Genomic DNA, 144,179 nt, shown 5'->3' with positions numbered 1-144,179 from the left:
TATGGTGATGCATGTGATATGAAAAAAAGTAATTATAATGTGTTTTATCTTGCTAAATTTTAACTTTTATACCTTTTAATTGTCATAAATGATCATGTACGAGGTGGTAAAAAGAAAAAAAAAGGGGAAAAAAATCATCTTGTTCACCCCAGGACTGGAACCTGCGCCCCCGAGGACGCTAGTCAAGTGCGTTATCCATTGAGCCACGATATTCCCCATAAGAATTATACGTTCCCATAGAGATTACACGTAAGCAAATTTGAGAATTACAAATCCAATTTTGCAAGCAAAAAACGGGGATGATCCCGGCATCTGATCGAAAAATGAAGGCAGCATTTCCGAAAGCTTAGAATCTCTGCTACAACATACTAGAAGCTCAGGAATAACTGACAAGAACAAATGGAGATATAGCTCACGAAATAGAGGAATGTAGAATCTAGTTTTGAGAAAAAGTCATGTCCCATAGAGATTACACGCAAAATGAGGAAAAATGACATGCCTCTTTTCATCGCTGTTTTACGCCATGATGCGTTTCTCAAAATGAAAATTTAGGTTAATTTAGGAGAAAGAATACATTCTAAACTACAACATATCGAAATCTGGGCGAAAAATGATCAATATTTACGGAGTTATAATCAAATTTGCATAAATTTGATGACGTCATTTTTGAAAAAATGAAATTTTCAGTTTAGGCGCAATTTTGATGACGTCATGATCAAATTGAGGGACAATGGTGACATGAAATCAAATTTACAACTCATATTCTATCGATATATGAAAAAAAATTGGGGGTCAACGGACTATTTAAAGAGCTACAGTGAATTTTCAATAGGCATGTTTTTGCCCATATAGAGCCTATGGAAAGAGCTCGCGCACGCGTGCTGCAAACTTTAACAGGTGTTAATTTCGTTATTAATGGTCGTAGAAGGTTGATCAAGGTATCAAATTGCTCAAAATTATATTATCAATGCAATGAGATAAAGAAAAATGGTGTTTCTGCATTGCGTCAAGGCGTTACGCACGGAAACGCGCGCGCACACGTATGACCTGAAACGTGCTCTCATTTGATCATTGGGTGATTTTGAGCATTTTAAAATTTTAACGCACGCGTACGCGTGCGCATTGACCTCTGGATGACCTTTGATGACATAACCAGTTGACCCCTGGCCTGAAGTTATTGTGACGTAAATATTGTTAATTTTTGATAATTGATAATGGAGATATGATTGATAATGTGATTTTACAAAATGGCGTCTAGATGACGTCATCATGACCCGATGACCTTGAAAAGCTTATTTTGGCGTTTCCATGACAGATCCCATAGATGACATAAAATTCAATGAATTTGACATTGTCACATTTGAGATATCTTGGCGACAAATATGTAGCCATTAAAAATAAATAATAAAGAAAATTCTGACGAAATTAAGTTCAAGTTCAAGTTCAATTTATTCAAAAACCAGACATATTATGAGTACAAATCAATGATCAGATGGTACAAAAGAATACATGATGCAATATGAACGGTTTTCTAGGACCCCGAAGAAGCACAGCTTGTGAGTGGGGCCCTATACCTCTAAATAAGATGTAGATCTAAATGTATAAAATGACAAAGGAGAATACATAATAAACAGATATATCGACTACAAATATGTACAAAATGTACATTAAACAAGTGTCAGCATAAACACAAACACACTCACACACACACACACGCAAACACACATGACTAGGGTGGCCAACTACGAGATACATGTAAAACATGATAGACTCTGCGGAAGAAAAAAACTTTCTAATTTAACTAAGATAATAGATTGTCAAAGAGGTATTTTTTACATTGCACTTTAAACCGATAAAGAGTTGTACAGTTCCTAATATCAGAAGGTAACCTGTTCCACTCCTTGATACAGGTTGTTATGAAAGAATTTAAGGATACATTAGTTCTTACATAAGGTCGGTGGATAAAGTTATGTTGACGTGTATTGTAATTGTGTATCTGAGAGTTAAGGGGAAATAAGTCTTTTAGTAGGCAAATTTGGGGGCAAAAATGAAGATTAAACATGAAAATCAGACAATTAAATGCAACTAACTCGTCAAAAGGGAGCAATTTTAGCTGAAGGAATAAAGGTTTACTAGGGTGTCTGAAAGTCGAATTGGTGATGAGCCTTATGATTTTCTTTTGTAAAACTTTTAGTTTGTCAATGTAAGTCTTAAAAGTATTACCCCATGCAACATTGCAGTAAGTCAGATAGGGAAGCACAATGCTGGTGTATAAGATTCTTAGAATAGACCCAGGTAAAACACACCTTAACCTACATATAACACCTACACCTCGAGAAACCTTTGTACACACTGATTCTAAATGGGGTTTCCAAGTCAAATGCTCATCAATAATTACTCCTAGAAATTGAATATATATTAAGAGGTGATCTGTCACAGACAGACCACCTAAAAAAGAAACAAACGAATTGGAAAAAAAAATCAACACCTCCAGAGATAATTTCAAAACAAGAGCTACAAAATCATTTATTTGAATGGCATTTTCATGAAAAAAAATGCAATTTTGCATGTAAAATAACAAACATAACACTGAAAGTTTCATCAAAATCAGATGTAAAATCAAAAAGTAATTTTTTAGGTTTCGCTTTATTTCACAAAACAGTCATATGCACGTAATGGTCGATATGCAATGAGGAGACTGATGACGTCACTCACTATTTCTTTTGTATAAATGAAATATTAAATATCTTAATTTTCTCCTCATTGATTGTCCTGTGAAACAAAGTTTTATTCCTCCCTTGTGGAATTACCATTATCTTAATATTTTATGGTTCGGTCAAGTTGGTCCTTATTTCATCAAATCTGTAAAAATTGAAATATTGCATAGGTCTAATTCAAACAATAAACATGATAAAAAAATAGTGAGGAACATCTACTTATTTGCATGTTACTGAATTTTTCACTGCATTGGCATAACACAAAGCTAAGAAGTAGAATACATTTTCTTTTTCATTCTGAAAACCAATGTCAATGTAGAACTACCGCCCCCCCCCAAAAAAAAAAAAATAAATAAATAAATAAAAAAATCCAGCCAGGCACAATGACAAATTTACCCCAACCAATGGCCATACGCTTGTGCAGAGCAGCGTTGTAAACTGTCTGTACTGTAGTGTAGGCCTACACTCTACAGTTAATATCTACATGTAATTAACTTAAGCAAATACTGACCTGGTTACCAGTGCTGATTTCTGTGGCAAGTTTGACTTTGCCATAGGTCCCCTTACCCAGGGTCTTTTCGAACCGGTATCTATGTTTCAATTTGTGTCGATGGCGATGATGCTTCACCCCAGTGGCGCCGGCGACTGGGGTAGCATCAGCTGAGGTCCCAGGTCCAGTCGGAAGAGTCACGTTAGGGGAGTTGGACAGGCTGTTTCCATTCGACTCCTCCTCGACTGCAGTTTTTACAGGGCAATCTCCCGTCATGTTTGAATCAGGCTTATGATGGCCAAAATTAATCTTGGTTAGATTTTTATTCTTCACGCAGCAAACGTTTCCAGTTTCAAGAAGGATTCTTTGCAGACTTTGGATTGGACTAACGTTAGTATACATAAAAACTACATGTTTCCAAACACAAGTCAAGAAAACGAGTGACACCTGCACCGCAGATTTCTCAGATCAAAAGCGCCAGTCCGGCCAGTCCAGCCTGTCTGGATCTAGAGAAACTTATCAACTCGCAAAAACAGTGTTGATCAACTACGGAACATTCATAAATAAAGTGTTTTATCATTTCAAAAATTCAAAGTAACGTAGAGCCTAGAAGACTGTCTACAGCAGGGGTCACCAGAAGCAACGCTGGTGATGTCTCCATAGTAAATGACACGCTAAGAAGGCGCATAGCTTACGACAAAGAAATCGTACGGACGACGCGTGCATTCAACCGCTTGCCAGCTGTGTATAGAACGGTACCTTTTTTTTTTTAAAACTTGCAGTCAGCGTGCATGTTGTATTTACACAAAACCTTGATTTCATTTTTGTATTTGGCAGGTCTGATAAAAGAAAGGGGAATTCCCCTGCCGCGCTTTCCTCTGGGAGCTAACAGGCCGGGCGGCCGACATGTATCTCTATGTTCATACCTGTCCTTCCGTCCGTGATCGGCCGTTCGCCAACCGTAATGTTATTTTTAAGGAGTAAAAAGACAGACGACTAATTAATGCATGTAGGACCTGGATCAAACCAAAATTAGGTAGCTCAAACCCTAAACAAATAGTAACTCATACTCATGCCTATCATAATTCAGAACACTAAATTCCCAGCAATGGCGTAGGCTGTGGCGTATCGTGGGTCACGGCATGGGGGGGGGCACCAGAATTTTTTTTAGTCACTTAGTGAGCGCGCGAAGCGCGCTCAGTTGCCAGATAAACTGACCTAATATAGACATTTTAAGGACAGTGCCATTAAACGGATATGTATTTCACTGACCGCATAATGCGAGTGCGAGCTGAATTTGTTTTTATATTCAGACCTAAAAAGGGACATTATAAGCAAATTTTTGTAATCATAATATCTATCTCACTAAACAAACAATGCGAGCGCGAAGCGCGAGCTGAAATTTTTGTATACATTGACCCCAAACAGGGACATTTTGAGGACTACATTTCAGGAATCCATTAAGAGCATACATATCTCACCATAGTCATCTAATGCGAGTGCCAAGCGCTTGCTGATTTTGTTACAATTATATATATCTAAACAGATGAAACACTTTTAGTCATTGTAATCATGATTATCACACGCATCACACTAATAAAATATAGGAAATTCAGATCTGAAGTGGACATTTTAAGGCTTGTTTGTAGGAATTCACAAAGACCATGCGTATTTTATTAACCAAATGGTGCGAGCGCGAAGCGCGAGCTGAAATTCTTGTATATATTGACCACAAACAGGAATATTTTAAGGACTCTTTTTAAAGGAATCCATTAAGAGTACACAAATCTCACCATAGTCATCTAATGCGAGTGCCAAGCGCATACTGATTTTTTTAGAATTACATCTAAATGGCACATGAAGCACTTTTTGCAGTCATTGTAATCATAATTATCATACGCATTTTACTAATCAATTAATGCGAGCGCAAAGCGCGAGCTGAAAATTATAGGAAATTCAGACCTGAAGAGGACATTTTAAGGCTTGTTTGTAGGAATTAATGAAGACCATGTGTATTTCACTAACCAAATGATGCAAGTGCGAAGCGCAAGCTGAAAATTTTTGATATTCAGATCAGAAAAGGGGACATTTTAAGGACTGATTTTAGGAATTCATGAAGAGCACACATATCTCACCAATCCACTAATGCGAACATAAGCACGGGCAGGAAATGTTTTATATTAAGACCTCAATATGGGGCAATCACTTTAAGTAGTCATGAAAAAGAAGCATAATATGCCATATGACATATTATGTCACTACATAAAACAATAATTCGAAGTGCGAGGAAATCTATTTGGTGTGTATTGACTTGAAAACGGGAGGTTTTAGTACAATAGGATTATATATCTCGTTAAACAGACAATGCGAGCACCAGGAACAATGAAGACATAAGCCCTGAGCAAATTGTGTTTCATAAAGTTATGAAATTTTTGAAATGTAATATAACATAACATAATTATTATATAACATTATAATGAACAATAATTTTTTTCTTTCCTTCTTCGTTTCTCTCCCTTTCTCTCTCCTCTTCTCCTTTTCCCCTGTTTTTTTTTTTTTTTTTTTTTTGCCAGCCGATTGGGGGGGGGGCACGTGCCCCCCCATGCCCCCCCCCCGTAGTTACGCCACTGGGCGTAGGGGAAGGGTAAGTTGTGACACTTTTTGCTTTTTACATGTTAGAATTGATATGATTAATAATCTTGTAGAAATAAGTACCTTGCATTTAAATTTAATTCTTCTGAAATAATTTTCACCTATGTGTAACTTCCTACCCCACACTGAAAGTCATTGTCACCTTTGAACAAAGAGATGTCAAATGGCTTAACTTGCCCCATCTGCGGGGTAAGTTGAGCCACAAAAACTATCTACAAAATGTAGGGGAAGACGGGGTAAGTTGAGCATAGGGGCAAGTTGAGCCACCGCCCCCAGGCCAATAATGAATTAGTTAGACATTATGGTGGTGTCATGTATTGATGACCCATTACATAACCCTTAACCCCACCACATTGTTTTCAACTTTGAAACAAAAAGTACTTTTTTAGAGGGAAAAATACAAATTTCAGCCAAAAAAGTAAAAAAGGGTGTGAAATAGATAAGTATTTTTTACACACACACTTCTTTACATATAATAAAGCATATGAACAACATTGTCAGTCCAGGTATGGATCTTCATTCTTGTCACAGTTTTTTACATGATGGATACATAAGAAATGTGTGGATGCGAAATTATCGCATTAAGTTCGGACTGGGGTAAGTTGAGCCAGCAAACATGGGGCAAGTTGAGCCATGGTAATTCTTATGGTAATGTAAATGAAAACACAATCAAACCTTAAAAAGCCATCGATATGCAGGCAAAAAAGAGCAAATTCACATGACAGTTCTTTTACTTTTAGAGAATGTTAGTATTTTTAGAGAATTAGCAAGTGAAAAGACTTTAAATAAAAAATTGACATGCTGGTTCTTCCCGCATACATTTTGTACATAGTTTTTGTGGCTCAACTTACCCTCGAAGGTGGCACAACTTACCCCACAGATGGGGCAAGTTGTGCCACTTGACATCGTTTTTTTCAAAGGTCACAACGACTTTCAGTGTGGGGGTAGAAAGTTGAATATAGGTGAAAAAGATTTCCCAATAATCATATTTAAAGGCAAGGTACTTATTTCTACAATATTATTAGTCATATCAATTCTATCATGCAAAATGCAAAAAGTGTCACAACTTACCCCGCCAGGCCCGCCTTCCCCTATAGGGGAAGAACCAGTATGTCAATTTTTTTATTTAAAGTCTTTTACTTGCTAATTCTCTATAAATACTAACATCCTCTAAAAGGAAAAGAACAGTCAAGTAACTTTGCACCTTTCTGCCTGCATATCAATGTCTTTTTTAAGGTTGTTTTTTGTTTGTTTACATACATTACCATAAGAATTACCATGGCTCAACTTGCCCCATGTTGGCTGGCTCAACTTACCCCAGTCCAAACTTAATGCGATAATTTCGCATCCACACATTTCTTATATAGATCCATCATGTAAATGACTCTGACAAGAATGAAGATCCATACCTGGACGTATGTGGGTAAAAAGCACTTATCTATTTCACACCCTTTTTTACTTTGTTGGCTGAAATTTGTATTTTTCCCTCTAATAAAATACCTTTTGTTTCAAAGTTGAAAACAATGTGGTGGGGTTAGGGGTAATGCAATGGGTAATCAATACATGACATCCCCACAATGTCTGACTCATTCATTATTGGCCTGGGGCTGGTGGCTCAACTTGCCCCTATGCTCAACTTACCCCGCCTTCCCCTATATAGTTAGGGACATGGGTGCACTCCCCCCCCCCCCCAAAAAAAAAAAGTTCCACAACCAAGAAAAATGAGGAAAGGAAGAAGAGGGAAAATGATGAAATGTGATATTGTTCCTGAATATTTTAACAAAATCTATTACAAAAACTAGATTTTCATTTTAATTTGGTTAAAACATGGAAGTGCTTTGGGTTGTTGTCATTTGGGGTTCGGGGTGACCCCACACCCAAATAATAATAACACGTTAGGACCATTCCCTATATGATGACTACCCTGTGAGACGATTACTCCCCCCCCCCCCCCCCCACTCAAACACACAAAGCCCGCCCCTACCGCAACCACATTCTAGGATATATCTCTGGACGAGTATTATGATTATCCTAATGATGATTGAAATAAGCATAAATCATGGCAGAATGATAATATAGACCTAATAGTGATTAAATAATGATGACGTGAATGTCAATGACGATACAGCATGGGCGACAGACTGTAGGGGATCAGGGAAGTCCCCCTAAAAGTAAGGGTGGGACACAATAGGTCATACGTCCAAATTATTATTATTAAGTCTTGTATTTCGATAGGTTTATTTACTGACAAAAGTATCTAATTCTGCCAAGTTATTTTTTTAGATGTCTATCAATGTTTAAAACATTAAAACAAGAGTGTGTAAATTGCCCAGTTCTTACATATTTTATATCAAAAAATAAAATAAAATCAGCTTGCGCTTTGCGCTCGTATAATTCATACGTATGCCCTCTTAATGATTTTCAAACAAGTCTAAGATGATCTTGTTAATAATAACAAAAAGTGCTTACAAATCCCGGTTATTAGGTTGTCTCGATATAATAAAAAAAATCAGCAAGCGTTTTATTTTGAGAGGTGGTTGAGAAATGTATCATCTGCATGGGTCACGGCAAAAAGTCCTTACAGGTCCCTTTACAGGTTAGTATATTAAGAAATTCAGCTTCGCTTCGCGCGGGCATTTATTGTTCACATGTAGTTATTAGGTATCTTGTTTATCATTGTTTATGATAACAAAAACTGCTCAGAATGTTCGATTTTCAGGTAAAAAATTATTGAATACAAAAAAGAAAATGAGCTCGCGCTTCACGCTCGCATTACTACATTATTTTGTTTGTATAGAGCTAAGATTCTGTCTTTATTTAGAGTAACCCCCTCAAATTCCAACAAAAATAAGCTTTTAGCAGCCGATCAGAGAAAGTTTGGATGAAAAATCTACCCCCCCCCCTCCCATTAAGCTGATTCGCCCCTGATAGTATTAAATTAGGTAAAATATTAAAGTGCATGCAGCTGCAAACAGATTCAAGGTTTTGTGGCTTCCCGCCAATCTAATACAGGGAACGCGGAACAATTTTGAAAAAGAGTGGTGCATGGGAGCTGAGACGAAAGATGAGGTTAAGAAGAAAAGCAACAGTGAGGTTGTAATTTTTACGGTTTTACTTTTGTACACATTGATTGGAAAAGGTAGCAGCCCGGGGGGGGGGGGGGGGCACTCAGTATATAATGCATAGTGGGTATGTGCCGCGGAGGGGACCCCCATTTTTACACTCAAATTTCCGTTCCGAGGCATAGCATTTGTGTCTTATTGAGAAAAAGAACAAAGAAAGCCGCTCCAAAGCATAGCATTTTCTTCTTCACGAGAAAAAAAGAAGAAAAAAATCCGCTCCAGGGCTTCGCATATTTTCCGTTACGCCGTTCCGGTTGCAATTTTGCGGCCGCAGCTCGCTGTCTGACCATCGCCTCTGCGCTAGCGCGCCCGGCAGTAGTGCCGAAGCCCAGCTGCATGCACGTTCCATAGGGATGCATACGCACTCGCACGCAGGCGACCCGTTCCAAGGACCCCCGTTTTCACAAACATTTGTAGTTCCGAAGCCCGTTCCGAGGACCCTCCTTTTTACAATAAGCCCGCTCCAAGGCCCCCGTTTTTTGTCTCGCCCGCGGCACACCCCCACCACTTTTTTGGTCGAGTGCCACCCCCGGGGGTAGCAGGTAGCGGTAGGACCAGCCCTGGAGGGTGGCACACTTTAATTCACTTCTCTTTTTTTTGTCGACTTCATCAAATAAAAAAAAACACTGAACATAAATGTATAGCTTTCAGATAATTTCCCTTTATTCATTGTATGATAACAAATAAAACAAAACAAAAAAAAGTGCTTATAGACAACGGGAAGACCTTGCTTGCTAAGTTGCGCTTGAAAACTGGCTTGAGAACAAGTAGATTATTTCCCTCTACGTTGACTGTTTGCACAGTTTCGGGGACATTGTAGTCACTGATCCAGACCGGTAAATTGCCGATTCGTCTACTGCCATTCTGTCCACTCACCAGATGGTCTACCTTCATTTTGTCTAATGCCATTTCGTCCATCAACATTTCGTCCACCACCAATTTCGTCCAGTCACCATTTCGTCCAATAGCCATTTCGTCTAATCATCAGTTCGTCTATACCATTTCGTCTACAACCATTTTTTTTTTAAAGCTTTTTTTATTTCCCTCCGATAGGGCATATATTTGCATAAACATTTTAACAATGATATAAATGACATAACATATTATACACACATAGCATAATATTGTACAAAGTATAGGCCTACAGGGCGTTTCAAGCAAAAGTCAACCGATACTAGAGTGGCCATGTCCTACACCCATCCGTTCCGCCGCTAGTCTGCTATGCAGACTCTGAATGGCTCGTGAAGTGGGATCGCAGCTGGTTTGCGAAGCCTGAAAGGGCGAGCGAAGCGAGCCATTTCACATCTGCAGCCTCAGTAGACCTAGTCTGCTATGCAGACTCGTTGAATCAGCTGTGATACACACACTGCAGATGTGGGTCTACAGTTGTAGACTATTCCGCCGCCGACACTTGCAGCAGCAAAGAACCAATGAGCTTGTGTTGGAAGCTCCTTGAAAGAACAAATGAGCACCGAACAAGGCCACTCCAACAATAATTGATCACCTCTCACCCGAAAAACACTGCACATTCATCATGAAAATATGTTTACATTAAACAGAAATACATATAAAGGTCCGGAAATCTTATTACAAAATGACAAGAATTCTTTCGAAATTTACAAATTTTTATCAAATTTATGTGTTTTGTTTTCCATAATACTGATTTGCCTCTCATTTTTGTAACATTTTCTTATATATTGTTTAATTTTCTCAAAATTAGGTATGGTCTTTTCCACACGAGCAGAGTATACTTGTTGTTTCGTCCAAATTATTAAACAATTTAAAGCATCGTTTCTTTTTTCTGTGAAACCAAACCAAACATGTACAGCAGAAAGATTTATTCTAAATCTTGTTAAACTGTATAACCAGTCTGTAAATCGTACCCAGATAAGATTACCACATGACATTGATAAAAAAATGTATAGCGTTTTCTTCTTCCCTTCCACAAAAAGAGCATTTTGCATCTGCAGTTATTTTCATCTTTACAAGATCCTTATTCAAATATAATATCTTATTTAGCAGTCGGTACTGAAAGTACCTCATTGTAGTATAAGTTGTACATCGAAACATCGTTTTAAAATATTTTTTCATATCTCTGGTGTCCATCGAAATGCCATTGACAAACAGTCTATTACACAATTTAGTCAAGTTATCATCATTTTCTTTTAACATGATATAATATACATGTCTACATCCTTTTTTGTCCTTCAGTAAATGAGAGATATAAGCAGGGCATAATGGTTCACTAGATTTCATATTACACGTATTCAACTGAGCTTTATACTTACATTTAACAATCTGACATAAGACATAATAATGAAGAAACTGAATTTTGATTGAAAATCTTTTTTCACACTCTTCTCTTTCCAGAAGTTTTCCATTTTCATCTAATAAATCGTTAATAAATATAATGCCTTTGTCCCACCATTCCTTTAAGAATATACCTTTTCCACCAATTTTTACATCAGAATTGTATAGGAATAGCCGGCCAAAAAAGAGATGTACACTGAACATTTCGAATAAAGGAGGAAACTATAATAAAAATTTCCTTCCAAAAACTGTTTCGGACCATGAGTGATAGTTTGGTGAAATATATATCCCCTTTACCCCATTCTAATGTTACTAACGGTTTCAAAAATGCATACATTAAATGAGAAACTTCTTCACATGAATTTGACAGTATTCTTCTTATCCAAGACAGCTTCAAAGCTCTAGAAAAGTGTCCAACATCGATCATTTTAAGTCCACCATTTTCATAGTTACAAACAATCTGTTTCCTGCTTATTTTGTCGGGTTTCCCCTTCCAAATTTTTTAAAAAGACACATTTACTGATTTCAAAAGATGTTCAGACGGATTTGGAATAGACATGAATAAATGATTGAATTGTGAAACAAGCAATGATTTGACAAGGATTACACGACCAAATACAGAAATATTACGCTTTGACCATGATATCATTTGTCTTTTTAGTTGATCAAATACTCTATTATAATTGAAATCAGGGAGAATTTTCAGATCAATACAGAAATCGATTCCTAAATATCTAACGAATTTCATGTTAATCAACGTTATATCAGTCCCAGGCAAATCAATCTGAACAGTTTTTTTCAGAGACCCAATACACAATATTTGCGTTTTAGTCATGTTAACCTTTAAACCAGAATATTTCGAGAACATGTCTAGAAGGTCTAGTGCATTTTGCAAACTTTCCTTACTATCGAGAAACAAAACGGTGTCATCTGTATATTGCAATAGTTTGTATTCTTTTTTATCAATAACTATGCCTTTAATCCGTTGAGATTTTCTTACTAACATTCCTAAGATCTCTGCGCACAGTATAAACAAATAGGGAGAGAGGGGGTCCCCTTGGCGACATCCTCTTTTAATGTTGAAACGTGAGGTTAAACAGCCATTAACCAAAACACTAGAAGTAGATTTAGCATACATAACTTTAATCCATTTTATAATATTATCACCATAATTGAAAAAGTGCAGTACATTCCATAAAAAATCATGCGAAACACAATCGAATGCCTTTTCAAAATCGATAAAAAGAATTATACCAGGTATGTCATTATTTTCTGTGTAGGAAATTATATCATAAATAATTCTAATATTTTCACCTATATATCTACCAGCGAGAAAACCTTTTTGATCGTTGTGTATATTTTCTTCTAACAACGGTTTTATTCTATTCGAAATACAATGGGAAAGAATCTTATATTGGACATTAAGTAAAGAAATTGGTCGCCAATTTCTGAGCAAGTTTCTCGGCTTATTCCCCTTCGGTAACAAACTTATTATTCCTAAATTTTGATAATGTGATAAGTTTCCACAAGCAAATGCTGAGTTCAAACTTCTTGATAAGTAAATTTCAATATCTTGCATGAAAAACTTATAAAATTCTGCAGTAAACCCATCTTGCTTTACGAATTTCTTCGAAAGAGATCTCTCCTTCTATCATTTTTGCGTTTTCGTCTGAAACTGGATTATGTTCGATTTCTTTTAGTTCTTGCAAAATATCACGAAAATCTGACACCTGTTGAAAACCGTAAAGTTCTTCATAAAACATGAGAACTTCTCGTTTTATTTCCTCATCCGTATATAACACATCATTATTTTTATCAAGCAGTTGAATAATTTGTTTTTCTGTCCTACGTTTTTTCATAAGGTTAAAAAAATATTTGGAGGGTTTTTCCCCATATTTCAATTCTCGTAATATAACTCTTTCCTCTTTTCTTTTAAGTTTTTCTCTTCTTATAGATTCCAAATCTTCTTTTAACGAGACTATCTGATCTAATTTGTTATCCTTATTACCAACCAAATTTAAGTTAATTTCCAATTGTTTTATATTATTTTTAAGTCCATTTCTGTTTTATTTATCACCTTTTTCTTGTGTGTTTCATATTTAATCGTACATCCTCGTAGTTCCATTAACACGATTTCAAAAAATACCTGGTCGCTTACAATAAATTTGCAAGATTTCTTATTGATATCCTCAAACTTAGCCTCATTGTGTTCATTCTTGTCAATATAATTCGTTGTTATTTCTTTTATTTTATCTCTTATAATTTTTACATATTCCTCATCATTTAGAAGTAAACTGCTGAATTTCCAAAATCTGTTACGACATCGACCATTATCTAATTTGAGTTCTAAACTAATCACTGAATGATCAGATCTATAGCTATTATGGATCTGACAACTTGAAACCAAAGAAAGTAATTGATTAGATATCAAGAAAAAATCCAAACGACCTTGTTTTAAAGGACTAGGTTGTCTCCAAGTATACCGTTTTAAATCTGGATTAATAGATCGCCATGGATCAATTAAGTTAAAATCATTTTTCATTTCTGTAACTTTGTGATGTGAGTTTTTATTATTTAATCTAACGTAATTATATGAATCCAAATCAAGATCCTGGAGTAAATTCCAGTCTCCGCACATAATTACAATAGGATCGTTTAGGTGTAATATAATATTCTCTAATTCTTCAAAAAAACTGGGACAATCCTCGTTTGGGGCATAAAGTGAAATCAAAGAAAATTATAATTGTCCAATACAAAGACTTAAAGCAGCATAATTACCATTTTTGTCATATAATACCTGTTTCACTTCGCACTGATTTTTGTTATCAAATAATATCGCGACACCCCTAGCATTATAGAGGATTTGTTTGCAAAAAAAACATGAACCGCCCCAATCAAGTTCAACAATAGCCTCTATCTCAGGCACGAAATGCGTATCTAATAAACAACAAATATCAGCATTTTTACTTTTAAGATAATTCAATACATCTTTTCTTTTCTGCAAGTTTCCCAGACCCCTGCAATTTACGGAGATAATTTTCAACTTACTATTCATAGATCGAAACATAGCATAACCCATATAAAAGCCATCGGAGGGATTTTTTTTAAAAACATAGTTACAAGACAAAACAAGACATATAACATAAAAGACGACACCAAAACAACACCTGAACAAGACAAGAGACTCACATTACGTTTCCCTACATAAATACCACACATAAAAAAGGAGAGTAGGACTTTCCCATGGGGTCTCCTACGAAATCCATTTCTTACATAAGAACGTAAGATCTGTAAAGAGCTTGAACCTTGCCCTTATTTTATGAAAGAGCATTCTTTCCCGTCAGTCGTTCCTAAAAAAAATATCTAGTGTGTGACCGGGAATTTACAACCGTTTAACATAACAAGGGTAAATGCAATGTAGGAATAAATTAAGATGAACACAGATCATTGAAATGAGAATAGGCGAACAGCGATTCCGGTGCTGTAGAATGTGTTTATAAATATCCAAATGAAAAGGGTAAAAGTCGAAGCTTCAAAACCCTAAAATATTTTTTTTTAAAGTAGATGCAATTGTAAATAATGAAAAAAAAGTAAGGGAAATGATAGTAATATATATTTATTTGCTATTTACAGCACCTTTGGCCTAATGAGTTCTCAACTTTTATGTCTGTGCTCAACCAAATTACCTAGAATGACTTAAACATAAATCGAAGTTTCTTCAATTTACTTCCTGATCATTCTTCCATCAGCTTTTAAACATTTCCGAGAAAATCAGGCTGAAGAAAATTGCTAATAGTGATGTTACTTTCATCGATTGAGTTACAGATCTCCTCGTATTAGTTTTTCAAAGAAACATAACCAAGGTCAAAATACATCTTAAAAATATTTAATGTAAATTGCATGATAAACATGCCTATTTCTTATGTTCTCGCTTAATACACACAATAATATTGATCTCTTCTCATTTGACAGTCATATGAATGCTCTTTTCATATTAATATTCCGGAAAATGTTTACAGTGTTTATCAAGTAAATATACAAGGAAAAAAAATCTTCCTTTTGAAAAATACAAAATATCTTGACTCTCTGTAAAAACATAATTGATCCACTCAATTGCTCGTCCAATTGTGATTATGCGGACATACTAGCTCACAGCTCAAGCACTTTAAACTATGCTTAATGACTGCAATAATTGTACAAAGTGAATGAATGGAATCATGTATTTTATTTCCATTTCGTTCTTAATATATAACTCAAAAAATACTCTACGTTTAACTAGGACATTTTTAATGTCACAACTTGTATTTTTTTCTCTCGTATCAATATAATTATATCATCATTCTATTTCAAAATTGTCAAACTTGAAAATGACTACTCTCTCTATACAAGCTATGAAGTCATTATTTACTCCACTTTTTCTAGTTTTACAAGCCTATGTCTACTTCACTATCTACATATTGGATGTTTTTAATCTTTGAGTATTATTCATTGTACAATCTTTCAATTAAAGTTTCATGTCTTAAGAATTGTATCACCACATGCCATGCGTATATATGTGGCAAGTAATCTGTGGTCTGTGCTGTTTGAGTGAATGATACAATAAATACATCAATGTACTGAAATAAAAGTCACCTTTCTTTTTACATGAGATTGTATGCATACATAGATGAAAACTGGTTGTTCCACATTTCAACTTAAAGTATTTATATAAAAAATCAGAGCATATAACCAATATACATTTATAGCAAATACTATTCATCTTAGTCAATACCTTCTTTTGGCATTTTGTTATTTTGTGAATCTATATATCTGCTATTTCAAACATAAAGTGGAAACTTATTTATCATTGATGTTTCCCATCTGTGATAGCAATTTTTTACTTAATTGTTTAATTTATTTTTCTTTACTTTATACTGTTTTGAATTAATTCTGTATTTTCTTTTAGAAACTATCCTGGATTCGGACAATCATAGTATTGTTATTCCATATATTCAATATTTTCTGAATATCAGAACAATCCGATGGAATTTTTAGCCATACTCACTGTGAAAAAAAAATCTTTTACAGTGAAATTACATATTCATGATACAATATTTTCTTTCAAGGTGCTCACATTTTTACAATATTTTGTTGTGTGTTTTACATTGAATCAATGAACATGATAAATATGTGGTTGTACAGACCAACTTCTTTTCAAGCGTTTACAAGTGTTGTCCAAGGTGATGTTGATCCCTTTACTCGACACTCTAGGGTTAGCTTGATTCCATTTAGACGGATCCTTGTTGATTTATTTTCATTTTTCATCAATTGATAGGCGTGATTTTCCAACTCAAACCGTCGCTTTTTCAATTGTAATGGAAGATCTGTGACAAACCGAAGCCGTGGACTATCAGAATTTGGTTGAGCATGGTGATTTTTCTTAAGCTGACTTTGCTGATATTTTTTCAATACTGCATCGCGATCGAACATACTTATAAATCGAACGATGATTGGATCCGGACCTCTGCGTTGCTCCCCTGAATCTGGCGTCTTGGAAGCCTATGGGCGTTTACGAACTTCATTTTACTCGTTTCCTCCTGGGTAAAGCCTAATTTCTGTATGCTGCTTCTTACTTTCCTTTCAATATTTTCATCTTTCTCCTTTTCTATTCCGTACAGCAGAAGGTTGAGTTTGCGATCGTGTAGCTCCAGAGCAAGGATTGAATCCTTAATTTGTGCTTCCATAGCATTTTTCTCCTTTCTTAGCTTCGGAATTTCCTGATTTTCAATTGCGCTTATTCTTGAAGCCGAATCTGCTGCTGCAACTTGTAGATCAGCGAGTGTTGTATGCATTCCTGAAATATCCTTCTTGATAGCAGTCATCTGAGAGCCCAATGTATCCAAACGTTGTAGAATCTGGTTAGACAGTTTTTGAAAATCTGCACGTGTTACCATGTCTGATGTCTTCCCAGCTTCTAATGCATGGTCCTCTTCCGTGGTGACTTGATTATTAGACATGTTCAAATCTCTCGTAAGCTTGTTAGGTCGTAACAAATATGGCCCTCTTTTGTTCTTTTCCTTGTTTCCACTCATTTCATGTTAAAATCAGTTATTATTTGCAGTTCATTCCGTGGATTTCGTAGGATTTTAACGCAACCGCGTAGCCAGGATTTCATTTTGGAGGGGGCGGTAAATGCACGCGAAGCGTGCCAACACTTACAGAGCGCGCGAAGCGCGCTCCCTAGGGGGTGGGTCCTGACATCTGGGCACAGACTGGAACCTAAAAAAACCGAAAAGTTATCTCCTTCTACCCAGTCTCGATCGGCCATTTTGTTACGATTTTTAACAAAAATGGTCGATCGAGACGGGGGTAGAAGGAGAGAACTTCTCGTTTTTTTTTAGGTTCCAGTCTGTGCCCAGATGTCAGGAAACTGCCACTCGTTAGACCTTCATCCATATAATCGTGGTAATTGTATACTTTCTGTTTTCACAATTTATTTGGAGAGATATTTAGACCATAAATCACCCTAGTCCAGTGACTATGGTCAAATACACGGTAAGCCCCTGGGCTCCCTGGGTTATCTAATTCCATGCCCTAATGTAACACATATAGCTGAGGTGGAAAAACAGGGTTAGAGAAAGGGTGAGGGGATACAAAGGAGAACTGCAATATTGTCATTTAACCGCGCACAGTGCGGAAGAAAAATTCATATAAATTTAGAGCAAGAGTGAATAGTTTCTCTTTTGAGAAAAAATAAAAAGAAAACCCACAAAACTACCTTTCTTCCCTTTCCTCCCTTCGCTTTTCCTTTTCTCCTCTCCTTTTCCCTCCTTTTTTTTCTTTTTGGGGACGTTTTTTTTGGGGGGCGGGCGACCGCCCCCACCGCCCCCCTGGCTACGCGCCTGTTTTAACGAATTATTCAGCACTTCCAAATTGCGTGATGTCGTCGTTCCTCATGGCGCCCTCTCCTCCTCAACCATTTTGTAATAATAATAGCAGGGCCCGCTGGTAGAACAGTTTTCGAAACTGAAGTGGCTACCCTGGGTAAATATACCTATATTATTATTATTATTATTATTATTTGTCTACCGCCCATAATTTAGTCTAATTCCATTTAAATTAGGCTAATGCCAACTCGTCCATTAATCAGTTCGTCCAATGTTCATTTAGTCCAATAGCTATTTCGGCTAATATCAGTTGGTCCAATATCCAAAATCGTCTACTTATCAACTCGTTCAATTGCCATTTCGTCTAATTATCATTTCGTCCAACACCCATTAGGTCCAATAATTCAGTTCGTCTAACAACCAAATCGTCTAATAAACATTTTCGTCCCATTCCCAAATCGTCCAATATTCATGAAGTCTTATAGCCAATTCGTCCAATAGCCATTTTGTCAAAACACAAATACGTTGCGTTATCAGTTATCCGAGCGGGGGCGGCGAAATGGCCTTGAAATTATTGAAGATAAAATAAATGATTAAAAAATCATGATGATAACTAGGCCTACTATCAGGAATGGATTGATGTAGTTCATCGATACAGATCTCCCCCCACTCTCTCTCTCTCTCTCTATCACATCACGCACACAAGGGGGGGTGGAGTGGTTAAAAATAATAAAATTGAAATAGGTTCTTTGATTTGGAATTTACCCTCCTTTCTTTTTTTATTTTAACAAGTTCAAACCTAAAATTGATAATCATCATTCATCATCATCATCATATAATAGTAATAGATAATGATAAATTTATCAATAATAACAATAACAGCTATTGGCGGCACAGAAAATATTTTTAAAAAAGAGGAGAGAAAAGTGGGAAAGGAGGAGGAGAAAAGAGAATAGGTAGAATAAGAGGAGGAATACAAGTGAATAAAACGTGAGGGGAAGATCTGGAAAATATAAATTCTTCCATATAAATTTTTCGCTAGATCGTGCTTCGCGCTGGCATTGCCTGTTCGATAACATACATTATCTTGCATAAGAGCATTATTATAATGGAGCTTAAAATAGTGTACAATTATAATATAAAAGATCTACCAAACAACAGGTATAAATTAATCACAAATCACAATAGCAACAGGAGTCGAGTCAGCAATACACAGTCACCGAACACGTAGGGCTGCTAGTAGTAGACTATTTATGATTGTAGACGAAATTATGTTTGGCCCAGATGGCAATTGGACCTATTGGTGATTAGACCAAATGGCAATTAGACCAAATGATTGTTAAACGAAATGGGTTTAGACTAAGTGACAGTGGACCAACTGCAGTTAGACCAAATGGAACATAGACGAAACGAAAGTAGACTAAGTGGACATTAGACCAATTGCCTTTAGACCAGTTGGCTATTGATTAAATGGTAATAGACAAAATGAAAATGGACAAAGTGGCTATTGGACCAATTGGCAAAAAAATGCAATTAGACCAAATGGTTATTAGACAAAATGATTATAGACGAAATTGGTATTAGACCAACTGGCTATTGGACAAAATGGTAATGGGACGAAATGGTAATTTGGCGATGTGGATAGTAGACCAACTGATGGTAGACGAAATGACATCAGACCATGTGGCGAGTGGACAAAATGACAATAAACCTACAGGTTAGGGGCGATCGCGACAGCGTATGATTATGCCTATCAGTGGCGTACCGTGGGTCACGGCATTGGGGGGGGGGGGGGGCACCAGCAACATTTTTGAGTCACTTATAAAATTATAGTGATCGCGCGAAGCGCGCTAAGTTGTCAGGTATACTGACCTAATATAGAGACATTTTAAGGAAGCACTTGTATATAGTCATTGTAATCATGAATAACATACGCATATCAGCAATCAAATAATGCGAGCGCGAAGCGCGAGCTGAAAATTTTTGATATTCAGACCTAAAAAAGGACTTTATAATCGAGTTTTTGTAATCATGATACGTACCTGTCTTGCTAAACAATGCGAGCGCAAAGCGCGAGCCGAAATTTTTGTATATATTGATCCCAAACAGGGAGATCTTAAGGACTATATTTTAGGAATCTCTTAATAGTATACATATCTCACCATAGTCATGTAATGCGAGTGCCAAGCGCTTACTGATTTTGTTAGAATTACATCTGAACACATGAAGCACTTTTTGTAGTCAATGTTATCATGATTATCATACGCATCTCACTAATCAAATATTGCGAGCGCGAAGCGCGAGCTGAAAATTTAGATAATTCAGACCTGAAGCAGGGCAGTCTAAGGCTTGTTTGTAGGAATTCACTAAGACCATACACATTTCACTAACCAAAGGGGACATTTCAAGGACTGATTTTAGGAATTCATGGAGAGCAGACATATCTCACCAACCCACTGAAGCGATCGTAATCACGGACAGGAAATGTTTTATATTAAGACCTTAACATGGGGCAATCACTTTAGGTAGTCATGAAAAAGAAGCATATGTCACTACATAAAACAATAATATATTTGGTGTATATATATTGACTTGAAAACGGGAGGTTTTCGAACAACAGGTTTATATCTCTTTAAACAGACAATGCGAGCACCAGGAACAATGAAGACATGGACCCTGAGCAAATTATGTTTCATAAAGTTATGATAAAAATGTTTCCTATGTAATATAACATAACATGATTTTAATACAATATACAATTATAATGAATAATAATTTCTTCTTCGCCACTACGTTCCTCTTCCTTTCTCCCTCTTTTTCTCCTTTCCCCCCTTTTTTTTTTGGTCAGCCGATTGGGGGGCACGTGCCCCCATTGCCCCCCGTAGTTACGCCACTGATGCCTATACTGTAGAAACTGATTCGGAAGTTCGAGGGAAGACCCAGGTTGCGGATAGCATTTATAAGGCACCGATTATCTAGTACCCTATTCAATGGCGCTCTTACCCCGGCTTTAGCTCCAGCGGCTATTAGGCGCTTAGTGCATTCTCCCGCCGGGTACCCATTTTCCTCACTCGGGGTTAAGTGCAGCTCAATGTGGATAAATTTCTTGCTGAAGGAAAAGACGCCAAGGAAGGAAGGAAGGAAGGAAAGAAAGAAAGAAAGAAAGAAAGAAACAAAAAAGAAAAATCATAATGGACTACATACCTTATACAAAGCAAAGTTGAGACTGAATATTAGATAATTTCTCAGTGAGTCATGGTCTTGACAACTTTCTCCTATCCAGTATTATTTGTAAAAACTGAAATATTGTCGGGTTTTTTTTGCAGGGCTCTGGGAACGATTTTTTTTTTACTGGGGGTGCTGATGTAAGTTTGAAAAGTAAAAAAAAAATCGCTACAATATTAAGGTCATTTACATTTTTCAATTTTTACAAATCTTCCAGAATACCTGGGGGTGCTGCCTATGGAGAATAATATAGCCGCAGCACCCCAAGGTTTTTTTTTTGGTGCACCCCGCTTCCCAGGGCCATATTTTTGGGCACATCACTGAGTTGTACGTTTTGTAAAAAAAATATAAGCGAAATCCAAATGTCATAACTTTCTTATTGTACATCTAACTTTGATGAAATTTTCAGCGTTATACTTGCTTGATTTTTCTTCATTCAAATCAACATTATTTGTGGTGGACTTTACCTTCAATTACCATCGTCGATTTAGCTAAAATTTGTTTTGGATTTCGTCATGGGAAATCCTAGCCTCTTGTCGAGGCCCTGGCGGCTGCTTCCCGAGCGAAGCGAGGGCTTTCCTAATTCGCGAAGCGAATTAGGCCTGGCGCGTCTCGCGGCGCTCTAGCTGCTTCGCTCTCTCCCGTGCTTTGCCATGTTCGCTCGGAAAGCAGCTGACAGGGCCTCGACAAGAGGCTAGGGAAATCTCCGCTTTGTCGCCGACATTCTAGTCTTTTTTCAATCTGGCAGCTTTGCAAAGCCAGTAATTGGTTCAAATAGATTGATTAAAAAATAAGTATTTGCTGGCAACTATTCTTTCATTTTTCATAATTTTCAATGATATGATCCTAAATCAATCATTTTTATTACAATCAACAACAGCAACAACAACTTACAAAAGAAGAACATCATGGTGTAAACAAAAACAAATCCTGGGATAAAGACTATTTTGTAACCCCGCGCGATTTTGGTTTTTCTTTACTTGCCGTGTGCAAATGTATGTGCAGGGTCCTGGGTAATGGCGGTGACTCAGCTCTGCATCTGTACCCTGACCCTGTCTCTCGTAAATTTACGTAACGGTAATCGTTAATTTTGATGTTGAGTGTGTTTGTTATAGTCATTGTAGAATAGTTAGTTAGTTTGAAACGATAGGATGTAAACTGAAACTAACAACGATATTCATATTTCATCAGCAACTGGCGCCGATCCAACTGGAGTCTGGACGACACGGGGCCGGGGCCGACACGGGTGCCGGACTCTGACTGTTGCCTTGTTGGCTTGGCTTGGGCTGCAATATATGTAATTCAGATCTAGAACTAGTAGGCCTACATGTACTACTCTAGTACTCAGTACTGGTTAGCTTCAGAAAGCTCAGTGGACGCGAAAGTTAGCTGGAGTGGACCATAGACTTTTAAATGTTATCCACCTCTATCAATGGAGTGGACTGGACATGTTGTTTGACTGCTACTACTAGTATGGCAGTGAGTCCAAACTTCGCGCGTGTCCATACTTCGCGGACGGTCATTATCTAAAAAACTAGCCAATATCCTTAAAATCTGATATCACCAACGTGAAAAGCGACCTAAAATTACCCTTTGGTGTAAGTTTCTTTAGGATGAGTTCAGTATTCATGAAAATATTGGCAAAAGATCGGCAAATTTGTTGCCGTTAGCGCCCGTTTTGAAGAAATCTGATATTCTCAACAAGCATCACGATATCACCATTTTGCAAGCATAAATCATCAAAAATGTGAGTTAAATATGGTACTAACCGATTCTATAGCATTTTGCCATCAATCTCATATAAATTTTTCACTTTTTCAGCTTGAGTTTCTGTTTAAATCTCCACAAAAACTTTGGTCCGCGAAGTTAGGTCACACTTTTCTAAACGGTTTTCCAGCACAGCGCGCATTCCCCGATCGGAATAGAATTTTGAGATCGCGATACCGGCGAAAGCCCTTGACCTACTTCACATTTTCGTCCATGATTTTATACTTTACGATCTTGCCGTCAATGTGGTAACTATTTCTTGAATTCTTTTTGTATGAATTATGAATATTTTGTGAAAAAAAATCAGCCTGATGAATATTTTTGAAAAGTGCGCGAAGTTTGGACACCCCATCATACTAGTGTTGCCCCGGGAACCTCGACACGACGTCTTTAGACAGTGTCGAGTGCTACTATTATATTAAGTACTGACTACGGTAGTGAGTTAAACTAAGTAAGTGGAGCATTTAGAGTAGGTCCAGTGTCAGGCCCAGCTGGATGATGGTTGATACCGCAGCCTAGGCTGTCAGTTTTATTTCTTCTAGAATCTACAAGACTACATTTGCCTGCCTAAAATGTTTTCTTCAGAGAGCGATCCTCATATGAGTTTTGATATTTCTTCGCAAGGGTAGGTCTTCATGGTCTTCACCCGGGGGGGCCACTTACATTGACGAGTGGATACCATGCGCGACCAAAAAAACACGTAAAAAGGATGTCTTTTTCAAGATAGGGCACGTTACGTACGTAACGTGATAAGGGTGTCAAAAACACAAAAATATTGAAAAAAGGGTATCTATTTCGCTCGGAAAAATATACGTGTTTAGGGTAAAACTATATGCGGGGATGATCAAACAAAAACAAAATGTTTTATAAAGGATGTCCTTTTTGCCCCAACACTACGTGTTTAGAGTCCGATTTGCACGAGGTGTGGAAGGTGGGGCCGTACTAAACCAAAATACTGGTGTCTAAAGGTAAAACCGACGACCGACGGACGGGTGACATAACAGTTCTTTTCTGGGAATACCTGCCAATAGTATTTGTTTCCAATACTTGTTAAGGGTAAGGTTTCACACGCCAATACTTGTTAAGGGGTGCATTTTCAGAATATGGAAAATACGTGTTTAGGGTGCTTTTCAAGACCCCGTGGTCGCGCATGGTATCCACTCGTCAATGGAAGTGGCCCCCCCGGGGGTCTTCATTGAAGTCATTCATTACAAAATACAATTTTTCTCTTGCTTAGCTGAAATAAAGAGATCTGCCTCCCTGGGGCCTGTATATACTGCAAGACAATTTCATAGTAATTTTTTTTTTGCTCGATTGGAATGCAACTTCCTTCACAGTTTCATATAGTATTCCTTGTGAACTACATTGTATACCTTTTAAAAGTCAATAGCAAGCCCCTGCCTTCAGGGGCCCGTTTCTCAACACATGGACAAGTTAGGCCTAGTCATATCTTTATCCACCAACCACAGAGTTAGTTCCAATCTTACTCAACCTTTTTCTTGAAAGGCTTCCTAACTAGAATACCTTGATATCGATACTATCGGTAAAAATGTGTGTGTGTGTGTGTATTTGAGTTTTGTCAGACGTGTATCAATCAGATATGATTATTTACGTCTGGGACCGACCTTTAACGTCACCATCCGAAAGAGGTGACCAGGGCTCGAACCTCTGCATCAATTTGTAACTTCCCCGCATAGCTTGGATTACAGGCGCACGCAGACGAGACGTAGCCTTAGTCACAAAATAGCATAATTTTCAAAAAGAAAAATTATGACAAAATTGCAAATATTATGATGAATTGGGAAATAAATCTTTTCAAAATAATACTATAGCACAGGTGAATTATGCATCGTACATACTTAGACCATGAAGACTGGAGCATTCAATTGCAAAGAAAATTGAATTATGAATAATTCATTTCATGACTAAAAAATCACTTGTGGACGTTGAGATGGGTACCCCCGGGATACCCAATTTTAATAGTTTACAAAAGTATCAAAGTAAACCATAACGGTTTTCTTTGTAAAATGATGATAATTATACGGACTTTTACGATTCCAAACGTCATCAAAATATAGTTTAACGAAACGTTTTTAATCATTGATAATACCGAAAGATACAATATTGGACAAATTATATGCATAAATTAGAGATAGACTTCATCCAACTGGAACTGTTAATAGGGGTCTGAAAACAACAAATACGAGTTCAGTTATGGATGGCCTGACGTGGTAGAAGCTTTATCGATTTAATCATTTTAATTTTGCAAAATGAATGGTTTTGTGGCGTTTACCAACAGTTTTTATAGTTTCTTTGTATTACAATTATCATTGAATGCATTAACCCACTTGTTTTGTGGTGTAATTTCAACCTCTATGATTGATTACATAAGATTATAATTTAAAAATTTCTAGGCACTTTCGCATGTCATAGTCTACCCACGTGATGCCACTACGTCATTAAGAAAGAAGTTATGACAGGTTCGGAGGTGTCATAAATATTTAGTGAGGTTGTTGTACCAGATCTTGGTAAAGAGGGCTTCGTGAAACGGTTAGCGGACAAGTAGCTTACTATCTCCGATTTATTCAAGAAGTTAGACTTATGACGGTGTTGAGAAAAGGGCCCCTGGTGTGATTTAACTAAGTGAAAGACTTCAATAACAAGTATACAATATTTCTTCACCGTAAAATTGACCACATTTGCATTTCACTATTGGTAACCAACGTTTTACATGTATCATGGTTACTGACATTACATCTTGGTCACTGACATTACATTTTCCACTTGGTAACTGACGTTACACATATTAAATGGTACCCCATGACTTGATTGTAACTTGATTATCTTTAATTTTGGTGTAGAAGGGAGGGGTGTTACCTAAGGAGGAAATCTATTAGGTTTCATAAAATATAACCTCTTTTCTGGGAAATGAGAAAAAAGTGATGTGTTTTATGTTACGTACCATATCATATACTTCATCAATACTTTTTTATCAGGTTAATGAATTACTGGTGTTTCTTTCTATGGGACTTATAAAGTGTAATAGCAAGCTAAATCACAGGGAAAACATGTTCAAACCTGTTCTTTAAAAATCTGTCAAATCAAAATATGTGTTAATATTGACTCAATATACTGTTTTCAGCACTAATTTGTATCCATACTTTGGCGGCCATTTTGAAATTTGAAATGGCAGCCAGAGTCGGAGAAAACAATTGTCCCAGAAACTTCAGGTCTTGTTTTATTAAAAAGCATAAAGCATTTGACATGAATATCAGTTTGATTTTTTTTTGCCTCATTGTCCATCTTTGGTGAAAATGCCCATTTTTAACCTAGTAATGAAGGTAAATTTACATATTCAACTTATCAGGCCTACTCTATCTACTCGGGGACATGAGATATTTCAATATTACAGAACACCCTAAAATTGCATGTCCTTTTTGTGTAACGTCGGTTACCGACACATTTTTGCTTGCTGATGCGTAACAAATGTGGTTGCATTGAAAAACTTAGTATCAGAGTATAAAGCAATCAAAAGCAAACTCCCATCATTTGTTGTTTTAGAGATACACACAATGAAAGGTGCATAAAGTTGTGTTGTGTCTTTTAGTTAGTTACCGTGAAAATGCCCAAATACAGTTAATCCAGTTTCAGAATGGACATGTTTCTTTTGTTCCTGGACATGATCAGAGTCAACAGAAGCGAACAGGGAGAAGGATACATTGTAAGTAAAAACAATCTCACTTCTGTATCATTCAGTCAACAAAATATCAGGATTGGCACATCGCGCTAACAATCTTAATCTTGAATTGTGATGTAATTACAGGTTACCTGGACTTAGTGGTGGAGAGGACAAGGAAAAAGGAGAATCATCAGGTGGTCCATTTCAAGGATCTAGGTTCTCGATGGAGGAGCTAAAAAGAATGCAGGAGGTTTACATGACTGAAGCAAAGAGATTACAAGAAGAGGTCAATGACCTAGAAGATGACCTAGAAAGGGAAAACATGGCTGCTCTGACTATACCAAGTTCAACTTTAGATTTAGTTGGGTAAGAAATTTTATGAGATTAAAAAATAATGTTAAAAAGGTGTTGATGTAGGAAGGTTTAGACATAAAACATGAAAAGTAATGAATGGAATCCTAGAAACAAGACCATATGATAAAAGTGGAGGTATAATTATATAATATTGACTGGCCTTGAGGGGAACATCAATTATATTGCAAGCAAAAGAATCATGGTTCTTTTAAGGGCAATATATTTGATGTTCCCTGAATCAGTCAATCCATTATCATCCAAATCAGATTTCTACATGTAGAGCAAAAATCAAGAAAATTTAGATATTTCTTTTAAGAATAGATTTCTTTTGTGACATGTTTATAATAGGGTCTATGATCTGCACTTTACCATTATGGCATACTTGTAAGCGCCCGGATCCATTGTTGTCTTTATTATGACGTATATTGTTGATGCGCGGATCATTATGAAGGGTATCTCTTAACGCGCATCCTCCAATGCCCGGATATGAGACCAGGGAAAATACAAAGGTATATTTTGCGCCATCTCTGCATGCAAAGTCAATACAGGCAAAGAGACCAAGCAAAATACAAACAATATACCCATCTCTTCATGATATTCAGAAAATTTAGGGCAGTACAGTTTTGTAAATGACCAGTTCAGATGTCTGATATGAGTGATAATACATTATAATACATGTATTTTTAAAGAATATTTTGTGTTTCTATATTAATTCATAATTTTCTTGTGCATAGAAAGGAATAAATCATTTCTTATTTTATTTAAAATATTTGAAGCCACTCATTTTGTAAATGAAAACATTTGTTTAGAGATACACATGTGGAGCTCAATATATTCTCCATCTGTTCTATTTTCCAACTTATCCACTACATGAAAGTCTTTATATTCAATATATGTACAAGTTGATAACCTTGTATCAATCTGTATTTGGATAGAGAACTCCTTCTGACATTCAATACTGTATTTTTACTCTTCAGGGATATACTGAAAATGAAAAATGAAGGACAAGATATGCTTGGTATGGTAAGTGAGCTTTATTTGAGTCACATCTGTTACCCCCACTGACTTCTAAATGATCTTATTCATGTAAGCCTACAAAAACCTAGACCATTATCATATTATGAAGCTCTTCCCCAAAGAATAATATCAGAATCGGACAGTTTTACCTTTTTTGTTAGGGAGTTTATCAACAAACTTGTTTGATGAGGTATTGGTCTACTAAGAAAAATGAATTCAACCCAGAGCCATTTTTTTATTGCTCGTGTACTTTAGCTTCAGAGATCCTTTCATGATAGTACAGAACATAGTAATCTGATGGTTGTAAAGGGTCAATTATATTTTGTATAACTTTTAGTCTAATTCTCAAGTATGATTTCCAAGGTATTAAGGATACATGGACTGAAACAATATGAGATTTAGTCTTTGTTGTACAGTTTTCCAAACAACAAGTTACTATAGTTTTTCATGCTGTTTCAAAGCCAGTGACAATGTCTAGAGTTCAATCATTCAGAGGTCTTTGACTCTTATATTCTTGTGTCCTCTCATCTCTATATCCAGCATGATATGCAGTCTAGTGTTAGTGGTGTCCAACTGACTGATGCTACTACGCATGTAACAAGTAACAATCCACAGCGTATCATCAGGTCACAAAGACTAGAAGGAAACTGCTCTGGTCTTAAGTTTGTTGCAACTTTTCAAGTAGAGGAAACTGTGGTAAGTCAAGTGGCAGAAATAATTTTCTCTTCAAATAACCAAGTCTACCCCAGCAAACAGCTTTTAAGGGTCAAGTCCACCCCAGAAAAATGTTGATTTGAGTAAATAGAGAAAAATCAAATTAGCATAACACTGAAAATTTCATCAAAATCGCACATAAAATAGGAAAGTTATGCATTTAAAAGTTTTGCTTATTTTTCACAAAACAGTGATATGCACAACTCAGTGACATGCAAATGAGACAGTCGATGATGTCCCTCACTCACTATTTCTTTTGTTTTTCATTGTTTAAATTATACAATATTTCATATTTTACAGATTTGACAATAATGAGACCAACTTGTTTGAACCACAAAATGGAAAAATGGAAAATCATAAAATGACATAATCTATGGGGTTTCAATATGTTTCATTTGAATCAATTATGCCTTTTTTTAGTTAAATCTACAAATATAGCCCTTGAACTGCTTATTTTTTTATTAAAGAATTTTGATCAAAAACAAAATCAGTATAAAATGTTTTTTAATAAATTTTTCTATTTCTTATGTCTTATGAACAGTTTTTTGTCTCACCTGCGAAGCAGAGTGAGACTATAGGCGCCGCTTTTCCGACGGCGGCGGTGGCGGCATCAACACCAAATCTTAAACGAAGAATAAGTTTTTGAAATGACAGCATAACTTAGAAAGTATATGGACCTAGTTCATGAAACTTGGCCATAAGGTTAATTAAGTATTACTGCACATCCTGCCCGAGTTTTGAGTCACAAGGTCAAAGGTCATTTAGGGTCAATGAACTTTTGCCAAATTGGGGGTATTTGTTGAATTACCATCATAACTTAAAGAGATTATGGACCTGATTCATGAAAATAGACATAAGAGTAATCAAGTATCACTACACATCCTTTGTGAGTTTCAGGTCACATGATCAAGGTCAAAGGTCATTTAAGGTCAGTGAACTTTGGCCAAGTTGGGGGTATTTGTTAAATTACCATCATAACTTTGAAGTTTATTGGTATAGTTCAAACAACTTGGACATAAGAGTAATCAAGTATCATTGAACATCCTGTGCAAATTTCAGGTCACACGACCAAGGTCAAAGGTCAATGAACTTTGGCCATGTTGGGGGTATCTTTTGAATTACCATCATAACTTTGAAAGTTTATGGATCTGATTCATGAAACTTGGACATAAGAGTAATAAGCAGGGAAAAATAATTTTTTTTTCGGGGGCTCCATTTCTACCTTTCGGGGGCTACTTTTTGCATTTCGGGGGCTCTCTTCAAATGCTACTTTTTTGTATTTTGAGGAATACCTGTTCACTTATTAATGAATTATTACTTATTGTTTAATATTGTATGATTTTTTTTTAAACTATTTTTTTCATGCTTAGAATCTTTGATGTGGGTGTGTGTGTGTTTGTGTGAGTTGAACTTGGATATAATTGAATTTATTATCTAATTCCTACTCGGTATATTGATCCAGTACAATAACCTCTACTCGGCCATGGAATAAAGGCCCACATACCCTAACTTTTCCTGAAGTTCTTTGAAAACGCAGATCTCTACGAAAATTGCATTTCTCTATGGGGGAGTCTAAATTTGGTGAGAATGTATTCATTAATAACTTAAATATACATGACCATGAAGAAATCATCAAACTTCATTGGCAGTTTTGAATGATATACCCGAAATTTAAACTCCGTCTGAAACAGAAAATCACCATCTTTGAGGCCTTTACTGAGCGAATTGTCCCCCAGAACTCTGGCAGAGAGACAGAGCCTCCCGCTGGCCTTGTAAAATAGATGGAGCTTTGTTTTATGATTTATTGTCTGATATTTACCCCATCCCCTAGAAAAATAAAACAAATGATTTTTAAGTTATAATTAACAAATAAGGTAAATTATTTTGGATGTTAATAGGCCGTTTTGAAAAGCAAAGCCGAATGACAACTTACCAATGCGAGGTTACTACTAGACTGGGATTTATTTCCTGTGTAATTCGAATTATTTTATCACAGAATTGTGATATCTGTAGGGGAAAATGTGCATCAGAAATTGCACATGGTGGTAGTCATAATGGACCCCTATTATCATGCAATTGTTTCCCGACCGTTTTTTTTTTTCATACCATGTTTATGGGAAAACGTGGTACAGAAAAAAAGACGCAACTTCGGAATTTGAAACTGTGCTCCACGCTATTTTCAAGGCTTGTTCGTGATTTGGAGTGCGGATTTTGGATGATTTTTAAATGGCAAGCGGAGCTCGAGTATATGGCGCTTGTGGGCCGCTGAGTTGTTATCGCTCGGCAATAATTTCGGGGGCGACATTAAGATTTTATGTCGCCCCCGAAAGCATGATTTTAGGTGATTTCGAGGGCGACTTTGGGCATTTCCAGGGCAATTCGCCCGCCGCCCCCGTGTATTTTTTTCGCTGGTAATAAGTATCATTGAACATCCTGTGCAAGTTTCAGGTCACATGACCAAGGTCAAAGGTCATTTAAGGTCAATGAACTTTGGTCATGTTGGGGGTATTTGTTGAATTACCATCATAACTCTGTAAGTGTATTGGTCTAGTTCATAAAACTTGGACATAAGAGTAATCAAATATCACTGAACATCCTGTGAGAGTTTCAGGTCACATGACTAAGGTCAAAGGTCAATGGACTTTGGCCATGTTGGGGGTATTTGTTGAATAACCATCATAACTCTGAAAGTGTATGGATCTAGTTCATAAAACTTGGACATAGAATAATCAAGTATCATTGAATATCTCACGTGAGTTTTAGGTCACATGACCAAAGTCAAAGGTCATTTAAGGTCATTGAAATTTTGCCATTTTGGAGGTAATTATTAGATTGCTGTCATAACTTTCAAAGTTTATAGATATAGTGTATAAAATGTGGATATAGGGGTAATCAAGTATCACTGACAAGTCTTAGGTTGCATGATCAAGGTCAAATGTCATTTATTGTCAACGAACGTAGTATTGTATCATTATATGAATGAATGGGGTTTTTTGTGAATAATTATTTTATAGTAGTTTTAGCACTGCTGCTATATTGAATCACGTGATGCAGGTGAGACTGCCAGAGGCGCTCCACTTGTTTTTTAATTGTTCATTTTAATGAAAATTATTGGCAATAATTTTCTAGTCAAGCTGACTATGGTATGAAAGTTGATTTTAATATAGTAAATCACTCAAGGTCATATCCTACCTCGATCAAATATGTTGTGTATTGCACATTTATAACTGTATATGATTGTGTAATGACAGGTAAAACAAACTGCTGTAGAGCAAGCAATAGCAGCAGAGGAGGAGACAAGTTCTGAGATGAAGAAGGCTGTCATTCAAAAGCTTGACCTGGAAGTAGATCCTTGTTGCTTGGGTGAAATGATGACCTTTCTATCAGAAGCTGAGAAAGAGTGTGACCTTCAGCCATTCCTAAGGGGGTATGCAGAATATTCTAGATGGTACCAACATAGGGTTAAGATCTTCTCACATTTCAAGGTAACTCATTTGAAAAAAACATTTATTTAAAATACATTTTTGTTCAAATGGATTGTTTCAATGTTGTGTACAGTGTAGTCTATACAGATATTCCACTTCTGGTGTTTGTAAACCACTAATAAAATCTGCTGGATCTTTCCATTGTGTTTGCATTAGTCAGATTGTAATGTCATCAATGTTAGTCACCTGTTGCAATTGTAGTACCTTACACTACCTACATGTGTTTGTATCCATATTGATTAATTTAACTTACTGGTAGATGTAATTGATTTTATAAAATCTCTGTTTAGTCTTGTTATTATAATACCCCTATAATGAACAAGCAGATTCTTTTATGTATTCAAAATCAGCAATAAACACAATATAAGCTGATGTTTGTCACATGCTCTGCACATGTCTTTATCTTTTTTTTTTTTTTTTTTTAAAGAAAAAAATTGAAAAGTCATGATTTATTATTCCAAAAATGCAATTCCTTTCTATTGATAATGAAATAATCAACTCTTTCTCCAAATTTGTTCAGATCTTTACTACATTCAACTGTGCACTGAAATTGTAACTTTGTAATAATTTCATTGGCTCACAACGTTTTATGTGGCTAGGCGGGTGTCACAGCCCTGTTAAGAACCGGTAATTATTAAGAGAAGGAGATCCTCTAGGACACGAGACTAAAATCAACAGACTTTTCAAACTGAATTTAATTCAAGTACAATTTAATTAGAGTAAACTTTAACTGTTGATCATAATTTCCAAAGCTTGTGAAATTCCGTTATAACAGAATTTAATACATAAACCATTTAATTTGTTTGAGCATAACCCGCCGGCTGCCTGTAATTAAATTTGAATGAGTAAATCACAAACACACTCATACAAAGAAAGGGCAAAACCTGAAAAAGTCCACTGATGGGGCCCCGTGTAATTCTTAAACGTGAAAGAGTCCTTTCAATACTTGTTGTGTCAATGTCGACATCATCATGTCCGCAGGCGATGAACATCTGATGCCGACCCGTTGACGGCCTCCAGAACTTCTGGACCTTTACGTGCATCGGAATCTGACGGCCAAAGAATCCAAACTTTCTTCTAGAAAATTATTGCCGAACCCTTTCAGAACCCACACATCCGCAATCATACGCATATACACCATATTCTATTCCGGATTGAAAGATTACATTTGAAAATAATCACAACTCTTCTGACTGTCATAATTAATACATTATCATAACAAAAATAACTTGCCTAAATAAATGGTTAAATGTTTAACGTTACATTCTATCATATTATTTATCCCAAAATTTAGTAACACGTAACGATTTGAATCAAATTCATAAGTCTACATTCGTCAACTAATCAATAATAAGAATATTCAAATTATGCTTACCACCGCATGTGAGTTTTCTACAATTATGACAAATCAATAATAAAGTCAACGTATGCCATGTTCGACTTCTGAAGATTAGCAAACAGGCTAAAAAGAAATAACACAGCTTCCATTGCTGGTGGAAATAAAATTAGCAGAACATATTTTGATCAAATCAGAAAACGTAATGACTGATTCTCTACACCTGAATACACATAGCCTTGCCCGACCTTCGGGCGTGGTTCATGACCTTTACCCCTAACTTCCCTTTTAAATCTGTAAATATTAAAAGTACTTCGTTTAACATGAAATCATTACAGATCGTATAACATCAGGATTCAAAAGCTCGAACATGTTCAAATCAAACTCATTTGCATACGTTGCCACGGTTAGGTAGTTTCGAAAAATTACGGACAGAGAGTGCGTTTACTATGGTATTTACTGTACCTATTAGACATGTAATCCACCTGGTTTAAATATCCAGTATCGCTATTTTTAGACCATTGGGTAAATGAGTAAAAAAAATTTTTTACCATGATTAAAACTCCCATAACTAACTTGGGAAAATAAATGTACAGTTAATTTTGAATATCTACAGTATTTTGGGGTTTTCGTTTGCTGCCATATATTTATTGGCCTGTCTGTTGAAAAGGTTAAGGAGGTGTGCTTCATATCTGAAAAGTTTTAAACTGGCAGACCAAATTATCAGTTTGAATTCTAAATTATTTTCAGAAAGAATATCCTGAGGTAGTTAGCCTACCTGATGGTCCGGGTGGAACAGCTCTTCAGATCATGTGTCCTCAGCAGAGAGGGTAAGTTTATCCACTTCCACAGAGCTCTTACAGAGTTTGAGAAGCCCGGTCAGAGTAACAATTTACAACACAGGATTTTTGTTGCAATAAGCACAGAACTAAAGAATACATGTACTTGCCATGCTGTGACCAACTTTCAACCAGCTAGTCAAACTTTGTAACGAAAGAATATTACATATAACTGCACTGTTTAAACAAACATAGATCACTCTAGAGAAATGTTTCTCATCAAAGTATGTTGTCGCGCCTTCATAGCATGGACAAGACATAATCACTGCTTTTCCGATGCTGAAAGCAGCATCATCCCCAATATAAAGGAAGGTCTTATTCATGAAACCAATCACAAAGTATCATCATTTGGTATGAACTTAAAGCTACAAAATCAAAGTCTGAAGTCATTTCAGATCAACAAATTGAGAATGGTGTGGTATCATCACAAGGAGAATGAAACCTTTGGAACAAGATAGCTTGTGTGAAAACAGAAAAATCAAAGAAACAGACCAACTAAAGTTTGAGAAAAATTTGACAAATAATGAAAAAGTTATGAGCATTTGAATATTGCAATCACTAATGTTATGGAGATCCTTCACATTGGCAATGCAACAAAGATGTGTGATGTCACTTGTGAACAACTCTCCTCATTACTTTCGTATATATTTCACTTAAACTGCCTCTTTTATCACATCTATCAGTAGATCATTTGTTATTTCTATAGGAGGGCATGTAATACAGATTTTTAAAGAATACATCATGGATAAAGAGTTTGTATCACCATAAGAAAGAGCAAAAAGAAACCATAAGAAAGAGCAAAAAGAAACATTTTGGGGGTATTTTATAGTCCATCAAAGGGAAAGTTGTTCACATGTGACATCACACATCCTTGTCGCATTGCCAATAAAAGGATCTCAATAGCATTAGTGATTGCAATATTCAAATGCTCATAACTTTCTCATTATTTGTCCGATTTTTCTCAAAATTTCTTTGTTCTTATTTTTTGATTTTTCTGTTTCGACACAATAATAATAATAATAATATGCAACATTTATATAGCGCTTAATACAAATGTTTCTAAGCGCTGCATACTATTACCCCGGCTTTAGCACGGCTACCCTGATCGGGCGCATCGAGCATTCAAGGAATTCCTTCCTACCGGGTACCCATTTACTACACCTGGGTCGAGAGTGGCAAATGTAGATAAACGCCTTGCCAACGGACGCTAGTGCTGCGGTGGGATTTGAACCCCGGACCTTGGGGTTCAAAGTCCGAAGACTTATCCACTGAGCCACAACTCCTCTACGACACAAGCCTAATTGTTCCAAAGGTTTCATTCCCCTAATAAGAGTTTGCAATTATATTGAAAATGGAAAATACTTTGAAACTTTAACAATGTAGTTTAGTTCTTGTCTTATCTGATGTTGGTGATAATGATTCTGACTCACAATATTGCTATAGTACCACATCTGAAAATTTTCAAAGACAGATTATTTTAGAATGAAATATTTGGGGCTTTAACCCTAAAAGAGCCAGGTTATTTGGACCTCTCTCACAGCCGGGGGAGGGAGGGATCTTGGCCTTCGATCGCGCGAGCGCCGCAAAAATTTGCACAGTGGTAGTGTGTGATAAAATCTACAAGGCTGTATGGTTATTTTTTTTTAATAATGATATTTTTCATTTCATGAATTGATTATGCTAATTTATGCATGAAATAAAACATTTGCCCTAATCGACTCATACGGCCCCAAAACTGCTAATTTTTATTCACAGACTCTTTGTAGGATCCCAATTAAATGTACTTCAAAAAAATTTGATATCACAATTTTTTTCTTATGTATTTTATTGTTTTTTTTTATTTCTTATGTATTTCTTTTTTTTTCGACTTTTTGTTTCTTATTGTTTTTACAAGGGAAATTGTTGCAGATTTAATTCTGATCATAAACAAAATAAAATAAAAGTTCAATCAGTAAAAGTAGAAATAATGATACATTTATGAATTTTAGCTAAATACACAATTTGCATTGGATTTGTACATGAATTCATGTTTTGGGTCTCACTGTTTGACATGCACTTACACAATGTTGCGTAATTTCGTGACCATATCATCACACATTTGGTCTCAAAAGTTGTGCGAGATTTAAAAGTAAAAAGTCCGCGAGCGGCGCGGTTGAAAAATTTCATGCGGCAGATTTATCGTGAAAAATGTAGTGGGGGCGGAATCCGCCCCCCCCCCCGGCCTTTTAGGGTTAAGATATGTATACGATCATTTCAAGTACTAATATTAAAGTAATTTAATGTTTTTGTCTGTATTTATAATTTTTTACTCTGTCCATCCACATAAATACACAACTAGATATTATGGAAAAAAGGAACAAATGTTACACAAAACATATACAGGCCCAGGATATTCATCTAAATTATAAACTAGGTACAGGACAAAATGAACATAGAATGTTGCAAATAATCAACTAAACAAACAAGAAGTACTTGCATGTACAAGTCTTTAAATCTAAAGCATAGTCAATACTTTTCAAGCATATTGCTTTGCTTTGGTCTTTATATGAATGAATTATCAATATTAGGCATATAAATTCATTTTGCGTTTATGAATGTTTGTCGTTATTGTGTCTTTAATAGCAGTTATTTGAATTCATTCCCTTTTAGAATCATCTACAATATAACATGGAATATAAGTGTAGAAAGGATGGGTAAATGTACTCCTGAGATCAGCTTATCAATCAGCTCAGTCAAAGAAGGTTAGTCATTGCTAGTCATAGTCATTTTTGTCTCACTTGCAAAGCAGAAATGAGTCATGGTCGTTGCATTTCTGTGGCGACTGAATGAAAAATTGCATTTGTTTTTGCTGTCTTTAATTCACATATGACCAGTCTTAGTGCTTCAGACCTTTGCATATTTTATTAACAAGAACATTTGAAATATGATTTTTTTTTTTTTATATTTCATTATATGTGATTTCCATTATGCTGATATTTGAAAAGTGAATAAATCTTTTTTTTTTTCTTTTCTTTTTTCAGTCTCCAAGTTGGACACCAAGAAGACACTGAACAGAGCTCCGGAAGAATTTAAGAAGATGGTGGATATGCTTGGAGTAGAGAAAGCATTGGATAGTTTCTTGAAAGCTGTTGATCTGAAGTGAAGTCATTACAGTTTAATGAATGCAGTTGGAATGATGCCCAGACATTGTTAATACTTAACTGAAAGAAAGGACTTTCAAAGTTTGATGGACATACTTTTGATTGGCAAAGCAGATATATTTTCATCAAATCCAGCTTGAACTTACGAAATGCGTGGTATTATTCAAGGTAAAGTGCAACTTTGTCAGCATTTCATTTGGTCTCATCTACATGCTGCTATGACACTTAGGGACAGTGATTTTCCGCGATCGCGGAAAATGGACGGAAGTCACAGAATTGGCACTTTGAAACGGAAAGTGGCTTTTCAAGTGGAAATATATTTTTTCTCAACATGCACGGAATAGCAACAGAAATTACTCCTGAATCCTCAACGAAATGCAAATATCAACTGGAAAAAACATGATCTCACTTCCCTACAACATTCATGACAATCCACACATCGTAACTGCATTCAAGCCCCTCCATCGCTCGATCGTATCGAAATTAGTTTACACTTACATCCGCATAAAGGCAGAAACACGGCCGTGTGTTGCTGCCCTCTGTGTACTGTCATAAGCATGATCGTGGTATATTCAACAAACCCAAAATGGCGGATAGGCAAAAGTCGACTGCTCAAAACGATGTCCAAAAATTCCCCAAATCAGCGATAAAATCTCATTTAACCATAAAATAATGCTAATAATATGAAAGGTGAGGATGTATTCATGTTGACTAGGTTTCTTTAAATAGTTTTTGTACTTCTTAATCTCTTCGATTAAAATCAATTTTAAAGCGTTGTTAGTACAGTGGCAGATACAAATTTTTAGCAACTTGAGCATTTTGACATCGCTACTCATTGCGTATTGATTTTCCATGTAAACGGAATTGTCACTTTTTCATGTACAGAAAGTCTATGGGGAAACAGAATTTAAGATTTTCTGAAAGGAAAAGGCGACTTTTAGAAACGGAAAATTACTGTCCCTTGACACTTGCACAATTTTGGTTGCAGCATTTGCATGAATTGATTGATGATACGGGGCATTAAGTGAGTCAGTGGTTTGTATCCTGACTAGTTTAACCCTAAAAAGACTGGGGGGGGGGGGGGGGCTGATTCAGCCCCCCCCCCTCGACATTTTTCGCGATAAATCCGCCACGCGAAATTTTTTGACCGCGTCGCTCGCTGACTTTTTACCTTCAAGTCTCTCGCAACTTTTGAGACCAAAATTGTGACCCCCGGGTACGCGGTTCCGAAATCACGCAACATTTCGTAAGTGCATGCAGACCCAAAATTACTCAAAAACGTGAATTTGTGTACAAATCCAATGCAAATAGTGTTTTTAACCAAAATTCATAAATGTATCATTATTTTTCCTTTTACTGCTTAAAATCAATTAATTTTATCTATTTTATGGTCGAAATAAAGTCCCCGACAATTTCCATTGAAAAAACAATAAAAAAAAAAAAGTCGAAAAACACAGAAATACATAAGAAATTTAGAAAACAATAGAATACATAAGAAAATAAATGTGATGTTGAAATTTTTTAAAAATAAATTTGATCAGATGCCTATCTAGAGTATGTGAAACAAAAATTAGCATTTCAGGGGCATTATTTTATTAATTAGAGCAAACTTATGATTTTACGCATAAATTAGCATAATTAATGAGACATGAGATTTTTTGCAGAATTTGATGGTATAGTTTTGTAGATAATGCCATGGGTAACACGTGTGCCAATTTTCGTCGCGATCGCGCGATCGACGGCCGAGATCATAGGGGGGGGGCTGAATCAGCCCCCCCCCCGTCTTCTTAGGCATCGAAATAGCCCAGTCTATTTAGGGTTAACCCTAATTCTCCCGGGGGGGGGGGGCCATAATGGCCCCCCCCTCGACAATTTTCGCGATATATCCGCTGCGCAAATTTTTTTGACCTCGCCGCTCACTGACTTTTTACTTTCAAGTCTCGCGCAAATTTTGAGACCAAATTTTTGACGACCGGATACGCGGTTACGACATTACGCAACATTATGTAAGTGCATGTCAGACCCAAAATTGCTCACAAACGTGATTTCATGTACAAATCCAATGCAAATTGTGTATTTAGCCAAAATTCATAAATGTATCATTATTTCTACTTTTACTGATTGAATTTAATTAATTTTGCCTTGCTTATGATCAGAATTAAGTCTGGAACGATTTCCATTGAAAAAACAATAAAAAAACAAAAAGTAAAAAAAACAAGGAAATACATAAGAAATTCATAAAACAATAAAATACATAAGAAATTGATTTCCAAACTGAAGTTTTTTTTAATTGCGATTGTTAAGAATGCTACAAAGAATATTTTAACAAAAAATTAGCATTCTAGGAGCTTTATTTAGTGAATTAGAGCAAAAAGTATGATTTATGCATAAATTAGCATAATTAATTCATATAAAATAAAATCTCATTATTTTGGAAAATTTTACCATACAGCCTTGTAGATTACATCGCACACAACCAGCGTGCAAATTTTTGCGTCGCTCGAGCGATCAGCGGCCGAGATCTTAAGGGGGGGCCATAATGGCCCCCCCCCCCCGGGAATGACAAGAATCAAAATACCCCGGGAGATTGAGGGTTAAGTCGCAACAGGTTTATGCATAGGCATGACATGTTTATGAAGTATTAATGAATAGTTCACTCATTGTCTCATCATTTATCACTCTATGATGATTTGTGAATTGCCAAGCTGCACATGAGTATGCCTTTTAGCTGAAATATTCTGAGACGTTTGGGGATTATGTGTAACCTGTTTGTGAGCTATTTGCAAACAAGTTTTGAATAGAACATTCTGAACTTGTCTTGAACTAGTTGTGAATCAGTAGTCAACTAGCCCAACAAAGTTGTGCACAATTTACGGATAGTTCATAGCAATTGTCCCTGAAATGTCATGTCAAACTTTTACAAAATTGAAAATTGAAGCACGACACTTCAAGCTTCGCTCTGCACTTGACTGCATACTTCACAACATGGAATGACGTGGCACAAACTAGTTGTAAACTAATCAGTGTGTAGTGTCATAGGATTTCCCTATTTCATCTACAACTTGTTTGTCTACTAACTTTTTAATCTATTTAACATATATCCCATTTACCATTTTGTCTAATTGTCCAATTGGGCTGTTCTGATTGACCCCATATTCTGGTTTAACTTATACCATGGTCTAACTCTATGTTCAAATTTTGAGAGGCCTAAAATTACAAAATTGCATTTACATTGCATATTTCCTATCTTGGCTAGTTCCTTGTATTTTAATGATTATTCCCAGTCCGTTATGAATGATTTGAGTGTCAAATGAGCTGACTACTTGTACTATTAGAGATACCTGTCACAATTGGATTTCTATAGACAACCTTAGACCAGAGTTTGAATTAAACTACATGTAGAGTTCAGAATAAAGGGCATTTTGTGTAATATCCAACACCACTAATTAGATGAACTAATAATGAACCAATTTTCATTTGACAAAGTGAAAATTAATAAGTAGACAAAGTAGAAATTAGACCATCTGGACGTGACTAAATGATTGACAGTTGGACCAAGTGAGTAAAAGACACCGTTCTCACTACCGTCCTAAAACTAGTTTACTGGAAACTAGTTTAACGTGTAATGCGAACGGTCGAAGCGGTCTTGGAAGCGATCTTCCAAATTGGTTCAGAAAACCACCTTGTGATGTAGTTATGAAGATTGCTTTGCCCCGTTAAACTGGTTTTAGCGTGAGGACACAACCATTCTTCGGGAAGTGATCTTCGCACAAATTTCGAGCACGCTACTCCACACACTGTACACTGTGTGTAGAATGCCTATGCTGCGGTTTCAAATTTCGCACGAAACATGTCACCACACTGAGAGTGTTCCCATAGCTTTGCGTGAAGTGGTTTTGAAAGCCACTTTCGGGTGATCAAATGGGAACGCTAGCAAAAAGATCTTCCAAACTGGTTTCCTGAACCGGTATCCAGTAAACCAGTTTTAGAAAATATAACGGTATCTTAGACCAAGTGATGGAAGGTCTAACTCCAAATGGTAACTTTGAGCATGTTTTGACCAGTGCATTGATGCTATTTATACAGCATGCGACTATAAAGTTAAGTACAAATTTTTGTCACACATAAATCTTTGTGAAACACCCCCTCTTTCCTTTAGATCTCATGAAAGTTAATTACCTCTTCTAAGTCAAATTTTGTTTTGGTCAAAAAGATTTGTGTGGTCTTGAATGACTCAACTGAGCAGAGTATATTGCACATTATTCACCTCTCATGTTTGAGAGCTCAAATTCAACCTCTGTTTTCTCCCTTTTTTAAAAATCTCTCCCAGAAATTAATCACTGGGTTGTAGTTGATCAATTGTTAAAAGATTTCAAAACTCTGAAAAACTGAAAGATAATTTAGCCAGCTTTATATGGGTTTTGATCAGGATGGTCATAAATGATTGGGTTATTCAAGTATATCTGGGAGACTGGGACTTAAGTTTATTGCACATGGCAAGCATTTGTCTATTAGATGTAATTATGATATGCTTGTAAATGGGTTTTGAGGCCACAAAGGTATATATAATTAAAAAAAAAACACAGAAAGAGTGTAGAATAGCTTCATCGGTGGGTGAATAATGATGTGTGTATTTGATATTTAATCTGTGTATTGCTCCCAGGTTTTACTTCATATTGCTTAACATCTGACAATACACCATTCTTATTTTTAAAGAGATATGTAAACATAAAACAATGAGCTGCCTGACCCTACATAGTACAAAAGTATATTATAAAGTGAGACACAAAGCCCTTAAAAAAATTAATGTAAAATGAAAAGATTTCTGTAGTTTCTAGATAGTTTTCCATCATATAATGAGTAGTTATTAAAAAGGAACCAGAGAAAACATTGTGAATGGCAGTTTTCATTCATTGAAATCTCGGAAACTATGTCATTGATTTTAAAACTATCATACACTTAGTTATTTTTAAAGGGATCGTTTAACTTTTTGAGCAGCTGATTTAAAAAATTCTCAAACTGAGTTGAAACGTGCGTATGAGTGCCTGTATTTGTCCTCAAAAACCCTGAAACAGACCACAATATAGGATGAAAAACTCTAATTTAGATACAAGTAGCAATTTATTCGCCTGATTTTGAGAACTGTCTAGTAGACGGGTTCAGCTTATGACCAGTTTTCTCCAATTCAAAAAGTCTGTTGGCTATTTTGACTGCCTTCTGTTGTTTGTATCTCCTATACACACGCTATTAGCTGCACTGTACATTCAGTGTATACCTTGTACACACTGTATGTAGGTCATGCTGTGTTCATCTAGGATTAATGTGTTGTGGTGCACAGATTCCCTGTATACACATAGTCATTGAAACCAACTCCCAATTATTTTCAAACTTTGGTTTACATCTCCAAGTTTAAAATTGATCCTGTAAATATAATACTTTAAAACTTTTGGGATGGTATTTTTGTCTCACCTGCATAGCAGAGTGAGACTATAGGCGCCGCTTTTCCGACGGCGACGGCGGCGTCAACACCAAATCTTAACCCGAGGTTAAGTTTTTGAAATGACAGCATAACTTAGAAAGTATATGGACCTAGTTCATGAAACTTGGCCATAAGGTTAATCAAGTATTACTGAACATCCTGCCTGAGTTTCATGTCACATGACCAAGGTCAAAGGTCATTTAGGGTCAATGAACTTAGACCATGTTGGGGGAATCAACATCAAAATCTTAACCCAAGGTTAAGTTTTTGAAATGTCATCATAACTTAGAAAATATATGGACCTAGTTCATGAAACTTATACATAAGGTTAATCAAGTATCACTGAACATCCTGCATGAGTTTCACGTCACATGACCAAGGTCAAAGGTCATTTAGGGTCAATGAACTTTGGCCGAATTGGGGGTATCTGTTGAATTACCATCATAACTTTGAAAGTTTATGGATCTGATTCATGAAACTTGGACATAATAGTAATCAAGTATTACTGAACATCCTGTGCAAGTTTCAGGTCACATGATCAAGGTCAAAGGTCATTTAGGGTCAATGAACTTTGGCCAAATTGGGGTATTTGTTGAATTACAGCCATAAATTTGAAAGTGTGTTGATCTAGTTCATAAAACTTGGACATAATAGTAATCAAGTATCACTGAACATCCTGTGCGAGTTTCAGGTCACATGACCAAGGTCAAAGGTCATGTAAGGTCAAAGAACTTTGGCCACGTTGGGGGTATTTGTTGAATTGCCATCATATCTCTATAAGTGTATTGGTCTAGTTCATAAAACGTGGAAATAAGAGTAACCAAGTATCACTGAACATCTTGTGCGAGTTATAGTAGTTTTCAAAATCAGCACTGCTGCTATATTGAATCGCGTGATGCAGGTGAGACGGCCAGAGGCATTCCACTTGTTACACTATAAGCCTAATGTTTAGCCCATTTTCATGAACAAAAAGGAGATTTTTTAAAATCAGAACAAAGTGAAATGATCACTTTAATATTAATCAGAACATTATCATATGCAAAAAAATAAAAGCATATGCAAAAATTATTTATTCAAGTTTCTACACGGTTACAATTTTCCCTTGGATTTTTCTTTTAAGGAAAACATCTTTTAGGAAATTAGGAACTTTATATAGCTTCATAAACCAAAAGATTCTATTTCAGATTTCGTAAAGTATGATTACAGCCAAATCAAGGTAGTTTTCATTCCCATAGATGTACAATTTATTAGGTTGGTGTCCTTTCTCATTACCTTTTAAAACAACTTGTGAATGACAAGATTGATACCTGAGAATAATAAGATATTTTCTGTTTAAATCACACGCTGAAGTCAATTTGACCTGATTGATGGTTACTGTCAAGTTCCCTCTCTGTTGAGTTATTTTTAGGTGTCTTGGGGGGAAAGTGGCATTGTTATACATGTATATTGTATATATTACTTCAAATAGATATCACATGAGGTTGAAATGCTTTTCAATATTGAGTATTTTGTTTCTTTCTGTTTAGTTCATATGATTGCAGAAACAAATCTCCACCCTGTAGGGGTGTGTGTGAGAAAGAGATGGGGGGGGGGGCAAAGAAATTGAGAGAACTTGTGTGATAGGGAGAGGGATTGTAAGACAAAGCACGAAAGATGGGGATGAAGGATCGTGAAATATATATTAAAGGTTAATGATGTTGAAGAAAGGGGAGAGAGGAAGATAAAGTGCATGGGTCTAACGGAAAATCATGATGTGGAAGCGAAAAAAAAATGATAAAGTGACAAAATATGAAAAAAGGGTAGATCTGGAGCATTCATAAATGGACTTGTCAAACATTTTATCAGACAAATCATGTTTTATCCGACAGTTACCATAGTAACAGTGTCTCTCAGCCAATCAGAATCAAGGAAAGATGTCAGATCTGACAACTTGTCGGACAAAAATGTTGATGAAACGCTCCCCGGGGCGTTCAAGAGATATAAGATTTTATGAGAGAATGACGTTTTGATTGTCACATACTCTCGTTCATCCTTCCACCACCTTTTTAAATCTCTACCTGTCTGTCTGAGTGAGGCTGAGGGTTTTTCTGTTTCTCTCCCTTCCCTCTTTCTCCCCCCCCCCCCCATCTATTCATCAGTCCGCATTTTGTGCAAACCACTGGATGAAAGCTATATTGAATGTTTCTAATATCCACATCATCTCATTTCCTTTACCAAGAAATATTAGTGAAATCGTCAAAACAAGTTTTCATGGACATCGTCATGATTATGAGAGGAAATGTCAATTCAATTTTTCATTTAGAAAGGGGATAATATCTTATATAATTCTTTCACAAATGGGAATACAAGTAAGATAAGTGAGGTATCATTGGTCGTATTTTTTGACGATTTATTTTAGCAGTCTGTAGACTTGGGGCGTTAAATCGTAGTCTTAAAACTAGGCCCGTACCCTCTCACAAAATAATATTGATTCAATAGAGGGTATATATCAAGAGAACCTGTTTGATGCAATTCAATGATTGTGTCCTCCAAAAATGACATTCCAAACGAGCAAAATAGACGAGAAAATATACCTGCCTAAGGGGAGGGATATATTTTTAAAGAACAAGAACCTATAAAAAGCAGATATTTCATGCCAAGACCTTAATTCAAGGAAGTCCAGATATGCTGCCCTTGAGCAGGAAATTTTAATTGCTTTTCTGTATATTGTGATTCCTCCCGGTATTCTTGTTTGTTTTCATTATGAAGATCAGCTACAGACTCAATCGAACCATTTTAAACGGAGAAGTGAAATGGGAGTTACACGCTCTAAAAAATACATTGGGACTTGGGAGGCAATCCTTTGGAGGAAATCTTGATAATATTTGTCATACAAGTCTATTCTGATTTTCCCACATTTAACCAACCAAATAGAGCAATGTTAGAATAAAAAATAATATAGTTTTTATTTAATTGGGGGGGGGGGGGGGGGTATGATGATTCCTGACAACAATAAACTATGACGTTACGTTATAAATGGTTATACACTTCATTCAGAAAAGATCAGTCCAGTGTAAACTTCGGAGGTATGTCCCAAAGTCAAAGAAAGTGTCACACTCATACCCCTTTCATAAACCTATCCTCCAATTAGCCGCCTAATAGTAATGCGGATAATTCAATAAAACTTGCGTTCACAAACTCCGAAAATTATCCGCCTTATTTTTACGAGCGCCCGTCCTGAAAAAGGCGGATAATCGTCATGACAACTGGACACGCCCCCTCCGATGCGGTTGTGTTGGAAAAGGGTGACCTTTCATGTGACCGCACCATGGCAATTATCCGCATTATTTGGAAATACGTTGTCCCGATGCTGCAATTATGCGGATAATTGCAGCATCAAAATAATGCGGATAACTCTGGTCCTCCTCCGATTTTACGACCAAATTATGCTGCTATTAGCCGCATAATTGGGTTTATGAAAGGGGTATTAGTGACACCCCATTGATACTCCTATGGCGAATCATGAATATATTTCTCTTATCCCTTTACAGGGTATCTGTTAATCACGACATTCCTCTATTTCTATTAACACGGATATTCACTTGTCAAACGTATGCCATTTTTAGGAAAAAAAAATCTCCCTTCTTGATCTAGAAATTCATGTCAATTTCAAAATGTCTAATGGTTTGAGCGAAATCAGAGTTTTTCGCTGTTCCGACATGAGTTCATAAGAAAATGAAATTAGACCATTATTTACTATAACTTGTGACCAACGTCCTGTTGCACGCTTGCAGGCGACCAAAGTAGGGGGACCTCAAACAGCGCCAACTTCAGGGGATCGCGAATTGTGACGTCACAATTCCTTCGATGTTTGGTCTTCGGAAAACAACGATTGGAATGTGAGGAATGCTTGTTGGTAGACCCAAGGCATTTCAACATTAGATGAGGAGGATCGTTTGTACATCATGAGCTTTGTTGGTATCAATATATTGAACAAACAAATTTTCAATATTCTGATATAGTATATGTTTTATCTATCGAACAGCGATGACTTTCACCCCATGGGGTTTTCAGTTTTATGCATGATTTAATCTTAATCAAAACTAAATATTTTTAATTGAATGATATCAACTAATAAACACATTCTAAACAAATTTGGTCTGAAGCACGACAAGCCTTGAGATAATTATAAATTATCAAAACAATTTGCTAATCAAAATTGACACCAAAGAAAGTAAACCTATAGTAGTTATGAACATAACAAATTAAACAAAAAGAGACTATCGATAAGAACAAAAAAGTAACCAGAAAATTGAGGGTTTTTTTTTGTGTCGTGGAATCCTTCTTAATATAGATACAACTCACAGAACGTTTACTCCATAATAAATTACTAATAATAATCCACAATATAAGAGTTAAATTTGACTTTTATCTTAATAAACAACAATTCATCAATCCATTTCAGCATTCACTGGCAGAATATCATTTCAGGAGGTCGAGGGGGGGGGGGGGAATACATGAATGTAAATGAGAGCCTTACGGGGTTTTCATGATTACTACCATGATTACTACATAGCAGCAGTTCTAGAAATAAGAGCACATTTCATTTAAATATACGGTTGATTAAAAAAATAAACTGATTGTTTTTTAATATCAAATGTTTTCCCCTTTAATTTGTAATTTTTCAAATCAGAATTTGGTACAAGGGGCTGTGGACCGACCTTTTGAAAAAAGAATGGTGTAATTTTCTTAGAAAGTTCATTGGTCATCATATCTATAATTAGTCACATGTCATGTCATCTGCCAAGGTGATGATAGACTGGTGTTCTCTACGCATGCTCCTTGGAAGATGAAATATATCTGGCTTCATCATCTTATTGTCACGATTACTACTATTATCCACGTGCTCATCAGCTAAGTAGATTATCTTTTCAGACCGTTTGTGGCTCTGGTTTGTGTTCCAGTCGGATCTATAGTCTCATAATGAACGACATTTCTTGCAAAGCACAAATCGAAATGTTCATTAAAAAATGTTTGGTACCACAAAACATAACAAATGTTAATTCTTCTACTCCGTTTCTTTCCTATTTAGCACACGTTTTCTCATTTTTGGGCCCATGAAGGAGACGGACGCCTGAGCAACGCCCCCACCCCCCCCCCCCCCCCCGGCCACCAAGATATAACTTAAACTTTATTGTCCTTTATAAAGAGAAAACATATCCTAAACACGATTCGGTAAACTCTTAAATATATTCTTTTATATGTTTGTAATGATTTTATATTCAAACTCTAGCTGTCTCCTTTGTGTTTTGCAAGTAGAACTATGAAGAAATTAAATGAACTTCTCATATCGCGTCTCGGATCTTTAGACTAGAAAATATCGTGAAACGCTTGTCGTCTGCTACCAACACTCATCATACCATACCAATACACTTACGGTGTGTATGCGCTTTAGATGCCCTCACAGGGCACATGAATGTCGCTAGCTGTGAACGCTCGCGCAGCCGACGGGTATATGCAGATTACATAGGACATTTTATTGGAGTCATTGCTAAGAAGCCTGTCTACCTAGCTCTAAAATTAATTTAACTCCAACCATCTCTTAAGTAGGAAATACAAAGTGAAACATTACAGGATGAGGAAGTGAATGTGCCGATATAGATCTTTTTTTTCTAACAAGGCAGACCCAAGACTCATATTGTCGAAACTGTAGCCGCATTTCCCGGTATATGATTCTTGACTCGAGGAAGGAATAAAGCCGGTATTGGTATCTGATTGTTTACCACATTTTGTTTAATGTATTAATCTTCTAAGGAGTTTTATGACTATGGAGCAAGGGAAGGGCTCTGGAACGGGGACCCCCGTCTATTTAGATAGTGGTGACGAGAATCCTGATAGTTACAATAAAATGAGATATCATGCCAGTAAAATGGACCTTAATCTACGTATTCTTCGAGATCAAATGGTGAGTATGAATAAATTGGTGAAACTCACTTCGAATTAGGCCTTCCTCATCATCATTGGTAGAACAAAATTCCATTATTGAAGAGATATATCATGGTAATATTAGTCATATTACTATATAATGTAGCCCTATTTGTTTAAGTCAGTCGAAATAACCGGCGCAATACTTAACCCTCCCTTTTCTGTATAATTTTGTCACATGGGTTCAAGGTATTTGTACCGTTGGATGTTTATACTAACACGTTTCTACCATAGAGCTAATAGCTCCATGTTTCTACTATGTAATAATCACTGTAGGCAAACATTTATATTCCACAAGTTTCCCTATTTTTCAAACTGGCAGTTTGACAGTTTGAATACATGGGTCCAAGTAAAAGTCAGAACTTTCAATAATCCGACATTTTGAGGAAGTTGTCCCAAGTTGCTTGTTATCACTTTGGTCCTTTGCATATTACAGTGAATCGTCATTTAAGAGTGCAGTTTTATTCTTTATAGATTAAAGAAAATTAACTATTTGAATAACAATACTTTCATGAGATGAAGGATTCTCTATAGACATTCCATGCTCTCCCTCCTGCTTACACTAACTTGCAGGCAAATCATGTTGTTTTATTATTTTAAGATTGAAGTATGATTTAAAGATTATAATTTGTTTGAGATCCTTTGAAAGTCATTAATCATGGTTTGTGATAAAAATCGTAAAGTCCAGCATTTTTTTCTTCCTGGTCGTAGGATTTAGGCCGATTTCAAAATACCATGTATCTTATGATATTCGCCTGATGTAATTTGATTCTTGCTTCGGTATGCAAGATGGCGTTTGAGGTAAACCATTCGGATGTTTTCCTCATTCAGTCATTCTCGAATAGCTGTGTGGTTTGTTGTAACATATACTGTAGGTCCATGGTTGTAAAGCCATCCTAGTACGATGAAAATATATTGAGAAATAACCAACATCTACCCATTCTAAATGAATTGAAACCTCTCTGATTTCAATTGATATAATTTTGTATATTCATCCTGCTCATAGATACATGTACTTTTACCCCCTCTTCTTATATTACTTTCAATTTTTCGGTATTTCCTATATACAATGAAGAATAGATCTCATCTCCAGTCTTGGCATTTGTAGATACATCCGCCCGACCATCTTTTTGCATATCCAGAAAAACACCTCATCGTCATTTATCATCGTCATCATCACTATCAATCATCATCATCATCATAAATATCATCGCCATCATCATCTTCTGCAGATACGATAGGAAGACGCGTTCCGCATTCACTGATTTTCTCTTTTGTCGAGTCGTATTAATTCATTTTTAAAAATAAATCAACTATGGCCTAACGCCTAAATCATTTTTATTTTCAAAGATTCGATATCTAATTGGAGCATATTCGTCTGGCTTTATAGATTTAACTGAATTGGAGAACAAGTTGTCACCCTTTTTTTGCAAGTTACACCATGAAGCTATTAATAGCTTATTAATATAGCTCCATGGTTACACCGTGAAAACTACGTTCAACGTTTGGTATTATCATAACGTGATCATAAATTAGTATGTATTCTTTGTATCTATATGATTTCCAATAGTTAAAGTACAATATTTGCCTAACCACAGCACTACAATCGAATAGTATACATGGTATAACCCCACATAACTCAAAGTTCCACACGTGGATTGCAGCTGAACTCTGTTATAATATTTGGGTTATTTTCTCTGACTCTTTTATCCTCTTGAGACCTGTGTTTAGTGAGGTGAATTTGACCTCGCGTGGCTCCTAACGTTAATATTCGTCTGTTTATCATATTTAAAAGAAAAAAAGTTCAAGACCTCATTACAATGTCGAGAAAGTATTTCGGACTGGGAGAAATATTTCAAGTTTTTTCAAATGCAATGGGTATCATTCTTTGTCAATTTTGAAGATAAATATTATAAATATTATTTATGATATACAATACTCTTGTACTGCCACATATTTCATATTGCAATGTTCTTTGGGCTACATCAAAAGTGTCAACTACCAATATATTTCTCCTGCAAAAGAAAGCAGTTCGCATATGTACTGGGTCTGGTTACAGAGACCATACAAATCCCTTATTTGTAAAGCTGAAGTGTTTGAAGGTAGAAGATATAATTTTTTTGCAAACTGCCTTATTTATGTTCCGTTTTAATGCCAATATGCTGCCTGACTCATTTTCTTCAATGTTTCAGCCTAACAGCACTGTCCATTCATATAGCACAAGACAGTCATCGAACATACATTTGGTTAATCCCCGCACCGCATTAGCTCATAAATCAATCAGACACCGTGGTTCAGATGTTTGGAATTCTCTTCCACATAATATTCGAAATTTGAAAACCTCACATTCTTTTAAATTGGCTGTAAAGCACAATCTCCTTTCAAAATTACAGAATGTGTAAACTGCTAGTAACGTATACATGTAAGTAATTAAATCTTCTTTCTTTCTCTTATTCGTAACTGAAGATTAAGAATTTAACTTTGTTCAATTACTCTACCATATATTCATAACAATTTGAAACTTAATTGTTATATCTCGGCAGTCTATCACTTTTACATTCTTCTCTTTCTTTCCTCTCTTCCCTATTCTTACATTTTTATTTTGTTTTCTTGGATGCAAAACCAGTTTAAAGGTGCTTAAACCAATCAAGCTTTTAGCTTATGTTGCAACACCTTTGTATGTTCATTATTTACTTGTGTTTTCATATATTTATACATCATCTGTGTATTATTTTACATTGTATATTGTGAACATGCATGAATAAATAAATAAATAAATAAATAAATTCAACAGGTTTGTAAGACGCATATTCATTGTAATAAAGTTCAGAGGCGTATCCAGGGCAAAGGGACATGCGCCCCGAGCACCACGAGCAGGGGCCCAAAATGGGAAATTATTTGGAAAAAGAAAAGAAAATGGAAGGTAAAAGGAAGAAAAAAGCACACTAGAAAGTATATTCTGATGAACCTCCTTAAAAGAAACAGACACCAAAAGTTGGATTGTGTCGCAATTCTCTTCTTTCAAAGTTGTAATGAAGTATATTTAGTTATTTAAGCAATGTTAGATGTATTAAGTGCGAAGGTTATAGGTTGCTTAGTTAGTTGAGTTAGATGGATTTTTTAAATTTAGAATGTGAAGCGCTTAGAGAAATTAGGTGCTATGTTATTAATAATGCCCCGGGTGATAACTGTTAAAGATATCAATTTATGATAGTTGTGGGGTTTTTTTTACTATCGGGCCACAGCTACATGACTTTAATTAAACAGTGTTTCAAAATGCCATTGAATGGTAAACCTTTTTCCTGTGAGCTTAACCTTCAATGAATTCAGCTTTGTTCATGTATACAATGGAAGGTGTTGAAGTACAGCTCTGAACTGCTGAAAGTGAATTTCAATACACTTTAAAAAGTATTGGGTAAAATTTTAACCAGCACGAGGTCAAACCAATTTTGGGCAGTATTTTAATTCAATGCGGGAAGCATATTGTCCAAAAAAGAAATGCCCAATGTTAGTTGGACACAACCCTCATCTGCTCATGGAGCATTTTTACCCAATATTTTTTAGAGTGTAGGCCTACGGTTAGTCACTAATCACCCATCCTCATTCCTCACTGGGATGAACATTTATCAGGGGCCACGGAAAGGTTTTCAAAGTGGGGGGGGGGGCTGACCATGCAAAAAAAATCACAATCCTATGGTCATTTTTACGTTTTGTACACGGTGTTGGAAAAAGTGGGAGGGGGGCTGAAGCCCCAGCCCCCCCCCCCCCCCGCTTCCGCGGCCCCTGTTTATCTCTGAGACGACTTTGAATTTCAAACTTGAATTCAAGTGAATTTATCATAATTCAACCTGATCTCAAGATGGACTAAACTTTTGTCAATGTTGTTGAATTGATTCATTTGATACCTATGTATTTGGTTCTATCATGTCTATTGCTAGAAGCAAAATACCCATAAAGAACATTTTATTTTATGTCCGCTGGCTATTACACAGAGTGAATGCAAATGGTTACAACTATTGTGTAAATACCTTATAACATTTAATATTCAGGGAGTGAAAACTTTTCACAAATTTATCTTTCTTCAAAAGGATGAGTGAGCAGTCGTAGACTTTGTTCATATCAATGAGGGTAAAGGTGATTCCATGGGGGTCCAATGGTTGAAAGACTCTCAACAATAGGGGCTCCACCAATGTATGCTGTATGATGAGTCATCCTACAATATTTCTTCCCTAACATGTTTCATAGGTGAGAGCATCCCAGGAGGATTTAGTCACGCATTCTTTTTACTGTAACTTTTAACCTTCTCTTGCTGTTTATCTTCTTGATTATGCACGCGAATTTGTGAGGGAAACACAATTATTAATGACGGTTCGGTAAAACGGAAAATCCATTATCTAAAATTGTACCATTAAAGGTCAAGTCCACCCCAGAAAATGTTGATTTAAATAAATAGAGAAAATCAAGCTAGCATAACGCTGAAAATTTCATCAAAATCGGATGTAAAATAAGAAAGTTATGACATTTTAAAGTTTCGCTTATTTTTTCACAAAACAGTGATAAGCACAACTCAGCGACATGCAAATGAGACAGTCGATGATGTCCCTCACTCACTATTTCCTCTTTTTTGTTTATTGTTTGAATAATACAATATTTCATTTTTTACAGATTTGACAATAAGGACCAACTTGACTGAACCATGTAGTCATAAACAATGTTAATTCCACATGTTCAGAGAGGAATTAATCCTTGTTTCACTTGACAATGAGGAGAAAATTAGAATATTTCATATAATAAAATACAAAAAAAATAGTGAGTGAATGACGTCATCAGTCTCCTCATTTGCATACCGATCAGGATGTGCATATGACTGTTTTGTGAAATTAAGCAAAATTTTAAAATGTCATAACTTTCTTATTTTACATCCGATTTTGATGAAATTTTCAGTGGTATGTTTGTTGGATTTTCACCTTTTTATTCAAACAAACTTTTTTGATGGGGTGGACTTGTCCTTTAAGTTCCATTTCTCAGAAAATTTGAAATAATTTTACCTGTGCATATTTATACACATTTCTAAACTTCTTAAACCATTTGAATCGAAAATATATCAAAATATTGTGATGTCACTTGCCAAATATTATTTTCTAATTTTCTGTTTTATTAAAACAAAATTAACATCAAGGTATATTCCCATTCAGTTTCCCACCTACCCAGTGCAACAGTTGAAGGTTTTTTTTTCTTTAACTGTAAAATCTTATATTACGTTGGATTGCACATATTTGGATTTTCAAAACTTAATGTCTATACAATGATTATAACGTAGTCTTAGAGGGTATGCTACGTTTATCTTCGGATTCTCTTGTGTGAAATATGCTTTTGAACTTGGATATTGTATGGGCAATAATATAGGCATCTTATAATTTTAACAAAACTGACATAGAGCTTACTTTGATCCATTTGTCATAATGGAATGCCAGTTGTTTAGGGAGAATTTATCGCAGTTTAGTTTCTTACAGGAAGCTTAAACTGTCCGGTTTTTTTTAGTGAAATACAAACTTCTTCACTCTAATGAGCACGTGTAAAAGGATACTTCATAGAACCAATAAAGATATTGATATTGGAAATGGATCAGACAATGAAGACTTTGCTGAGCTCTGTTTGGAAAAACTTGACCTTGACTTCTCTTCGTCTCCTTCCAAACATGCGTGTGACCTGCAACATCCAGTTCACACTATGGAGTCTTTTCATTTCCATCCTAAGGTCCCTACCCCAACTCAAATCGTTACCATGGTTACTGGAATATGATACATATCTATCACGAAATCACATTTCCCAGATGTGAAGAACAAAATTGACGATACGAAACAAAATTGTTATTGCTATCACATCTCAGAATCTAGATAGTTCACCATGTCCATAGTCGATTTTCCTACCATTTAGCTCTGCTACCAGATAATATCATCATGTTATTCGTCATTTTATTCCTTTTTTGGAGGGGTGTATATCTTTCACCTACCCTTGCTTACATATTGACTATCTTGAAGTACTTGCTTATATTAATATGCTCCGCTTCAATAAAACAACATTTTACAAAACTTGAAAGTCATGAATGCTCCAAGATCTCGTCATTTAAAATCCTGTGGTCCACCTTGCCTGAGTCGAAATACAGGCAAATACCTTTCATACGGAATTGACGTGGTAGAAAACGTCATCCAACTCGGCAGGGGCGGAAATCTCTCCCAAAAGGTAGGGGGGACACAGGGGCGGATCCAGTCTTCGCCAATAGGGGGGGGGGCGGAAATTTGTTTCAGCCATATTTCCCCCGATCGGCAGCTCGAAGATGATTTGTGTTTGTTTCTTTGAAGGGGTAGTCCTCATTAGTCACTTCTTAGCTTTATATTCTTATAAATTCATATATAATATCATAATCCTTATTTATATGATGCGAGCGCGAAGCGCGAGCTAATTTATTGGAAATTTTATGTATTTTTCCCTAAAATTTGAACATTCTGGGCAATGTTTGTTATCCTGAAAAAAATATGTATGCAACTTAATAATTACTACGAACGCAAAGCGCGAGCAGAAATGAACTGATGGAAAAGATACCTGTTAAAGACTGCGTGCAGTTAGCATTTAACAATCAAATAATGCGAGCGCGAAGCGCAATTAGCTGATTTTTTTTTGACATTTTCACCTAAAGAATGGAAATTCTAAGCACTTTATGTAACTCAAGCAGAATATAGGTATATAAGTAGACAATTGATGCGAGCGCGAAGCGCGAGCGGAAAATTTCGAGATTTAGTCCTATAATATTTACTGAACGAGACACTCTATTCATGTTTTGTAAATCATGAGTATTAATCATGCGAGCGCATAGCGCGAGCAGAAAATTTTTATATACGTACCTGTTGAAAAGGTACCTGTTGAGGACTGCTTGCACTTAGCCATGAAGGCGTTACTTATTTCAACAATCAAAAAATGCGAGCGTGAAGCGCGAGCTGAAAATTTTTGAAAATTTCTAAAGAAAGTGGAAAATTTTAATCAATTTTTGTAATCGTGAACAGGATAGCTATATAATTCAACAATTGATGCGAGCGCGAAGTGCGAGCAGAAAAAAAAATCGAGATTTAGACCTAAAAATGGGCCACTCTGTTCATGTTTTGTAAACAGCCATAGGCTGATCGAGGGCTTTTTACCGTGTTTAAATAAAATAAATCAATCAAAATCAATGTTTTGTAAATCATGAAAAGGATGAGTAATAGGGGGTCTTCCTACATTAATAATGCGAGCACAAAGCGCGAGCAGAAAAAATTTGATATTGTGATCTGAAACTGGATAATGATTTAAATAGAGAACAAGTTGAGTATTTGAATAAACATGCGCGCGTGTGTTTCATATTTAGACCTAGAATCTAGGCATTATAAATACATCTTTAATCATGAAACTTTGATATTCCGATCTGAAAAAAGAGTCAATTACAGCTTTATATTTCAAGCACTTTGGAGGAAAATTGTAAGGTGGATATGGATTGCACTTAAAAAAAGAGCTAAAATTTTCATTATTATTACTTTGAGTTTTGACATAGGACCGCGACATCCTTACGACATGTCATGAAAGTGATGACTATCTTCCTATTCCTCTTGCTAAGCGCGAGATGAAACAAAAGGGACAATTTAATTATTAAATTAATATTATATTTATTAATGCCTAATGAGGGCGCGAAGTCTGATGATATTATGGCATAAAAACTGGACATTTCACTTTTGTAATTATGAATAGGATGCATTTGTTAATATGTTTTTAACCATTAATGCGAGCACAAATCGCGAGCTAAAATTTTTGATAAACCGTCATGGAAAGGGGATTTTAAGTAGTTTTGTTGTATAATCAATATTGAAACATATACATAACTCGCCAATCAAAATGCCAGCGTGCAGCGCTAGCTGATACGTTTTGACAATCAGACCTGAAAAGGGATAATTTGAAAACTTTATGGAATACACAAAAGTAATAGGTACCTGATAAATCAAAATTTGCGAGCGCGCAGCGCAAGCAGCAAATGTTGATAAAATTATTCAGACCATAAAACTGACATTTTTACAGAGCACTTTTTAAAAATCAATTTGTAAATCACACAAAATAATGAAAGTTCGATCTCCGAGGTGAAATATGTTTTGTATATTGACTTCTAAACTTGATATTTTAGCTCCATATTGAACAAGATATGTAAATCACCTAACAGGCAATGCGAGCGCGAAGCGCGAGGGAAAATTTTATTTTATGGCACGAAAGATTCTTTTTATTTTCCAAGTCTTTCCCTCATCTTATTTTATGCACTCGTCGTCCTCTTCCTTTTCTCCTCTCTTTTCCCTCCTGTTTTCCTTTTTCCTTCTTTCTTTCCCTTTTTTTCTTTTTTTTTTGCTCCGCCAATAGGGGGGGGGGGGGCCTCGGCCCCCCTGGATCCGCCTATGGGGACAAGGGGCGGGAAAATTTGACAAGCAAAAAAAAAGTTATCATCCCAAAAGTACGGTCGTCTCATCCCAACTCGTCCCAAAATACATGTTTTATTTCGATTTAGAATGATGTATTTCTTACCATCATAAAAGACAAAAAATAATAGGGGGGACATTTGATATTGTGTCCCCCCTACTATTTTGAGTAGGGGGGACACGTCCCCCCTGTCCCCCCTGGGATTTCCGCCCATGCAACTCGGCAACGTACACTTGAGGAAATGTACTACCATCATGAAGCATCTTCAACAATGTTGTCCATGTACGAGTTTTTATTTGTGAACTACGCATCCTTTTCAGTTTAATTCAGTATCAGAGCAAAGAAAAACAAAAACCTACAAGTTGGCGTTTAATGAATCAAACATTATTATTGTAGAACTCTTAAAATTAATTGTTTCTAACACTAACATAAAAGTGATGTAAAGAAAAAAGGAAAAGAGAAAACATAACCACAGAATAGATTGCTTGTTGAGCTTTCGCGCGCCTTCGCAGCATGTAAAGTCTTTTTTTTCTGACTTCACTTTGCCAAAATGTAGGCCATTCAAGCAAATAGTGATTTCGAATCTGAATTCAACAAAGAAATTCCTTCTTTTGACTCGTAACACAGGAACATTCGTAATGGAGGGTCATGCGGTTACACTTTACGTCTCTCCTTTTGAGAAGGAAAGGATATCTTTGTGTTTAGAAGGATGTTCCAAGGTGCAAGGATGCATTCTTGAAAGTCATTTAAAAAAATACAACTTAAATTTTGTTTGTCTTTCTTTCTTTGTGATAAAAGATTAGATGAATTTTGAGAAGTATGGGGATACTGACAAAGTATGTGCGATTCTAAGTCATCATCCGTTGTTATAATAATCATGCACTGCTCTTCGTAGGTTTGAACTGAAAACCAATTAACCGAAACACCATTTAAAGACGATGGACGATGGGATGTTTGTATACGATCACCAATTTACAGTTCTTTTTATGGGGGGGGGGGGGGGGGGGGTCGTACAGATATTTTTACGATAAAAAAAAGTTAACATATCTACAGGTAAATTCAATGAATTTCACTTTTTGATAAATAATTCTGTCAGTTGATACTTTAATGAATCATAATTATCCTGCTTATTTTTAAGAAAACATAGCATTTGAATTGTTAGTCGATTTCTTCTGCAAACAAGTTGATATCATTTTATGTAAATTTGGCTCCTTACTAATTTGTATAAGATAAATATATTGTCTGTTTATCATAGTTATTGTGGGCATCATTTTGTTAGGAAAGAGTAATTTCCTGTCAAGTGATGATCTAGTCAAATCCATATTAAAGTAAGGGATGTGTTATTAACGCTGAAAATAATGAAATGGGACCAGGGTAATGCTGATTATCAGAGACAATGGTCAAGCAAAAAGAAGAGATACGGAGAGATACTATAATACAAGAAGGAGACACCGTGTGACGTGGGTGAAAGAAGAGTAAACTGGAAGAAAATAATATTGTCACAATATTTCAGACTAAAGTAGAAGGGCACAATAACAGTGGCAAATTATTTATGTTTGTTCAAATCTTTGCCAACGATGCACGGGTTGCTCATTATTTTTGCTCAACCGAACTCATACTGTCAGCAATTCAAGACAGTATGTGGCCTCTAGATGACTTTCAGTTTTTACACAAATTTTGGAGCAGTGGGTTGGAGGTTTATCGGTCTCTCGTATATACCAGTCTGACAGCGAAACGTGAGTGAAAAATTATTTTTCTGCATTTTAGATATAGACAAACCGTATGTTCAATGTTACATTTTCGATGAATCATGTAAAACTAGTTGTCCTGGAGAGTGTTTCATAAAGCTGTTCGTAAGTAAAAAACGACTGGTGAACCTAGCTCTCTTATGTGCTTTATAATCACCAATGAACATTTAATGGTGAATATCATTTACCACAAGAAAGGATCACCAGTCGTTTTTTACAAACAGCTTTATGAAATGGCCCCCTGTTTTGTTAATTTTCTGTTGCTACATTTATGATTGCTGCTACGTTTAATAAACCCTTAACCCAATTCAAAGAGGAAAATAATCTTCTCATCATAAACTGTTATCAATCATGTTTTATTCTTGTCCAAAAGACCCTTTTCCTGCAATCTTGATCCCATTACTTAATACAAATTGATATAGAATTAAACATGAACAAATGTGTTAGGTGAAGGGGACTTGATGAACAAATACCAGCACGTTGGCGTGTTTCTATAAGGGGAAATAATTCATGATTTCCATCCTTAACGTCAAAATTGAAATTGAATTACTCGCAAGTAGGCTTTTCTCCCCGAAGCTACAATGCAGGGGAAATAAATGAAAATTCACCATATACTTTTTAATAGATCCATGAACTAGTTCACAATTTCCCCGAAGCCTAAATACATTCATCGGATGATGGATGTCACTTTGCTTGTGGTTTAAGCAAACATTATAGTTTGCACTTAGCTGTCACAAACCATGTGCAGTACATGTTCGTCTTTCAGGCCATTTTGATTTATTTCGACATGACTCACATTATTTTATAAACAGATCTCTTGATTTTTTTGCTTATATTACTGTTAAATAAAAATCAGTTTCATAGACCTATCAGCAGAGAAGACGCCCATTTTAATTTTGAAATCGCCCAAATGTAATCTTTACTATCTGGGACGGCCGAATGAAAGTGCTTTGAAACAATAGATGTACCGCTGAGTCCCAAGGTACGCTCACATCGTAACCATGGCAACAGAACTTTAAGACCCCACTTCTTCTTCTAATCCAATTTAAAATGCTTTAATCCGGTCAGACATTTTTTTTCCATTTGTGGTAGACGGTCCATGATTTTTCATATTATTTCTAACAGAACGAACATTCCAGCTGACATAGACCACTTAACTTTTATGATTTCGGTCTTCAATGAAGTCATCTCAGCCATGGACCCTACAGGGTCCATGTCTCGGCTTACCTATGTGATCCTTCAGAACATTGAAATGGAGCACCACCCCCACACGGTACCCACCCTGCCACACCAAATTGCCCCACCAGACAAAAATAATATGTCAATCAAGAGAATCTTCCTGCTGTTTACTGAACCTCTTGCATACGACTCTACTCCCATTCTTGCCCAAAGGCATACGAATATTATTTTGATTGTTTGTGAATTGGTCACAATCGAGACCACCAGTGGTGGTTATACCGCTACCGCACGGTATGGGGTAATTAACTTACAATATCGGTAACTGAACAAGACAATCACAGACTGATACTGTCAATGATTCAAGAGTAGTAGGTCCATGATGCCATGTATGTGGTGATTGTTGGGATTTCGTTTCGTGTTTGCGCTCATGACTGACATAACGAAACATCCTGAGCCCCCTTCCCTGTCATTGTGCTGTATTCACATCAATTAGCAGATTGTTCTTACTGTGAATGCTATATAGCTATAATAAAAACATAATTTTGGAGGGAATTTTGACGATGTTTCCATATTTTACTTTCATATTTTGAAGCCAGATACAGGATCGGTATTTTTTCTTCTTCAAGTTGATAAATAAGGCAGTGGGAGGTGGTGATGAAAATCGTGCTTAAAATACACTCTTGGACAGAAATCAATTTGTCCTCATAAAAACCACCGTTGGTCTTGGCTCCTAAACTAAGCCCCTGGATATGCTAATGGTCAGGTACGAAACGAACCTTGACAAACAAGATCAAGAGCGGTACAAGACTTTTTCCGGATGGGGGTATATAAGGACCCCTCGGAGACCATTCTCTTCACCCCTTTGGTCCAGCGGTACTGACCCCCTATTTCAACATGTTCGATGACGGCACAAGAAAGTGCAACGGTCATAAATCAAAATGGAAGGAATTATTTCCGTCGCTTGTTTAACAAATCTGTCTCTCATATGTCGAGGTCAAGATCATTTTGTAAATAAATCACAATATAAGGAATATATTTTTCTTCATTTGAAATAGATGTTCGCATTCTTGACAAATTAGATTTAGAATGCCTCGAATATAAAGTAATACTTTGTTTTGATTATGAATATAATATGAAACGTTATATGAAATACTGAAATAACCACTTCGACGTCTGGTCTTAAAATCTGAAATGTCAAAGTTCTTCAATTAAATTCTTTATTTTCACTTCCATTCAAAAATTATATGCAAAGTAATACAAATCGTACAAAATTAAGGATTGACATTTTAAAGAAAAATTCTTAGTTTATTTCAAAACAAATGAACATGGATATGTATACAGTTAGGTCTATATGTGTCTTGTTGAGCACTGCATATGATCTTATGTAATTACCATGAGCAATGAAATAAATGTGAATTTCATTAGATTGGTCTTGGCTTATTATATTTTACCTTAAAGCTGTACAAGGAGTTATATTTTATGTTGTAAATCTTTAAAAGACCATTTTCAGTAGAATGTTTGGTGTCTATAAATAATGTTCAGTTAAATATTCTTCTAGTAGCCCATTTATCATGTTAATAATATTCTATGAGGATTATAAGTTCACAGTGCATGGGGTAATCAACTATTAACAGATAGTAAGCAACACGTTTGTTAATAACGTTAAAAGGATTATGATTGTAATCACTCACGTCTGACTTTATGTAAATTTGAACTACTGACTGAATTGTCAAGGTGGTCTCACCCAGACAGAACAGATATCTGCAGGATTACACTATGAAATCGGATTGGACTTTAAAGGCCAATATTGCTTCTTAGTATGAACATGAATTGTTTGTTGAGTATTTATATACAGTTTTCGCGCTCAAACTGAAGATCTTTTTCATAGACATCTTGAAGAACGTTATGTGCAACTTAGTCGTGCATGATCATACAAGAACAATATACTAGTAATACAAGTATGCGATTTTATTTATTCATCATATTGGCTTAGATGAGAACTCTGGATGACAAGGCTCTTGTGGACGTACCATAAACAATATTTGGCGACAGAATCATTTTTTTCTTATAAAAACATGCACCAAAATATGTAGATGGGGCTCCATTTCCGATGACAATTATTAGCTATATAAGCAGTAGCTTTGTTTATCTATCTCCGCCTATATTCTCTTTCCATTCTTCTTCACCTCTGTGTCGTATGTTTTAATGTTTACCAAAGAATTTACAGCAAACATTATCACGCACACAATTCCCATTTTGTGATTATCAAAGCATGATATCTGATAAATATTGCAACTGCACAATGAACGGTTTCTAATATTGGTTATTTATGACGACGGAACCAGGATTCTTGTGAAATCGTTCACCGAATTATTTATTTGGACCAAAATGAGTAAACGTTTTATTTTTAATATCCGAAATTCGCGGGAGTGTATTTTATTAATTCATGTTCATTATTGCACTAGCGGTTGTTTCATTTATTTAGTATAAGTGCCATCTGGGCTAATGATTGAATAATTAATGTTAGGCATATATATATATAAACTTTATCGGGGTGGGTCATTCAACAGTAAATAAATCAATTCAATATATGTTAGCGTAAATTTTTTTTTAATCCATGGTAATACGATGGTATGTTCATGCGAATAAAATTCAAGCAGGAAAACTTGATACAAGACAGAGCGTGCTGTTCAAAAAAGCTTTCCATATTTGTTTTTATCGAAGTCTTTGGATTATGTCAGTCTGGCTTGACTTGCCCTTCTTGTAACTTTGGTGAATTTATTTCTTCAGCTCCTCAACTCAGCGTTCACTTTCAGTTTTGAATCTGTTTTTCAATATCTTTTGACGTCCTAAACGCTCAGAATAGCAAACATCTGTAACTTTTCAACGCTCTGTTTGCCGCAATCTATTCTAGTATGCCCATAAATACTTGGTGAAAGCGCACCCCCATATGACTTTTAGAAAATCGTGAAATAAAGTCACACCCAATTGATCTTGAAAATTCATTCCATTCTTCTCATACCCTGATTCAATATTCTCTATCTCCAGTCTCTTTAGGATCGGCATCATAATGAATCAGTATATAAATCTTGGGTGTGAACAGTGATCACGGTCTCCATCTTTACCTATATACAATCATGTATCAATATCACCTCTCCTTGCGTGTACAATGTGAGAGCTGTATTTCATGCTAATCCCATGTTTATAACCAACAGACGATGGAAACACCACAAGTGCTTGGTGTCAATGTTTGTTCATCATGCTATTACTCGGTGTTCTGGTTACCAAGGCAACGGGTCCACTGGTTGATACGAGCGATCTCAATTTCATGAGAGTGTTAGGATTGAATATGATGCATAATTGTAAACAAGTGATAGAGAGTCCAAAGTGTGTAGTCTATGGTGATTGGAGATATTCGATCGCATTTTTGCACGTATCATTATACTTAAAGGGGAATGAAACCTTTGGAACTAGTAGGCTTGTGTCGAAACAGAAAAATCAAAGAATAAGAACAAAGAAAGTTTGAGATAAATCGGGCAAATAATGAGAAAGTTATGAGCATTTTAATATTGCAATCACTAATGCTATGGAGATCCTCCCATTGGCAATGCGACAAGGATGTGTGATGTCACATGTGAACAACTTTCCCTTTGATGGACTATAAAATATCCTCAAAATGTATCTTTTTGCCTTTTCTTATGGTGATACAAACTCTTTATCCCTGCTGTATTCTTTAAAAATTTGTATTACATGCCCTCCTATAGAAAGAACACATGATCTACTGAAAGATGTGATAAAAGAGGCAATTTAAGTGAAATATATACTAAAGTAATGGGGAGAGTTGTTCACAAGTGACATCACACATCTTTGTTGCATTGCCTATTTGAGGATCTCCATAGCATTAGTGATTGCAATATTCAGATGCTCATAACTTTCTTATTATTTGTCCGATTTTTCTCAAACTTTTGTCGATCTGTTTCTTTGATTTTTCTGTTTTCACACAAGCTATCTTGTTCTAAAGGTTTAATTCTCCTTTAAGAACTTGATGATATGCAGAGGACCTTGAAAATGTTATGCTACATAAGTTGTTTATTATAATTATGTACGAGTTTCTATTTGCTGCGACATAATTTATATTCGTTATGCCTCATGTATAGTCCAATTAGTTGTGAATTTATAATTTCTCATGCTGTTTGAAGATATTATTTTATGCAGCATCAAAGGTTTTGCTTTGAGTGAAATGTCTGAGGGTACAACTTTTGATGAAAAGAAACGTAATTATTGATCCATTCAAAATGATGAATATGATGAAAAACCAAAAGGTTGCAGCTAATAGCTGAAAAGAAAATGGGCGTACCTTTGATGATACACAATTTTGAAAATTATCAAATCCAAAATAGTTTGATAGATATTCGTTTAGATGGATTAACAATTGTAAGTTATTGCTTTGGGATTGAAGAATTCTAACGAGAAAAATAGTCGGACATGTCTAGAAAGAATGATACGATACATGTATAATTAATTGTCTTTATGATAAACTCAGGATAGATCAATGTTATTGGAATCTTTGTTACTCTGCGAACACATCATAATATGATGATATTATTAACAGTTTATCATAAGTCGATCGTTTGTAAAATTATTTTTCCATGAAAAAATATGTAATCAGTTTAAAGGCATAATTTAAGACGGAACATTTTTTCTTACATTATTCGGGGAATAAATCGCTTCATTTTTGGAGCATGAACTATAACCTTTGACTCGATTGTGTAGCAGCCATTACTCAATGGACCCTTTACCCCCTCAGCAAGGGGTATAGCTGTTTCATGAAGTAATGAATGGTACCATGATGTGGCAAAAACTGACAAAATGGTTGGAAGCGAAATTTCATGTTGTTTTCAAGCTCAGAATATCAATTGCTTCTGCGATATATCAATTAATTATTAGAAGTGTTGACCACTTAAATGAAATGTACGTTTTGTATTAATTAGAGATAATGGCATCTCCTACTGTTTATTCATGTGGATTATGTATTTATATTTCATGCATTTATTTGTATCTGTCTTTGGGTATATACTTTAATGATCCATTCAAGAACATAATTGCAGTTCAAATGGGTCAGGTGACTCCTGTTTAAAAGTTACGTAGAACCGATTTATCATTTGGAAGGGTGTAAAATTCCAACATCAATCAGGTGCATCAGATTCAATGTATTAATGAATCTTTAAACTTTTCTAGTCTGTCTGTAATGCATTATTTCGTTAATGTCTTGTGGGGGGGGGGACGCCTCCCCCAAATTACCAAATGTTACCCTTGTCAATATCTTTATGAACAGTTTTGTGGTAGCATATAGTAGGAAAACTTGAAACGTCATTGAAACATTAACTTCTTCTCTTCTGTGAGAGGAGTTGGAATTAGAGTATTGACCCTAACGAACCCCGAAGAAACCTAGATATTTTCTATGTGGAGGCCGTGCTCTGTTAGAACCAGATCAACACAGTTAGAGTCCCTAAAGATCATGGTAGAGAGACAGAGGAAATATTGTAAAAAACATGAGAACAGATATTTTCCATTGGGTATTGAAATTTTCAAGTATCCCTGAACCGTTTCCACATGAGTTCACGTTAATTTGTATAACTTTCATAGTATAGGTTTGTAAAGAAGCAGAGTGTCGAGACTTTAAAATTTGTCGATTTCTCGACGAATGCCGACGAGGAACGGTAAATTGCCAATTCGTCCACTGCCAACTCGTCCACTCACCACATGGTCTACCTTCATTAAGTCCAATCCCATTCCGTCCATCAACATTTCGTCTTACAACCATTTGGTCAAATCAACACTTCATCTAATCACCAGTTCGTCTATTACCATTTCGTCTGATATTAAATAACCAGTTAGTCTAATACCCATTTTCTTTTCATTCATTTTGCACAATCAACACTTTAGTTTGATTAGACCCAATGGTATATAATGACTAAATGACTATTGTACCAACTGGTTATTAGACGGAATGGCATTAGACTCAATGAAAGTAGACCATGTGGTGAGTGGACGAACTGATGGTAGACCAAATGAAAGTAGACGAGTTGGCAATTGGACGAATTGGCTTTAGACGAATTAGAAATAAACCCGTGGAACATATCCCTTCAGATGAAACATTCAAAATGACCATTATCATGTTCGTAATAGGTCCATGCTTTGATGAACCTTGCAAGATCATCTAGAAATCCCTCTGTGGTATTATTGACGTCGACGAAGATTTTGTGTCATAATTTGTTGCGTGCATGACTGAAATTTTTTCATAATTGATTTTAAAAATTGTTAGCAAACGCTATGACAGCTCATATGTTGTCATAATAAGATTACACCTTTTGTTACCAATAATATTCTGTGTTCATGTTCGTTAATCACATCTTCAACATATAGCTTTAAACGTCATTATTGTTTTCAAATTCAGATAATCTGTTTGTTTAATTTTCTGCTATATAAATCAACATAACAATATACTTCTCTCAGATTTTGGCTGAAACCGGTTTATAAAATGCCATTTCTGCAAAATATATTTACACATGAGGTAACATCATCATGATTTTACTTCATATCGATGGGCGTTGGCTTTATAAAGTTACCACGTTGTTGTGTTTTACACTTGTTATCCGCTCTCCATTTTCGTCTCGAACGGAAGTTCAAAAAGGTTCACTTCTTCCTATTTATAATTTTTTTTGTGGTTCATGTTTCCTTTTTTTTCGCTGAATTCTGTAAAACTCGTGATAATAAATATGACACTTTCTTGGCCTGGTTCTTAACAAGTTTAACAGACCCCAAAGGATAATGATGGATAAGTGCTGCTACGAGTTCCTCCATGGGACAGTGCTGAAAATGAAAAGACGGGTCCATTAAAAGATGGGGAGAATGGAAGAACAGGAGGCAGTCGTTGATGAAGAAGATGATTCGAATTCCTTCGAGGTGGGGAGGGATATAGGGAACCTGGAGGTTATGTCTTCTTTTCTACAATACTCTAAGTTTTATTTATCAGCAAAACATCTTAGTATTGGTTTTCGAAACAAAACCAATAATCATGTTATGAATTAAACATTAGTCTCAACATCCAAATTTTACCACCAAAAAGGGATATAATGATTGCAAGAAAGTCAATTTTTGGCATGTGTAGTGGTAACGTTCAGATTAAAGTATACGTCATGTTGGATTTATTAGCATTATTGAACCAGCCCCAGTAGAAGTAGAAGTTGTTCCTAGAGGTCCCCAAAGCGACAAAACGGTTGAATACTATACAAAATGATTCGAGAAACCCTTCCCGAATAAGCGGCTACCCATTTCAAGATTGAGTCAGGGTCTAGTTTCAGTAACCTATAGGGGAAAACATGAATGCTTTTCACAATTTTTTTCTATCGAGGGAAAACTAATATCTATGAGTGGTGATACCCTCCCCCTCTTTATTTTTGCATGTCATTCAATATTTTACGCGTAAATTGCGTCCATGAGTCTCTGAATCGTGCATGATAACCTTTTTATTTTTTTTATGTGACGCCCCTCTCTGATTAGTTCTCCTGGATCCGCCGCTGTGGTATCCAATACGTTTAAGATTATTTTAAAACAATATCTTTATACTGTTATTGTTTTTCATCAGAGACGAACATTAGAAATCTGCTAAAATCACCACATTCATTAGAATTGGGATGATAATAATTACGTTCACGAAAATACACAGCCAAAATAATTCATAAGGTCAGTCTGTTTTTAACGAATGTGTTTGTGAGTAATAGAATGACATGATTGAAATTGTTAGACGGATTGATTGTAAGTCATCAACAAAATAATGAATGTATAAGCATATTTCCTCATTACGTCACATACTCCTTCCATCTTTATCATGTTTATGACGTGCTTCAAGGGGGATCGATCATCGTAAATGTCAATTTTAAGACCTGGATAGTACCAAAGGATTTCTTAAGGGTGCCGATGTGAAGTTAAATTTACTGATAATTGGGACCGGGTTCTTTTTTATCGTAGAGCCCTGAAATGTGCAAATTATTGTCAATATTATTAGTGATGTCTAATTTTGTAAAATGTGATACGTATAAGAGCTATTTCAAACAACATTACAAAAATAGCTTCAAGATTATTTGCAATGTGAAATATGATTTGTTATTTCTGTTTTTATAATTCAAAGATAGTTTTTTATTTTGTTCTCGAATTACGTTATCAAACCTACACAATATTAAACCTTCTTGAAAATAATGTTCAAACAGAATTATCTGCTGAATTTATATCAGTCTTGACACTTGGAAAGAGATGTTTACAGAGATTTCTATGTTTATTTAGCCTCTGACTTGATTATTATTCGTCTTCCTTAGATGCCGACATTGACTAGTAAAGTAAAAGGCCATAACCGCTGTTGTCTTCAGTAGACATCTTTAATGAGTCATCATGACCTTTGAGAGGTCAGAAAGAAACCAATGAAATTGACAGACGACAGAGTATTTAATCAAATTGGGATAACCAGCTGATCTTACTAAGATGTAAACATACCGCTCGCATCAGTCATCATTCTATCGTAGATTTCGTCTTCTTGGTAGCAAGATATTGGCGGGAAACCAATTTTGACGCGCCGAAAACAAGCTTCGCTGGATTTATCATGATAAATTGGAAAATTGCGAACCATTTAAAGTCAGCTCATATTGACATGTTCATCTCTACATTTTGAGCAGGATATTGAAGTAAAGAATTCGCTTTGTTTTTTCACCAATGCATTAGGTGCGTAATACGAATCTATTCAAATTTTGTAGTATGATCTATGTCGATGGATAACCAGTGCAACTATCTGTACAACTCAAGTTGTACGCATGTAGCCTGCCTGCCAATTTTTATGTTCTGATAAGTAAGACACTCTTCTTGAAATGGGATAAACTTAGTTTGTGTTTAGGTTTACAAGTATATCTTCGTTAGTTTTCTTGTATTTGTATAGGGAGGGCTACTGTAGGTTCAAATATTTGATTTTTGATAAAAGAGGCGTCCACGAGTCACCATGTCGCGATTTATAAGTATATTGCATGTTTTTGATTAACGAATTTACCCCGCCCACTAATATATAATTACCTACATAATTAAAACTATGAATATTAGGTAAATATTACGAAAATAGTACTAATTCCTTCATGCTTTTCGGCTATTCTCTTTTTCCATTAGTCCATAATTTGAGTATCTTTATATTTACAATAAAATATCGCAGTCCTATTTAGGGATAAGTATTTATAGGCATTTAAATTCATAACCTCGCGTCCATTTGACTTGATCACGCTTAAAAGTTAAGTCCACCTCCGAAAAATGTTGATTTGAATAAATAGAGAAAAATCAAACAAGCATAACGCTGAAAATTTCATCAAAATCGGACGTAAAATAAGAAAGTTATGGCATTTTAAAGTTTCGCTTATTTTGCACAAAACATTGGTATGCACAACTCAGTGACATGCAAATTAGACAGATGATGATGTCCCTCACTCACTATTTCTTTTGCTTTTTATTGTTTGAATTACACAATATTTCATTTTTTACAGATTTGATGATAATTACCAACTTGACTGAACCATATAGTATTAAACATTGCTCATTCCATTATGTTTAGGGAGGAATTAATCGTTGTTTCACTGGACAATGAGAAGAAATTGAAACATTTCATATAATAAGATACTAAAGAAATAGTGAGTGAATGACGTCATCAGTCTCCTCATTTGCATGCCGACCAGAATGTGCATATAACTGTTTTGTGAAATTAAGTGGAAACTTTTAAATATCATAACTTTCTTATTTTGCATCCGATTTTGATGAATTTTTCAGAGTTATGCTTGTTAGATTTTTCTCTTTTTATTCAAATGAAGTGTTTGTTGGGGTGGACTTGTCCTTTAACAAAAACAATCAAAGTTAATTTCTTAAGGACAATTTACTGCTAGTGAAGGTAGAATTTGTTCAGTCAAAGTATATAGCTTTAAGATACTCATCTCAGCTATACCCCCTTCATTGGGCCCTCACGGCATTACTTCCATATATGGATGTCATGAAACACGTCAAGCCAGCCGGTATACAGGGAGTCGAATGCACTATGTTCATCATTGTCTAGGCTGTGGTTAACACCAATATATGGCGGTATTACAGACAGATACAAGATGTACCACTACAGGGTGTTTCATAAAATTTCTGATTCCCAGAAGAGGGAAGAATTCGGAAATCTTGTATTATCATTATCTCGGGAACTCGCTCTTGTCTTTAATCTCTTAAATTTTATGTGTTCTGTCTTTTATTTGTCGTATATTTTCATTTTCTCCCAAATGATCTTCCAAATCTTTGTAAATATTTTATTTGTTTGATTACTCAAGATTGATGTCATATTTATTGATACATTAAATGAAAATCGTTTTCCAAAGTTACAACCGCATTATACCGAGATAAAAAAAAAGTGCAGGAATTTAAAGCTGTGCGTTTTAGTAAAACTGGTTTAGGCCTATGCATCTTAATTGTATTCTTAATTAAAAGAAATTTTTCGGATTTGCAAAAATTCCAAACTCCTATATGGCAATGCGTCTTGAACTCACCCCACAAAAAAGGTGGTTTTGTAACGTACGCTTTTTCAATTTTCATTCGGTTTAACATACGATATCTCGGTTGAACGGAGAGATATTGTCATAAAATTGGTATCATTTTAAAGCTAATTTATATACTCTATCATGTGTGAGCAACAGCACATTAATTCGCGACACTACGATTGATAAAACCATTCGTAATATGTCCATGATAGAACGAAGAATGGTGAGGGTGGTTGAGGGGGGAAACAAGAGGTACGCTTTATTATTTTAAACTAAAAAACCCTATAAAAAAAAACAACAAAACACCAAAAACTTCGCATAGGAACAATTCATGACGTGCTTTTTCGGTTTAATGGAGACATATTATTATGAAATTGGTGTCATATGAAAGCTGACGAGTATGAGCTGTATTAGGGTTGATAGTATTGAACGTATATGCTTATCAATTTGAGTCTTTTGCTCGATAAAAATAGATAAAACAAGGGTTGTTGAGGGGTGGTGGAAGCAGCTAGTACACATTACATGCAACTCCAACCTTGGAATTGTTGTATTGCTAGTATTAAACTTGCGTAGCTTTGGTATCCAAGGGGCTGGACCTTTGATTTTACTCTCATTTTAAAGCTAAATATAATAGGTATAATAATAATACACCTCCTACAATAATAATATTAATTAATCATGATATATTAGAAATTTAAGGTGAAAACTGTTTAAATATTTTGGTTTTCGGTATTTTAAATTAACATATCAGAAATTATTGAACCCGCTTAAGTTAAGGGAATATCTTGATCAATACAAATCTGATAACTAATTAATGGTATGGACAAAGAGAAAACAAACATTGATATAAAGAATAAATAAAGTATAAACAAAGTGTATTAGGGGTCTTAAAAATTTGAAAATTTTCATTCATAAGATTTGAGCAGTCACCCTACCTCATTTTTAATGCCATTTCTGGAATCCTTATGAAATTTCCTTGCAGAAAAACTATACTTTTGTATGGATAGGGTGATTTTGATACCAATAGGTGCGCTATCATTATATTTGGGTGACGTAATACAAATGGGGCATGGCCACATGAGACGAAGGGACCATGAATTTCATAACATTTTTTTTTCTATTCAAGATCAGTACACTATAAATGTAATTATTTGAAATAAATCCAGATTGGCTGTAAATAGTGACTAGACGAATATTAGATTTAGATTCACACCTTGTGGATCTGAATATAAAGCTAATAGATTTGAATTTAGGGTTCTTAATCTTTATGATTAAAAATAATCTAATATCAGGCTGGTCACTGCTATTCACAACAGATTTGGATTTATTTCAAATCCTTGAAATTTAGAGTGTAACTTTTTAATAAATCCCAGAAACATTGATACCTTTGAAGCCTTTGAATGTTTATAAACCACGAGCATTAATTTTTTTTTATATGCCATCTTTTGTTTTGTGTTATTTACAATTACTATACAATTACTTTAATTTTTGGTCGAAATTCCTTCTTTCCTTCTATTTTTTCCTATAATAGAGACATGGAGTAAGACAATACCAATCTACTTGAATGTAATTTCTCCTTCTTCCTATTTCTTTCCCTCGACGCTGAAGCGAAGAACCAACACATGTTTGATTTCTTGAGACATCCTGTATATTTCTCTAGAGATTATATTCGATATTCCATGGCAAATGACATCGATCAATGTCAAGAAGTTTTACTTGGTCGACATGAACCTTAATGTGAGCTGATTGGATAATTTGCCAATGGTCATCGTCAGCTGTTTCTATGAAGATTGCTATTATAACATAATAATGAATTGTTAGTGAATGACTCTATATAGGAAACGCAGTGGTAAACTGAATGAGGAACAATATTAATATTATTGTTATTATTATTATTATTATCATTATTAATATTATCATTATTGTTGTTATTATTATCATTATCAAGATGTTAGAAATTAATTAACTAAAATCTAAAATAAAAGAAAAGATAGAGATAGAGGAGAGGAGGAATCGAAATTGTATGGAATGGGGAAAAAGATACACGTAAAAATAAATTTCAAGTACTAGAGTTTCGTTTTATAAACCGCTATCAAAGTATCGAATATTATCGTTATTCTTTTCGTTGGAAATTATTTTTTTTCCTTCATAGTTATATAGGTGCATCTCATCACCGCATCATTCTGGCATCTTTTTTATTCAGCACTTTAAATTCATACTACAGGCCTACATATCAATTTGTTCCGAGAAGTCATTTATATGTATTCAAGTTATTTTGTATCACCTTTGAGTGCAGCCTTTGAAAACGTTCTGGAATGTTTTCTTAACTTCTTGTATAGGTCCTGCAGTTCTGCTAATGACGTCATTGTGGTCAATATTGTTTGGCAACTTTCTCGGATTGAATTCTGAAGTAGCTGGTTCCAAAAATAATCAGTATTGTCTAATGACCTTCCAGATGCCGCTTGCATTGTGTGTTTGTTATCGTAATTTTCAAGTATGGTAGCTGCCCAATCAAATTTTATTGTGAACAAACTAGTAATCAGTGATTCAAATGGCGAACAATAGATATTAAATTATGACCCAAAATTAATGTGCTCGTTTTGTTGTATGGTGTTTATTCTTGCGAATCGTTGATTTCAATTACCATATGCATACTAAATGAATGAATGAAGAATGTATATGGTGATGATCATGATGATATGTTTCATCGAAAGGTTTAAATAAGGGTTCAGATGACAATCATTAATGACAAATTAATGAAGAGAAAGGGGATAGAGAAAGTTATAGGACCATCCCTCCCACCACGAATCCACAGTGGATCCAGACACGGTTTCCATTATTTTCTAAATCAGCTAAATAAAATGTCCATTTCATATTTTATGAATGGATGATTTTATTTTCGAGTCTGTTATGGCAATAGGGCTATATCACTCTTTAGAATTTAATGCTCTCATCATCTTGGGTCCATTTCATAATTATTTATAACTATTGAAATTTTCCATCTTTGCCATTATGACTATACCATGCATGGTAACAGGGCTCATATCTTTATGAAACAGACCCTTCATCTTTTTTAATCTTATTTGAAAATGTTTCATGTTAGGTGTTGTCTCCTTTACCAAACCATTCTTTTTTATAGTTTGGATCACAATCAACGTTTCAAATAAAAACCTCTTTCTTTTAAGAAGCATTTGGGAAGGCGAAAAAAGTAACATCACATTACGAGATCTTATGCGTCAGTCAAAACAATATGCAGTTTTATTGTGATAATAGCATGTTTTAAGTGACATTTTTCTTTAAATCGCTTCAAAGTCTCGATGCCAAGTAAACCTTTTTTCATAGATCATCCCTCATTTCCCCCACTGTGGCCCCCGGGAGTGGCCCCTACTGAATTGCCAGCATGTTTTTAGTTAAGCGCAACTAAGCTTTTGAACATGATGGTATGTGAGATACTTTCAGCTTCCCTCGCCGATAAATTCATGTTTCACCTGTATACGATTACCATGATGAAAATAAGACGTTGAGAAATGAATCTGTAACGAGCTTGCAGAGGTTGAGTTACCCCACATAATAGTGTGTATGCCACATTATAAACAACATAATACAGAGACTTGTCTTCTTTAGTCAGCTTCAACCCCTTCAGATAAATTTTCACAAATGGAGTCTCTTTCTCTGGTATGACTATTATAGTATAACATGATCTTACTATACCTGACTAAAACTAAAGTATTTTGATATCAAATAGATTAATGGTTATACTTTCAAGAGGCACGTCGATAAAGTCAGTCGGAGCACTTTATAAGTTACATCAACCGTAATCATGATAATAAGTCCACATCTACTGCTGTTTATATCATGCTTCCATTATAGATGGATATCGTTGCTGCCCCCCCCTTTTGCTTGCCCTTAATAAGAATTTCAGAGGTTGGGTTTATAAAGAAATTTGATTTCCAGCATAACAACATGTGATGCTTAGTGATTTATGTTAGGCCAAGAAACAGAACAGAATATTCGAACTTCATTACAATATTGATTAGGTTTTATGCATGCATATTATAGTAATTGTATTAGCATTTTATTATGTTATGGATATGAAGATTTTGTCAGAGTCCCATGACTATGATCAAGTCTAATGGCTGTAGAAACGTGACTGATATGATAGATAGTAAGGGAACTTGACCATAACCTTTTCACAGGGCTTATCAATAACTGTCACTGTACTCTTGATATGAAGTAAGGTATGTCGTTGATTTGTGACGACATTGAATGTTTGTTGTCTTATGTAAGATATATAGTTCTTTGATCCCAACACCTACCACCTATGGTGATGCTTTAATTATATCTCACCTGTCTTGACGTGGTATGGCAAACATGGCGAGTTATCTCTCCTAACTTTGTGACAGAATCACAGGGAAGAGGACAGTGTTGTTCGTCATAAACTTTAAATTTGCTATGTGTTCATGGGATTGAAAATAGCAAGTTATAATCTAGAGATTCAAGCAGATGATCATCAGAGGATAAACGTACCTTTAAACGTTTAAGTGTTGGTCATCATAGTCACACGCAGCGGGGCAGGGGGCAATTACCACCAATTATAACGTATTCTTTAAAGTTAAACCCTTGATCTTATCTATTTTTTCAAATCGAAAACTACTTTTATTAAACAGCTCTGCATCACATCATCGTCTGTGTGACCGAAAGTTTTACCTGTTTATGCCTCCCTCCTCATAAAGAAAAAAAATCCCGTCGTCGTTACCAAAGCCTTTAGTTATAACCAGCAATGACCAGCAGGGGGAAATGAAAATATGGAAATGTACTCCTTTAATCAAGTCAATATATTGAGAATGGCGAAAGATTTGGAAAAAAAAGAGAGAACGAGTGGATTTTGAATAGGTGCAGAAGTAGAATATTGAAGGGGGTAATAGGTAGTGATAACAAAAAAATAAGTAACACCAGTGGCGGGTCCAGGAGGGGGTTGGGGGCAGTGGGCCCATCCAGTGGCGTAACTACGGGGGGGGGGGGGGCATGGGGGGAACGTACCCCCCCCCCCAATCGGCTGCCCCCCCCAAAAAAAAAAAAAAAAAAAGAGGGAGAAAGGGAGAGAAATGTAAGGGGAAAGAAGAAATTATTGTTTATTATAATGTTATATTGTATGATAATTATATTATGATATATTACATTAAAAAATCATAACTTTATGAAACATAATTTGCTCAGGGCCTATGTCTTCATTGTTCCTGGTGCTCGCTTTTTCTGTTTAACGAGATATATAATCCTGTTAAAACCTCCCGTTTTCAAGTCAATATATACCAAATATATTTCCTCGCACTTCGAATTATTATTGTTTTATGTAGTGACATATGCTTCTGTTTCATGTCTACTTAAAGTGATTGCCCCATTTTAAGGTCTTAACAAAAAACATTTCTTGTCCGTGCTTACGTTCGCATTAGTGGACTGGTAAGATATGTCTGCTCTTCATGAATTCCTAAAATCAGTCTTTAAAATTTCCCTTTTTCTGATCTGAATATCAAATTTTCAGCTTGCGCTTCGCGCTCGCACCATTTGGTTAGTGAAATACGCATGGAATTCCTACAAACAAGCCTTAGAATACCCCTCTTCAGGTCTGACTTTCCTAAATTTTCAGCTCGCGCTTTGTGCTCGCAAAATTTGATTAGTGAGATGCGTATGTTAATCATGATTACAATGACTACAAGTGCTTCATGTGTTTAGATGTATATAATTCTAACAAAATCAGCAAGCGCTTGGCACTCACATTAGATGCATGACTATCGTGAGATATGTATACTCTTAATGGATTCCTAAAATATAGTCCTTAAAATGTTTCTGTTTGGGGTTATTATATACAAAATTTCAGCTCGCGCTTCGCGCTCGCATTGTTTGTTTAGCGAGACAGGTACGTATCATGATTGCAATTTTGCTTATAATTCCCCTTTATAGGTCTGAATATAAAAAAAATTCAGCTCGCGCTTCCCGCTCGCATTATTTGATCAGTGAGATACATATCCGTTTAATGGCACTGTCCTTACAATGTCTCTATTAGGTCAGTATACCTGGCAACTGAGCGCGCTTCGCGCGCTCACTAAGTGACTCAAAATTTTTGCTGGTGTCCCCCGATGCCGTGACCCACGGTACGCCACTGTATGGGCCCATCCCTAGGATAGAAATGTGAATATGTTGGAAAAAGACAGTGGAAAACTGTTTTAAAAGTCGGCCTTTGTGACTCCTGGATCTGCTAGTTCACGCCACATACTGATCATCATGATCATAACAGGAAAAAGGATGGAGACTCATTTCACCCATTTGTCACCATACCTTCTTTCAGAACTCTCTGGTAGCTGATGGCTATTATTATCATTTAGGGAAGGTTATGATGTCACTCACTAATTATGACGAGTATCTGACTTGTAACTGCATCTAGTTTCTTGATATTTCACTTGTTTATCGGGAAAATGTGATAGCTTGACAGAATCATCGAAACATATACGGTAGTAATAGTATCATGGCTCAGTACTATTTCCACGAACAAATCATTTTAACAAATAAAAAACTTTTAGAGGAACGAATCATAATAATGCACAAACGAAGTACAGTTATCACTGTTTATACTCTGAAGAATAATGGGCCACACCTAAGGATCAGTTTTATTTGCTACAATAAAAATGAATACGTCATAATAGAATTGATGTTAATTGTTCTACAATCCTCTGATGAGGCAGCTATTCATTTAAATTACTCCTGAAAAGGTGACAAAGAATCAGGGGGAGGGAAGAGAGAGAAGGGATGTGGGGCGTCTGATGATGGGGGGAGGTGGAGGCCTGTGAATGGAAAGGTGGAAACTCTAAAAGAATTGGACATACATCGATCGGTTGGAGTTAATGTTTATTCTGTATTCTTCCATTGCGTATGAAATCTCGCTGTGGATATTAACTTGACATTACTTCCCCTGATGGAATGCAGCGACTTTATTGTACTGATGCATTCATATTCTTCTAAGTGATAAACCTTTGCATATGATGTCTTTCTTTTTTTTTACTCATGATAAAGCGTTTTTATATGCAAGAATATACGACACAGCGTGTTATATTAATTTATTGACCTTGTAGCAATGGATGTGACCCCCATTAAAACCGTGATGCATTGTAACATTTATTTTTTTTCTTCCTGTATAACTGCTAATTTTATTCATCCAAAGTTTTTAGCAGATTTAAAAAAAAAAATCAAATTCACTATATAGATGACTTCATGCGATAATGATGATGATGGTGATATGGTAATAATAATTGTGATTATATTGTGAACTTATCTAGCATGTACGCCGTCAAGGGACGTTCATGGCGCTGACCCAGCAACAGCTCTCTGAAAACAAGTAAATGTTTGCTTCAAAGTAAATTAATATAAATATAATAATCATCGATAATCTTGCATGAAAAGGCTATGAAAACACTTAAATGTATTTATTTCTTTATATTCCATTCTACAGACAAATCTTCGGGATAGTGGGGACGAGATTTCCAGGCAGATGGCATCGATGTACAGAAATTTCCAAAAGGTGAAGGACGATGACCGAGTGAGTGACGAGGGAGATACTGAAGACAGCGGGGACGACAACATGCGTGATCGCAGCTGCGTCGATACGGAGGATGACGTCAACCAAATGACAGACTTAGATGCTGATGAATCAAGTATGTCAGCCAGGTTGGGACCACTACCAAAGGGACAGATAGCTAACCTACAGCGCAAGAAAGCTGCACAGAACGGACGCGATCAACCAGTCAAGAATTCAAATAGAGGCAAAGCATATAATAACCAACGAGGTCAGAACAACCTGCCCAGTATGAACAATACAAAGTCAAGAGACAGTAACGCCAATGATGTTTCCTCGGATATAACAACCACGACTACGAGAAATGTTCCTTTGAGCGGAATGGATGGAGATGCTGAAGATGAATCTGATGAGGATACATTGAGTGAGAGTGAGTGCAGTGGAAACTGTCTTTGTTGTTCATCGATTGCTTCCTACCAAGGTATCCCATGGACAATTCGCCGGCCTAGTTCTGCTGAGACGACAGAGTATGATAGTGATAGCTCAGAGTGCAGTGATTATGAAGATGATCGTTACCGATCTAAGAGAGCGCCTCTACACGCCCGTCTTAGTCCATTTTTCCACCAGGAATGCAGTCACTCAGAAAGTAGTTCACCTCTGGATGAAGATGTTGAAGAGGTTGAAAAGAGGCCAGTTAAGAGGATGAGCCCTCTTGGGTGTGAAAGTCCAAGTAAAACCGATGCTCTCCCGGAAGCCAAACGAGACAGCAAACCAAAATCACCTGTCAAAGGGGCCAAGAGTAGTCCACCCAAACCAGCTCCAAAGCCTGCCAGCAAACCAACTCCACCAGCTCCAAAAGCTAAACCAGAAAAATCAAAAGAAATAGTGAAACCAGAACGAAAAGAAAAGGACAAGACACAAAAGCAAGAAGTTAGTTTATCGGAAGCAGTTGCACTTGGGGCTGTGGCAAGGTCGGAAAAATCTGTAGAAAAATCAAAGAAGAAGAGTGAAGATAACACAGAATCTAGTAAGCAAAAAAGCAGACACGTGTCGAAAACAGCAATAGTGTTGCTTGACCCTGAGGCAGAATTTAAAGATGGGGATACTATAAAAAAGAAATCAAATTTCCTTCCGCAGCAACAACCGATAGAAGTCCCATTGTCTTATGTTGATAAAAATGGTAGAATCACTCTCACACCAGATCCCAAGCTTGCTCCAGAAGCTTATAAAGCAGGAAAAACTATTACATTTAGGGTAAGGGCTGCAAGCAGTAATAATGCCCCATCTACTCCAGATGGGTCAATGATTTTTACTCCAACCTCACCAGGGACCAAGCCAACCTTCGATAATCCGCCACCAATGCCACAGCCAATAGTGAAGCCAGTCCTTGGCAAGACCGTGCTACGGGTGGGATCCACAGAGTCACCACCAGTTAGTCTGTCAGCAGAAGAGATAGGTCATGAACATCAAATCCAGGTGAGTCCTGAAGGAATAATCCGACTCAGCAAGCGCAAACCTGTTCCCATGCAAGTGTTTCTGCCACAGTTTCAACAACAGCAGTCTCAGCAGCAGCCAGCGACAATAAGGCTAACTAGTGGTGGAGCCACCTCTAGAGGGAATGATTCGTGTCCCAGTTGTCATCGAAAAGCTAGTCCTGGTTTAGTACAACAACTCAGTCAGCCAGCTACAAATGTGGCAAGCAATGTCAGAGTTATCCACATGTCACCTGGCATCACACCTTCACCTGTCCAGCCTGCCCAGCCTCAACAACAGAGTCGTGTTCAGGTCATCCAACGACAAAACTCCATGGGTTCACCAATAGGATCACCACCCATGGAAGGTCAGCATGTCATGGTTCAGCAACAGTCAACCCAGGCACCTCAGAGGCATGGTCAACACATAGTGATCAAAAGACAAGATTCGGGTAATCTTCAGTTCCAGGTGCAGCCAGAGCAGCAGATGCAACAACAAATGGGGTATCAACGACAGATTTATCCGCAGCAAAGTTACACTCAGCAGACTGGCTATCCACAGGAGGTCTATCAACAACAAAGCTACTCACAACCGGGATATTCCAGTCCCCAAATTCAGTTGCAAAGTGATAGCATATCAATACCGATCCAGCAAGGCAACCCAACCTATCACCGGCAGGTAATCCATCAGTCTGGGCCTCATCAACAGGTCCAACCCCAGGTTCAGCAGGTCCAAACTCCAAGCAGCTCTGGAGTAACCACCATCAGATTTGGGGATGGTGCACCCATCAAGGTCACACCAGGACAAGGAATGCGATTCGTCATTAATCCAAAGTGAGTTATACAGTATAACTATGGCATGAATAAAGAAAAAGAAATGAATTCAAATAAAATTTAACGTGGTAAGAGGGACTCTTGGTATCAAATACCTTGCAGTACCATGCAGTATCATAAAAAAATGAAAGAAAAGAACTGTTAAACATGTGTAATGTTGTATTTGCTCGTGTAATAGTTTCAAAGGTTTTCTATGATACCGCACATGCAGTCTATAGAGACAATTCTACATGGAATCGATTTCATTGAAATTTTCGATTTCTCCACCATTTATTTTGTATAGATGATTTTAAAGTTGCAAAGTAAACCACAGTAGTTCAATGAAAGTCTTAATGGAAGATGATCTAAAGTTAAAGAGATAGGCATTCCATCTGTCTTATTAAGACCTATAAACGTGCGTTGTAAATTGTGTCTAAAAAAACCCATATAAATAATAGTTTTTTAAAGAAAAAATTAGACTTGATGATGTTAGTAAGTGATAAGTCGCCATAGACATGATTGATGTGTTTGTAAAACTGAATTAAAGGTCAAGTCCACCCCAGGAAAATGCTGACTTGAATAAATAGAGAAAAATCGAACTAGCATAGTGCTGAAAATTTCATCAAAATTGGATGTAAAATAAGAAAGTTATGGCATTTTAAAGTTTCGCTTATTTTTCACAAAACAGTGATATGCACAACTAGGTGAGTCAGTCGATGATGTCCATCACTCACTATTTTTTTTTTTTTTTATTGTTTGAATTATACAATAATGGAAATGACTGAAAATGTTTGTTAACTGCTTTATCTTTACAATTTAGTTAAGAGTAACAAAGTTCTATCGATATGCGGGAAGATTTGGTTTGTGACTACCATGATCAAGAGAAGTAAATTTGCATAACATTCTGTAAAACGACGGAGATTTACGACTTAAACCGATTTCAACTCCAACTGGTTAATTATTCCAGTCCAATTTGAGGGATGTATATGCATGAAACGATTTTCATTTTGATTTTTTTTTGTTTATGTTAGATGATAGAAAAGACTCAAACCCGCAGAATTTGAACATTTATTAACAAACCATTTGCTAAAATAATGATTTTGTTCTTATATGTTTATTCAATGTGTTTTTATTTATTTATTAATTTGTTTAACCCAGGTAATACCATTCTGTTGACTGTGGTTTAATCTTAGTGTTTTGATTAAATACATTTCATCTTTTTTTTAAACTCTGAACAAAAAAAAATCATGTAATTATTTCATTCTCGTCCCCGTTATCATTTGAATTCAATATTAAGTTATTTTTTTATTATTATTTATTGATTAATGATGTGTGTTTTTACAATGTCAGTAAATTGATATCACACCATTTTAATGTTTAGCTGTACACAATAATGTATATTACAGTAGTTTACTGAGGAGTTACAATAAAAACGATATGTAATTATGTCATGAATAGTACCTTCATTTGAATGATGATATCGAAAAATAGAAAAAATAAAAATGTATGAATATTGGGAAGTTTTAAGCATGTAAAATCAATGTAAGCAATAGACAGTGTACATACGAGAATAGTCAGGATAGCTGTTTCATTATGAGAGGGGAGAGGTTTGTGCAATTTATATAAAATTCCCGATTTGTAAGATATTGATGTAACATGACTAAAGTACTGATGAAAGGGATAAATAGGAAGGTTTTTGACAACTGTTATGAGCAGTAGTTATAATTTTACTGTAATACACAGCAGTTATGATTAAAACGTTATACCTAAAACTGCAAAAAAAATGCATAAAAATTTACAAAAAGAAAAAATGGTATGCATGTGACAGCGACATTATTAAGAAAACGTAAAAATTCTGTGTACTATATACATAAATTATAATCAAATGTCAACTGTAGAGGTTGTCTTTTGTGATTTCATTTTGTTATTTTATATCCTCTTATAAATATATGAAAAGGGGGACTATTTACTCCCGATATAGCTGAAAGGGGCTGGCTCTTTTCAAGAAAAAAAAAACCAAAACGAAACAAATCAAATGTATTGGCAAATACTCTGTGTACACATGTGTGTTCGTCGAAGTTACATTGAGAGTGAACATAATTATGTTGAGTAGGTATATGAATTTGTAGTACATTATAGTACACATTTTTTCAAGTGCTTTTTTCTTGCAGATATTTTGACGCATTTTCTTTGTTTTGTATCCCCTCTCCTTCTTTCATTCATTAATGATAATAATAATAATAATGATAATAATAATAATAATAATAAAATAATGATGATGATGATAATGAAGATGATGATGATAATTATGATAATAATAATGATGATAATAATAATGATAATAGTAATATCAATTCATATAGTTCATCTATCTAGAAATAATCTATTTCTACGCGTACCGTATACTCCGGCATTAGCTCCAGCTGCCTTCCAGTACTCAGTGCATTAGCAATCCTGCTAGGTACGCTTACCCATTTATCTCACCTGGGTTGAGTACAGCACAATGTGGATTAATTTCTTGCTGAAGGAATACATGCCATTGCTGGGAGGCGAAAGTCGGAACCATTAGATCATGACGTCCCCACATTCATTGTATATAGTTATATGGTTTCACCTGTTTCTATCTCGCTAAACCTCAGCTTCATTTATATCTTGTTCTTTTCCCTTTTTTATCATGTTTATAAAAATACGTACACTTGACTAAAAATGTAACGTGTCAGAATGATATTTAAGAATGATTACATTTTCAAAAAAAGGATATTAAAGTAAAACTTGAATCGTGAATAGTTGCATTCAGCAGTTCGAAGTGATTAGATTTGGTTTGATTGTGTCTGATGTATTTCAAATGTTATTAAGTTGGTCTTGCAAAATGACTATCTGTGTACGTGTTTTTCTGTATAATGCACTTCTGTTGGCTTATTATCATTATTATGAAAAGGCGACTGGTAGAAACAAATACTTGCAAACCTTGTACATCTTAATTTGAGTTATTAGAATGTTGTATTAATTTGATTATAGGTAGTTGTCTATTCTCTTAACAGTATATATATATATGGTGTTATCAATAGTGATAAAATTGAATCATGACGATTATACAGACGTTCCAATGTATAGATAGGCCTATGGATTTTATCATCTGTATTGGAAATGGAGAAGAAGAAAAAGAACTAGAAAAAAACATTGAAATTCATGTCTTTCTGTCTGTACAGTGGCTATGTATAATTATTTTCGGGGGAGTCGTGAAATTGATTTATATAATTCCATGTAATGTGAAAACATTGTTATGTCAAAAGTCTATTACTAAGAAAACAAAATAACTGTAGTATGTATATCGAAATGTGCCTTAATTTCAATAGAGAGATAAAAGTGTTGATATTTCTTTAATCGTATGAGTATTACTTAAGTCTAAAAATGTAGAAATTAGAAACCATTATTCATTTGCAATATGTAGAATATCACTTAAATCCTGTCAATTGAATAATAAATTGAAATTTTATTATCACAGCACTGGAGATACAAAGTCATATACGCTTTATGACACATACAGATAATAATTAAAGATAATAATTTCTATATGCAAGTACTATCAATATAATTTCGTTGTGATGTAATAATTTATGGGTTTATGTCAAGACAGGTTTCAACGCCTGCTCTTATTAAAGAATCTCACGAGGGAGGGATAAAACATTAAATGAGAAACAAAGTATTCGTTTGACTATTAACTCTATATCAATACAATGTCTGATATGCTTCCAAGTTTGACAAAGATACAAGAAAATAAACTCCTGTATAACTATGTATGCAGTGTTTCAACAAATTAAAAAGACTCCATGGTGTATTATGTTACAGGTGAACATTTCATGTTCTAGCACTATATTGAATATAATAAAAAATGAAGGGGAAAGGATAATTAAGTTTATTGGCCATGATTCTATCCAGATGGATAGAGATAAATTGTTACTGATCAGATCGTGATTGGGGTCGAATCCAAAATTGTAAAAGTACAATTTGATTTCCAATTTTAGATTTCTAATCAATCTGACGATCTAATTTAGGATTTCTCCTCAACCAAAAACTGGAAGATGAATTTCTTCTCTAAACAATCTCAGCTTGTTATCGATCTATTTTATCTTTTCAGGGGGGGGGGGGCTATTCATGTTTCGCTTACGCAACGGTAAACTTCACTGGCAATTCATTGCCAAGTTTCCACGATACCGCATATTAGAATGGTTATCTCCTTTGAAAGTTGTTGTTTACTGGATGACAAATGATAAAAGTGCCATGACCAAGTGATGACACATGAAGTGACGCGGTGATGAGAGTGAGGGGCCGTACCTGAAAATGGGGGTATGTACATGTATGAAAAGGTCAGCATCATCAATAACAGTTTATAGTGGACTTGAATAATTGAAGTAAATATGGAAACAGACTACACAGGCCATGAATGATATATGAAACAATTAAAAATGAGAGCTATATCATTGATCACACACAGTGCTCGGATTGTCAAGGGATGAAAACAAAAATCATATCCTATTTTTTCTTCATCTCCATTTTTTTCGACAAAACGTAACATTTCGTGAATATGGAGCACATCCCATCGCGCTTAGGATGCTTTGTCTGCTAAATCAGCATCTTGTAATGGATCCATTAAAATGTTGTAGAAACTGAATATGTTTGCATAGCTTAGATATTGGGGAAGGTTATCGTGATGAACAGTAGGCATATACATTTAAACTGATCGATACAGTCTTATGTCAGGTTAATAGATGATATTTAGTCATGATAGGCGATGATGATAGCCATTAACAAACTTGACCTGATTTCAAGTCATGATCAGGGAAAACAAAGGCAAATGCCAACCCCATGCATAAACAAGCCCGCAGTGTTTAAAAATACTCTTGTTAACTGTTTATTTCAAAGTGAAATACATTTTGGAATACACAGATATAATATCTACCTTACTTGAAACACCCCAGTCATATAGAATCCAAATGAAAACTTTATGCAATGAGGGGTTTTTTATATCGAGGCAAGGGATGGAATTATGATAACACTACAAACATGATGTAATGGAATGGGAGTAAGTATATACGAGAGAGAGAGAAAGAAAGAGAGGGAAGGGACGGAATCTTTTAGACAAAAATAACGTCTCAAGCTTGCTTTCGTTCCCATTTTCTTCATTTATCAGCGGGCAGGTTATCAGACATTCTCCCTGTGCGGAGAGGGAGGGTCACTTTTCACATATTAGCGCCCCTTGAATTTTATTTAATTTTGTATTGGTCTTGTCATTCTATTATTATCGTCAATGTAAGAGATCCTACACAAGTCAGAAAAACTGAAAAATCCGTATTTGTAATTAGATTATGTTCATCCTGAGAGGAGTGTCGAATTGGCTAGTCAAAATGAACGTTCGAGTAGACTGATGTATAGTATTCATAGTGCAATGATGTGATCGCAACAGAAGAATTGCTGAAGTAATTACTTAAAAGTTCATTAAATTAAAAAAAAAATTTAAGGCCTTCTAGTTAATTTTGACATACTAGTAGCTGATAAATGATATCAATTTTCGTTTTTTTTTTAAGTAAGCTATTTGTCAATGACATAGATATAAGTTGAAAAATTAATAACCATAATAAAAAAGAAAAGAAAAAAACTCAAAATAATTGGGCATGAACTTGTATCCCTGATTTTCTAAACGGTTTCATATTTGATTACATAGGCGGATCCAGCTTTTGGCGAAAGGGGGGGGGGGGGGGCGCACGACCGAGCGGCGCACATATTTTTGCACTTCACCGGCGCCATAAAAGAAAATGTTGAAAAAGGGGTAAACTCTGACCCTGTCAAATGCTCTTTTCAAAATGTAGGATTTCCAGTCATGCCATTTTGCATGACCACACGCAGATAATATTTCCGGGGGGGGGGGCAAGACTCGAAAATTTGGTGCACATCTCACATTTGCACATTTTTCATAGTTTTCATGAAATGTTAAGGGGAAAAAAATGTTTTTCACAACAGCAGATCGCGAATGTGACCCCCCCCCTTCCCCCTTGCTGCGTACGACCATTCCCTGAAGTCCACTTCATATCTCATAATAACAGAAAATATACATCAATTTAAACATATAATCTTTCTAAAACATATATAGGGGAGATTGAAAAACTTATTAAAGAAAGAAACAAGCAAAAATTAACACAAAATTATGCATGTTATGTGCGATTTCAAAAAATCTCGTGTATTAACCCTTTTATTGCGATGAGGCCAATACTTTTGTATATTAATAGAGATACAAGTTTTTTTTTACTATATATATATACACAGTGGCGTCGATCCTTTTTTTAAGATTTGCGGGGTAAAATCATGAATCAACTTTCCAAAGGCGCTCGATATCACACAAAAGAAACAAACTCACACAAACACACACACACATATGCATATATATATATATTTATATGACTCATGAGATAGAAACACATATCTCACCAACAAATTAATGCGAGCGCGAAGCGCGAGCTGAAATTTTTTTGTATACTGACCTGAAAACAGGAAAAAGGTGCCTGTTTAGGACTGTTTGTAGTAACTGATGAGGAGGATACATATATCACTACAGTGCGGAGGGCGAGCTGAAATTTCTTTATATTCTGACCAGAAAGCTTGATATTCTATGCATTTTTGGTACCAATGATTAAGATGGATATCTAAAAAAAACAATAGATGCGAGCGCGAAGCGCGAGCTTAAAATTTTGATATTTCGATCTTAAAAAAAACACCGGGGTAATGGACGTTTGTAATAAAGAACAAGATTATATCCAGCAAAATATTATTGCAAATCGAAGCGGGAGTTCTTTTGACGTTTAGTCCTGAAAAAGGGACATTCTATTTACCTATTTAATCATGAAAAGTATGGGGTTTTGCTACAGAAATGATGCGAGCGCGAAGCGCGAGCTGAAAATTTTTATATTCCAATCTGAGAAGCGGATAATTTAAGCACGATTTTAAATAAAGAACGAGTTGTGTAGCTCAATCTCAATATACGACTGGTTGCGTAATTATACACTCCCGGTATACTAGCAACGGGTTTTAGCAAAGTTTTGGGCTAAAATATCGAATCATCTTCATAAAACACTACATAGAAGCTGTCTTAAACTAAAGGCCATAGAGGTGGCACAATGTGGAATGTGTAAAGAAGAAAAGTGACCGACCTTCTTTTTATTAAAGCATTGGAAAATAAGATCAAAATTAAAGGATTTGCTCTACGCTTTTGTATGATTCTGGGATTTTTAAAATAAATTAAAGATTTCTTGACATCTGTCATTCTGTGGGCAACTGCCCCGCCCCAGTCCACTCTGTAAGGGCATGCGATAAGCTTTGTTATGACCATTCAACAATAAAATGTATAACCAGCTAGGTGCCGCTGATCATTCTTGACCGGCGCCGATCTAGATTTGGTTGGCAATAGGCCCTTCTTCATTATTCTACCGGCGCCTATTTATTGGAACCAGGGGACGCTGATTATTCTTGACCGGCGCCGATTTAAAACAAGTAGTGCTGATTATTTTTACCGGCGTCACGTAAGATTCAGGCAGCGGCAATTCATAATTGACTGGCGCCGATTTAGAACCAGGAGGCGCCGATTATTCTTGACTGGCGCCGATTTTTAACCAGGTGGTGCTGATTATTCTTGTCCGGCGCCGATTCAGATTTAGGTGGAGCTGATTATTCTTGATCGGCGCCGGTTAAGAACTCAGGCAGCGTCGATTTTTCTGTACCGGCGCCGATTTATAACCAGATGGCGCCGATTATTTTTATCTGGTGCCGATTTAGATTTAGGTGGCGCAGATTATCCTCGATCGGCGCCGGTTAAGACTCTGGCAGTGCCGATTTTTCTCGACTGGCGCCGATTTATAACCAAATGGCGCTGATTATTCTTGTCCGGCGCCGATTTAGATTAAGGTGGCGCTGATTATTCTTGCCCGGCGCCGATTTAGATTTAGGTGGAGCTGATTATTCTTGATCGGCGCCGGTTAAGACTCTGGCAGCGCCGATTTATAACCAGATGGCGCTGATTATTTTTTTTTAAATTTTTTTATTATTTTTTTTAAAACAAGTTCACACCTAGTTACCAATAATGCATATAGCATTTCCATTTATTTGAAAGCAGGCTAAAAGAGCTTAGTAGATTAAATGCCTTGCTCAGGGGCATAGCTGCCGCGGCCGGGGATCGAACCTCGGGCTTTTTCATGTATAGCCAGGCGCCTTAGACCACTCGGCCACGGCACCTCCACTTGTCCGCGTCGCCGATTTAGATTTAGGTGGCGCTGATTATCCTTGATCGGCGCCGGTTAAGAACTCAGGCAGCGTCGATTTTTCTTTACCGGCGCCGATTTATAACCAGATGGCGCCGATTATTTTTATCTGGTGCCGATTTAGATTTAGGTGGCGCAGATTATCCTTGATCGGCGCCGGTTAAGACTCTGGCAGTGCCGATTTTTCTCGACTGGCGCCGATTTATAACCAAATGGCGCTGATTATTCTTGTCCGGCGCCGATTTAGATTAAGGTGGCGCTGATTATTCTTGATTGGCGCCAGTTATATGCAGGCAGCGCACTGCTGATTATTTTTAACCGGCGAAGTTGTTGGGAAAAGGGTAGTTATAAGAAAAGATAAGGAAGATGATAGGATTGTGCTTTGCTGGGGGATAGTCTTTCCTTACTGTTGCTAATATTATATCAGTGTATAATTTTTTAAGCGGCGCCTTTTCTTGTCTTTTCTTTCCTTTATTTTTATTTTTTCAAGCAGCGCCTTTTCTTTCTTTTACTTTTCTTTTATTTTTTTGAGCGGCGCCTTCGGGGGGTGGGGGCGCGCGCCCCCTGCGCCACCCCCTGGATCCGCCACTGCATATACTTCTTAATCAGTTATATTTATATATTTATTTGAAATAATATTAAAAAACATGTTTGGAATACTAATACTCGGTAAATCACAAATCGTCTCTCACACATCCAATATTGCTTTACTCAACGCGGTTCAGACTGTGTTATTTGTTCAATATAATAGGTATGGAATGTCCATCCCCCAACCCTCATAATCGGTCGTAAAGCTTTAGATAAAGTATAATCAGTGTAGATACGTGTATAGGATGTTTGCCCTATCATCACAAAATATTTTGATAAAGTAACATCCGTAGAGAGGAAGAAAAATAACTACAAAAGGAGAAGGAGAAGAATTACCAATGGCTGAGCAAATGAGGTTTATTATACTATTGGTAGAAAACTTTATAAAATCACATCGAGTGAAAAAGTGAACTATGCGTGGAGTCAGCAAGGACAATATTAGCTGTTTCATGAAAAAATTGTCTTGGTTACATTATACTTTTTTTCGTGTGTACAATCTCAATGCAAAAATCCTAATACAATTGACCTAAATACGAATAACTTCGTGATGATTATTTATTTTTTTTGTTTATATATATATATATATATATATATATATATACATACATTGTAAAGTCCTGAAGAAGACTGAGGACCGTCGAAAATTCGAGTGAACAATAAAAAAATTATTGGCAATCAAAGCATTATCTTCAGCATTATTTTGTTACCTGACTGAAGCCAATACGTGAAACTTTAAGATATATATATATATATTATATATATATATATGATTGTGGTGGCGTCATAATAAGTGATTGTTACGTAACAATGATATCCTCACGCGATAATTTTTACAGCCTGCGCCTCCAATATGCTTTTTTTTATATTATTATTATGATGGTGATGCTGTTTTGTGCGCGGTTCCATGACTACCACAATCATGAATGTTATTATTTCAGTTCTTGTCTCTGTGAGCTTTATTGTATCCCTGAGGAAGACGTATGTTTAACGTCGAAAATTTGGAATTCAAAATAAACTGTTGGAACTAAGTACAATGCATTACCACTTTGCCTCATTAATATCTTCTATGTCCAACACGCGGAACGTAATATCGTTATTATATATATATATATATATGAAAGCAGCTACATCAAGTTAGTTACGATGTGAAAGAAAATGTGATACCCTTTGGTCGAAACGGAGTGCCCCCTTAATACCTCACGACCCTTGAAACTAAACGAAAGACCAGACGAGGCATTCCATTGTAACAAAGAATGCACTGAGTACGAGTGACACTATGGAAGGAGGTGAGATGGTTAAAGGGGTGGCATGAGTGAATGAAAGGGATAATAAATACACTACTTATGACACTCGTCGATAAATACCGGGAACGATAAAGCAAGGCCCGTAAATGTAGGCCTATATGGGAGCGGGGTGGGGAGAATACAAGGGGCGGGGTCTATGATATGTACAGTTAAGATGATTGAATAATCAAACAATATATTAGTAGCAATGGGAGAAGGGGTGAGATAGAGAGAAGGGATGGGACAGATGTTGGGGGAAGGGAGGCCTAGGCCTAAAGGGCCTTGATATAATCTGCAATTAAGTTATCTACTGAAGATGTTGATGTAGTGCAAAATATATATTAACACAATTTACATGGGATAAAGTAATACATCTGAACTGAAGATACTCCTCTACAAACATCTATCTATTGGAAAACAATTTACTTGAAAGATCCCCCTTAGCTCACCCCTGTAACAATCTGGACTCTCTCTACTTATAGAGTTGATGCTGTGGTTATTATTGTCCAGGGCGTGTGTATATATACTACCAGTATAGCAAGATGGTCACGAGTGGGTTTGGCATTTGAGAAGGAATGTACATGTCAAGCTGAGCTATGAAAGGCTAGGGGTGCTACAAATGAGCTTCAACTAATATGAAATGTTCACACTGCAAGTTTTTTTTTTGCCAATGTTTTAAGGCTGATTTCTCATGAGAAACATATGATATAATGTGAAAACTTCAAAGTTCAGGCTCTATTTTGTTGAATTAATGGGAATCCATCCCAAATGAAAAGTTATTCCTGAAAGGGGAAAACAGACAAGCAGATAGGCAAAAGTTTAAACAATACATAGGAATAACAATAAGAAAATTGTGGACTTTTAAAAGTTGTAAAAAGTTGTAATCACTGTTAGTCTACCTTTGGGCATTTCAATGGGTACTGTTACATATGCTCCAATACACAGAATGGCTAAATGTCATTTTTTAGAACATAAAACAATATACTATCTATCTAACATTTTACTTTCCCTAGGAGAATGGGTACTTCTGAGAAATCTAAATTCATTTATTTATGATAATAAAATGCACAGCTAACTTTACTGACTTGCCAATTTCAAATATCCATAATATAGTCTTAGTATAATCTCATTTATTCAATAAAACCCTAACTTTGCTCTTGTCCGATTCATTTCAAACTTTCACCATTCTGTTGTTCTTATTTTTCTGCTTTTATACACATCATGCTACTATCAAGGATGAATTGTCCTTTAAAGTTTGTCATATGACAGTGAGGTGGAGTTATGTACATATGGCAAATTGACGAGTAAAGACTGTAGTACAGTGAGATACAGAAAGTACATGTTCAAACTGAAAGTTAAGCCTATGCGAATGGGTGCTGAATAATCAGTCACATCTGGGCCTGATTCATAAAGAGTCGCAAATAAATGTAATTCAAACCAACCGTAATATTTGAATTGAACTTCATTTTTTCTCTTGACTATTTACACAATATCAATGCTGATACTGATGTAACTATTCATTCGATGGGGACCAGGTATACTATTCCCTCGAGAAGGTAAGCTGCAATCATACTTGTAAGGATGTAATAGTTTATTGCTCTAATGAATGCCAATAGTAAATCTGTAGACAATTTGGGAAGATTATCCTTACATTAAGTTGAATTTGCCCCCCCCCCAAAAAAAAAAAGACCCAGTAAATAGTTGATCAAACACACAAGTTATTTAACTTGAAAATAGAACAAGAATATGATTTAACCCCCTCCCTCCCCCAAAAGTCATTTGATAATAGAATTTAAAGTAAAATATAATTCAAACAAAATTAGGGTGACAGTTTATCCACTCAAAATATTTTTGTTGTTTTTCTGTAATTAACATCATATTTAAAAAAGTACCATGACTGAAAAAGAAATTATGGAAACTCATCTATTGCCTGTAATATTGTTGATAAGGGAGCCTAAAACAAAATGAAGTGATTATTTTCAATATATTTGATGGACTCTTTGTAATTCAGAGTGATGGAGATACTTCTTATATGGAATGGATAACTTGTGCATTCTACTGTGTCACTTTCCATGTCCTTCTATGACAATGTTTGGTGATATCAGATCACAGTGTTACAAATGTTAAAGGGCAAGTTCACTTCAGCAAAGAGTTCATTTGAATAAGATGTCACAAAATGTCATAAAAATTGGATGTTAAATAAGAAAGTTATGTTAGAAAGTTTCACTAATTTCACAAAACAGTTATATAAACATCCTGGTCGGTATACAAAGGAGGGAACAGATGTCACCAACTCACACTTTTTTTTAAATTTTATTACATGAAATATCTCTCATATTTTCTCATTATAATGCTAAATGAGGTTTTTTTCACTCAGGCGTTTAATAAATGAAATCACTATCTGTCAAATTTAACAACCGATGATTATTAAAAGAAAATGGTAAATCATATTAATATTGCACTATGCCTTTCCTTGGTGAATCTATCTCACACACTGCAAATAAATAGATGAGAGGTGTACAGAGTGACTCTCTAATATAAGAGTGTTGTATGAAAAAACGTTTTGCGAAATAGCATTATGCTTCTTTCATTTTCATTCATTTTATAGTTGGGGTATTTTCCTTTAAAGGAGGAGTTGACCCCAACAAAAAGTGTATTTACAAAAAATCTAACAATCGTAACTGAAAATTTCATCAAAATTTGATGTAAAATAAGAAAGTTGTGACATTTTATAGTTTCGCCTAATTTCATATAACAGCTATTTGCACATCCTGGTCTGAGTGCAAATGAGAGGACTGATGACGTCACCATTATTTGTTTATATTCTATTACATTGCGAAATATTCTAATTTTCCCCTCATGTTCCCTGAACATGTGGAATTACCATTGTTTTAACATTTTGAAATTCAGTCAACTTCGTCCAAGTTGTAAAATCTAGAAAAATTGAAATAATGTACGATTCAAACAATTAAAAACAAAAGAAATAGTGCGTGAGGGACATCATCACTTGTCTCATTTGCATGTCACTGCATTGTGCATATAAGTTTTTGTGAAAAATAAGCGAAACATTAAAATGTCATAACTTTCTTAGTTTAGATCTGATTGTAGTGAAATTTTTAGTGTTATGCTTGTTTGATTTGTCTCTGTTGATTCGAATCATCTTTTTTTTTCTGGGTGGACTTGACCTGTAATAAATCAGATGTGAATAAACTTGTTTCAAGCTAATTCATGCATTATGATAGCCACATTCCCAAGTTATTGCCATTACAAAATGGCATAGAAACAAGCAAGATTGAAAAAAAGAACATGTTTTGAAGAAAGAGACATGATTCTGAATTAATTTTCACATATGGTTCATGTTTTTTAAATTCTTTTTCCATTCAGTTTGTTCAAACATTGGTATTCTGTGTGATTGCAAAAAGCTTGCAATAAACTTCAAAAGTGAATCAAAAATTATAATATATCTCTATGTATATACATGTACATTGTATGTATTTCAAATGCAAACAAATTGTGCACATCTACACTTTTATGTTGATATGCAATCATTAAAACTGCAAATTATTGAGTACTAAGCAGGGTTGGCTGTAAGTGAAAAATACTGGCAAATACTGCCTTTGTAATTTTTTTAGGAAATGGAAATAGTTAGAAATACAGGGAAATATTATGAAAACTACTTTTCCCAGTTATTTCCCACCTGGGCAGGAAATTGCCAACCCTAGTACTAAGAAATAATAACATATTATGCTGTTAGAAAATCTACAAAAGTAAGATTTCTTACTTGCTTCCAAAACTACAGCTCTTCAGGTGTCATTAAAATACATCTATGCATTCACAAAGTTATATGAATAAATGAATATACATAAGCCAGTATTATATATCATGATTGTTTTATCATACAACTGCATTTCCCTGTAGTGTACTGTACATGTAACTCTGAAAATTGTATACGCCTTAGAATGGGCATTTAAATGCTTTACATTATAGTAGATCAGAATTACCTATTACTAGTAGAACCTTGCAATGTACATCTTGTGTATATATTCATATCAAATACAAGAGATGTAAATATTCTATATGAAAAGTTATTTGTATCAAATCAAGGTGAAATATCAAATCAATGTTTTTCATTACCCCCAAACATAGCATTTATTTCATATCAGTGCTTGTGAAAAAAGAATGCTATTCATCAAGACAAGAAAATATCGTGCTGAGAGTTGGAAGAAAAGGGGTATTTATTTGTATACTTCTACAAAGAATTATTAATAGCCCAAATGGTGGCAAATGAACAACATGTCATCACAACACAGTAAATGAAAGCCTTGAGTCACCATTATGGTAAACTACTTACTACATCTCTATGTATGAATCAAGGCTAATTATCAAACCAGACATCATTAGGAAATAATTTCATTATGACACCATGACAGGGATTGCAACAGATCTATGACTAAAAGGCCTAACAAATATGATTCCTCTTATTCTATATGTGACTAAAAGGCCTAACAAATATGATTCCTCTTATTCTATATGTGACTAAAATGCCTAACAAATATGATTCCTTTTATTTTTTTTTGTAGGATATTAAGCCATGTTCCATTCATTGTACAGACCTGTACAGTTCTTCATTAATGGATCAAAAGAAATAACAATAATTAATATGATGATGTAATATTTCTAATATAACTTGTTCATTCTGCTAAATAGAAATATCTGTATATATATATAGTGTTCATATAACATACATGTATGCATCATAGTATACTCAAAGACTTTAACATTAATCTGATTATAATACTGTAAATAAAGTAAACTATAAATAGGTAAACAAGAATTTATGGAAAATGTAATAGGAAATAAGGGAGTTATAAATTATCAAATGCTATATCAGTGAAAACTAATTTGCAAGACTGTAATGTATTTCAATGATCACAGAAATTCCCTTTCCTTTATCAAAATTTCTCGAATAATGAGGTGATTGATGTATTATGAATGAATGGAATTGGGTTCCTTTCAAAGATAAATCATAACATGGACCTTCATGATCACAGTAAAACTAGTCTGTGCTTTATATAATACAAATTCTAGAATCTCATCTTTAATGATATTTTCACAAATGATGAAGTAATTTGTCCTCAGAGTTTTTCTGCTTTGCTATTTAGGATGGAATTCTCTATAACCCAGAGGTTTATATTATTCAAAAAATAACATGGATAGACAATTTAAATTATATATTTTTTGGTCAGTTTTGCAGAAGGATGCATATTGGACACATGAAATGCACATATTTGTATGCATACATACAGAGATGCATAAAACCTGTATACACATTAGTGATTATACATGTCTTAGTACATTATCTATTAGTGATGTTCATTCGAGATCCTCTAATATTTGCCAATATTGCCAAGAACAAAGAATAATAATAAAAACAATAGCATAATCTGAATATAAATTATTAATTTGATTGATGCCTTATGTAAAGCTGACAAATCCCGTAAAAGTGATGCAGCATATGTCATGATTTACTGGCTACTTCGACAAATTTGCCAAGTCTGATTTTTCACTTTTATGTGATTGGTGACATCACAAGGAACAACTTTCAACTTGGTGACATTTCTAATGGTCATCTTGACCATAGTAGGGGTCAAAATGGGGTCAATTTTTGAAATTGCCCAAATTCTGTCGAGTGACACATCAAATTGTTTTGTTATACTGAACAAGAAAGTGTACACAACCATATACTCTTGACCTCCCGTTAAAAAGTTATGAGCGGAAATGTCAAAAGGTCAACAAACTTTCAGTAAATAGCAAATTACACTGAAATTGTTAAGAAAGCTAATTTCTCGTGTTTTTTATGCTTGTGTGTAGTTTTTAATTTTCGATTTTGATAAGTTCATCGTCAGAAGTCCTTATCCAGAAGATATAAAGGGTCAAGACAAGGTCAGGGAAAGGTCAAAAGGACATTGGTAGCCCAAATATACTAAAAGCGGTTAGAATGTTAGAAGTCTTATTTTTCGTGGGTTCTTTAATTTGATAAGTCTCTTTCTAAGAAGACATTATATATAAAGGGTCAAATGTGCTTATTTAGGAACAAAATAGATAAACAGATAGACGTCGAATGCATTAGGGTTTGTATCATGGTATTGCAGGAATACCTTGAAACGACTTGACTAACCCTTATGCCCTTAACCCTATCTAGACCGGGGTATTTTGGGAGTTCATATGGCCAGGGGGGGCCTCCCAGGCTCCCCTTGAGATCTCGGCCTTTGGCAGCGCGATCGCGCCGAAAATTGGCACGCAGGATGTCTGGGACATAATCTACAAAATTGTTCAGTAATTTATTTCATGCAAATTGCTATTAAGTGATTATGCTAATTTATGCGTAATTAGTATGCGAAATCATACTTTTCCCTCTTACTCCCTAAATAAAACTCCAAATGTTCTAATTTTTGGTTTAGAAACTCTTTGTGGTGTTCTTAGCAAGTGTACATAAAAAAAATTGCGATATCAGATCAATTTCTTATGTATAATATTGTTTTTTGCAATTTCTTATGTATTTCTTTGTTTTTTTGGACCTTTTGTTTTTCTTTCTTTTTTTCAATGAAATTTGTTGGGGACTCTTCTGAGATCATAAACAGCATAAAATAAATACATTTGGACCAGAAAAACAAAAAATAATCATACATTTATGATTTTTGGTTGAAAACACAATTTGCATTGACTTTGTACACAAAATCACGTTTTTGGTCTGACATGCACTAACATAATGTTGCGTAATTTCGGAACCGCATATCCGTGTGACGCAAAACTGGTCTCAAAACTTGCGCAAGACTTGAAAGTAAAAATCAGCGAGCGGCGCGGTAAAAAATATTGTGGGAATCGTTGAGGGGAGGGCCTCCGAGGCCCCCCCCCCCCCCGGCCTGGATAGGGTTAAAATCTTATCATCTTCATGAGGTGATAAGTGCAACCAGGTCTTTCTGAGTTTTTTTTTATTCAGGAATTCAATTGAAGTTCAATTCATTTTCAATTTACTAGTCTTTGATATGTAAAGAAGCATTTCCTTCATTTGCCTTGTACAGAATATTTTCATTAACAGAAATTATTGTAATGTATTGGGGTATAAGGTGTAGTAAACAGAGTAAATACATCAATTGATCAGTGCTCCCAGCTCCTAAGAAAGATGTCTAACATTTCATTTGGATTAAAATAAGAAAATGAGGTTAGGATTGAGGATGATATGATAAGTTGGGCTCCAATTGCTCCTTAATTAATTCTAATGTGTGACGGTCATATTATTTCTGACAAAGAGGCAAAATCGTGCAGGCATGGTCATTGTAGTCAGTCATGGGTGTCCATTATGCTGATGTGATATATTCTTACCATTACTCGATCTCTGGAGCCAAGAAGGACTACACATTTCTGGTGCAGTGCTGTTCTGAGCTTGTTGTTGGGGCCCTTTTGCATTTTGTAAAGTGAAATTTAAGGATTTCGTGCATACTTTTGGTCAATTATATTTAGATTTCGGTAAAAATGCAAGTCTTCACAATTTCTGGGGGCAGCTCCCCCCCCTGCTAAACCAAGAACGACAAACGAACAAAAACAAAATCAGCATCTATGCACATCACTATTGTGAGAACTAGTATTAAATTTAGTTTCATGTTGTATGCTCTGGAAAAACACACTTGATAAAATAGTACAAGCCATGTTAATGACAGCACATAATCAGAAATATCATGAAGATGATACGATATTAAAGGCATTAGGGTTTCTCAAGTCGTTTCAAGGTATTCCTGCAATACCATGATACCACACTGAATGTATTCGACGTCTACCTGTTTATCTGTTTTGTTCCTAAATAAGCACATTTGACCCATTTATATATAATGTCTTCTTAGATAGAGACTTTTCAAAGTAAAGAACCAACTTCTATTTTAAGATTCTAACCCCTTTTAATGTATTTTGGCTACCAATGAAAGTTTGTTGACATTTTGACCTTTCCCTGACCTTGTCTTGACCCTTTATATCTTCTGGATAAGGACTTCTAAAGATGAACTTATCAAAATCGAAAGTAAAAAAGTACACACATGCAAAAAAAGAAAAAAAAAGAAGAAAAAAAATTAGCTTTCTTAACACCTTTAGTGTAATTTGCCATTTAATTAAAGTTCGCTGACCTTTTGACATTTCCGGTCATAACTTCTTAACGGGAGGTCACGAGTATATGATTGTGTACACTTTTTTGTTCAGTATAACAAAACAAACAATTTGATGTATGACTCGACACAATCGGGGCAATTTAAAAAATTAACCCCAATTTGACCCCTCACATGGTCAAGATGACCATTAGAAATGTCACCAAGTTGAAAGTTGTTCCTTGTGATGTCACCAATCACATAAAGGTGAAAAATCAGACTTAGCCAATTTGTCGAAGTAGATGACATATGCTGCCTGACTATAATATCTGAGAAAGCATCGGTTCATATGATTGATGATTTGGTAAAATATCCAAGACCAAGTCGTTCATGATTATTTCAAGAGGAAGATAAACAAAAATTTGAAAATATTGTAGTGTACTCAAAACAACGGCATGTTGATTGTATTTGGGTGTAACACTTGAATCTTTCTTCACTTGTCATATAACTAAAGAGATGAATCACATTATGAACTGTATTAACATGATATCAGTAGAATACAGACCATTGTGTCTGCAATGTTATCTCTTCTCATTTTCAAAACAGTGTGATATCAATGTCTTGATATTCTTATGTTTGCTTTGAAACATGATACCAATATCTGACAAGCAGTCTCTTGTGACTTTCATCATCTTAGATTGATTGCTGTAGACTGGTATCATATCTTCTGATTAGTCGGCACAATATGAACATGGTAATAAATCAGATGGTACTCTGGGAGAAATGTTACCAGTCAATAGGAATGAGATGATCTTGATGTTGTCTATCACAGGTCAATTAATAGGTTCTCTTTGACTGCAGTTTGCTCTGGTTGCATTGGTGTCTTCATGCCCTGAACAGAAAGATATGAGAGGTATGAGAAAATACCCAGTGGCTTATTAATATGGTCACCCTTCATGAGATTTCCTTGTCTAAACTATTTCCCTAATAGGGGAAATTAGATTGAAACTTTGACAGTGCTGAAAAGCGATCATCTAACAATTCTTAGCTACTTCTCACATCAAATGCATTATACAATCCGACAAAGTGTACATCTTAATATAAAGTTAAACCTGAGCCCTATCTTACAAATAGCTGTGATAGATTGATGGTAAAACATTTCTCAATTTAAGATTTATCTCAATTCCTATATCCTAATTACACAATTTGAGGTCAATCTCAGTTTTCATGTGATTTGAATATATTGCATCTCTTTGTAAGATGGGTTCCTAGAGCCAGTTTTGTTAAGACCGAATGATAAGGTAACTACCATGGTAACAGCTCTTTAACCAATTAAAATCAAGGTTTTCTTCATGGTAATTACCATAATGGCAAAGTTACCATAATTTGAAATTATATCATGAATGCATAATGAATTCATATTTTTACCTTGTCTTTTGGTGTAGCACTGCCAAAATCAATGAGCTGTAAAATAACAAGGAGATATGCATTAGAATATAACAAGAAGAGAGACCTATTATGAAAAAAAATTATGGATAAAATTTGATTACATCAATTATTATATAAATGATATTTTCCCCTGAAATATCAGAACATAAAACCAATATGTAAAAGTAGGAATGAGATCTGGTTAACAGCACACATACAATCATTTTTTGCAGCTCTACTACAATACAAATCATTCATGATTGTCTCTGAAATCATCATTGAGGTGTTAGCACAATAGAGTAGTAACATATCTCAGAACATTAAATTCTTGGTTACCTCTTGCAAACTATAATGAAGTGAAAATGTGTCATGGTAATCAATACTCAACATTATGTCACATATTTGGTCTTGTAAGTAGTAAAATACTTCCAAGAAACTTGTCAAAAAAATTTACTGCGTTATCTCCATGCATTTCAGAACGATGATATGAAACATAAGAGGGGGTAATTACAAAGAAAGAAAGTTGAATTATTAATGAAATTCATACCATTCCAACTGAAGGTTTGTCTTTGGGTGTTGCAAGTTTTGTCACTGGACTAGACTCTTTGACTGGTAGATTAGTCCTTGTTCTCAATACATTATCAGGAGTGGGATTCTTTTGTGATGTAAACTCTGGTGAAGAACCTGTTGCATCAGGATGAGGGATGATATCATCTACCTGTAAAGGTTTGGTGATATCATCTGGACCATCAGGAGAAAGTTTGAATTCAGGTGGAGTCTGGAGGGGACTGAGTAGAAGAGGAGAAAACCTTGATGATTCCTTCCGGGTCACTTGGGCTGATTGTGGTCTGTAGGGTGATCGAACAAAGTTAAGTGTTTTATCAAAATATTAAATTGGTAAATAATTCTTAGGCATGCTGGGATTTGAAATCAAAGTAAATTGTTATCATCACAGATATACATAGATCAACCTGGTTCTGTCATAGTTTAATTTATATCCTACATAAATTAAATCCTATATGCTGATTGGTTTAAATAGCATCATGTGACCAAACATATTCTCACTATTTTGCGATAATGTCGAAAATGAAACGCCCTCCGAAGAAAATGTGCTATTCCGTGACGTCAATGATGGAATAGTCAACTATTCCATCATTGACGTCACAGATCATTGACACAGATCATGCAATCTCTCTGGCGCATCGGTCAGCGAGTTGACTACACCAGGCAAGTCTCGTCAAGGGACGGCGCAGGCACAAATCCGCGTTCCGCTGAGCGCGTGGTTTCGGGAAAAGTAGATCAGTCTGCGCAGCGCATTATCTATATTTAAGTTCAGATTGAGAAAAGATGAACTACGTGTACAAGAGTAGATAGACTATTATTCCACCTTATTAAATGTAGGATAAAAAACAAATATACCAGGCCTTTATTTCAAAAGTATAGAGGGAATTACAATGCCAGTCCAACCTCAGAAAATAATTCCCACTATACTTACTCAAAGCCTAGTATATTTGTATCATATCAAATGCTATGAAACAATAGAATCTGAACTGAATCCCAAGTATGCAGAGATAAGCACATGTCTTCACATTCATGTATGTTTATTGTTTGAAAAAAAAACCAGTCTACCAGACAGCAAGCCATGCTTATTTTGCTTACTACTCAAGCAACACATATTTGTTCTTTATATATATATATATAGTCGCATGTCATCAGGTGGTCCAATTTCGCGAACAGGGTAAAAATGGTCAATTTTTTTTTTGACATGTCATAGGTTTTACCATTCTGTAAATACTGAAAATGTTTTAAGTCTCAAATACCTATAGATATTTTTCCTTAAAATTACTAATTAACAGCTAATTATTACATAGACGTCAATGCAAATATGAATTTTAAAATGTGTTTTTCTGAAATTGGACCTGCTGCACATAAAATGGTGTCAAAAGTTAATGTTCCATTGCATCAGCCTAGTATTTTTCAGTTTTAATCTTAACATCAATAATTAAATCCGTAACAAATAGCAAATAATTACTATTATTGTATGCATATTAATTACACTAATTGACTAAAAATATTTAATTTCACATTTTTGCCTCGAAAATGCCTGTCATTGTTTATTTGCTTGGCAAAATGACTACATCATGGGTAGAAATGTTTGTTGCAATGATACACAACTTTTATACTAAAAAATTATGTTTACAAATTAGATAATTTACCAAATTTCTCCACTTTACTAATTAATTAGGTTGCAGATCAGAGCTGACATAACACATGTATTTCATTCCTGCATATTTTCAGAATTGTCAATTTTTTATAACATTTTGTTGTTCCCTGCTTTCAAACTGCCGAGAAATATGAGGCTGACAGTCATATTACATACTCTATGAAGTTGTTAATTAAGTTTAATTAACATTTTATCAAACACCGCATCCACCGGCTCCGCCACCCATTACCCGTTGCTATAGTGTTTGCTCCTGATATTGTATTGATATAATTTATAGTAATATATTTAGCTTATAGTTCTAGCTTTAAAATGAGATCTTACTCAATAAATTTGGTCAAGATGCTGTGATGTAGCAACAATCTATCCATGGCACCGTGTGGAAAATTGTTCATCCGCCACCCTTTTTGCATGTACCCAACTGAAATGTGACCACACACACACATATATATATTATATATATCTGCTAAAGGGCAGATAGCTCTGGGGAACCTTGATTTAAGCTAGGCCTACCATTGTTCTCTTCATTCATTTCTTCACAATATATATATAATATCTTTTTTATATATAAGCACTTTGATGGTCATTTCATTCAAATTTTTCATAAATTGATCATAACCAGTTTGAAATAATGTTTACTAAACAAATGGATTGCATTATAAAAACTTATGCAAATTATTGATTTATCTTTCAAGAATTTCTCTTATAATAGTATGATAGGAAGCAAACTACCTGGTAGTGTAATTGAGCAACATTGGATATCACCCACTTTGGAGTGTGGGTACTATCACTTGATCATGTGTGCATTACAGGGCACATGAGAGTAATTCATCCGCGCGCAAAGCATGTCGGACAGGCGTAAGTAAAGATCACATGACTTGATTGATTAAAACAATTCATTAAAAATAGACAAAATGTTTGTATATCAAAATATAAATGATAGAAACAATGTCGTGTTCATGCTCTTTCATAATTAAGGCCTTTGGGGAGGCTAGACTGCATTTTTGTATTTCATTTTAATTATTATTACCCACAATGCATTTCGGGATTTTCTGGCAATGAACTGGCCGAAATTATAGTTAGTCTTATTTCAGGCCATTTAACTTTTAATTGAGCTGGGCAAGTACCTGATTAACATATCAAGTTTTAACGTACTGTTAATTGTGACTAATTTCAGTAAATTAAAGCAAAATCTATTGTGGGATTGATTTTTGATGATTTTTTGATGAGCTATGATTTAACATGTGAGTGAATGGGGGTTTGTAATACTCATGTGAGCCCTACACTGGTGAAAATCCTTGGTTTAGCAAGGATATCATATTCTACCTTCTGACAATAGATGGGGCTGTTCAAACTTCCATGCATATTATATCGGACATTGATATAAATCAAAGGTACCATTCTGGAGCGTGCACAAAATGTTAGCAACGGTGGGTCTTGGTAACTTAATATACAGCAGTGCCCCTGTTCTAAAACTTCGGCCCACAGGCTGCATGACGAAAGAGCTCCGTTTGATAACACTATACCCCTCTTCTCCAAGTACGAAAACCCTACTGCCCCAGGCATGCAATGTAAGTATCAAAACACCTGTTTCTTGACCTCGGTCCGAAGATAACACAACAGCCCGAGTGCGGTCCGGGAAAACATCTCGCCATTTTTTATTCACTTACTTTCCTTATTTCGAGGTTGATTTTCTTTGTTCGAAATTGAAAATGGGCTAGCATTGAATTTCTGAATACAATATGCCTTTGAAAACGTGATTAAATATCGAATACAATAATTTAATTCCGAAGGTCCTTCTACAGGCAGAGAAGACTTACGTAATAGCACAGCTGTTGTTTATCATTTCGTCCTTGGCTCAACGCTCATAATCTGGCCTGTGGGGATTACCTGGCCAAGCGGGGTTGATCAGGCGGGTGTTTCATAAAGCTGTTCGTAAGTTAAGAGCGACTGGTGATCATGTCTTGCGGTAAATGGTACAATTGGCGATGATCACCAGTCGTTGTTAAAGTCGCTCTTAACTTACGAACAGCTTTATGAAACGACCCCCAGGGCTTGGAAATGATGTTTTAGATTTTCAAACGCAAAATGGGGTGAAATACCGCAGTTTGCAATCCGAACTGCGGTCCGTTCCCAAACGGGGGTAAGACGTAATGAATGCAGCCTGCAAGAAAATGTAGTGTGGCCTGCCCGAAATTTCAAATGAAACAAAAAGAGACGATTGATAAAGGAAATATATTGATAATCGTCATCACTGAATTTCATATATGTTTGTCATTTTGCCTCCGACGAAGATTCTGCTAGGATCGAAAGCTTAGGCCCCTTTTTGACTTTCTAATCACTGAATTTCATCATGATTGTGATCATAATAGCGAACATTGTGTATTGCAAGGGCAGAACCTTTCCATTTTACTCACATAGGATATACCGTAGGCTTTTTTAGCCCCCTCCCCTCGACTTTTTTCGCGACAAATCTGTAACTGGGAAAAGATCAGCCGCAATGTCTCATGATTTTTTTCTTTCAAGTCTCGCACAATTTTTAGGACCAAATTTGCAACGTGGGGGTATGTGGTTTCCTAAGTTATGCAAGATTTCGTAACTGCATGCCAGACCTAAAATTGCTCAAAAACGTGATTTCATGTATAAATCAAATGCAAATTCTATATGCAGCCAATATTTCATAAATGTATCATTATCTTTTATTTTAATTGATTAAAAGCAATTGAATAAATATGTTATTTATGGCTGAAATAGTACATCGCCGTCGATTTCAATTAAAACAAGAGTGTCGTTAAGGCGAGCACATAATAGACCCGCCTGTAAGGCGGAAAATGGAGTTATTGGTCAAGCAAGAAAAGTGGAAGGTGGCGACTTCACCTCTGACCTTCTGACCTCAAAATCAATAAAACTGCTGGGATCTATGCAGGGATTTTTTTTTTTTTTTTTCCCGGGCTCCATTTTAAATTTTTGTCAAATTTCGGGGGCTCCATTTCTACCTTTCGGGGGCTTCTTTTTGCATTTCAATGGCTCTTTTTAAATGCTATTTTTTTTTAATTTTGAGGAATACCTGTTCACTTATTAATGAATTATTACTTATTGTTTAATATTGTATGATTTTTAAAGTTATTTTTATTTCATGCTTAGAATCTTAGATGTGGGTGTGTGTGTGACTGTGAGTTAGACTTGGATATAAATGAATTCAATATCTAATTTCTACTCTGTCTATTCCCGGTGGGTGTTTCATGACAATTGTCAGCACTGACTAAATTGTCAGTGCTGACTATTTTAGTGAAATCCCTGCTTTTGATTGGCTGAGAAGCACTGGCCTCTGACTGTTACTATGGTAACTGTTGGAGAAAGACATCTTGTTAGTGCTGACAACTTTCATGAAACACCCACCAGTACAATAACCTGTAATACCATGTAATAAAGACCCACATACCCTAACTTTTGCTGAAGTTCTTTGAAAACGCAGATCTCCATGAAAATTGCATTTCTCTATGGGGGAGTCTAAATTCGGTGAGAATGTATTCATTAATAACTTAAATATACTTGACAATGTAGAAATCATCAAACTTTATTGGCAGATTTGAATAATATACCTGAAATGTAAACTCTGTCTGAAACAGAAAATCACCGTCATTGAGGCCTTTACTGAGCGAATTGTCCCCCAGAGCTCTGGCAGAGAGACACAGCTCAGACTGGCTAGCTAGTATAAGCGCCAATGCGTGCGTGCTTGAGCATCCCGCCGGCCTTGTAAAATAGATGGAGGTTTCTTTGATGATTTATTGTCTGATATTTACCTAATCCCCGAGAAAAATAAAACGAATGATTTTTAAGTTATAAATAAAAAAAAAAGGTAAATATTTTGGATGTTAATAGGCCGTTTTGAAAAGCAAAGCCGAATGACCACTCACCAATGCTAGGTTACTAGACTCTGGGATTTATTTCCTGTGTAATTCGAATTATTTTATCACAGAATTGTGATATCTGTAGGGGAAACATGTGCATTAGAAATTGCACATGGTGGTAGTCATAATGGACCCCTATTCATGCAACTGTTTCCTTGACCGTTACAGAAAAAAAGACGCAACTTCGGAATTTGAAACTGTGCTCCTCGCTATTGTCAAGGTTTGTTCATGATTTTGGATGATTTTTAAATGGTAAGTGGAGCTCGAGCATATGGCGCTAGGGGGCCGCTGAGTTGTTATCACTCGTCAATAATTTCGGGGGCGACATTAAGATTTTATGTCGCCCCCGAAAGCATGGTTTTGGGTGATTTCGAGGGCAACTCTAGGCATTTCCGTGGCGAAATCGCCCGCCGCCCCGTGTATTTTTGTCACTGGATCTATGCTAGAATCATACACACCAAATTATATGAGCCTAGGTTAACTTACACTGAAAATATCGCGTTTACAAGGACTGCAGAATGGTAAGATAAAAACATGTCAATGTGACCTTGACCTTTGACCTCAAAATCAATAGGCTTCCTAAGATCCATGCTAGTATCACACACACCAAATTATATGAGCCTAGGTTATCTTAAACTGAAGTTATCGCATTTACAAGGACTGCAGAAGGGTAAGATGAAAACATGTCACTGTGACCTTGACCTTTGACCTAAAAATCAATAGGCTTCCTGTGATCCATGCTAGTATCATACAGACTAAATTATATGGGCCTAGGTTAAGTTAAACTGGAGTTATCGCGTTTACAAGGAAAAGTTAACGAATGGACGGACGGACACCGAGCGTGAAACCATAATACGTCCCGTCTAGACGGACGTATAAAAAGGGTCGGAAACAAAGAAATACAAAAGAATAAAATAAAAAAAATACATTGGAAAAAAAAAAGGTATTGCCATTTTTTCAATAAACATTTGATAAGATTTCTAAAAAACGTGTATAGTATCCACTTTTCAATTTCACTTTTAGATTTGGTCAGGGTCTTTAAATTCTGAATATAATCTAAAGATCTTCTCACTCCATTTCAAAAAGGTTAAAATCACTTGCAACTTTTATTGGAAATCTGCACTGTAACACGATGCTAACATACATGTTCTGTCCCTTAAAATTTGGGTTCATTACTGATCACTTTTTTATTTAGTTAATTAATTTTTTTTTACTCAGTGGCCCATGTACTTAATTTCCGAAAATTTGTGGCCCTCAGCGAAAGATAAAAAACACAGGCAATAGTTTTACAATAAAAGAATATAGCTTCAATCACAAAGATGAATCTTTTGGAATCTTTGTGGTTTATATATATATAAAGACACAAAAAGGTCCTCCCCTGACCACTATTTTAAATTTCAACTTGCCATTTGAAATGAAAGTACATTTTTTTTACCTTGATATTGCAGAGGGTGCTGCCAACCTACTCCCTGGTCTGGTAGTAGTGCTTGCTCGTCTATTGGGAGTAGGGATACCAGATCTACGTCTAGCTGATGCAGGACCAACAGAACTAGGGGGTACTGAGATGCTGGTGTGTCTAGTATGTGGGGTACTTGGTTGAACAGGAGTAGATGGTCTGGGTAAAGATGAAATTGAACTTCTTCTGCAAAATGGATAGGATCACAAAAAAAAACATAAGATAAATTTAGTGAGAACAACTAATTTTTCATTAAAATTTAACCCATATCATTATCAATGATAATCATTAAATGACACATGCTTGCAATAGATCTCCCTCGCTCTATTCATAAAATACATATTGTACAAGTCAATAAGCACAATTTTAATTATTCAAATGAATATAGGGTACCAAGAATAGGGACAGTGATTTTCTGTAAAAAAAATGGCCTTTTCTGTTTTAGAAAATCTGAAAACAGAAATTCCGTTTCCCCGTAGACTTTGTGTACCGTACATGAAAAAGTGAAATTATGTTTACATTGAAAAGCAATAAGCATTGAGTAGCAATGTACTCGCACTGGTCAAAATCAGTATCTGCCACTGTACTAATATAATCCACTTCCATCGGATCTATACGAGCATGAAAAATATTCAAATAAACACATTTAACATGAATATATCCTCACCTTTCACATTATTAGCATCATTTTTAATAGGGTTGAATGATATTTTATCAATAATTTTGGACGTTTTGGACATCGTTTTGAGCAGTCAACGACTTTCACCTATCCGCCATTTTGGATTTGGGGAGTCCCAGCGAACGTGCTGTTACATCACTGAACGTAGAGGGCAGCAACACACGGCCGTGTTGCTGCCTTCCCTCTGTCCGTTGGTTATAATCAAACGATGTGTATTCGCCTTGATGCTTGCGCTTGTGAATGATTTTTCAATACGATCGAGTAATGGAGTTGAGAGCAGACACAATGTGTGGATTGTCATGATTCTATAGTGAAGTGAGATCGTTTTTTTTGGCCAGTTAGAATTTGTATTTTGTTGAGATTTTGGAGTCATTTCTGTTGCTGTTCTATGCAATTTGAGGTAAAATATGTTTTCCATTTGAAAAGGCCATTTCAGTGAATTCTGTCTGTTTTCTGCAATAGCGGAAAATCACTGTCCCTACAAAAAGCCATGTAGCAATTGTAATATGAATATCGAAGAGAAATTTCATAAAAGTTTATTTTATATTCTGATACAACACATCTCTCATGAAAGATGACCTAGAAACAATAAAGCTGTTTTAAATCAATACTTACATTTCCATATAGTTTGTTAAACAAGTTTGAGCTATTGGAAGCTTGCCATAGCGTCAAACGTAGTTGACAAATACTTTATGGTAATGCAGTCATGATTAAAATAAAAAAATACATGGAGTTGCCAGTATCATGAAACTACCAATTCTACTTGACTTGCAGAAGGCACAATTTTGTACACTGCTTTTGGACAAATTTTTGAAAAAAGGAAGAAAAATAGAATAAAAATGCAAGCATGCAGTGGTAAGTACCAAATGATACTACCATCTCTACTTGATGTTGTAGAAGGTAACCATGTATGAACATTTTAGAAGATAATAGAATAGAAATGCAAGCATTAAAGATTAATGGAGTACCACACCCACCCCCCCCCCAAAAAAAAATATATTTACCTTGGTGTAACTGCTCCTTTAGCAGGTGTAGTGGTCCCTCCTGTACCACTAGCAAGTAATCTCTTTGGAATCACTTTTTTCTCTTGAAACACCGGTGTGCTGGGTGTCACTGCACAAGGTGCTGCAACTTTCCTCTTGCCTTCATATCAAGATTTGTTTGATAGAGTACAAAAATGATTAGCAAAATCTCTGAAATATATAGCCATATCTTAGATTTCTATTATATAAAAACCACACTTAATAATTAATAGCAAAATCATTTGACTCAAATATCTGAAGTGAAATTATTTATGATATATACACAGGCAAACTTTACTAAAGGGAATCAGTTTCTGTAATATAATAATAATATTGGACATTTGTTGTGAAGATGCTTCAAGGCATCTTCAACCATTTCACCTTAACCAATGTGAGCGATCTCAATTTATGCTCCAGTAAACGACCACCTGCACTGGGAGTACAGAGAAGGCATATAAAGTCCTATTGAATACTTCAAAATACTAAAAATTAACAAAATTAGTTAAGTGCTAACAAAAGTATACATAGCATGTGATACCAGTATATTGTCACATGGTAATAATTCTAGAGTGTCTATAACCAGATTTTCTACTTAACATTTGGTCTAATTGTTATTAGCAAATGTACCATTGTGTCTAATTTTCAGTTCAGCTATACCCATTTCATCTAATATCTGCTTGGTATCATGATTACATATAAAATGCATAACCAAGTTTTCATTTGACAAAGAGAAAAGCAATAAGTATATGAAATGTAAATTAGTCTATCTGGGTATTTGACTAAATAACAATTAGACTGAGGAGGAATAAGACCAACAGTAGATCAAATTAATTAGCCTATGTGGCAAAGAACTGCTTGTAGACCAAGTGAACCCACCAGTACTAGCAACCTGAGATGTGGCCTTTTTAGAAGGTCTTGTTCCAGTAGCGGCAGCCCCAGAACTATCCTCATTACTAGCCCCAAATGTCATTGTTGCCTTCATAGGTTGAGGCTTGTTTGCTACTGCTCCAGTGGTTCCATTCCTATGAGCTGGTCTGTTGATTGTAGAGGGTTTCATCAAACCTATCTTCTTGGTAGGAAGTTTGGTAGCTGCTTTAAAAGTATTAGAATACATTTAAAACAAAAGTATCTCCAAAACCAAAGATTATTGTCATTCCTACAAGCCTACATGTAAATACACCAAGTTTGAAGTTGACCAGTTCTTCAAAGTTCAAACAGTTCTTGAATTATCACGAACATGATATTTTTTAATATGTACGACCTCTGCGACCTTTCATCTCCAGACCAATCAGATCATTGTCACCACAGTAAGCATACACCTTCCAATTTTGATACCTCAAATGGTGAACAAGCTATCACAAGAACACATGTATCACAAGGTATTTTAAATATGACCAACAGTTCTTGAGTTATTGCAAAAACAAGGAATTTAAGGCATATGGTGACCTCTGAAACCTTCAACCTTAGACCTTCATACCCCTTAAACTAATCAAATCAATGTCTCTCCCATATGCATAGATCATCAAAATATGAAGTTAAAGCTAAATGATAGTAGTTGCAGTAAACACTGATTTCGTGAGAAAGTCTGTAAAACCAAGTTTGAATATTACTATATCATCGTAGATCTAGATCTGGTACAGTTACATAAACTGAACTCTGTGAAATCATAAAATCTAAGCTGAAAAACGATCACACTGAAGATCGCCAACACAGATAGGCACACGTGGGACAGTATATTATTATTGCTGGAATAAAGACCCGACGGAAGTGCCCAAATCCGCGCTTATTTTGCTTATTTCTCAGCAATTACACAATTTCTTCCAGAATCCTTTGGCACATATTTTTTATTCATACAAACAGACACTTGGGTGGTCATTATATTGGATTCTGTAAAAAGTCATTTTGAGATCGTTACCAAAACTGGAATTTACCTTTAATCCATCAAAGGGTTCTTCAGTTATCACAAGAAAGGTGCACTTTAAGGTGAGCTCTGCAACCTTGAATCCTTGACCTCGATATCCCCATTGTCTCTCCCATATGCACACATGATAAAAATATGAAATCAATTCAACGGAAAGGAAGTCAAACTCACCTGTCTTGGTTTCTGAAGGGACATTGCTTTCACTCATGAAACCTGGTTTCTTCAGACCGGAAGCTTTAAGAATCTACACAAAACATTCATCATAGTGTTGTTAATTTAGCAGTTTGCCCCTTGAATAATAACAATGAAACTTCTTGTTTATTAAATAGTTACACAAACTTTAAGAATTCGAATATATGCAATATGTGTTTTATAGGGCAAAGTATAATGATCTCTGTAGATTATCAAATTATTTACCTAAAAATATCAAACTGTAGATGCATACCGGTAAGCCAAACTTCCATGAGTCAAATAAGTAAAGACATTTTTTAAAACACCAAAATAATGCAAAACATGTAAGTTTTTTAATCTTCAAAGTGGTCCTAGGTAAGTCCCAAAATATTTGTGAAGATTCTACTATAATGTAAAAAATGATAATCGAAATAATACTTGAAGAAAAAAAAAGAGAAGAAAATCGGGAAACATCTATAGGAACCTAGATTGTTGTATCATTTTACCAATTTCTTGACCAAAGGCTTCTGAAATCCACTGTTTGGAATCTTCTTGGTAATCTCTTGATGATTTGCTGTTCCATTCTTAGGTTGATCACTATTTGAAGCAGTGTCATCACATTTTCTTGTTGATACAGGATTTGGTCTGCGTAGTCCCCTAGTAGGTAGCATAGAACCCCTTCCTCTTGCTATAATACTCTGTGTAGGAGGTCGAGGCTGTAATACTTTGATAGGAGGATCTCCCTTTGGTTCAGGTTTTATACAATCAATGGTTTCTGCTGTAGGGTATGGACTTGGTTGATTTGATGCTACAGTGTAAGTACCACGCCTAGTGGGATTACGAATATCCTTTTTAACTGGACGTTTGAAACGCTCCAGTTCAGACATTGCATCCTCGTCTTCACATCCTGCATGCTTCTCTCTGACGCCCTGGACTACTTCTTTAGCTCCCAAATTCTCTTGGATGCAGTCCAGTGCAGGAGTAACACTAGATTTCCTTTCATTAGGCTTTTTTATAGAGGAACTTGAGTCAGATCTGTTTGAGGAAGATGATCCACTACTGGATGATGTGCCCTGCAGCTCAAGTGAGAGGGCCATTGCCTCTTTGAAGAGAGATGCATATTGCTCTGCTGTTGGTGGACTCATGGGTTTTTGCTCTGCAATGGCCATCTCTGTATTTGTTGCCACACACTTTTCTTTATGCCCAACTGGACCAATGAACACCTCATCCTCATCATCTACCATCTCATCCTCTTCTTGTAGATCAATTAACTTGTTGCCATGACTGAGAAATAGCATAGAAACAGAAAGAAATATATTTTATCATATCATAAGTCATGTACAGGTTGTAACAAACTTTTAAATCATAGGAATATTCTAAATTTATATTTAACTACTTGATTTCAATTCCAAGATGGAAATTTTAATCTTATACAAAATCAAACAAAACTAACATTAAAGAATTCATCAAAATATAATGCAAAAAGAATGATGACATTTTCAGATTTAATAGTTTTACAAAACAGTAATATGCTTGGTCAGTGTGCTAATGAGAGAGCCAATGACGCCACACACTTTAAGTTTCAGGAGATTTCAAATGAATCCCAATAAGTAAGAATAATCATTATTTTTCATCTCTCACAAGGAGTAGGACTAATCACGGTATTAATGTGCAAAGAAAAATATTGAAAATTTTGTTTAAAAAAAATCTTTAAAAAATCTTTGTACTAATACTTTTTAATGTTATTCTTTCACTTTCAGCTGAACAAGCTCTAGGAAAACCCTTACCATTCTTGGGGTGAAACAGGCAAATCAAAGTCAAATGTTTCATTCTCAATCAAAGCTAGGTCATCTGAACAAAAGAAAGAAACAAAACCATAGAAAAACAATACTATTTTGTCTTCAATTACAATTGATCATCATCTATTTTTCAGAGACTTGGAATGACAGCATATTTTATTTGAAACGAATCTATATTCTTGATTTAAAGCAAATATAATAAGTCAATATATCTTCTTGATTTAAGCAGTCTATTAAACAGTAATGATAATTTTTAGATGCTTGGGTTTTGGCACATTCTGCAATCAAGAACACGCAGGCGGCGGCAGGCCTAATTAATTATTATGGCAGCTTTGAGGTAGATATCATTAAGCAAGGACAATTGTGCAAATACTTGAACTCATGTTCTATAATGGAAACAAGAATGCTGCAAAAGGTTAAAAAGACAGTTTATACCATTTGCATGCCTAACATGTGATAAAAACAACAACAGCAACAACAACAACATCAACCAAGCATTAACTTGATGAGTCTCATTAGTAGTAGCCTCCCATCAAATGATAAACTGGAAAAGGAATATGGACCTTCATTTTAAATTAACTAGACCCATGTTACATATACACTGGACTTGGGAGGCCTCCAGAGGAAATTCAACATATTTGAAATTTTCTCAATAGCTGGACTGAAGTTGGAAAAGAAAAAAAATATACACAACAAAAAAAAGTAAGACCCCCCTTAAACAAACATCCAAAATTTCTGAACCAGGAAGAATTTTAAAGGTCCTATGACACAAAAACCATCTTATTTTGGATATATATCTATTCTTGGTAGTTTTACTTGAAAAATACGAATTTGCCATCGGTTTCTGTGTATGACAAACCGGTGTTGAGTTATTCCATGGAAATGAACTTCAACGGGAACGCCCACTAAAATTTTCGAAAAAGTCGGTTGATCGACCTGTCAATCATCGTGCCATCATCAAAAGAAAGATTTCTCAGCTGTGCAGCCGGACCCCTAGTTATTGCACATGTTTCTTGTGTAGTTGCTGTTTCGACCGAGCTCATCTTTAACAGATTTTTTAGATTTTTATGAGGTTTTGATCATGGCTGCAGCATCGTCATCAGCTGCGTCTGATATTCTTCAGACTTTGAAGATTCAGGTTCTGAATATTATTCCAGCAATCATGGCAATTAAATTTATTTACTTTGAATCCACACGTGCAACCACAATAGGCACTTCACGCTCTAAACATCAGCAACACTCAGCAGATTCTTCCCCTGACGTCATAATTGTCACGTGATATACGAAACCAAATCAGGCTGAATTTTTTGTGGGCGTGGCGAATTTGTCTCAATTTTTAATATAAAACTGCCTTTGAACCTGATGTGGGATGTTTTTTGGGTAAAATTTTGATGGAATCGTTATTAGTAACCACTAAGCTAACGAATAAACCAGCATCTTTGCTGTATTTCATAGGACCTTTAAAGACTTTTAAACATGAGTGTGTAGGAAATTTTAAAAGCTACCCTCTGAGTAAATGTACTACAGACATATTTTATGTCATGCTCTGGTAGGCACCGACAGAAGGCAAAATTTTGTCACTTTTTAAATTACAAGCCTAATATCATGACTTTGATTCCATTTTATCATAACGAATTCCACATTCTCATCATTAAAAAATATTCAGAAGACATGTAAAAGGTACTTTCTAAAAGACATTACAGCCTATAATTTGCTAAATTTCATGGTTGAATAGAGGTAAAAATTTGCTATAATTGGACATTTTACACATTTCTATCGATAACAAGTGAAGCGCCTCTGGCAGTCTCACCTGCATCACGCAATTCAATATAGCAGCAGTGCTGACTTTGAAAATTACTATAACATAATTATTCACAAAAACACAATTCATATAATGATACAATACTATGTTCATTGACAATAAATGACAGTTGACCTTGATCATGCGACCTAAGACTTGTCAGTGATACTTGATTACCCCTATATCCACATTTTAAAAACTATATCTACAAACTTTGAAAGTTATGGCAGCAATCTAATAATTACCTCCGAAATGTCCAAAGTTCACTGACCTTAAATGACCTTTGACTTTGGTCATGTGACCTGTAACTCGCATGAGATATTCAGTGATACTTGATTATCAATCTTATGTCTAAGTTTTATGAAATAGATCCAAACACTTTCGGAGTTATGATGGTTATTCAACAATTCCCCCCAACATGGCCACAGTTCATTGACCTTTGACTTTGGTCATGTGACCTAAAGCTTGCACAGGATGTTCAGTGATACTTGATTACTCATATGTTAAAGTTTTATGAATCAGATCCATAAACTTTTGAAGTTATGATGGTAATTCAACAAATACCCCCAACTTGCCAAAGTTCATTGACCTTAAATGACCTTTGACATTAATTATGTGACCTGAAACTCCCACAGGATCTTCAGTGATACTTGATTACTCTTATCTCTAAATTATTTGAATCAGATCCATTAACTTTCAAATGATGGTAATTCAACAGTTCATTGACCTTAAATGACCTTTGACCTTCGTCATGTGACCTAAAATTCGCACAGGATGTTCAGTGATACTTGATTACTCTTATAAACATTAGACCTACATGTAGTTGTAAATGAACAACAATAAATTAAACTAGAACTTTAATTCGTCATGAGGACGAATTAGGTGATCTGTCTTTGATTTCATGATCACGAAGACAATCCGCATATTTATTGAGATAAATATGATCATCATGATGAAAGTGAACTTCTCTTACGAAAAGAAAATGTTGAATACTCTTGTAAAAGAGGGAAATGAGAAAGTTCTGTGAAAAAGTGTAGGTCATACACATATTGTACATGTACATGTACATTAAAAGGGATTTTAATCTATTTTATTGTCCAATGTTTTATTTTATATACATTGTAATTGTCATAAAGGAAAATTTGTGAAATGTTGAAAAGAAAAAAAAAGAAAAAAAAAATCTCATGTTCACCCCTGGGCTCGAACCCTGGACCCTAAGGACGCAAGTCTGATGCCTTACCAATTGAGCTACACTGTCTCCTATAGAATTTACACATAAGCAAATTAAGAGGATCTCAAATCCAATTTTGCAAGAGAAATACGGGCATGATCCCGGCATCTGATCGGAAAATGGAGACCACACTTGCGATAGCTTACAAGCTCAGCTACAACATACTCCAAGCTCAGAGAAAACCGACAAAAACAAATGGAGATATGGCTCGCGAAATAGAGGAATGTAAAATCCAGTTTTGAGAAAAAGTCATTTCCCATAGAGATTGCACACAAAATGAGCGAAAATGACATGTCTCTATAACTTGCCATTTTTCAGGATGATCCGTTCCTTTAAATGTAAATATAGCCATCAAATTAGAAAAAGTATGTCCTCAGCTACAACATATAAAAAACTGAGCATAACTGAGCGTAACTGTGCGCGCGCGCAAATTTTTGAAATGCTTAAAATGGCCTATTTCATACTCTACTTTGGTCAAAAAGTGATTTTGAGCATTTTAAAATTTTGACGCGCACGTATGCGCACGTCGTGACCTTTACATGACCTTTGATGACATGGGCAGTTGACCCTTGACCTGAAGTTAATATGATGTAAATATGGTTAATTTTTTATAATTGATAATGAAGATATGATTGATAATGTGAATTTGCAAAATGGCGTCTAGATGACGTCACGATGACCTTTTGACCTTGAACTGGTTTCATACAGATGACAGGATAAGTCCCCATATCTGATGATATTTTGAAGATAATTGATAATGTAGATTTTGAGATTCTATGGCAACAAGAAAAGGGCGGAAAAATAAAAAGATATAAATAAAATAGAAAATTTGTACGAAATTAATAGTTGATCTGTCGATTGACAGATCACCTAATTATAATTTAACAATTAATAACAATGAAGAAAAAATAAATAGCAATTAAATAAACAATGTTTGATATTAAGTGAATTTGTAAACAAGCAGGACAAACTGTGATGCGAAACCATGCGCTGAATCATGAAAAAAAATTGGCTCTTGAAAACTGAAAATGGCTCTGGTAAAATGAACAAGTGGAACGCCTCTGGCAGTCTCGCCTGCATTACGCAATTCGATATAGCAGCAGTGCTGCCTTTGAAAACAGCTAATGAATAATTATTCACAGGAGAAAACACTAATATAATAAAAATTATGTCCATTGACCCAAAATGATCTTTGATCATGTGACCTAAGACATGCACAAAACAATTAACAATCATTCATACTTGATTACCCTTATGTTTCATGAGCTAGATCCAAAAACTTAAAGTTATGATGCCAATTCAAAACATACTCCCAACATGGCCAGAGTTCATTGACCTTTAAATGACCTTTGATCTTGGCCATGTTCCTGAAATGTGCACAGGGTATTCAGGGATACATTGCTGCTCTTATGTCCAAGTTTCATCAACTAGATCCATAAATTTCTAAAGTTATAATGACAGTTCCACAAATATCCCCAACATTACCAAAGTTTGTTGACCCTAAATGACCTTTGACCTTGGTCATGTGACCTGAAACTCGCACAGGATGTTCAAGGGTACTTGATTGCTCTTCTGTCCAAGTTTCATGAATTAGATCCGTAAAATTTCAAAGTTATGATGACAATCCCTCAAATAACCCCAACATGGCCAAAGTTCATTGACCCTAAGTGACCTTTGACCTTGGTCATGTGACCTGAAACTCGCAAATGATATTCAGGGATACATGGTTGCTCTTATGTCAAAGTTTCATGACCTAGATCCATAAACTTTTAAAGTTATGATGACAATTCCTCAAATAACCCAAACATAGCCAAAGTTTGTTGACCCTAAGTGACCTTTGACCTTAATCATGTGACCTGAAACTCAGGCAGGAGTTACAGTGATACACTATTACCCTTACATTTAAGTTTTATGAACTAGGTTCATACACTTTCAAAGTTAGGACAAGTCCATCCCAACAAAAAGTTGATTCAAAGAAAAAGAGAAAAATCCAACAAGCATAACACTGAAAATTTCATCAAAATCAGATGTAAGATAAGAAAGTTATGACATTTTAAAGTTTCGCTTAATTTCACAAAACAGTTATATGCACATCCTGGCTGGTATGCAAATGAGGAGACTGATGATGTCATCCACTCACTATTTCTTTTGTATTTTATTACATGAAATATGGATTATTCTAATTTTCTCCTCATTGTCAAGTGAAACAACAATTAATTTCTCCCTGAACATGTGGAATTGGCAAAGTTTAATTCTATAGGGTTCAGTCAAGTTGGTCTTATTGCCAAATCTGTAAAAAGTGAAATAATGTCTAATTCAAACAATAAAAACAAAAGAAATAGTGAGTGTGGGACATCACCGACTGTCTCATTTGCATGTCACTGAGTTTTGCATATCACTGTTTTGTGAAAAATAAGCGAAACTTTAACCCTAACTAGGCCGTGCTTTTTAGGCTGTTCTGTGGCCGGGGGGGGGGGGGGGGGGGGGTTGATTCAACCCCCCCTTAGACCTCTGCCGCTGATCGCCGCAAAAATTTGCACGCTGGTAGTGTGCGATGTAATCTACAAGGCTGTATGGTAAAATTTTCCAAAATAATGAGATTTTATTTTAAATGAATTAATTATGCTAATTTATGCATAAATCATACTTTTTGCTCTTATTCACTAAATAAAGCTCCTAGAATGCTAATTTTTGGTAAAAATATTCTTTGTAGCATTTTTAACAGTCGCAATCGAAAAAAACTTCGGTTTGGAAATCAATTTCTTATGTATTTTATTGTTTTATCATGAATTCTTTGTTTTTCAACCTTTTGTTTTTCTTTGTTTTTTTCACCAGATTTATTGCACAACCTTTTTGAAGCATGATTATGCTAAAATCAATTGAAGTAAAAATAATCATATCTTTATGAATAACATGAGAAAAATCAATATTTGCATTGACTTTGTACACAAATTCACGTTTTGGAACAATTTTTGTTCTGACATGCACTTACGAAATGTTGCGTAATTTCGAAACCGTGTACACGGGCATCGTAAATTTGGTCTCAAAAGATGCGCGAGACTTAAAAGTATAAACTCTGCCAGTGGCGCAGTAAAAACATTTCGCGCGGCGGAATGATCGCAGAAAATATTGAAGGGGGGTTGATTCAACCCCCCCCCTGTTTAGGGTTAATATGTCATAACTTTCTTATTTTACATCCAATTTTGATGAAATTTTCAGCGTTATGCTAGTTTTATTTTTTTCTATTTATTCAAATCAACATTTTGCTGGGGTGGACTTGACCTTTAAGATTTCGATATTGGTCCCCCCAACATGGTCTAAGTTCATTGATCCTAAATGACCTTTGACCTTGGTCATGTGACCTGAAACTCAGGCAGGATGTTCAGTAATACATGATTACTCTTATGTCCAAGTTTCATGAACTAGGTCAATATACTTTTTAAGTTATGATGACATTTCAAAAACTTAACCCTGGTTAAGATTATAGTCTCACTCTGCTTTGCAGGTGAGACAAAAACCACCTATGAAATATTACATCGCAAAATTATTCTGTTCAAAAGTTACAGCATTTTGATTTGGGGGACTTACTTTTTTGTTGAGTATAGAACATAAACAATACATTTTTCTATCACTAATTATATTCAGTAAGTTTTGTGCTCCTTCCTTTTGGTGGAGGGCGCTCAGCAAACAGTTGCACGCGACTGATTTCTCACTCCCGAAACTGATCTAATTTTGTGATTTTCAACCTGAAGAACCGAACATATTCTACTGTGAAACTCATCTGTAAGTTTTTCATATTTCAAGTTATCATCTACGCTGATTTAAATAATCATTAATAACAGTATATCGACTTATTTCGAGATACAAAATTTCACCTCAACTGGCTTATTTTGGAGAATTGGACTGCCACGTTGCAAAACATCATGCATGCTTCAAACTACGCATCTGTGGCGGCGCCACCACAAGTCCCGAATGAGGGGCAAGGTAAGCCAGTTTTCGTGATGCACAATAACATTCCTGGTGAAAGGAGGGTAGAACTAGAAGAAATGTATAAAGCTATCTGTAAGACAGTTGAATCCAAAGATATTCATGGGATCCAGAAAGTAGGGGGACTCTGGCGCCTGTACATAAACAAACTCCAAAACAGAATCAGGCTGATCACAGAAGGTATGCAAATTAGAAACACTTCTGTTAGAGTGTACGACAAGAATCCCCCTTTCGGCATCGCTTTTTATCCTGGCTGCAGAAGTATTAGCTGTCAAGATAAGAAATGATCCAGAAATTACAGGTATCAAACTTTTTAAATCGGTTGAAATCAAAATTTTGCAGTTTGCAGACGATGCATCAATATTCGTTAACGATACTATTGCTTTACACAAAGCTATTAACGAAGTAGAAAAGTATAGTTCTTTTTCAGGATTGTATTTGAATAAAACAAAATGTTCCTTAATAAATCTAAAAGATGGTTCAGTTAACGAAAACGTTAAAAACATTCCTTGGACTAATTCAAATGTCAAAATTTTAGGTGTTTATTTTGGAGGGGATGAACAAAATCTCTCTGATCTGAACTGGAGCTCGAAAATATTGAAAGTAGAACGTTGAATTAAATCATGGAATGCACGTCACCTAACTTTAACAGGAAAAATACTTGTAATTAAAACATTTCTCATCTCTCAAATTTTGTATAATGCTCAAATGATTATAATGCCAGAGAAAGATGTAAAGCTTTTAACTTCCTTATTGTTTTCTTTTCTTTGGAATGGAAAGATTGATAAAGTAAAGAGAAAGGTTGTTTGTAAGCAATATGATCTAGGTGGACTCAAAATGGTTGATTTGAATATGTTACTCCAAAGTTTTTTTATTGAAATGGATTCTGTATTATTATAATAACAAAGAATCAATATTTAGTACAATTATTGATAATTATCTTTCTCAATTTGGAGGATTTGATTTTGTATTACATAGTAACTGTACAGAAAAAGAGATTAAAGTATATATAGATGAATTAAAATGCCATATTATTATAAGGCGATCATTTACGCTTGGTTGAATTTTAAGCAAACTGTTCAAAATAAATCAGGTTTTCAACATATCCAGATCGAGAAGGAAAGTTTGTGGCTTAATTCGAATATAAAAGATCGCAATGGAAATGTATTGCTTTTTAAAAGATGGTTCGATATTGGAATTCTAAAGGTAAAAGACATTATTTCAGATTCCAAATTCAAATCATTAAAGGAAATAGAAGTTTTATTTGAAAAAAAGTATGCAAGTCTTTTTCAGGAGTATAACATTGTAATGAATGTTATACTGAATGTTTGGAAAAGGAACAGATTTGAGTTAGTTTTTGAGATTCTTCAACCTAAAAGTGAAGACATTCTACAGAATATTTTGATGAATGTAAATAGGAAAAGAGGTTCAAAGTTATTTTACACCATTATTTCAAATAAAATAAGTATTAAGCCTAAAGCTGAAGAAAGATGGGAAAATATTTTACAAGAAGAGATTGATTGGAAATCTGTATGGTTATTTAATCTACAAACTGTCAAAGAAAATAGAATAATAGAGTTTAATTATAAGTTATTACATAATCTTTTACCTCATAGATATAATTTGTATAAATGGAAGTTAAGAGATAATCCTTTATGTTCACATGACAATGAAATACAAGACAGCGCACATTTATTTGTAACTTGTAAAAAAACACAATTATTCTGGAAAATATTTAGTAGCATCGTGTATAAAGTTGTAGGCATTAAATTTGACTTAAATGTTGCTACTCTGATAAAAGGATATGAGTTGAAAAACAAAAAGTATAGAATTTTGAATCTTCTAATTATGTATGCAAGGTATGCTATTTATTCAATTTTTATTCGAACAGAAAGTCGGAGTTGTAGATTTCATGAGTTTGGTATACTATGTTTATTCAAAAGGTTGATTTGTAATCGTTTAGAAATAGAGAAGCGTTGTAAAAGTAAAAATTTGTGTATTTTTGAAAACAGTCCTGTTCAAGAAAATATTTCATGCTTTGTATGACATTTTATGTAACTATCACATGTGATTATTTATCAATAAAATTATTTTTAAAAGAAAAAAAAAAAAGTTTTGTGCTTCTTAGGAACACAGTATTAAAAAATGTATTCAAACGTAAATATCATGGAGGTAAAAAAGGGGAGAGCACCATCTGACTCATTTCCTTTTAATAGGGCTAGTTTGATGCAATAAGGGTTAAAATATGTCAAGCATTGGAATTTTATTGCAGAATAGACATTACTAGACTTACAGGCCAGTTTCAGAGGGAAATATGCTTTTGGAATAATAATTACTTTTTGCGGCATCTGGTGGGATAACATGGGGAGAAATGCACATATGCTCACTTTAATGGGGAAATGTAAAAATAAATGGTGTAACAATTCTTGAAATATGATTTAGAATTCACGTAACGTCACAGATAGATTTATCTTTTTGTACTGTGGAAGTGTGTGGAAATTTTTAAAATTTTTATTTAAAACTTGTCAAATTCAGAGATACTTTCATATTTTGAAACTGATCATACAATACTTTGCCCAATTTCAGGACAATTAATAAGGCTTTCAGTTTGACATATATTTTGTTGTTTAATATCCACCTCGCCAACTACCTTTATCTGTAAAATGAATTATTGTTTACAAGCTGCAAATATGCATGATACATACCTATAGAATCTGATGAAAATTTCACAGCGTGACCATTCTCCATGGTAATTTTGTCCATATATTCTGTCTGAAAATTACAAATGAAAAAGTGCACTTAAAAATGAAATAGTAAGCTCAAATTGCATTAAATGGTCTAATTATTGACCAACTTCCATGAAATTATTCTGGCAAGAAATATTCATGTTTTGGGCAAGTCCACCCTGGCAATAAAAATCATATGAATAAAAAACAAACCAAACAAATATGCCTAATGCTGAAAATTTGCTGACCTTAATAGATCTTGATCTACTCTACCAATTTTTTCATTCCTTTGAAATAAGAACAAAAAATAGGACTAGGTCTTCTTGCCCCCCCTATCAGTATTGTAGTTTGCAAGACCCAGACCTCTCTACTCAGTGGCGGACCGTGACCCGGAGGAGACAAAGCATTGGGGGGGCACAGCATTGTTCACAAACAATACAGTGCCCCTCCAATGCTTTGTCTCCTCCGGGTCACGGTCCGCTACTGTCTCTACTGATGTCCTTTATTATCCAGGATTACCAAATTCTTTGCATATATGCAAAGAGTTAAACAATGCCTTTAAGATCCTTTGTAAATATGAAACTGTTGACATGTTGCCCCCTGTCTGCCACTTCATACTCATACTGGCACGAGGGGTCATGCACAATATATATGTCAGCTTTTTAAGATGAGAGCTATTAAAGTCTAGAACTTAGACATCATTCTCACTACCTTCCTAAAACTAGTTTAACGAGTAATGAGAACGGTCAAAGCGATCTTGGAAGCAATCTTCCAAACCGGTTCATAAAACCACCTCTAGATGTAGTTTTCAAAATCGCTTTGCCTCGTAAACTGGTTTTAGCGTATGTGAAGACACAACCGTTCTTCGGGAAGCAATCTTCGCAAATTGGTGTTACGTTGTTCAATTTTCATTCAGTTTGACATATGATATCTCAGTTGAATGGAAAGATATTGTTATGAAATTGGTATCAATTTAAAGGGATGGTCCAGGCTGAAAATATTTATATCTAAATAAATAGAGTAAAATTCACAGAGCAAAATGCTGAAAAATTCATCAAAATCGGATATAAATAAATAACGAAGTTAATGAATTTAAAGTTTATCAATATTTTGTGAAAACAGTTATATGCAAATTGTCATGAATACCGTATTCATTAGGTGGGCTGATGATGTCATATCCCCACTTTCTTATTGCATGAAATCATAATTGTTTCATTTTTTCATACCTGTGTAAATGATGTGTTGCCATTATGATGAAATAAGTTATGGCAATAAATAACTAATGCACTTAATTAGTTGTCAATCCAATTGTTTCAGTTCTTAATATAATTTTTTTTGAATAAACCTAATTTCATATAATAAAATACAAAAGAACAAGTGGGCATATGACATCATCAGCCCACCTAATGAATATTCATGAAGACATGCCTAGAACTTAATTAATGAGTCCTTTTTCTTCACACAGTGGACTCATGAATAAAATAGCACATCTAACCATGGTAACTGGCGTCAATTTGTCGCACTGTGACAAAAACGCATATCAGCATTGGATATTTATAATATACGCGATAAATTAAGCGTAATTTAAACAGGGAATCTGCATAAACCATGGATTCAACCGTGGGTTTACAAAACCACCTTTGTGAATTCGGGCTGTTATGATGTAATTTTTCGGCTAAATGGAGACGGATTGTCATGAAATTGGTGTCATTTGAAAGCCGAGTATAAGCTCTATTAGGGTTGATAGTATAGGCTTATATGCATGTCAATTTTCGACACTGCACTCAATGTAAAGAACAAAACGAAGGTAATTGCAGGGTGGTGGAAGCAGTACACATCACATGCGACTCTAAGGGATTGTGGTATTGTTATTAAACATGCATAACTTTGGTTTTCAATGGGCTAGACCAGTCATTCTCAATTACTTTTGTTGAAGCGCCACATTTCTTGTTGAGAATCTGTACTAATCCACTAGCGCTAACGAGCGAAATATTGCTGAGGGGCCCCTGGTGGGCTTGAGGGGGCGGAGCCCCTTGAAGCTTTGGAATATGAGGCTTTTTAAATGGCCAAGAGGGGATAATACAAGAAACACAAATGCTAACAAACTACACAATTTATTATTTTTCAAATGATAAGTGAGTCAAAAGTGACTTTTAACAACATACCAGTAGTACCACGAGGGCATGCACACATCACAGCAGGCAATACCTTAATTGCAGCATTTCTCTTTCACATCCTTGGATTTTAAATAATCGGCTTCGGAAACAAAGTTTCTGATTTTCGATATGTCTAAAACTCCTTACTTCTGTGAACATTATTTGATGGTTAAAACTTACCCGACTCACTTTTCATGATGCCACACTAATATTCAAATTAAGAACTTTATTTTATATCTGTATAATGTCACCACATTTTCCGATATTCAATTCAATTCAATTCAATTTATTTTTTCATTCTTAAACATAATACAAATAAATACAAGATAAATTAATTCAATTTAAATAAAAGCATGAACAAAATTCAACATTGAATATATAATTATATATCATGAGAAGAATGGAGAATTTGATGTGGTTTGCCAGGAGTCCAAGTTGTTCGGATTAAAAGCATGGTTTGTCAAGTACAAGTGTGTTAAATCATGGATTTATTGTCATTTCAAATGCTGCATCTGAGCAATTCCATCAATTTTCAATGTATAATCTGGAAATGGGAAATTACTAGCCGTAGAAATAGTTGAAAACGTGATAGATATCCGACGAACGGGGCTATCAGATCACTTGTGATCATAGTATTTTGTATGTACCTCTATCGTGATGCACATACTATTGACAGTCGCACATGATTCCATACACCAAGCATATAAAAACCATAACGTTAGAATAAATAAAAATAAAATTCAGTAAAGAATTAAGTTTAAAATATAACTGACTTGTTTTTCCCTTTGTGTAAAATTATCATCAAACATCAAATCTACATACATATTTTTCCCATTTTTTCATACCGGCTCCCACGCGCCACTCCGCAAGGCTCGGTGCGCCACAAGTGGCGCGTGCGCCGCTATTTGAGAATCCCTGGACTAGACCTTTGATTTTGGTCTCAATTTACAGGTACATGTACATAATTGCGCACTACCGGTAAGACAAAATACCTCTATACACATCACAGAATCATTAATTAATTGTGATTACTTTGAAATTTAAGTAAATTTGCATATCAAAATGACCTTTATGAAATGAATGAATTCCTTTAAGTTATCTGACAAAAAAAAACCGAAACAGCATTTCTACTCAAAAGCATTAGATCTACCTTAATATATTCTTTAATAGCATTATTATCACAGAAAAACTTAACTCAAAACTTACCTCAAAATTTCCTAAATTGTGAAAAATAAGGCTTAAATACTCCATAAAATGCATACTTAGGATATTGGTCCATCCCTATATGCTATAGGGGAAAGCGGGGTAAGTTGAGCAAAGGTGCAAGTTGAGCCACCAACCCCAGGCCAATAATGAATAGTGAGTCAGATATTGTGGTGGTGTCATGTATTAGTGTGTTTTCGCCCAGCGTCGTACGACGTAGAACGTAAGGGTCGTGTGCAAAAATTGCCAACTTCCATGGAAACAGAGGCCCAAGCGATCTTGAGCTCAAATCACGGACGGTTCTTCCGCAAATTAGCGGGCGTCCGCATTAGAACGTAGGATTTGTCAACAGCCGTCAACAGCCAATCAGATCGCTTGTAGAGTGAGCAAGCTGAGCCGATGTAAACATTCGCCCATCGCGTGCATATGCACATGTTGTACTCTACTCTGACTACACTGCACTGATAGCTGAAAGCTTCAAAACGATCCGGCCGCGATCAGCGATTTGCGAAACTGCTTACAAGCGAGAGTTGAGCGCGACGGACGCACGAACCAAGAGATCGTTCTACGTCGTTGATAGCGTCGTACGACGCTGGGCGAAAACACACTATTGATGATCCATTGTATAAACCCTAACCCCACCACATTGTTTTCAACTTTAAAACAAAAAGTACTTTTTAGATGGAAAAATACCAATTTCAGCCAAAAAAGTAAAAAAGGGTGTGAAATAGATAAGTGCTTTGTACACACACGTCTTTATAAGAACACTGTTAGTCCAGGTATCACGATCCGTTTTCCCGTTTCTCAGGCCCGTTGCTTACAATCGGGAAGAACACTTTCCAGAAACGAGGAGGAAAAAGATTTGGGAAAAACATACCCTAAACACGTTTCGTCAGTCTTAAGAAAAGCTTTGGAAACAATACCCTAAATACGTTTGACCCCGTGATTGACCAGTCTTTTAAAACCACCCTTTTTGTATAAAAATCGGTGTTCTTTATACACTTAACGAGTGCACGGGCGGCCTGCGTCTAAAAAAAAACTGAAAAAAAAAAACACCACGCCATTCAACGCGTATTTTGGTCAAGTATGTGTACAGCAATACATTTGACTGGCCATCCCCACTGGATTACCTCTGCTTTTTTTACTTTTGCCATTATTACCTTTGCCATTATTACCTTTGCCATTATTACCTCTGCCATTATTACCTCTGCCATTTTTACCTTTGCCATTTTTACCTCTGCCATTTTTACCTCTGCCATTTTTACCTCTGCCATTTTTACCTCTGCCATTTTTACCTCTGCCATTATTACCTCTGCCATTTTTACCTGGCACCGATTATACATACCGTATGGGTACTAGTATTCAACCCGGCATAATTCAAAGATTTTGACATATTCCCCAAAATATTTAGAAATAGGGAATTTATCTTAATTTCATACCTTTGTTATTTCCAGGGTAATCTGTTGTCGATATTTTCTTTGTCAATCTGTCGACTGTATGCGCGGAGGATCGAATTATGCGGCGATGGCCTTTTGCACTGAATGGTACTAGTATTCAACCTAGTGAGGATTGATAGCAAATCTCAAAAGGGTTTAGAATGCTAAATTAGATCTAGATCTATGTAAGTCTCTGGCTTTGATTAATTCCCTGTTTGGTCTCATCTCAAATGGTCTAGTCCATAGTCGGATGGGACAAGGGCAGATTGAGAGACAGGGCCATCTTTTATCGCTAGGTTGAATACTAGTGCCGACGGGTTGAATACTAGTACCAAAATCCGTCGCCGTATAATTCGATCGCCCGCGCAAACAGTCAACTGGTTGAAGAAAAAAATAACGGAAAAAGAATAACCAGCATTTGCTCTTGGAAATAAGACGGGTCTGAAATTCAGGTAAATTCTATATTTCTATATATTTGAGGAAACTCTCCAAACGGGTTGAATACTAGTGCCCTTACGGTACCTTGTAGATATATTTTGTAAAGTGATATCAATGCTTAGTTCTAAGCTAGGGCGGCCCAAATGCGCATGAGTGGAGTCCCAGTTTATTAACACGGGTAAGTATTGGGGTGTCGCCTAGAGTGATCTCACCCAAAGTCGACTGTGCAAGATCTCCAGACTAGTTTCCGACCCAAGTTGTCCTCCTTGCCATGCACCTGCGGAAACTGTCTTTCACTTTGTTAGTGAATGCATAGCCTATACCCATCTTAGAAATAATCTTCTGAAACATTTTCCAGAGGATGCCATGAAAGTGCTCTCAAGCTTTATTACAGACTCCTAAACAGTAAACTATCTTCATGTTACTCACGGTTAAGCAGGCCCTAGCCCTAGGCTAGGGTCATATAAATAACGGCACCCATTCTGGGAAAAAAGAATGCAAGAACCAGACTTATCCTCCTTGGGCTTGGTGTCATTGGCAATGTCTCGTATCAGTTTCCTGACTTTCATCCTGTTACTCTTCAATTTGTGTTTGATATACATATCTCAAGACAGCGCCTTGTTGATCAAGCTGCTGCAAACAGTGACTAATAGCTCATTATTTTACCATGCTGATACTGCAACTAAACTTAAAGTGATTGGTTAACATTCGTTTGGCTTTAAAAAAATCTGAGCTAGAAGGTCACACTTGTCACCTGTGTCTGTGATATGTTACAAAAATGAAGCCCAGAAAAAATTGCGTTCGAAAATAATTATTTAGTGCTTCAAAAATTGAAATATAAAGTGACCGAAAACACATCTTAATTTCATCCCATACACTTATGTGTACTATTTAGGTGTCTATAAGACGCCTATTTACAAAATCGGGGTTTGCCTTGTAGTTTTAGCTTTTCATTCTCAATAATGGTTGTTTTCAGGGTTTATTAGTTCTAATACATGCACTTGTACACATGTTTCATCTTGGTTTGAGAATTTTTTTAATCGGCTGCTCACAAAGTTAAACAATACCTTTAAGGCTTGCAGTTCTCCGGTGAACGGAGGAATTCAACACAGAAGAAGAAGTATGGTCAGTTCCCCCATGTCTGCGCGGTCTCCCAAGTCTGCTGTCTGCGCACCCGCGTATCTGCGCGATTCTAGTAAAATAAGATACGCAACGAGCAAGAACTTTACACATGCAATACATAGACAGGTATTCATAAAAAAATCTGACTCAAAATGGTGGAAAAATAATGAATTCAGGGCATTTCATGTGACGGCCTCAAAATGCAGCCTGGCTTTGTCATCAAAATCCCTGAATCGTGTGCAAAGTGAATGAGTGCGCAGACATGGGCAGTCAGTCCGCAAGCCCCTGTGTTAATGAGCAAATGAGCAAGATTTATCCAAGTCCAGTCAGTCTGCAAGCCCCTGTGTTAATGAGCAAATGAGCAAGATTTATCCAAGTCCTCTCGTGGCTGAATTCATGTCCCTGCAAAATCTCGTGAATTGTGAGACTTTCTTTCTCAAAGAATTTAAAGGGGAATCCAACCCAAATAAAAACTTGCTTTTAGAGGAAAAAGGAAAATAAGACAAGTTGATAGGTGAAAGTTTGAACAATATCGGACAAACAATAAGAAAGTTATGAATTTTTAAAAGTTGTGAATATTGGTAATCACTATACCTATGGAGATTTCTAATTGGCAACAAATGTGATGTCAAAGTGATGTAAGGCAAGGACTACTCTTACATGTAGCCTACTCCAATACATAAAATGCCTAAAATTACATTTTTATCAAATTTTGTACTTCAAATTATATTTTTCTTTCATGATGACATACAACAATATTCTACCTAGGCTATGTTTAGATTACAGCCCCAGGGGAATAGGTACTTAGGAGAAAACCACAAATCACTGATAATAAAGTACATGGCCTATGGGAAAGTTGTCCTTGCCTCTTGTCATAATTTACTTACCCAGTTGCCAATTTGAAATCTACATAGTCTTAGAGATCTCAATTTTAAAAGAGCCATAACTTTCTTATTGCTTGTCCGATTTCTTTCAAACTTTCACCATTCTGTTCTATTTATTTTTCTCCTTTCAAACACAACATATTATGACCAAGGCTGGATTCCCCTTTAACCACTTTCTCCTTGAGTAATATTGATTATTTTTGTACCATGGGCAAGAGTAAATGTTACCCTTTTATATTGGTCATTTCTTTTGAATGAAATATTTTGATAAATAAGTGAATTTTTTACCTGAAAAGATGCATCAAACAGAATTTTCTTCCTCTGTTTTCACTTGCAAATTGTGCAACATTTTGTGTTTTAGGCACCAACATTATTCATATCATCAGAAACTTGAGAAAGCTCAAACTCTATACTTTCTTACAATGTCACTCTTGATATGTGGCATCTTTTAGATGGGTCAGCAGCCAGTTATTTCCATCAAGATGCAAGACGAGATTTCTGAAATTTCTGAGTAACATAAAATCCAGAGTTCTGATTGGCTGAATACTGTTTTCAAAACAAACAGGCACGGGTAATTTGAAGAGATTACCACATGGTGAGTGTGACCTTGCAGAGGCCCAGTGTGGGGAACATTGGAATTTGCGTGGGTGTGTGGTCACTATGACCAATCAGAGCGCAGTATTCTTGTTTTTGAGCTGCAAAATGTACTTGGCCTATGAAAAGCTGGCTGCTGACCCATCTAAAATACATCTTCTTATAAAAATTATATCATATTAAAGCTTAGATCTTCAGCTTTATCATGATTTAAAAATCATTTGTGCCCAAACAGAAATTAAGTGTGAAAACAACAACTTTTGTTGCATGAAAAAAATATTTTGTTTCATGTTTTACTTTTAGATCATAAGTTTTTCCTATATTACAACATTCTTTTAAAAATCCAAACACATGACCTAAAAGAATTATTCTTCTTCTTTAGACTTTACAAAGATACCAAAAACATGAAATTTGGTCAATATTCAGAGCAGCAATGGCCGAATAAAAAGAGGTGTTTTGGTTCGCACCAAGCTCATTAACTATGCAAAAACCCTCTTGTCATGAATATCACTTGGATAAAAGAAGCTACTTTTTCAGGACTTGCGGACTGACTGTGGGGTATATCTATATGGTTGGAACTACCCCTTATCGACCACCTAATCTTCTAAGCATCATATCTGCGAAAATATTCATCAATTTTACCCAGTTTTCGTCTCATTTGTGCAGAAAATTGAGCAGATCAGATTCCCATGTTTCGCTCGGCGACTCCGATTCAATCCGCGTATATATCGACGAACAACGAATACGACGATTTTACATTTGCTCATTTGCACCCGTCTTTTGAAACCGACCACCCGCGATACACTAAGTTTACGGCCGATTCTGGTCGCGGTGGCGAAATATTTTTATTCTTCCAAATCAGTTCTATGACGTCAACATGCTAAATGATCGTCTCACTACTTCTACTGCGAGCTCCGGCACATGATTCGACGATTGACGACGGATATTTGTTCTAAAGCCGTTTCCTATCGGATTTCTTGGTTTTTCAGCGGGGTTTGGGTCTGGTCAATACAATTTTGATTAATTCTACTAAATTTTTACTTTTTTTTGCTTCTTTTTTTCTCGTAAAATTGATTCTTACCGTTTCTATGGACACTGCGCCTACTCTCCCGCGCGTATCGTTTGTAATACGCAATAATTTTAACGCGCGCAAGGTGGTCGGTTTCAAAAGAGGTGGTCGATATGTGGTAGTCTCACCATACCCAGTTGTTGTGTGTCCGGACAAGTTGTGTGTCCGGACGATCAATTTTAGAAAGTCATTTGGAAAAAATTACAACTAGTACAAGCGAAGTTTCATCAAATTTTAGTAGGGCCTACAAAATGTTAGAAAATATTATACTATAGAGAACAAAATAGAAGATGATTAGGCCTACAACTTTTGAATTCATATTTTTAGTGTAATCTTAAGACAAAAAAGAAGGCTTCAAAAATATAAAGTGTCCGGACACCCGATCCCCCATCCTACCATTTTTTTTTCAATCTGAAAATGACTTCCCGAGGTTTTTTACGTGGTTTTTTCAAGAAAATCTTATATTATCTTTCATTTTTTAATGAGAAATTTGGTACACTTTTACTCTTAATAATATAAGGAACACTATTAACCAAAAGATTTTGTGAAATAAGAAGAAATTCATGTTAAATCTTAACTCAAATTGTTAGGTGCGCAGACTTGGGGCCCACCATTCATACCGTAAACGTTGTCGTTACGTTACCGGTACCGTTAGTGGCGTTACGTGGTTAGTTATGATCGTCCGCTCTTCTTATTCTTAAAAACTAAATCTGTTGAAAAATAGAAGTCGATACGCGCTTATAAGTGCTAGCATATAAATAAATGTGCCAATAAATGTATAAACAATATGGAAATTTAAAAAAGTCACATAAAAAACATGTTTTCAAGCAAGAAATATACTTTTTACCTTTGTAACGCATTCCAAAATGTATTTGAATGAAGCGCTCGTTGATCGATTTAAATGGATTGGAACGATCTATTATATAAATAGGGGGGAAACATTGAGGCGGAGAATTGGCGGAGAAATTCAGTGTTTTCACTAAAAATACAAGGATGGTATGCATTCTATTTTACATTTTTATCATTAAGAAATGCAGAATCGATTGGAAATTTTGTAGATTTTAGTACTCTAAAAGGACCATTTAAGTTCAAATTTTAAGCCATTCCCTTACTCCCTACAAAACGCTTGTTGTTAGCCCAACAACACGGTCAAAGGTCGTGCTTCGCATCATGGTGGATGAATCCGAAGTTTCCACTGTCGACGCTGTTGATATTGTCCTGAAATTTGGTCTCTTCTTTGGTGCAATTTTTCAAATTGTTGCAATATTGTCTATTATTGTACTACCGACAAAAACATCAGATCAGGTATTTTATCTTATGTCATGTATTTATATGTGTTTTTACCGCAAATATGTGAGCAACACACGCAAATCTATAACGCATGGGACTAAAGGCGCGGAAACACACACGTGATTTGCTACAGGCGGGTCTACGCATTTATAACTAAGTTAAGGCCAAGTTGTTGCTGCGGCACTTGCGAGTCACACTGCATTCGCTGCACAGCGCGGCAGCTGCAAGCTCAGTCAGATACCTCAGTCAGAGTTGCCGCCGTCTTGGCCTGCCTTTTGCCTTGCCCCTAGCCAGGAGGCTTCTAAAAAAAAGTTAGAGAGTAAAAATCATTTACAAATGTACCGACACGAAGTCGGACTCGAAGCCAGGAATTCCTTCCCATTCATCTCCGTGACCGTGTACCGCAAAAAAACCTGAGGCTGAACTTTCGGCTTTCGCCCCCGAGATTTCTTTTCTACTTTCCTTCTACTAGTTCTAGTTCTATCTAAAAAAGATCTAGACTCTAGCCCTGAATCATGTAAATGGGTAGACCAAGAGCTTCAGTCTCTGTATTTTTTGGTTGTTCCACTGAACTACGTTGGCTCCACTCACCATACATAGACTGAAGGGGATGGGGCCCCGTACCTACAGCCAACGTATAGTGAACTAGCGTTTTATAGATCGCGATTTAAAACTGTTTTTTAAGCAAAATTGAAAGTTTCATGGTTTCCATTATCAGGGAAATATAAATAACTTAAGTAATTGCATACCTTGGGCTACTCACACAACATGCGAGGTTAGTATACTAACCTCGCACAACACATGTGATTTCATAGTGCATTTTGACGTTTTCTTTCATCACACGAATGTGAGGGACTAAACTACGCCAAACCTTTCAATATTTGTCCACTATGTTAATCTTGATCGTATGGTCTAAGTTTATTTGAAAAAAAAATTATAAATTATTTATTAAAGTGTTTTTATCGCTTACCTCCAAATCTCAACCAGGATACTTCGCTCGGTCCGTCCTAAGTCATCCTTCGTACTGCGGTGGAAATTACGCAAACAACAATCGAAATGCGAAATTTTCCTATCGAACATTCTCGATTCAAGTCGTCGGCGCATAATAGGAAATTGTACCAAAAATCAACATAGTTCTCTATTTATTCAAACAATTTTTTCTGGGGTGCACTTGACCTTTAAGAGATTTTCCAATGAAAATATTACATGGAACTTGGAAATACAAATCATAATTTGGTTGAACAAAATGTTTTCTGTTAAACTAAAGTATAAAACAGAAGAGGAACATATCCTTCACGTATTTTTATATCCAAAATATGTTGCCTTAGTATGGAATAATCACAATGACATAAAATGAAAATGGGTAAAGTACCTTCCTAATGATCATTGAGATTTCGCCTATGGAATCATTGTTTAATAATTTTCAAAGCTTTAAATAGATGAAAATGTTCATTGAGAAAATATACATATATATATATATGAACAAAATGATAATGTCCCGATTGTTTCGCATTATGTGTGTTAGATTGCGGGCGTTTGTGTGTGTGTGTAGGAAGCAAGATATTCGTGTTAATGTTTGCACAAAAAAGGAGAGGGAAAGGGAAAGGAAAAGGGGAGGGGGAAAGGTAGAGGAGAGAGAGGGAAAAGGAGACCATAAAATAGAAAGAAAACAAAGGAAAGGAAGAGGGGAAGGGAGAGAGAAAGAAAAATGGAAAGAGCGAGAAAAGAGTAGGGGAGGGAGAAAGGAAAGAAAAGAAGGGAAAGGAAAAAGGGAGAAAGGGAATGGAGGGGGCGGGAAAGGAAAGGAGAGACAATAAAAGACAGATCAGGGGAGGGGGAAAAGTAGAGGAGAGAGAGGGAAAAGGAGGCCATAAAATATATATAGGTCTCCTCATCATGGTTATAAAAAGTGCTCAGAATGTTTTATTTTCAAGTCCTTGTAGTTGTATCAGAATTTTCAGCTCGGGCAGCTCTATCGCATTTTGATTACTATCCTGTTGATTTATTTACTTGAACAAAATATTTAAAATGTCCAGCTTTTAGAACAGATATCAAAAAAAGGTATTCACCTTTGATCATAGATGAGGAAGAAGAAAAAAGTGCAAAAAAATAGGAAACTAACTAACGAATTAATGTGACATAATTTTTTTTCATTTCAAGGCGACTCTTTACATTTCATCATCGCTGATGGCGCTACAATAGAAAATACCGCTTGACAGCAAAAAAAAAACAGAAAGAGGAAAATAATGCTGAGCGTCTAAAATGCAGCTAGCAGTACAAGCTGCAGAACCGTAAACAAACATCTTGTGAATAATATCGCGCGCCCTCTTTAAGCAAAAGTTTACAACCACAATGACCCTGCGGTATCTACGTGAAGATCACGAGAAAATGCTTTTTTCTTCTTAAAAACACACCAAAGAGAAGACAAGAAACGATCCATATGATTCGGTAAGTGTCATAGCACAATTAGAAACATTATTTTAAGAGGAATGGCATAGTTATTTTAGTAAAAAGGGTGTGAAAAATTCGCGTGCACCATGTGCATATGAATCCTTCGCACGCGAGATGCATTGATCCCATGAGTGACCTTGGGCCGGAGTTATTGAAAAAAATCCTCTGGATGATTGAGAAATCTGTCATCTAAGACATTTTCACCTGACCTGACGGTTTTTCTTGCAAGTTGCCATCTTGAATGACGTCATTATCGTTATTAACTTAATGTCTCGAATCGATATATCGCGATTATAACTAGTACTAGTACTAGTATAACTAGTATCGTTTATCTTCGGTTTCGTTCGCATATGGAGCAGATCGTATAATATCGAAAGCAATATCGATATCACATTCGTGATTGTTGACGTTCGTTCGTAAATATTTTATAGTTTGGCTGCCATTTTGACCATTTTTATCGTGTTCAACCCAATTAAACATCGGTAAAGTATATTTTTCATGCCTTTTTCATCTATATCGTTTAAAGTATTTAAACATTGAAATATCAAGGTCTAAAAGTTTGTTGTTTATACATCTTATTCCTTAGATTGTAAATTCGATGTGTAAAATTACATCAAACTTTGGACTGTGAATTGACAAAAGGGAGGGAATGAGAACACATGCGAGCCCACACGTACACCCTACCGTCGGTAAATGGGGATTACAGTAAAATGTCAGAAATTGTTGAATAAATCCCCAGAAACGACGGTTATTCCTGTCTAGTAAATGGGTAGACCAAAACAAGCTTCAGTCTCTGTATTTTATTTTTGGTTGTTCCGCTGAACTGCGTTGGCTCACTCACCAAGGATTATAGTAAAATGTCAGAAATTGTTGAATAAATCCCCAGAAACTTCATTTCCGACATTTCTACACTTTCGATTTCATTTTTAAATAAGAATTCATCAAAAAATGAGAAAAAGATGGGGGAGACTCGCCCGATGTTTACGCCGCCATCTTGTCTCCTGGCTATTGACTTTTGTTCTTCCCCAACGTTACGGATGCGCGCGTCAGTGAATGGGAAGGTATTCCTTAATCCTGGCTTAGACTTAGAGTAACTAGCAGTAGAGGCGCACGGCCAATATTGGAGACTGTCTCCAATGTGGGAGATTATCTCCGATATCAGAGACTTTTGTAAAGAATTTGGGTATCCAATTTCAGAGACAGTCTCCAGTTTTGGAGTCCAATTTCCTTTGTTTACATTTGCTGCAAAAGGATTACCTTGGCGGCAAATAAAAATGTGATAAGCAGATTCCTCATGAAAAATTACCCCTTTTCACCGTCTACTTTAAAAATTCACCGTCTACTTTTGTTTTGATAAGGATTTTTGTTGTCAATCACACACAAAACAAATGGGCTTCTGACCTCAGTGAGACAAAATTATGGGTGGAAAAAATCATGCTTTTGTTGGTGTTGTTTCTTTTGTCCTTTTGCAAAGCAAGTCTCCAATGTGGGAGATTGTCTCCCCTATTGGAGAGAGTCTCCCATATTGGCCGTGCGCCTCTACTGACTAGTAAGCATACGTTAGTAAATGATTTTTACTCTCTAGAAGTAGAAGCCTCCTGGCTACTTGCCCCTTGCTAGACCAGTAGAGGCGCACGGCCAATATGGGAGACTCTCCAATAGGGGAGACAATCTCCCACATCATGAGGAATCTGCTTATCACATTTTTATTTGCCGCCAAGGTAGTCCTTTAGCAGCAAATGTAAACAAAGGAAATTGGTCTCCAAAACTGGAGACTGTCTCTGAAATTGGATCCCCAAATTCTTTACAAAAGTCTCTGATATTGGAGATAATCTCCCACATTGGAGACAGTCTCCAATATTGGCCGTGCGCCTCTACTGTAGACAGCTGGCAGCCGTCTCTTTCGAGGAGTTTTTTAAAACATTTTTTAATTTTTTGTATTTCTCCTCGTACACAGACGGCTCGCTATCATGCAGCCACCATTAGGGGACTTACACTGCAAAATCCCCCTGACGGGGCTCATTGATTTTTGTCTTTATTTCAAATAAAATTGAAAAAGAATTGTACCAAAATAGAGATTATTATTCCGTTTTAGCCTGAAATGCACCAAAACGGGGGAAAATAAACTTAAAAGGGGAAAAAACAGTGACTTACTTTGGCTGTCGCGCAACTTCACTTCCTTGTTTTATCCGAACTTAGGAACATAAACATATGGCCATTGAGTCCCCTGTATAGATCGCGCTAGGACTTTGGTCTCGGTATTTGGTGAGTGGAGCCAACGGATCGAGTTCAGCGGAACAACCAACATAACAGAGACCGAAGCTTTTGGTCTAGCCGCTTGCTTGCCTTGGCTTGGGCTATAAGTATATATGTAGGTATGTGACAAAAAAAATGAAAATCAAATGTCAATGAATTTTGTATCATTTGAAAGCTCTTAAAAAGACCTTTCAAATGATACCAAGAACTCTAATTTTCATCAAGAAATTATAAAGTTATTCCAGTTTAAGTCGCGCATATTCATCCAAATTTGCGGTCATTGTCTTAAAGGCATATGCTAACGTTGTAGACATGTAATTTAAAAAATATCAAAGGAGAGATGAAATATGTACATGAATGGCTTTCTGTCAACCTAAAAACTCTAAAACAAAAAAAAATTGAAAGAAATCCTTTCAATATACATGTACGTTATAATTGATGGTTTTGTGTAATTTCTATCGTGCCGATAATAATAGAACACATAAGTGTCTGGATGAAATTAAGATGGTATTTCCGGTCACTTTATATTTCACTTTTTTTGAAGCACTTAATAATGATTTTCGGACGCGATTTTTTTCTGGGCTTCATTTTTGTAACATATCACAGGTGCAGGTGACAAGTGGGACCTCGCAGCTCAGATTTTTTAAAAGTCAAATCAATGTTAGCAAATACCTTTAATGTAAAGTCAGTGGAATACAGAACCGATTTTTGTGACCATTTTGTGACCATTTTGTGACCATTTTGAACCCAAGTCTTCAACAGAATCTAACTTCTTTGTTTTTGAGCCCTTTGAAGTAATTTAGGTATCAATGGAAAGGTTAAAAAAAGCTCAATTGATGTGTAATCATGTCACTTTGTAATTTTTCTTTTTAATATGTGTAAAATAATTTCTTCTAATTAATTCTAATTATGCAAATTACGCAAAATAACAATTACTCGCCTCTTGTTCTGTTAAATGAAGGTGATCATGATAGAAAATTTATATAATTTAGTTGGCATCAAAACAGCACCATGTAGATAATTTCCTAAATGAATTTGTTTATTGTTTTTGTAATTTCTAATGTATTTCTTTGTTTTTCTGATATAAATTACAAGCTCTTTTTCAACTTTAGTATCGTATACGTGTATATACGGGGGTCTTTTTTTACATATGAAAATTATCATTCCTTTTGTACTTTTAATGACCAAATAAAAATACAAGTGTGCTATTTTCTGATGTATTTGATTGTTTCACCAATTCCTTATGTATTCTATTATTTCAACAATTTGTTATACATGTATAATATGTAGCTTTTGATTTTAGAGACAATGGACATTTGATTACAATTTTTTTTAGGAGGGATGAGCAGCTGAGTGTAAAATATGTATGTAGCATTGTATTTGTAATTTATCAGGGGCGGAAATCTCACCCAAAAGGTAGAGGGGACACGGGCGGATCCAGCCTTCGCCAATAGGGGGGGCGGAAATTTGTTTCAGCCATAATTTCCCCGATCGGCAGCTCGAAGAAGATTTTTGTTTGTTTCTTTGAAGGGGTAGTCCTCATTAGTCACTTCTTAGCTTTATTCTTATAAATTAATATATAGTATCATAATCCTTATTTATATGATGCGAGCGTGAAGCGCGAGCTAATTTTTTGGAAAATTTATGTATTTTTTCCTTAAATTTGAACATTCTGGGCAATGTTTGTTATCCTGAAAAAGATGTGTATGCAACTTAATAATTACTACAAGCGCAAAGCGCGAGCAGAAATAAACTGATGGAAAAGATACCTGTTAAAGTAGCATTTAACAATCAAATAATGCGAGCGAAGCGCGAGCTAATTTTTTTTTTGACATTTTCACCTAAAGAATTGAAACTCAAGCAGAATAGGTATATAAGTAAACAATTGATACGAGCGCGAAGCGCGAGCGTAAAATTTCGAGATTTAGTCCTATAATATTTACTGAACGAGACACTCTACTCATGTTTTGTAAATCATGAAAAGGATGAGTATTAGTAATGCGAGCGCAAAGCGCGAGCAGAAAATTTTTATATATGTTTTGAACTGGTACCTGTTGAAAAGGTAACTGTTAAAGACTGCTTGCACTTAGCCATGAAGGCGTTACATATTTCAACAATAAAAAAATGCGAGCACGAAGCGCGAGCTGAAAATTTTTGAACTTTCTAAAGAAAGAATGGAAAATTTCAATCAGTTTTTGTAATCGTGAACAAGATAGCTATATAATTTAATAATTGAAGCGAGCTCGAAGCGCGAGCAGAAAAAAAAACGAGATTTAGACCTAAAAATGGGCCACTCTGTTCATGTTTTGTACATCATGAAAAGGATGAGTAATATTGGGTCTTCCCACATTAATAATGCGAGCACAAAGCGCGAGCAGAAATATTTTGATATTGTGATCTGAAACTGGATAATGATTTAAATAGAGAACAAGTTGAGTATCTGAATAAAAATGCGCGCGCGTGTTTCATAAATTATTTAGACCTAGAATTTAAGCATTCTATATACATGTACATCTTTAATCATGAAAATCATGAAACTTTGATACTCCGATCTGAAAAAAGAGTCAATTTCAGCTTTATATTTCAAGCACTTTGTAGAAAAATTGTAAGGCAAGCAATAAATGTTAATATTCAGACCATAAAACTGACATTTTTACAGAGCACTTTTTAAAAATCAATTTGTAAATCACACAAAATAATGAAAGTTCGATTTCCAAGGTGAAATATGTTTTGTATATTGACTTCCAAACTTGACATTCGAGCTCCATATTGAACAAGATATGTAAATCACCTAACAACTTACGTTGACCAACTAAGGATCGAAGATGACGATGTTTCGATATCATTTGAAAGGAATTAGCGTTAACTGCGGTCTAAGGTACGATACTTCTGAATTTTATAAATTTTTTCGTAAATATGGATGTAATTTCTTTTTCATAATGTGACATTTTATGTACAAAAAAACAATCGGAAAATCGGGTTTCCGAATATTAGATCTAACATTACTGCTAATACGTTGTCTATACGTACGGGCCTCCAAGGTCTTCAGTCTATGTATTGGTGAGTGAGCCAACGCAGTTCAGCGGAACAACCAAAATACAGAGACTGAAGCTTTTGGTCTACTGCCAGCCCTATCGTGCGTATGCTGCTCGCTCCGGTCCCCATCAGAAAGGGGTAGATGTGAGCTTTGGTGATCAGCTCATTTCAGGCTCTAGTCACGTGAAAAAGCATTCAGCTATGAGGCATACAACGTTCCTCATTTATTATGAGCATTACCGGTAAGCATTTGTTCCTAAGGAAACTGCACACCAAATTATGCTTATTTACTAATCAAAATCCATGAGAAGTGTACTCTATTGGATACTGTATAAAACATATTGAATACCAGCCTTTCATGTATTATTTTACAGTTCTATAGTAACCTCTCTTTATCTCTTCTTTCAAAGTTTCAGGATCACTCACACAGCTACATTAAAAATTTGATAATCAGATTTTTCTACAATAGCACTGAATAAAGACAAATGGCAATATAAGTAAATCATTCATGTTATTAGTAAAAAAAATAGTAGAGATGGCACATTAAATCAAATGGCATTATTGCAATCATTTCTTTTGTTGGTAAAAGAAATAAATAGTACGGATGGCACATTAAAATACAACAAACAATACTTCAAATTTAACATGTCTAAAATGATAATAATTACAAATGATTTTTTTCCCTGATGTCGTGTATCCATATCGTAAACACTGCAATACTTCAAGGCTTGACCCTTGAACCGCTTCGATATGACGTACCTTTGATGAGCATACGTAACATAATTGGATTTTTCTCTTTTTATTAAAATAAACTTTTTGTTGGGGTGGACTTGTCCTTTAAGCATTACTGAACACCCTGCACAAGTTCAGGTCACATGACCAAGGTCAAAGGTTATTCAGGATCAATGAACTTAGATCATGTGGGGAATCAATAGCAAAATCTTAACCAAGGTTAAGTTTTTGAAATGTCGTCATAACTAAAGGCCACCGCGACTGGCTTGCGACTGAGTGAGGGGAAGTGACGTCACAGCTCTTGTCAGCTTGATAGTCACAGACCGGTCAGAGACAAGTCGCAAGGAAAATCGTAAGGATTTGACATGTCGAATCCTTATGACTGAATCGCAAGCTCAATCCAACTTCCAGCCAATCAGATAGCAGAGTTGCACGACGCGTATATGATAAAAAAAGTAGTAAGCGCATTTTCTCAGTTGCTATGGCTAAAAGTAAAAAGCGCATGCGTGAGTCGCAGACAGCATGGTAGTCGGATCGCAAGGTGTGCGGTGTCGAGGCTTATGACTACCTTGCGATTCATCTCCCCTCACTCAGTCGCAGACCAGTCGGGTCATAAGGTGTGCGGTGGCCTTTAGAAAGTATATGGACCTAGTTCATTAAACTTAGACATAAGGGTAATGGTGTATGACTAAAGATCCTGCCTGACTTTCAGGTCACTTGGGGTGAACAAACTTTGGCCATGTTGGGGTTATTTGTGGAAACGTCATCATAACTTCGAAAGTTTATGGATCTAGTCCATGAAACATAAACACAATGGTATTGCTAATCAAGTATGAATGATTGTTTGCACGTTTTAGGTCACATGATTATGGTCAAAAGTCATTTTAGGTCAGTGGACCTAGTATTTTATAAGCAATGTTTTGTTTTGTGAATAATTATTTAGCTGTTTTCAAAGTCAGCACTGCTTAGCCCTAGTGTTCCTGTATAGAAGAGTTGCGACAACTGGAGATTTGACGCCATTTTGTTTCCATTCATTGTGTTACGCACCCGTGACTGTGTGTACTAGTTTTGCGCACGCTAGTGTTTTATCTGGATTTTTACATTCTAAGCTTTCTCGTTGTCGTTCAAAATTTAAAAACAAAGATGATTGCTTATCAATAATAATTTAATTTACAAGTTAGAGGGTTTAGTGGACATATTCGTGTATGAAGACAGGATAAACGGAAAGGGGGGAAGGACACTTGGGTAGACTTATTTGAGTAATGCGAAATAATTTGTTTCGGCATTCTGGTGTATTTTTTTCTTCATTTGTCCTCATCTAAACTTTTTCCTTCTCTTCTCATCTTCAAGCTTTTCGATGTTTCTATCTCTTTATCTTATCTCCCATCTCCTTTTTATTATCTTTCTTCCGTCCTCTTTATTATCATATATCTTTTCACCTCTATTTTATCTACACTGTATTTTCATCTCTCTTGTTCATCTCATCTCTGATCTCTTTTCTTCATCTTCCATCTTTTCATCTATCTCATCTCTCAACATCAACCCCTCTCTCTTTCTTTCTCTCTCTTGTCATCTCACACCCTCCGTTTCTTTACTTCATCTCTCTTTTCATCAAGAATGACAAACAAACATGCAAGAATAAAACAAAACAAAAAAAATCCAAGGATGTAAACTTTTACAGATAAGTTATTATTGAATAAGCCTTGCAAGTTTTGTGGTATTGCATTTCAACATTACTGCTTCTTAACAAAGCTCCATAGACCAACTCTTTTGATGATAAACAGTGTAAAAGTGGGCTACTGAAATTTACAACAGTCAATTTCATACAAATGA

At 35.6% G+C, this 144,179-nt stretch overlaps 3 protein-coding genes across 15 annotated transcripts; 2 read left to right on the top strand and 1 right to left on the bottom strand.

Annotated features, from left to right (window-relative positions):
• Positions 1–22,367: 22,367 nt before the first annotated feature.
• Positions 22,368–39,964, top strand: LOC129256731 (centromere protein P-like). Of its 9 annotated transcripts, none has more exons than XM_064097697.1 (9): positions 22,368–22,459; positions 23,664–23,774; positions 26,973–27,194; positions 28,160–28,205; positions 28,740–28,895; positions 32,165–32,398; positions 34,485–34,564; positions 37,223–37,314; positions 37,594–39,964. In XM_064097697.1, exons 2-9 carry the CDS (start codon positions 23,722–23,724, stop codon positions 37,713–37,715), a joined length of 1,005 nt encoding a protein of 334 aa, XP_063953767.1. In that variant the 5' UTR covers positions 22,368–22,459; positions 23,664–23,721; the 3' UTR covers positions 37,716–39,964. The 9 variants fall into 9 exon arrangements, with proteins under 9 accessions (XP_063953767.1, XP_063953766.1, XP_063953769.1 ...); XM_064097696.1 differs by having other exon boundaries at positions 23,623–23,774; XM_064097699.1 differs by having other exon boundaries at positions 22,377–22,459; positions 23,692–23,774.
• Positions 39,965–59,154: 19,190 nt separating this feature from the next.
• Positions 59,155–83,014, top strand: LOC129255345 (nucleolar protein dao-5-like). Of its 2 annotated transcripts, none has more exons than XM_064097689.1 (2): positions 59,155–59,379; positions 78,670–83,014. In XM_064097689.1, exon 2 carries the CDS (start codon positions 78,709–78,711, stop codon positions 81,040–81,042), a length of 2,334 nt encoding a protein of 777 aa, XP_063953759.1. In that variant the 5' UTR covers positions 59,155–59,379; positions 78,670–78,708; the 3' UTR covers positions 81,043–83,014. The 2 variants fall into 2 exon arrangements, with proteins under 2 accessions (XP_063953759.1, XP_063953758.1); XM_064097688.1 differs by lacking the exon at positions 59,155–59,379 and adding an exon at positions 69,086–69,345.
• An 11,516-nt stretch (positions 83,015–94,530) lies between these two features.
• On the bottom strand, positions 94,531–133,477 carry LOC129256732 (G2 and S phase-expressed protein 1-like). 4 transcript variants are annotated; one of them, XR_010293184.1, is made up of 12 exons: positions 133,429–133,477; positions 123,659–123,725; positions 113,923–113,986; positions 112,642–113,419; positions 112,136–112,208; positions 110,920–111,132; positions 110,026–110,164; positions 108,322–108,528; positions 101,302–101,602; positions 100,755–100,790; positions 99,581–100,218; positions 94,531–96,760 (listed from the first exon to the last, which is right to left on the bottom strand). XR_010293184.1 is itself a non-coding variant. In XM_054894900.2 (11 exons), the coding sequence occupies exons 2-11, from the start codon at positions 123,714–123,716 to the stop codon at positions 100,153–100,155; spliced, it is 1,935 nt and encodes a 644-aa protein (XP_054750875.2). In that variant the 5' UTR covers positions 123,717–123,725; positions 133,429–133,477; the 3' UTR covers positions 97,230–100,152. The 4 variants fall into 4 exon arrangements, 3 of the variants coding, with proteins under 3 accessions (XP_054750875.2, XP_054750874.2, XP_063953757.1); XM_054894900.2 differs by lacking the exon at positions 94,531–96,760 and having other exon boundaries at positions 97,230–100,218; XM_054894899.2 differs by lacking the exon at positions 94,531–96,760 and having other exon boundaries at positions 97,796–100,218; positions 110,920–111,135.
• Positions 133,478–144,179: the final 10,702 nt, after the last annotated feature.

This window comes from Lytechinus pictus, chromosome 3 (genome assembly GCF_037042905.1).
Source record: "Lytechinus pictus isolate F3 Inbred chromosome 3, Lp3.0, whole genome shotgun sequence".
Lineage (NCBI taxonomy): Eukaryota > Metazoa > Echinodermata > Echinoidea > Temnopleuroida > Toxopneustidae > Lytechinus > Lytechinus pictus.
The sequence above is the reverse complement of the archived record's forward strand: the minus strand, read 5'-3'. Positions and strand labels throughout refer to the sequence as shown.

What these genes read in the sequence shown, in the direction of transcription:
- LOC129256732 (XM_054894899.2), bottom strand. Translation starts at nt 123,716, where the DNA reads ATGGACAAAATTACCATGGAGAATGGTCACGCTGTGAAATTTTCATCA. An exon ending in CCTGTTTCACCCCAAGAATG is followed by an intron (nt 113,420 to 113,922) that starts GTAAGGGTTTTC and finishes GCTATTTCTCAG; the next exon opens with TCATGGCAACAAGTTAATTG. An exon ending in GTGCTACACCAAAAGACAAG is followed by an intron (nt 100,219 to 100,754) that starts GTAAAAATATGA and finishes CTTTCTGTTCAG; the next exon opens with GGCATGAAGACACCAATGCA.
- LOC129255345 (XM_064097689.1), top strand. Translation starts at nt 78,709, where the DNA reads ATGGCATCGATGTACAGAAATTTCCAAAAGGTGAAGGACGATGACCGA.
- LOC129256731 (XM_064097691.1), top strand. Translation starts at nt 22,796, where the DNA reads ATGTTATCCACCTCTATCAATGGAGTGGACTGGACATGTTGTTTGACT. An exon ending in CTGCTACTACTAGTATGGCA is followed by an intron (nt 22,862 to 23,691) that starts GTGAGTCCAAAC and finishes TATTTCTTCTAG; the next exon opens with AATCTACAAGACTACATTTG. An exon ending in AGATCTTCTCACATTTCAAG is followed by an intron (nt 32,399 to 34,484) that starts GTAACTCATTTG and finishes AATTATTTTCAG; the next exon opens with AAAGAATATCCTGAGGTAGT.